General features: G+C 34.9%; 3 protein-coding genes and 1 long non-coding RNA gene across 4 annotated transcripts; 3 read left to right on the forward strand and 1 right to left on the reverse strand.

Moving 5' to 3' along the window:
- The first annotated feature begins 7,717 nt into the window (after positions 1-7,717).
- Positions 7,718-11,859, forward strand: LOC133326863 (peroxidase). Its single transcript, XM_061535471.1, has 8 exons — positions 7,718-7,910; positions 7,972-8,399; positions 8,466-9,213; positions 10,209-10,365; positions 10,493-10,663; positions 10,755-10,953; positions 11,545-11,650; positions 11,775-11,859. Exons 1-8 carry the CDS (start codon positions 7,729-7,731, stop codon positions 11,854-11,856), a joined length of 2,073 nt encoding a protein of 690 aa, XP_061391455.1. The 5' UTR covers positions 7,718-7,728; the 3' UTR covers positions 11,857-11,859.
- Positions 11,860-14,003: 2,144 nt separating this feature from the next.
- Positions 14,004-109,228, forward strand: LOC133326866 (transcription factor IIIB 90 kDa subunit). Its single transcript, XM_061535475.1, has 8 exons — positions 14,004-14,118; positions 14,187-14,555; positions 14,651-14,755; positions 100,878-101,027; positions 104,843-105,069; positions 105,135-105,910; positions 105,970-106,085; positions 109,086-109,228. Exons 1-8 carry the CDS (start codon positions 14,046-14,048, stop codon positions 109,223-109,225), a joined length of 1,956 nt encoding a protein of 651 aa, XP_061391459.1. The 5' UTR covers positions 14,004-14,045; the 3' UTR covers positions 109,226-109,228.
- On the forward strand, positions 21,439-21,643 carry LOC133326867 (uncharacterized). The gene is made up of 2 exons (XR_009754208.1): positions 21,439-21,511; positions 21,545-21,643. It is a non-coding gene; the product is annotated as an uncharacterized LOC133326867 (long non-coding RNA).
- Positions 21,660-24,625, reverse strand: LOC133326864 (BTB/POZ domain-containing protein 6-B; the record flags this gene model as incomplete). Its single annotated transcript, XM_061535472.1, has 5 exons — positions 21,660-21,668; positions 21,719-22,169; positions 23,188-23,862; positions 23,933-24,080; positions 24,154-24,625. Coding segments are annotated over 5 exons (1,755 nt in total), but the record flags the coding sequence as incomplete, so codon positions are not given.
- Positions 109,229-144,179: the final 34,951 nt, after the last annotated feature.

Raw genomic sequence — 144,179 nt, forward strand, 5'->3', positions numbered from 1 at the left:
AAAAAATCAGTGCTCAATTTCAATCCTATAAAAAGCCACAGGTACTCGAAATTGGAATAACAAAATTAACATTTTTCATACATCTTCAAAGAAGGATATCTTTACAGGATTCTTTACACAATTGTGTTCTTTTTCTGGCATTTTTATTATGTTTAAAAAATTGCATTATTCTGATTTTTGACAGTGTCAAATGTCACTATGTTTCGAGTACAACATATTTTTTAAAGTTCAGCCAGCAAATTATTGATTCTGCTTTACATTGTCATCAAACATGTGGTCTTATTTTGTTTTCGAACTTCATTTGACAACAATGCAATTAAAATTCAAAAACATATTCAACGCTTCTAAGATAATCTCTTCGCTTAACAGAGCCATTACATATTAGCCGGACAGCCAATGAATGGTGGTATGTCATCATGAATTCTAAATCAATTAAATTTAGCGTAAATTGAAAATAAGCGGCTGGCTTAACTTGATGCGGTCACGCTAACATAAATACAAAAACACACACTTACATTCATTTGTATTTACTTGTGTATGTGTAAATGTTCTTTTCGATATTATTTATGTTCATACTAGTTTACCAATGTGGCTATCTGAATTCATTATATTTTATGTGTGTTATTTTTTTCGATTTCTCAAAAGTGTATCAAGTTCTTGGTATAAAATTTTCTTTTTCTGATTTAAAAATCACCAAAGAACTGAATTGAAAACTATTTCTATATAAAAAAAAACTTCAAAATAATGACCACTGAAATTCTTTTTTTTTTTCTTTGAGTCAACAACATTGAATTTTGCTATTTCTTATACATAATCATGTGTTGGACGTTTTCATGTTGTTGCTTTTATTTTTTCAAAATTTATTTGGTGCAAAAATGGCAATTGACCGGCTAGTTGGTCAACAGCTAACATAGCTTTTAGATATAGAGATTTTTTAAGAAGTCATTCAATAAGCACGCCACCACTTGCAACCAGAGCCGCCGACATCACAGCCATTGTGATCTACATTGGTGTCCATAAATTTTGTGTCATTGTGTCAGACATAAAAATGTGTGTCGACGAGGATCGTTTTCCGAAGGAAATGGAAAAAATATATTCATTATGAATGGATATTTGTATACACTAAGCCTTATATATAATGATAAACACTTAATACGGAAAAATTGGTTCATCGAAATATTAGTGTCAGACCCCCCGTTTCTATGTACCAAATCAGTTTCCGAAAATTTGAAGTCGATTTACAAATGTCCGTCCGTCTGTATGGCTGGTGCTTCGATTTCATCCAAACGTTACACATCCAAACCTTAATCAAGTTCGAAGATAGGGAATATCGGTCCAGTCCTCCTGCTTCATCTTCACAATATCGTAAACATTTTGCTGAAAAAAGCAAGCAAGTCTGTACAATGGGCCAATTTTTGATAAATGTCCGATTTGATCCGAACAATGCACATCGTAATATTTTAGTCAAAACTAAATCACAAAGGGTCGATATTATGAAAATTTGTTGATTTAATATGAAACGACTGGAATGTCCAATTTGATCTGAATTGTGCACATCGTAATTTTTTTTATCAAACCTAGGTCAAGTTCGTAGATGGGACCCACATAGAAATGTAGCAGAGAAATGTTGTTCTTTAGAAAAAAGTATCCTCAATAAATGAGGAAATGTGCTGAGTGACTGATGATGAAGTTTTCTATAGAAACAATTATCCTCAGTGGCAGATTTTTTTCTATAGAAAAAATGTATCCTCTGTGACTGAAAATTATCTTTTATAAAAAAAATATCCTCAATGACTGAGGATTTTTTTTCTTTAGAAAAAGTACGCTTAAATGACTGAGAATTGTGATATAGAAGATTTTTTCTATAGAAAACATCATATTATGTACCTGAGAAAACTTTTATATAGAAAAATTCTCATTTACTAAGGAACTTTTTTCTATAGAAATAAATTTTCAGTCACTGAAAAGACTTTTTCTGAGTTTTGAGTTGTTTCAATAGAAAAAAGTCTTCTGAGTAACAGAGGTTAGATTTTTTCTATAGAAAAATTTTTCCTCAGTAACTGAGGTTGGATTTTTTTGTATAGAAAAAAATCATCGGTAACTGAGGTTTAAATTTTTTCGATTAAAAAAGTCTCGTCTGTATATGAGGTTAAATTTTTCCTTTAGAAAAAAGTCTCGTCTACAATGGAGACTTAATTTTTCTATAAAAAAATATCTAGTCAGACACTGAGGTTAGATTTTTCCTATAGAAAAAAGTCTCCTCAGTAAATGAGGATGGATTTTTTCCTATAGAAAAAAGTCTCCTCAGTAACGGAGGTCGGATTTTTACAATAGAAAAAAGTCTCCTCAGTAACTGAGGTTGGATTTTTTTCTATAGGAAAAAGTCTCTTCAGTAACTGGGGTTCAATTTTTTTGCTATAGAAAAAATGTCTCCTCCGTAACTGAGGTTGAATTTAGATTTTTCTATAGAAAAAAGGTCTCCTCTTTAAATGAGTTTGAATTTTTTCTATAGAAAAAAGGTCTCCTCAGTAACTGAGGGAAGGGAATCGGGCCAAACATGGAAAAGAGGATCGGGTCAAAGAATAAGCATGACTTTTGTGTGAAAAATTACAAAATTAGTCTTCTATGGCGAAGGACATAGACCCGAGAAGTTGGTAGTATATCCAAGAGGAGTGGTTGACCTTTAAATTGATACCAATTATATGGTTGTATGTACTCGGATGTGGGAGTTATACGAAAATAGACTTTTGTGTAATAAAAACCCACTAAAAATGTCGCGCTGATTGCTTTGAAATTTTACATGAAGTTCCAGATATGGTCAAGGACGATGCTTATAATTTTCGGTGATGTTGAGATGGTGCTTATGGATTGCAATGAACCGAATACTTTATTTTTATCAGATTTTTTAGCCGTTCTAGAGGCCATTATTATATGCAGAATATTACATATTTTACACGGCGAAGGGGATCTGAACAATTACTTAGTACGGCTATTTTCTTTGATAATCGGTCAATATTCCGAGGGTCAGATAAAACACAACCTAAAGTGACCACATTCTTTATGGGATAAAATTCACCTCGGGAAAACAAGATTTGGAAAATATGCCAGGGTTAAAAAGTGGAGCTGTTGACCTATAATCGTTCAAGAAATTAGAGTTTGATGTAAGTTGTGTACGGTTTCATGTGGTCGGCTTCGTCCGACTATACTGCTCCACTCACTGGTTTTCTATTGTCTACTTTTTTCTATAAAAAAGATCTCATGAGTAACTGAGGTTTGAATTTTCTCTATAGAAAAAGTATCCTCAGTAACTGAGGTTTGATTTAGTTCTGTAGAAAAAAGTCCCCTCAGATGCATTTTTATCCAACTTTTTCAACTGAAGTGGCTGGAATTGGACATTCCAGGTTCTTGGAGAAAATTTTCGAAGGACTAGCATTTTTTTGTCACATTTTGTCCCACGGAAGTGGCTGGAATATTTGACTTTCTGGGGAATAATAAAGCTTCTTCCCAGAAAATTTTATTACATGGCGCTAATACAAATGTCCCGTTTAATTTACGGTACGTTGAAACTTCTGGTCCAGTTTTCTAATCTGAGTGTCTGTAATATTTTATTTAACCTATTAAAAGACAATTTACAACGAAATAATCTCCTTTTAAAGGACCTCCCGACCATTTTACGAAATTTAGAATGAACACCACATGGTGGAGGGCATATGAAGTTCGGCCCGGGCTAACATAACTACTGGTATTGGCTCTCATTGAGTGGCAAAGCTTTCTTATTAAAAATTGCCACAATCAGTCTACGACTAGGTGTAGTTCCCATCTAATTTTGAGGATTTCAGACATATGTTTAAACGGATTTGGTTATAATTTGATATTGTTAGTTCTCATTGGGTGGGAAAATAGTATATCCCCATATAAATATGGATATTTATGGATCTTGGTGGGTACACAATTTCTTCACAAAATATTTTCAGCATAAGTCCAGACTTCTACATAGCCGCCATATAAAGGTCACGTGTCATTTTTTGTATTTTCTAGGCCCTAGTCAAATTGTGTAACATTTCCTGGCAGCAATTTAGACAATTCTAGGTGCATTTTCCATCCAAAGTGACTATATTTTCACATTTCGAAGTGTAACTCCAGGATCTTGGTGGGCACCCAACTTCTTTACAAAATAATTTCAATGTAAGTTCAGGCGTCTACATAGCCCACATACAAAGGTTACGTGTCATTTTCGGTATTTTCCAGGTGCTAATCAAAGTGTCTAATATGACCTATCAGCAATTTATCATAAAATTTCCGCCATTTAAAAAAAAACCGATGACATTTTTCTTGTTTTTTTTTATAGGAGTGAGGCTTGGTAGAACCAAAGCAATTTTTTTGTAACTTCAGTCATCATTAATTGTTGCTACCAAAATAATTCTTCACGACCCTCGTCCAACCTCCATTCAAAATAAAACCATAACATGTAGTTTTTTTCTACTTTGCGATCGGCCGTTTTCAATTCATTCAGCCTTATTACGAGAATGGCCATTATCGTCATTCATTGAAGAGAATATATCGAAGGATGCATGTAAACAGTCACTTTATTGTACTTCACGATGTCAATTGTTGTTGTCTTAGTTGTTGTTATTGTTATTAAGAGGTGACTAGAGAGGTTCTCATGCATGATATAATACCGCATGTTAAAGATCGATTGTAATGGATATGACCAATTCCACATACATAACTAAACTCGTACATATATTGGACGCCAAGAGAATTGTACGGCTTGTAAAACATTTCTAAAACACTTTTTTATGCGACGTGATTTAGGTTTTTTTTCTCCTCTTGTTTTCTATTACGAATCAGAGCATTTGGTCTGTATGTCTATCTATTCATTGTGGTGGCAGTTGTCTGGAAAATCTAAATGTAAATCAAATTGTGATGCTGTGGTACATACTTACCGAGGACGAATCATCTGGAGCAATTGTTTTATGCCATACCATGTCAATACCCAACAGGTGTCCATACCCTCATTGAAACCCCGCTTAAATAATGCATGAATATATTTTCATGCTGAACTCATGTTGTGATCTTAGCTTAGCTTTTTTTGCTTTTTCATTCATGTCAAACAACAATGAAACTTACAACAATAACAAAAAAACTTCAATGATTGGAACTCTGAATCTTTTGTTGAAGTGCTTGCTTTTACTACCTTGTCTGCTTTTAGTTCCTTTCCAATATGCCGTTGTTATTCTAAGCATGGTAATGGTCGCCACCATTTGTGTGCCGGTTGAGTGTCTCTCTATCGTATTAAATTCCAATTGATCTCCATTGAAATGTTCGGAATTCTTAGCATAACAAATCGGTTTCACCATATAGAGACTCTATCGCAGAGACCATAAATTAGTTGTTATGGATGGCGGACATCGTAATATCGTGGTTAGTTTAAATATTCAGCATTAATGCAAGGTTGTCTTTTTTTGGGTATTTACTATTCCTGATTGAGCCATTCAGGCCTTAATGAAGGTGAGTAACCGGACTCTATACTAAAACAAAGAAATATATTTTTTATAGGAAATTTAATCATTGTTCCTACATCCGCTAAGGAGAGAATCTTTCATAACTGAAACAAGTCGTTAAGTTCGACCGGTAAGAAATTTGTATAGCATCCAACATCAGGTGGATACTCAAAAAATCTAAAATCGGTATTGAGACTTTTATATGAGGGCTATGCCATTGAAAATTGCCGTCAGGAGAAACATTTTTAAAAATATTTGTTGAAGGTCTTTTACGAGGATTTTTTAAATATTTGTTGAATGTCTTATACGGATTTTTTAAAAATATATACAAGGCGTGGAATATTTTTATATTTTTTGAAAGTCTTACACGTGGCGAGGATTTTTTTATATTTTTTCAGGTCTTATATATCTGGTGGTTGAAGATCTTATACCAGGCGAGGATTTGTTAAAAATTTTTTTTGGAAATCTTATACGAGATGTTGCTTTTTTTACAAATACTTTTTGAAAATCCTACGCGAGAAGTTGCTTTTTATACCCTTCACCATATATGTTTGTAATAGGCAAAGGAAACGAGATAGACACATGGTTCCTTTTGAGAATATGCATAGAATCACTTTCTAAGTCTATGCATGTCCGTCCGTCCATCTGTCTGTCTGTCCATGGTAAATTGTAAACAAAGTACAGGTCGCATTTATGATCCGAATTGGATGAAAGTTGGCACAGATCATCTATTTGGCCCAAGACGAACCTATTGAAATTGGGAAAATCGGTTCAGATTTAGATTTAGCTCCCGTATATATTTTCGCCCGATTTAAGGTAAATGGTTTACCATTTACCAAATTTGGCATAGCGTACTGAATTGAGCATAGAATGATGTGTGTAAAATTTCTTGAAAATCGGTTCAGATTTAGATATATATATATATATATATATCCGTCCGATTTAAGGTAAATGGTGCACTAAAGTCCCTAAATATCTTTCGATATGCACGAAATTTGTCACAGCGTAGTGGATTGAGCGTAGAATGATGTGTGCTAAGTTTCCTGAAAATCGGTTCAGATTTAGATATAGCTCTTATATATATTTTCGTCCGATTTAAGGTAAATGGTGCACCAAAGTCCCTAAATATCTTTCGATATGCACGAAATTTGTCACAGCGCACTGGATTGAGCCTAGAATGATGTGCGCTAACTTTCGTGAATATCGGTTGAGATTTAGATATAGCTCCCCTATATATTTTCGTCCGATTTAAGGTAAATGGTGCACCAAAGTTCCTAAATATCTTTCGATATGCACGAAATTTGGCATAAGGTACTGAATTAAGTGTAGAATGATGTGTGTTAAATTTGGTGAAAATCGGTTCAGATTTATATATAGCTCCCATATATATTTTCGTCCGATTTTATGTAAATGGTGCACCAAAGTCCCTATATATCCTTCGATTTGCTCGAAATTTGGCATATCGTACTGAATTGAGCCTAGAATGATGTGTGCTATGTTTAATGAAGATCCGTTCAGATTTAGATATAGCTCCCATATATTTTTTCGTCAGATTTTACATAAATTGTGCACCAAACTCCTAATGTTTTTCCGATTAACACGAAATTTTGCACAACGTATCAAATTGAGACTTGAATGACGTCACTGGGTTTTGTTGAAATTGGTGCAAATGCAGCCATTAATCGTTTTCCATAAATTTGTCCAATGGTAGGCAGACGACTCTAAATCTGTCTAAATCTGAAATTAAATTTATGATAGGTTGCAGAAGGACATGAGTATGTTCTTCGAGGGAACATTGGCATATAATTGTAAGGATACATATGTACAATATACCCAAAGTGGTGAAGGGTATCATATGGTCGGCCCAGTCCGACTTTATTACTTTCCTTACTGGTTTTTGAGTGTCTTATACTATATAAATTGATGAAAACATTGAACATTGAAAATTTTTATAAATTGATGAAAAAAAATATCTTCAATTCGTTCAATCAACTATAAAGACTGCCTGCAAAAAAACTCGTCTATAAAGACTCCATTTAGTTCGCCCATAAAATCTGCCTTCAGTTCTTCTATAAAGACAAAATTCATCTCGTATATAAAACTTCCTTCAGATTGTCTATAACGACTTCGTTCAGCTTCTCAATAGAGATTCTCTATATAATCTCCTCTATGCAGATTTCATTTTCTTTTTTACTGAAATCTGTTTTCTTTATTTTCATTTCAGATGATCTGGAGAATAGAATTAGGTGTCCTTTTGACACTGATTTGTCAAGCGTTGAGCATAAAAGTTTCCACCACTGGTTATCACATATTACACAATGAACATGGCGTTGATGCATTTGCCCAACATAGATATCCTTCGGCACCAGGATTTCCGGCATCAGCTTTTGCACTGCCATTAGTGAGGTAAGTTCTCATAGTTTTTTCCAGAAATTTAGTTCTCACAACTCTTTAATATTCCTTCCAGTAATGCCGTACCAACTGGTTTTGCTCCAACCTCTCCGGCACCCGTAAATCCTTTTGTCACGCTGTCCACACATGGTCCATATGGTCCACAATTTCCCCAACCCGGAAGAGCACAATGTGCCGCACCGCCGCCAGTTTGTGAAAAGTCAACATATCGTACTTTGGATGGGTCCTGTAATCATTTGGAACGTCCTCAATTGGGTATGGCCAATACACGTTATGGACGTCTACTGTCGCCACGTTATGGCGATGGTATCAGTTCTCCCACAGCCTCTGTTACGGGGCAAGAGTTGCCCAGTGCTCGTTTGGTGTCTTTGGTAATCTTTGGAGAAATGGATGTGCCCGATCCAGAATTTACATTGATCAACATGCAATGGGGTCAGATTATGACACACGATATGTCTATGCAGGCTGGTGGTACTCAGTCCAGTAAGTATTCATATAATTAATATTTTATAGACTTAAATTAAGATATTAATTTGATTTGTTTTACAGAAAAACATCCCACACGTTGTTGTACGGATGATGGTCGCTTGGTGGGTCTGGACACTGCACACAAAACTTGTTTCGCCATTATTGTACCCGAACACGATCCCGTGTACTCTCAAGTTGGTACGGAATGCTTAAATTTTGTACGTACCCTGACCGATTTGGATGCACGTTGTCCCGACTATCGTGGTGGTCCCGCCGAACAGTTGACCACCGTCACCTCTTACATGGATTTATCGTTGGTCTATGGCAATTCCATACAACAAAATAGTCAAATTCGTGCCTTCCAAGGTGGTCGTATGATTGTTGAACGTCGTAATGGAGCAGATTGGCTGCCATCTTCACGTAATGTAACCGGAGATTGTGATGCCATTGACCCAACTGAAGTATGCTACACAGCTGGTGATATTCGTGTTAATCAAAATCCTGGATTGACTATTTTACATACAATCTTGTTGAGAGAACATAATCGTATTGCTGGTGAATTGGCTAAACTTAATCCACACTTTGATGATCGTACGCTGTTCCAGGAGGCTCGTAAAATTAATATTGCTCAATATCAACATATCAGTTATTATGAATGGTTACCTATCTTTTTGGGTGCTGAAAATATGCTTAAGAATCGTTTAATCTATAAAGTTCCTGAAAAGGCGCCAGTGAATGATTTTGATCCAAGCATTGATCCATCGGTGATTAATTCACATGCCACAGCTGCTTTCCGGTATTTCCATTCACAAATCGAAGGAAGATTAGAGTAAGTATGGGGTGGTATTTTAAGAATTTGACTGTCAATAGGGACTCCCTTCAACTCGTTTATAAAAACTGCCTTCAACACGTCTATAGAGCCTCCCCTAAGTTCGTCTATAGAGATTCCCTTCAGCTCGTCTATAGAGACTCCCTTCAATTCGTCTATAAAGACTACCTTTAGCTTATTTATAGAGACTACCTTCAACTCGTCTGTATAGATTCTCTTCAGCTCGTCTATAAAGACTCCCCTCAGCTCATTCATAAAGACTCCCTTCAGCTCGTCCATAAAGACTCCCTTAATCTCATATATAAAAAGTCTCCCTTCAGGCCTTCTAGAGAAACTCCCTTCAACTCGTATATAAAGACTCCCCTCAGTCCTTCTAGAGAAACTCGCGTGTCTAAAATAAGTCGAAACTCCACCAGCTCGTCTATAAATGCTTCCTTCAGCTCGTCTATAAAGACTCCCTGCAGCTCGTCTATAAAGATTCGCTTCAGCTAGTCTATAAAAACTCAGATGGCCTTCTCCTTCCTTCAGCCCGTCTGAAATAAGTCTAAATTTAATCCAGGATGTCTGCAGACACTCCCTTCAGCTCGTCTAAAAATACTCCATACATCTCATCTATAAAGACTCCCTCTAACTCCTCTACAAAGAATCTCTCCATCTCGTCTATAAAGACACGTAAGTCTATACAAACTCCTCCATAGAACTTTCATTTGTCGACCTCTTGAGGTCTTCGTTTGGTCTTGAAAATACAATAAAAAACTATCCGTAGAACACCTGTATCATTCGCGAATGTCCGCTTCAATAAAGTGGTGGGAAAATCCGCCAACTGTACTGTAATTGTTTAACCAGTCATTAGATTTCCCTATTATGACATCCCGTTTTTTAATTTATTTCCCAAAAACACTAACGATTTTCTAATTAAATGAATGTTCGCCGCTATGTTTGACCCTGCTAATCTTGTTATTCTGTCTCTTTGTGTCTTTACATATTTCGTGCAGTTTATTATCGGAATTGAGATCAGTTTTGGGCTCATTGCGACTAAGTGACTGGTTCAATCGTCCCGGCATCATAGAAGTTGGCGACAACTTTGATTCACTAACACGTGGACACTCAACACAGCCAGAAGAATTAACCGACATTAACTTCGACAGAGAGGTAAGTCAACTGAATGTTTTCATAGCCGTGATTTATTTCTGTTGGAATTGTCATTACTCCGACACCACCACCCTTTACTAAAATGTTATTTATGGTTGTTTATGTTTGTTATTTTTTCCCGTTGCAGATTAAACACTTCTTATTCAGACGTAATATGCCATTTGGCAGCGATTTGAGAGCTATTGATATTCAACGTAATCGTGACCATGGTTTGGCCTCCTACAATGACTTTAGACAATTCTGTGGCCTGCGAAGAGCTGAGAGTTGGGAGGATTATGCTGACCTAATTGATCGTGCGGTATGATTAAAAACAGAACACATATTTTGAAAAACAAAAGCATGAACAAATTTGAATGCAATACCATTTCCTTTCATTTTCTATTTTATAGATCATTGAAAAACTGAAAACATTGTATCCCAGCCACGAAGATGTTGAAATAACCGTAGGTGGTTCATTGGAATCTCATGTAGCTGGCGCATTGGCTGGTCCCACATTCTTGTGTATACTCACTGAACAATTCTATCGTACACGTGTTGGTGATCGTTTCTTCTTTGAGAATGGTGAAAAATATGTTGGTTTTACTCCAGGTAAGTTGGAAACGAAGGATGGGTAAAATATGAAAAACTCAAGCAGACTTTATGGCCTCCATTTAGCTATACTTTACCCTTCCTTTTCGTCTATGAAACCTCCCTTCTGCTTGTCTATAAAGAGTCTATTCTGTTCGTCTATAAAGACTCCCTTTCAGCTCGTCTATAAAGACTCCTTTTCAGCTCGTCTATCAAGACTTCCTTTCAACTCGACTATAAAGACTCCCTTTCAGGTCGTCTATAAAGACTCCATTTCAGCTTGTTTATAAAGACTCCCTTTCAGCTCGTCTATAAAGACTCCCTTTTAGCTCGTCTATAAAGACTCCCTTTCAGCTCGTCTATAAAGACTCCCTTTCAGCTCGTCTATAAAGACTCCCTTTCAGCTCGTCTATAAAGACTCCCTTTCAGCTCGTCTATAAAGACTCCCTTTCAGCTCGTCTATAAAGACTCCCTTTCAGCTCGTCTATAAAGACTGCCTTCACAACTTCTATAGAGGCTCCCCTCAGGTTCTATACAGACCCAAAAACTAAGAAAAAACAACACCCTCAGTTTATCTATAAATTCCTAATGATGTTCTTCTCGTTTTTCCAGATCAATTGGCTGAAATTCGCAAAGCTAGTATGGCTCGTCTACTGTGTGACAATGCCAATAATATTCAGTCTATGCAACAGAAGGCTTTCCTATTGGTTTCACCAAGGTAAGTTCAATGTAGATTGCTTCTTAATATAAATATAAAATAAATAAAAATATATATTTTTTATATTTACTACCATGTTAATAATATATAATAAATAATATTTTATATTGTTTTTTCTCAACAGCAATCCCGTTGTGCCATGTTCGAATATACCGCAAGTCGATTTGACCAAATGGATTGACAAGAAACCCCACTATGGCAAATAAAAACTGCAACACCAACACCACTAACAAATTGTATTTATTTTTTAATATTCCTTAATTAAAAGGGTGATTTTGCCTTCTATCTAAAATGAAATTGTTATTAAAATATATTTTTATACTTATCCCACTTATCTAAATGATGTTTCGAAAGTATTATGAAAACAAAATCATACCGTTACTGTATTGTTTTTTTATATTTCATTCTACATAGCTGCAATTGTAAATATTAATTTAAATACACTTTATATTAATTGTACAAATATATTATCAATAGTTTTTCTTCTTATAAACGAATTAAATAAATAAATATATTTTTATACTCATAATATTGGCTTTGTGTTTGTTTATTAAAATAGTTTCAAAAAGAGATTATTATAGTCTTTGGAATGTCCATTAATATCCCACGAATGATTTCCTTCAAAATTTACTATTTTTTAGTAAAAATATAGCTTAAAAATGTACGGTTATTTCTTTAAAATATTCTTTAAAAACTCATGAATATCTACTTAAAATATTCAAAGTCGAATATGAACCTTCAAATAGTCATAAAAATGCAGAAGTATTTTCCTTGAAGTATATTAAAAATCCAAAATCCTTACAATATTCTTTAAGAATCCAAAACAATTTTCTTTAAAATATCCTTTAAAAATCCACGAATATTTTCCACAATTCACGTATTTTTTTAATGTTTTTAAAAAATATTTTTTCTAAACATATTCGTAAAGATATGCTTCCCTTAAAATAAACTCTAAAAATCCACGTTCAGTGGCCTTGAATTCCATGTTTATAGGCCTTGGAATGTTCCCCAAAGATATAGAAGTCACCCCTAGTTTTACCGGCATAAGTGGTGTTCTGAGTTTCTGGAACTGGTTGACGCCCTCGAAGATTTCCATTGGGTACAAATCCCTGTCTTCATTTTATTTTCAGTCGTATTTGGGCTATCATCAGGGTGGGTTGTCTTTTTGATCTTCGTTCGTTATTTCCTAAATGACGATGGCTCAAATCAAATCGGGAAGTCTTTCACTACACCATCTGGATCGTTCATTGTGAACTTCTGGGTGAATTTAAAATTTGTCTTGATTATAAAAATTGTCCCTTATTCTGCTTCTGTCCCGTTGGGCAAACAAATTGCAGACATTTATCGATAGTTCTCCTTGATTTGAGGAGTAGCTTCGATCTGTCATGAGAGAATCATTCCAGAAGTAAGCCGAAATAATTACTTGACTATACCGGAATGACCTACATTCCTCAATTTGTTTTGATGAGAATATCAGTCTCCCACTACAGGCATATCATTGAACCACTTCTCCAAAAACTGCTGAAAATCCTTTAATTCGCAGCTACCCAAATGAATTTCATAACCTTCAGCTGGTATATAGAGATACCATTCAGCTCGTTTATAGATATACCCTTCAGCTCGTCTATAGAGACTTCCTTCAGTTCGTTTATAGATACTCCATTCAGATCGTCTGTAGAGACTCCCTTCAGCTCGTCTATAGAGAATGCCTGTTTCAGCACTTCTAAAAAGAGAATACCAGTTTCAGCTCGTTTATAGAGATCCACTGGTTAAGCTCGTTTATAGAGACTCCTACTCCAGCTCTTATATAGAGACAGCTCTTATATAGAGACTCTCTTCTATAGAGATTCCCTTCACCTCGCCGCCAGTAACAGCTTTTCAAATATTATTTTGTGTTAGCAATTGTTGACCTCAATAAAAGGTTATGTTTTCTTGGCCGTATTTACACCTAAAAAATAACGCATAGCCACTTGATTATAAAAACATAAAATATTGGTCTTGAGTATTTCATATATATAATTTTTTCTTAACAATATGTAGATATCATCCTTGGAAAGGGAATTTAAAACTCGATTTTTAAAAAATCCATTCGACTAATAATGCATACGAACAAAAATTATATATCTCGTTTTCATAGTTCATAACCGTGAATCATTCATTACTTTGAACTCGTTCATTATCGGAATGACACAACTCTATTGTGTGTGAGGAAAACATCTGATTGGACATGTTGATGTCAGTTTGTTTGCTTGTTTGTGTGTGTGAATGTGTTGCGTTTGTTTTGCCAAAAAGCGGTGCATACGGCGGATGAATCTTTGCAAAATATTTTTGAAACGCGTTAAAATCGAGCAATAATTGAATTTCTGAATCGAAAGATAAACGTTAACGGAACATAATGTCGTCGGGTGTAAAATGTCGTAATTGTGGTTCCACCGATATCGAAGAAGATAATGCACGTGGTGATCGAGGTAATGTTTATTAATGAATATCTCTGTTGGGAATGGGTTGTTTCATTTGTTTATATTTTCAATTACAGTTTGTACAAATTGCGGTTCGGTTCTTGAGGATTCTTTGATTGTATCGGAAATACAATTTGAAGAGGTAGGCCATGGTTCGTCGGCTATTGGTCAATTTGTATCGGCTGAATCTTCAGGTGGTGCCACCAACTATGGCTATGGTAAATTCCAAGTTGGCAGCGGCACCGAATCGCGTGAAGTGACACTGAAGAAAGCCAAACGGGAAATAACGCATTTGTGTCAACAGTTACAGTTGACACAGCATTACATCGATACGGCTTTGAATTTCTTTAAGATGGCTTTAATGCGTCATTTAACCCGCGGTCGTAAGAGTACTCACATATATGCTGCGTGTGTCTATATAACTTGTCGCACTGAAGGAACATCACGTAAGTAATGATCGTATAAGTGGAGGCAAGAGTTTGTGTTAATAAATTATCCCTAGAAAGGTTAGTTATTTCAATTTATTTTCTTTGTGTTTCAGATTTATTGATTGATATAAGTGATGTACAGCAAATATGTTCCTATGAACTCGGTAGAACCTACTTAAAATTATCAAATGCTTTGTGCATTAATATTCCATCAGTTGGTAAGTGAAAAAAGTCCATATAATTTAACTTATTGAGTTAAAGGCTAGAAAGTATTATGGATTTGAATATGAAGACGGGATTCTGAACCTTTCTTTTTGCTAATCAGTTGTATTGGTCCAAATTGTTATCGGTCTGAATATTTAATTATCCTTACGCCTTGATTTGTCCGATTTGATTCAATCTTGAGACCAATCCGACCTCCTCTTCTAATACCTCCCACAAAGCGTCAAAATTAAAAAAATGTAAATTTATTTTGAAAATGTCGTTAATTGACTTTCCTGACCAGAAATGACCAGCAATTTCCTGAATTTATATTATAAAATTCGGTATTAAAATACCGAATATTTTTAACAAGTCTATTTTTTTTTTAATTTTCAATTTTGTTTTTTTTTCTAAAACTAATTTCATGGTTGTTATATTCAAGACAATGTAATAATTTTGTAAGGCAACTCCTCCTCTTCTAATACATTCCACAAAGCGTCCAAATTAAAAAAATGTAAATTTATTTTGAACGCATGAAGTATCCGATTTTATCCATTGATTGTATACCGTAACTTTTTAATCGAATCCATATTATATTCGAAGAAATGGTTGTAAGGCAACTCATCCTATTGCCTGGAGAGTAAAAATATAAAATATAAGTCCACGTTTTGATATAGCCACCTTTATAATCGATATTATTAAGGTAAAAAAATGTATTCGCAATATATTTTCAATATAAGTTCACGTTTTGATATAGCCGATATTATTAAGGCTGAAAATTCTCAATATAGGTCAGTTGTTTGACATGGCCGCCATATAAATGTCCAATCGCATTACAGGTATATAAATCGTTCTAGGCACATTTTTTTTTAATTTCAGAGGGGTTGCAATATAGCATTTCATGTTTCGCTTATTAGGTATTTTTGAAAATTTTAGTCGCATTATCCTTTCAAATTTGTATATTTGTATACCCTTCACCACACTGTGATACAGGGTATTATGTCTTTGTGCATATGATTGTAAGACACAAAAAGACTCGAGATAGACCCATGGTTCCTTTTGAGAATATGCATAGAATCACTTCCTAAGTCGATTTATGCATGTCGGTCTGTCCGTCCGTCCATGTATTTCTGTGAACAAAGTACAGGCCGCATTTATGATCCGATTTGGATGAAATTTGCCACATGTCACTTATTGAAATTGGATAAAATCGGTTCAGATTTCTGTTTTACACGGTAGATTGGTTCCAGAAGAAGCCGTGTAAAAAAAGACATTGATCTTATACATAAAGGGAATTCCCCTAAATTAGTGTTATTCACATTTGCTTTGACCATTAAAAATTGTTTGTAAGCTCTAAAGGGGAATTCACTTAAATCTTTAAGCTAGTGTTCGCAAACTATCGATACTATCGATGGTTTCAGACTTTTTTCTTTCATAAATACTTTTTTGTGATATGAACATACTTCGCAATTTGACATACAATTTCAAATCGTCCTAAATGGAATAAAATCGTCTAAAAAAATTAAAATATTCAATTTTCAAACCGTGTTATATCAAAACCGTGTACAAAAAGACAGTGTAAAAACATACTTAGGTGTAGTTCCCATATATAGTTTCGTCCGATTTTATGTAAATGAAGCATCATATTGCCAATATTCGTCCGATTGAGACAATATTATGCACAAAGTACTGAATTAGGTTTAGTTTGATATATGCCAAGTTTTGTTGAGATCGGTTCAGATTTAGATATAACTCTCATATACAGTTTCGTACGATTTTATGTAAATGAAAATTTGGACAGAGTACTGAAATAGGTCCAGATTGATGTATGCGAAGTTTTGTTAAAATCGGTTGAGATTTAGATTTATCTCCTATATATAGTTTCGTCCGATTTTATGTAAATGGAGCACCTTATTACCAATATTGGTCCGATTGGGACAACATTTTGCACAGAGTACTGAATTAGGTTTAGATTGATATATGGCAAGTTTTGTTGAAATCGGTTGAGATTTAGATATAGCTCCCATATATAGTTTCGTCCGATTTTATGTAAATGAAGCACCATACTGCCAATATTGGTCCGATTAAGACAAAATTTCGCATAGAGTACTGAATTAGGTCCGATTTTATGTAAATGAAGCACCATACTGCCAATATTAGTCCGATTGAGACAACATTTTTCACGAAGTACTGAATTAGGTCCAGATTGATGTATGCGAAGTTTTGTTGAAATCGGTTGAGATTTAAAAAATAGCTCCCATATATATTTTCGTCCGATTTTATGTAAATATTGGTCCGATTGAGACAAAATTTTGCATATCGTATTGAAGTTACTACAGGTTGGTTACCGAATCATTGACAATAGCAAAATGCCCTCCGCCTTACTTCATTGTGTTTGGTACGTTTGGCTGCAGAAGCCTTTGCACGTCTGCCTCAGCAATTTCCACCTTGGAATATCTCACATCATCAACGACGTCCCTTCTTGACTAGAGGGTAAGGTGTTGATGACAGTGACATTAGCAATCTCCTCCCCGTTCGTCATTGAGGTTTATGCCGGCTGGACTGCTCGTTGGCTTAGTCGGAAACTGCCGTACTCCTTAATGAGGCAGAATTGGAATTTACTTGTTATACCCTTCACCATAAGGTGGTGTGTATTTAAAATTTGTCTTTCCATTTGCAACATCTCGAAATATTCACCGATGACCCCATCGATTTACGTATGTCCGTCTGTGGAAATATTAATATTGACCCAAATTTCAGGGTAGCTCTCATATAAATCTACCCCCAAAATTCGGCATTTGGTATAAGATTTTGCTGAAGCGTGTATGCTTTAAAAATTACATTGAGTCATTCGTTTAGGAATTCATACTTACATTTTCCCATAAACGAAAAAAAATTCTACATTTTTATTTAAAAATTTCTAAAAATTATGTATGTATTTATTTAATGATTTTGTTTAGGAGATTATAATAATTAAATTCATTGTATGTATGGGGGTGAAACATACTTATTTAAAAAAATATATTGGAAATATTTTTTGTATACATAGTTCAGTACAATAAGAAAGACATGGAGGCACTAAAAACTAAACTGGAAATAAGAAACATAACAAATAAACTTAGGATAAATAAGAATATAAGAAAACAACGTATATGTAAATATATTATATTAGGATAACGTGACGAACAATATATGTATATTTGCGAGGAAATGTCTAGGATAGAAAAAAAACAAAGCAAAAAACCACTACTATAAATGCAATAATATTTGGAATCAAAATCTACTAATAACCCAAAAAAATCTTTATAAAATGCAGTGTATATTATGGGTTTTACCTACTAAAATGGTTATAATAATCCTGGGAATTACAAGGTTAATTATATTGTTTATTTTTGTTTTTAATGAAGTACCTTTCGTTCGCTTGTGTATCATACGTTTTTTTTCTTCCTTTTCATTCCATGTATGGGTTTTGGCATAAATATTTGCTTTCTTTTTCGTTTTTGTAATTTTTTGTTTCGAGTTTCAATAAAATGTTTTAATGGTTTTTTGTTTTCAACTTGTTTTTTTAGGTTTTGTTAACTGGTCAAATATTCTATATTCAAGGATAATTCTACATTATTCTTTTTTTATTAACGTAATATCATAACTTTTTTCTTTGCTTTTTTTTAATGAAAAATGACTTTGTTGTTTTCTTTTCTTTTATAATAATAATAAATTTAAATATGTATATTTATATTATATATTTTGTATATATGTATGTACCAATTTCTTTTTGTATATATATAGTATATATGTATATATTTTTTTCATAGAAGTTATATTTTTTTGTTTTTCTAATTTTTCATCTAATTATTTTTAAAGATCCCAGTTTTTAGAGTTTTCCAATATTTTTTTTTAATTTTTGTTTTGTATATTTTTTTCTCTTGGTAATTTCTTTGTAATTGATTGCCTTTTTGTGTATGTATGTGTGTCTAATATATACCCTACACCACATATTTTGTTGTTTGGATTTATCTGCAGCCGGCAAGCCCGCCTTTAGACGGTGTGCATTAAATACGTAACAATGCAGAATTATTTATAAAAAAGTATGTTCTAACGGCAAATATCAGTTAAGATATGATGTATACTCTTGCCAGAATAAACAGGAAGTGAAAATTTGCCAAATGATTGATTAACATCTATTAGCGCCAGAATCATTTTAAGAAGAAGTTAGTATATAAATTGGCCGGTTACAGAGTTAATATTTAAATTGCTTTGTGTTTTCACACTGGTGGAATTATTGATCAGATGTTTTATTTGTAATTGATCGAGACTTGCAATGATTTTCTAAAATATCAATTAGTAGACGTACAGACTTCCTTCTGCTTAACAATTTGCTTAACATTTGAACGCTGCCTCCAGGGGTCTCTCATCTCGCTTATCAAAACTGGCTTCGGAAAGTATATTAAGAAGCCATTACTGTAGTATTACATAGAGTTTCAAATTATTTTAGGTTTTGTAGAAAGAGGAATCCCCACTTGTTCAATATGAATTTGAATTCCGCCTATTATGACTTTACTAGGGTTCTTTATAATGATTGTGATTACGGAACGTATATTAAGACTACTTTCAACGTGGTCGTATTACAAAGTCTTTCTACTGCCCCTAAAGCATAGATTTTTGACGTCATTTTTTAGTCGTACTTAAATGCCACCTTCTGCTCATCGAGAATAACTTCCTCCTGCTCTCCCAAAAATAATATTTTTTTAGTGGACAGTTGTTCTTATTCATATCAATAAGAACCTATTTTTATTCGTACTTAAAAGTCATCTTCTGCTCATCGGGAAGGACTTCATCTTGCTCCTCATATAGGTCATTGTTGTAAAATATTCGATGTCACTATAGATCCCTTCTGAGACATATTCGTGGTGTAATCGTTTTTAAAAAGTTTCCTCTGGTTGTCTTTATAAGTCTCGTTTAGATGGACTTTGTGAAATCTTTCTATAGGCAGTATCTAATGAATTTCTCCTGGTTTTTGATACATAGGTCTGCTGGACCCCAATGAAGTCATAAAGACTCCATTTCGCTCGTCTATAAAGACTCCCTTTCGCTCGTCTATAAAGACTCCCTTTCGCTCGTCTATAAAGACTCCCTTTCGCTCGTCTATAAAGACTCCCTTTCGCTTGTCTATAAAGACTCCCTTTCGCTCGTCTATAAAGACTCCCTTTCGCTCGTCTATAAAGACTCCCTTTCGCTCGCCTATAAAGGCTCACTTATCTCGTCTATAAAGACTCACCTCAGGTCGTATATAAAGTCAGCCCGTCAACTTGCCTACAAGGAATTTTTTCAGCTTCCTTCAGCTGGTGAATAAAAACTTAAAAGGATTCTTTAAGCTCTTCTGTAAAGAGTATATAACTCGACTTCCTTTATATTTCCTATAGACTCCCTTTAAATTAGTTTTTAGAACCTTCTAAAGACTTCCTCCAGCTCATATTTTAAAACATCCCATAGATTACTTATGGACTCCCCCCTTGGGTCGTTTATAAAGCTCATGTTTCAGGTCGTCTGTAATGGTTGACTTGTGGTCTTTAATATTTTAATATTCCCTGCAGGTAGCCAATAAGACGTAAATTATTTCATCAACTTTAAAGGTTGTCATTTTGACCTTATACTCGTTATTAGATGGCCTTATGCTCGTCTAAGAAGATGGATCTTGTAAGCTCGTCTTTATTCTGTATCCTGTTCTATATTCTGATCTTTTATAATTCCTTAAGATTCTCCAATTTTTTTCCATCTATTCACTGGCTGCTCTTCTCAAAATATTCCCTAACTGATCCTCTGTAAATGCTACCACCAATTCGTTTACAAATATTGATCTTTAAATAATGTTGAAAATTGTAACAAAAAATGTGTAGATATGGTGTGGTGGTGTAGGTTCTAATAATAATCGACATTGGCCGACTTTTTGTATTCTTTCTTCAATATTCTTTAAAATAGTTTTTTATTGCAACTGTATTGTTGTTGTGGTTGTATATAAATTTTATATATTTATAAATGTCTTTTTTGTTGTTGTTCATTTTTTTTTTATGAGTAAAAGGGTGTGAGAAATAATGCAATATGAAATTATGATTTATTATCTTTTTTCGATAAAAATTGTTTTTAGTGGTGTCTTGTTTTTCTTCTTTTTTCATTTTTTGGAATATTGCTTAAGTATTTCATAATAGTATTTATATCAGTTTTCGATTTTTTATTATATTAATAGGTTTTGGATGTTTAACAGACTTTAATGTTCCCTTCATGTTTCCATTTCTGTTGCTGAAATCTTGTTTTCTATGTTTGTTCTCTATGAATGTGTGTTTGTCTGTGTGGGGGGTGGTGTTTGTGTGTATGAGAAAGTTCTTGTGTGTTTTTATTAATTTGTCCTGCATTATTTGAATTACTTTGTTGTTTTATTTTTTTGTTTGTTTTTATTTTAGAATATAGTTTTGTTTTTATTTCAAATATTATTATTATTATCCAAAAGTAAGAGTTATATGTATGTATATATAAACTAAATCTGTATATATATATATATATATATGACTATCATGATTTTTGTTATATAATTTATAACTATATAATTGTATGTATGTTTCTAATGAGAGAAATAGAGTGAAGTAGTGAGTGATTAAGGGTTATAATGAAAGAGATAGAAAAAACCATTGTTACAATGTTTGTTATGTTGTTGTTGTTTTTGTTTGTTTTCATATATAAGTGTATAAATTTAATAGTTGATTTTGTGTCTTTTCTTCTTCGTCTTCTGCCACTGTTTGAACAATTTGTTGTAGTTCATCATCATCTATAATAATATATTCCTAATTTGATGAAGTACCACCTCCATCTGTACTAGAACATGCTCCTAATAAGTCATCACAATTTGCTGATAGTTCACTAGAATTACGATTACTGCGACTTTGATGTGTTGGGCCACCATTAGAGGTGGCGGCATTATTTGTGGTTGCCAATAGACCACCGCTACCGCCCATACCACAACCAGCTTCCAATTCACCAATAGGACTGGCACACATCGATTGCATTGGTGAGGGTACTGCTGTCGGTCCATAAAATATTAATTCGGGTATTTGACCACCTTGTACACCGGTACCATTTGTACTTTCCGATGATGACTGGAACTGGAACGTAACATTACCCATACACACTTCGGACATACCTTCTTGACCGAAAAACGACAACTCAATACCGTCTAAAATAACCGATGCTGTGTAATAACATTCCGGTTCAATTTGTATGGGATTTTCAAAGAATACATGGAAGGTATTTGAGGAACCATCGGAAAAGAATTTTGTATCATTTTCGGCTAAGGTACGACCCAAACGTTTCAATTCGATTTTAACATTATATGTTGCAGCACCAGTCGACGAGCCATACAAACCGAAACCGACAATGAAGATTCTGAAAAGAATTAGAATGGGAAGATATTAGAGTTTTTGTTGAGGCAATTATTTTAAAAATAATTATTTTGAATGCCTATATTGACACCTTCTTGGTGGTCCCTCTGTTCCATAATGACCACTCTCGGCTCGTCTATAAATACTCCGTTAGCAATTCTATAAAGACTCCCACCGCTCGTCTATAAAGACCCACTTCAGTTCGTCTATAAAGACTCTTCAGTTAGTCTATAAAGACATGCTTCAGCTCGTCTACAAAAACTCCCTTCAGCTCGTCTATAAAGGCTCCCTTTCGCTCATCTATAAAGACTCCCTATCTCTCGTCTATGAAGACTGTCTTTACCTCGCCTGTAAACAGTTCTATAAAGACTCCTTTCAGCTCTTCTGTAAACACTCCCTTCAGATCGTCTATAAAGACTCCCTTTCGTTTGTCTATAAAAACTTCCTTCAGCTCGTCTACAAAGACTCCCTTTCGCTCGTATATAAAGACTCGCTTCCGCTCTTCGAAAAATAATAAATTTATCTCCTCTTAAAGACCCCCTTCTGCTCCTCTATAAAGACTCCTTAGTTCGTCTATAAAGACTCTCTTTCGTTTGTCTATAAAAACTCCCTTCAGCTCGTCTATAAAGACTCCCTTTCGCTCGTATAAAAGGGCTCCCTTTTGCTCGTCTATAAAGACTTCCTTCATCTCTTCTAAAAATACTCTCTTCTGCTTGTCTATAAAGACTCCCTTCTGCTCGTCTGTAAAAATTCCCTTCAAATCGTCTACTAGGATTACTTGCCGCTCGTAAGAAGACTATCTTTCGCTCGTCTATGAAGACTCCTATGAGATCATTTATAGGGACTTCCTTCTCTATTTTTCGTTCGTCTATAAAGAATTCCCATTTCTCCCTTCCACTATAAAGATTTCCTTTCGGTCATTCATAAAACACTACCCTTAGCTCGCTCTAAAATGTGCCTTTCCGATTTATTTCTAGTTCTAGTATTTTCCTATTTGAATATCTTTTGTCTTCACTACTCACCTTCGATCCACCGAAAATTGTATACTATCACAACGGCCACGATAACGCCACTGATTCGAACGATATGCACACGATTGAAAACGATGACAAACCTGTGTCTTGAGACCAGCCCGTGGCTTGGTGGGGAAATTTAACGACGGTTTGACCTTCGCGGTAAAATGTAAAAACATATCGATCGTCTCCTGTGATGTTAAAATGCCCGTCTGTGCAACACCATTGGCAAACTCGTCCAATGACATGGTGGGAATGCGTATTAAATGCAATGCTTGACCCAAAACTTTACGCATATTTTGTGGCGTCGCATCAATTGACATTTTCTGGCAACAATTTTGAGCCCAATTCAGGCCGGCCTCAAAGAGATGGATCTCTTTGCAGTTGAGCGTTTCGCGCCATAAAATCGATTCGAAAGTCTTGAGATCAATATCAACAAAATCCTCAGATTTTATGGCCATCTCGGCCTGAGCATCGATTACTTCCCAGCAACGTTGCATCAGTTCGGGCTCTTCGAAAAGACGTGATTGACTGAGAAGTAGACAGGCGTTTTTTGCCGTTAACTTAACTTCTAAATAGTTGACACAGGCTCGGGCCAAATGGGGTACAATGTACTTTTTGGCTGCATACAGTGTGGCTAAAATATTATCAGGTTCCAATTGTATTTCATCGCAATATAAATATCTGTAACAGAATTATTATTTGAGAATTATTTTTTGTTTTTCATTTTAAATAAAGAAGATTTCAAACCTACCTTAACAGGGTAAGAAAGGCCGATGGTTCTACATCAGGCACTTTAATTTCGTTTTTATTTTCGGCCAAGCCACCATAAAACATTGCATAGAATACTGAACTGCCAGTGGCCAATATGTATTTGTGAGCTGGTATCGTTTGGACAGTATCTGAAAATACAAAAAAAAATTGCAAAAGTGTTACACTTGTGACTTTCACAACTTTTAATTAACAACAACTTACCAAAATCTCCGCCCACCACAAATCTAACATCCGACATTAACTCATTATTAAACATGGCCGCATTTCGCTCCAGTACTGTGGCCTTGGTTGCCTGCCAATTGGGATCGGCCGTATCATTCGAATTTGAGGCTCCCAAATTGGCATAGGACAAACTGCTGGAGCTAACACCGTTGGGACACACATATGAACCACTGCCGTTTGTGGCGGCGCCCATTGCTGATCCCGTGGAACTTGATGGCAGACAAAATGACGAGGGACTAATGGCACCCGGCGAGGCCAAGGGTGATGAGGGTGCACTTATCGGTTGTGTTATTTGTATATTATTTTCCCCAGACGATGATGCTGATGAGGCAGAAGCAGCCGCTGAGCCACTACTGCTGCTAACATTTCGTTCATTTCCGCCAGCTGTGGCCACACCACCGCCACCAATGGCTGCTGTTGAGGCCGATCCGCTGCCACTACCACCACGTGTTGATTGTTGTGGTTGTTGGTGTTGTTGTTGCTGATGCTGCTGCTGATGGCCTGAATTATTATGTGGTGGGGAGAGCAGCATACCATTGCCATTATTTAAAGTTTCCACTATTGGTGGACATCCATCCATTCATTCAATCCAACGTGAGTGATGTGATGATATATTGAAGATGACGATGAGACGAGAAGGAGGGGAGCAAAAAATAAAAGAGAAAAGAAGAAAATTTGTTTAATGGTTTGTCAGGCCAGAAACTTGTGGTCCATAATTTATGCTTTGTTTATATTTAAAGTTTGTGCGTGCGTGTGTACACAATGTGTTCGAACGTTTGTGTGTATTTAGTGGAAATATTAAAATAATGCATTTAGTGTTGTTGTTTTTAGTTCGCTGTCGCTGCCGGCCACAAGTCAGTCTGCCTGTCTAGTTTTCCCCGCTTCAAATGTATCTGTGTTTCAACATGACCTTCAATTACAATCATTATCATATTTATTTTTATATGTAGTATAATACATAATTGTACATATTTACATAGTATATGTATGTAGAGTGTTTGTTTGTCCGGTTATCTATAAAACGCCACACACATTCACCGACATATACATACAAACTTTGCCATCAGAAGTGTGTCAAGCTGCGCTATATTTATTTCATTATTGCAAAATTTCTACATTGAATAAAAATAAAGGTCTTAGGTGAACTGTTGATGCATTAAATTAATGAATGGGTGCCACCTATCAGAGAATTATCGTAGCAGACCCTCTATAACACAGGAAAATGAATTAAACAACTGGACAACTTGAAGAGATGTTTATAAGAGCAATGGAAGGAGTCATTACAAAGACCACCATAAAGCGAGCTGAAAAAGGGAATCCGCCTGAAGGAAGTATTTTTAGGGAATATTAATGTAGGGTTTATAGATGAGCTGAAGAAAGTTTTCACAGACAAATTGGTCTATTGATGAAATGAAAGAGGGGGGGTTTTAATACATGCTCAATGGAGTCTTTATAAACGAAAATAATTATTTGTATACGACATAGAAATGTAGATAAATTGAAGAATGGATTTATAGACTACAAGAAGGGAGTCTTAACTAATTTATTGGTGAGTAAACGTGTAGAAGCCTATATAGGGGTGATTTTTATAGATATTGGAGAGAGTATTTATAGAAAAGCTTAAGTGGTTTCGATAGACGACAATAAGGGAGTCTTTGCTGAATAGAGAAACGACTTGGTGGCAAGCAGAATATTCTATTTATAGATTAATTAAAATTAGTATGCAGTATAATATAACAGATCACCGATTGCTTATCAGCCTTCAGTTATTTCATTCCCTTTGGAATTGCTCTGCCTTAGAACCCAGAATAATTGCTTTCGAATACCTGTTATCGAAATATATTGTCATGGTTCCCAAGTTTATATTTCAAAGATCTGTAGTCTGTTTTATGTTGGACTGTATGTTTCTATTGGATGCTCTAAGATAATCTGCATGATTCCACGTTTAGGCATTAGCACCTTATAACGAAAATTTGTCTCCTCATTATACGCTATACAACAATGTTGTCAGGGTATTATAGCTTTGTGCAGCCCCAAGAGTTTGTAACGCCTTTCGGTATATCAATCATATCTCGACTAGCTGTGTGTCCGTCCGTCCGTCTGTCTATTATAATCTGTAAACACGATGTTTTTTGCATGAAGGATGGGTTCTGGCCAATGAAGACTCCTATTGTTTTTGGTAAAGATCGGTTTTTATTATTTTTGTCTGCTTTTCTGCTGGCTCCAGAGTCCGCAATAATGGCCCAAACATCGGGAATTTTTACATGAAGAAGGGGATAACCGAATACAATGTAATTTCATATTTCAATTGGCAAATTTTAGTGTTATCGTTTCATCTTTAGGCCTTATGAATTTTTTTTTTTTTTTGAATTTTTTGTATTTACGATATATATTTGTTTTATTCGGTTCCGTTTATCATTACCAACACGATTTTACATTTTTAGCCACACATTCTAATATTCTTCACTGAAGTATGTTGTATTTCCAATTGGCGTTGTTAACGTCGTTCAATATAAATGTTATTATTTCTATGGTGGAGGATATTTAAAGCTCAACGCCTTGTTATGTTCCAACTGAGGTCTCTTAAGAACAGGTCGAACATCCTCTCAAATGTTGTCCATTTTTGTGGAAAGTTAATAATCTTGGTTCATAGCTCTGTCGAACATCTTTGGAATTCAGGGTTACAGATGTTCCAGTTAACCGATTTTAGTCACAAAACAACAACTGAAAAAAATTGTTTTCCTCTCTCCAATGTCTATGTAAAAATATAATTGGTACTGAATAATGGCTTCAATTTTAATCCACAGTCTAGAGGAACCACATTATTTACTTATATTTTTGAAATTGATTTTTCTTCTCTGAAATATTTTTTTTTTAATTTGTCTAGCAAAATCATCAGCATAGTGGGATGCTAATATGATTTTATTTAAATTTAAAAAAGTGGATTGCAAATTTTGACTTCAAACTAAATTCGAATTTGGGCTATATAAAAACAAAAATAAAATTAGGTTTTTATATCGCAAATTATATCAAACACAATTTTATATCAGGCTTAAGAGTCCTTTCTCCAATCTCTATGTAAGAAAATGGCTTTAATTTTAATCAACAACTCAGATAGTAGTCTAGAAGAACCAGATTATTAAAATATATTTTTGAAATTAATTACAATTGGTTCTTTGAAATATTTTGTTGAATTTGTCTAGCAAAACCATCAGCATAGTGAGATGCAAATATAAACTAAATTCGAATCTGGGCTATATAAAAACAAAAATAAAATTAGGTTTTTATATCGCAAATCATATCAAACGCAGTTTTGGGAGTCGGGCTACTTGTATCCAGATTACGGAGTTTTATCCGAAAATATATTATATTCTCTAAGTGACTTATAAGATGGGGATAGTACTTTTCAAAGTTGAATTAAATTGGGAATTGTACACCAGCAAAATTGTCCGATTCATAGGCTCCGTCAAAGACTTCACAGACCTGTTTTACTATACCGAATTTAATGCATTATTCCATTTTATATCTTCCTCTATGTGAGGAGTAGAAGAAACTTCAATTTCATTTTTTAATTTTTTCACATTTCACATCTTTTCTTTGAAAAATTACAAAAAACAATAACAATAGCGGCCCGAGCTGTTGTTCTTCACAAAAATATAAAATTTCACTAAACTTTAAGTTTTGTTTGTTCGCTTGCTATGCTAACAAAATGTGTTTTCTTCAAAAAATACAGGCAGTGCACTAGAATTCCCGAAAAAACATTTATTTGTTGTTTTTGTATTTTTAAATTCAATATGAACATGTGTTTCACATCATCATCATCTTCGAAAAAATTGGGACAGGTGGTAAAGACACTACAACGTTCAATTAAAGGAGTAACCAAAAAACACAACACACGAAATATTTTACTGATAATAATCGATTTTTTAGGGACCCGCGTCCCAGCACGCGTCGCATACCTCTAGGCATTTCTTTGAAATAAATTTAAATTGTTTTCCCCTCTTATTGGAAACACTCGTTTTTATTTTATTAAAGACTAAATTAAAGAAATGAAAAAGAACCAAGACAACGAGAAGATGGAGAAGAAGAAGAACGTCGTAATCCTTTTGTCATGTTCTTTTTCTAAACTGCTACTACTTCTCAAATGACTGATGATGAGTTTTTTGTAATGTCAAAATTTTGTTTGTTGGCACAGGCTGGAACGCAGGCAAACCTTCAAACTTTGTAAACTGACTGACTGTTATGGCAAAATTTGAGACACACACATACAATGTCACTCATATCACATGCTTGCCTGGCTGGGCTGCACATGCACCCATGAAGAGGGGGCATTAGACTGTCTTGTCTGTCTTACGAATGTCGTAATAGGCATACAATTTACAATTCTATTTTTTTTCAAAGACATATTAGTTTTCAGCGCAATTTGTGCACACAACAAACACATACTTTTTTAACTAATCGTTTATTTTTTTAGCTTTTCTTCTTCTTCCATTTGTAATTGTTTTGTTTTATTATCGTCAAACAATTGTGTGCTTGGCCTTTTTGGGGTGTTTGGCTAGTCGTGCACTCCACACCACAACAAAGCTTTTGTTTAAAGTTTATTATAATTATTTTTATTCATTTATTATTATTTAAATATTATTATTATTTATATATTATTATATTTATTTATTATTATTTTTTTTTATTTTTATTTACCTATTGCATCCAATATATCTATGAAACGATATAAAACCATGACATTTTCTTAAATGTGTGTAGTTATAACAACAACAATATTTATAATATAATTTTTTTATAAACAATAAATAGCAACTGCAACAAGAACAATATTTTTTATAACAGATTTTTGTTTTGTCGTTTTTTGTTGTTAAGACACGAAATGAGAACACGCACAGTTTTGTTGTTGTTTTTATTTTGTAATTTTGTTTTGGTTGCTTTGTTTTTTTTTATTTTGCTATAATTCTTTTTGCCGTTTTCAAAACTTTTTATAGTAGAATTTTTGTCGACTGTTTGGTGGCGGCACCAAGTTCCCAATGAATAATCGTCGGGGTGATGATGAAGGCACAATACGGCGGCACAGACACAGAATACGACGACGTCGAACAACAATACTGACGATGATAATGATTATTATGACGACGATGATGATGTTGTTGCCAATGATACCGCGAGACTGCTGCTGCAACTGTTTTTAGCGCGTGCCATCACTTCAACCGACGACCAACAACACCTCAATAATATTGAGTCTCAAAACGAAAAAATATAAAAACACCAACAAAAGCGAGAACAAAATGAGAAGACGAAGAAAGAAAAAACTGCACACACAATTCAGAATTTTGTTCACTGCTGCAAGACGACTGATGGGGAACAGGGCCCGCCATCGACTTGTCCAAAGTGTGTCTGCTGGCCTCCCCTCATGCATAAACCATCACGAACAGCACTACACATGTTATTCTTGGGCCACACTAAATTTGGATTTGGTTGGAGATAAAGCGCCAGAAATGGGGAGGAAGGAAGGAAGAGGTCGTTGGTTGATTGGAGATTGGCATATACGACGAACAACAAACGAAAAAATACGCGCTGCGGCTGTTTTTTTACAACTACGAAGTGTGAAGTATTATTGGTGGTACAAAAATAACCGCATTAAACAAAATTATATGTAGTAAGAAGAAAAGCCAGAAATCGCCGAAAATAAAGCACGACAAAGACATCCAAACGACAGACAGACGACGACGACTAGGACACAATTGTGTTGTGTACGTCTTTTATGAAATCAAAATTTTAACTAAGAATAGGGAAGAAAGAACTTTTCTTCTGGCTGATGGCGACGTTGCCGCACACTTCTTTTTTATTTTTGGTCTATAAAGGAAGCAAAACACAAATACGAAGCAGCAGTAGCAGAACAAAATAACAGAAAGATGGAGGGAGGTAGGGTGGTTTTTTTTCTTCCGGACACCAGTAGTTCACATAACACACACCCGGACAGAAAAGGCGCAAACAATAAAAATAAAGAAAACTGAAAGAAAAAAACAAATAGCTTCGTCGTCATCGTTTCTGGTGCTGCAAACTTTAAAAGGTGCCGTCGTCGTCTCCGTCTCCTTGCCTACACATCCCGTTCCGTTTTACCTTACCAAACAAACAAACTGCCTTCCTTTCCATTACACACGACTTCCACTTCTGTCTTCCACTTCTTGTGTAGCCTACCCTACCTCTACTTTTGCCACACACACCATGTAACAGAACAAATAATATGTCTAGATTTGTGGCAGGCAATGCATTTATCTTTTCCACTGATTTTTGTTTGTTCGAGTTTCTACCGTTTAACATTCAACACCACCGAGCGCACCGACCGACCCGTCCCCTCTTTTTTGGTTCTTGAGCGAAAAAGATTAAAAATTAAAATCTCCATATCTATATATGTTATGTTGTATGAATGCCTGTATGTGTGTCTTTGTGTAGCATGTGACCAAAATAAACTTTTTTTAATGTGGCATCTCATAACTTATGTAGCACCACCAGACATTAGCAACGACAGCTGTGCCATTATTTTGTTGGCGTTGTTGTTCTTGTTTTTCGTGTGCAGTGTCCGATTTTTATTTTTCATTTGAAAATGTCAAAAATAATATTTTTGAAAAGTCTTAAGATGGGAATAAGGTGGACACGAAGTTTTTAGACACTGCAGCGCCAAGAAAAATTATTTGTTGGAAAGGGAACAAATTCTGACAAGGGCCGACTATATGATTGCCTACATTGTATAAAGAATAGATGAATGTGAAATTGAATAGGTTGAGGATTTGTTAGGTTCAGATCAGGTGAAACATTTATGTTGGGGGTTTCTAGTTAAATTTGAACCGAGGTGAACTAATTTGAACGGAGATATTTTTAGGATATATCGTTTAAGATTTATCAACCTTTACTAATTCTCATGTTCCAAATTATTTTCAAAATATACATAAAATAATGGCCGACAGATAGTCCTGGAGAAAATATTCTCAAAAATACACAAAGTGCCAGAAAAAAAAAATGTTCTCCAAAGATCGACACCAATCCCAGAAAAAAAATTATAAAAATATTCATACCATTCCCAGAAAAAATATTCTAAAATATACATCTTTGGCTCTGATATACCTAAACAAAGTAATCTAAAAATTCACCCCTATGGCTCTGATGGACCTATAGAAAATATTTTTTTAATCCAACCGTTTATATAGTTTCAAAGAAAATATTTCTTAAAAATCTTGGCCCTACAACAATAAATCTTAAAATATCATCAATATTTCGGTCCGAGTTCCGATAATGCTGTAAAAATATACTTAAATAATGACTACGGCTATGACCTGATAGTCCCCTGATATACCTAAAGTAAATATTCTCTGATAGACCTCTAAAAATATATATTGTTTTAAATCTAAACCTATGGCTCGTATAGTTTCATAGAAAATATTCATAAAAAATCTCTAATTGTCCGATAGAAAATTTTGTTTAGCAAGTAAGGAAAGTTCAAAAGTCGCACGGGACCGACTATATTATACCCTTCACCATTTTTGGTACATACAAGAGAGATTGGACCTAATTCAGCGCGCTTTTTCAAAATGTTTGTGCCAATCGGGCGGAATCTGTACCGAACTCAGTACTCTGTGTTTGTCTCTGTTTTGTCTCAATCGGACCAATATTGACAGTATGGTGCTCCATTTTCATAAAATCGGACTAAACTTTAAATGGGAACTATATCTAAATCTGAACCGATTTCAACAAAACTTCAGTACTCTGTGCAAAATCTTGTCGCAATCGCACCAAAATTGGCTCAATTTACATAAAATCGGACAAAACTATATATGGGAGCTATATCTGAATCTGAACCGATTTCAACAAAACTTGGCATATATCAATCTAGGCCTAATCAAATATATATATATCAAATAGTCCAAACGAAAAAATCCACACCTAGGCTCTGATGACATTATTTTTTCGAACCAAAAATAAATATTTTTCCTCTATCTTGTGTGTTTTGATATCATTTGATTCATCATGGTGTTTAGATTATGTAGATATTTTTTAAATTAATTTTTAGGTGTGTGTATGTCATTAATATAATGTGTAATCTCCTATATTTTCATTATTTTTCTCATACTACTTTTTCGCGAGAAATGTCCTCCTATGTTTTCGAGACATAAGAAACACTTTTAAAGTTCACGGGTATGGTGCTGATCGCCCAACAGAAAGAATACTTAAGTGCTATGTCTTTGAATCTGATGAAGGGAAATCAAATATCCGCGATTTTTTCCTGGTAGTCTTAAAGAAGATATTGTAAAAATCCAAACTCTGGTCGGCGTCAAGGAAATATTGTAAAAAATTCTTATATAGAAAAAATGTTCTAAAAATCCACTGCTTTGGCTCTGGTAGGCTTAAAGAAAATATTGTAAAAATTGTAAAAAAAAACCTTTGACTCTGAAAGACCTAAAGAGGTTGCTCTTAAAAATTTTAATCATATGGCTGTTCTAAAGTTCTAATAGAACTTTTTATATTATTCTAATAAAATCTACGTCTATGGTTATGACAGACCTAAAGAAGCTCTGATAGCCGCACATAAACTATTCCTCAGTAACCACTCTTCTGGATGGAGATGGCAAAATCTGGAGAAAATATCCTTTAAAATTCTACGTCCATATTTCCTATAGTTTTCGAGAAAAAATATATTCTATCTACCTAGAAAAAATATGTTTGTAAATCTAGTCCACGCTTTTGGCTCAGATAGAAACTAATCTTAAAAAATCCATTGTCAGACCTAAAAACAATGTCGTTAAAACATGAAGAACCAAATTCAATGGAGATATTTCCCTCTACAGCGTACATTCCAGAAATGTTGACTTACGATAAAAAAGACAATATATAGTACATTTGTAACATACTCTTCTACCAAAACCAAAAACCTCCATAACATAACCAACAAATGGACATATCAGACACATCATGATGATGATGGCATTGATCCCGGCCAAAAATTACCAATTGGCTTTATATTTCCTGCCCTACACAAAACTTCAACATATAACTTAAAAACCCAAAAATTTGTTGTGTGTAATATGAGACACAAAACAAACATGATGACGCATGCTTAATGTAAACTATATAACATAGCTTTTTAATATCCTTAATATAACCAATTTTTGTTGTTATTTGGTGGGTGATTAAAATACAACAAAAATATATGTGTTTTGATATTTCATAATTTTTTTGCCGCAATATCAGCATTATACCCAAATTCATATATCAATATCGATTTCATAATATGTACAAACATATACATATACATATAGATATGTACATAAAATTAAATATTTCGTTTAATGTGGAACTCATCCTAACCCCTACCCCCACTCCATCTGCCTCTCATTTTGGGGTCATAACAAAAATTGTTTGCCTTATTTTATGAGAAAAGCAAACATTAGCATTATTTTTGACCTTATATAGATGAACATATCAATCATTTGAAACCTTTTTTTTTCAATATTGATGATCCTTAAAATGTTATTTTATTTTTGTAGAAACAACCCCGCCGCCCGTTGCCGTTCCATATAGAATATTAAATTTAAGGGATTACTAAATTCATCACAATTTAATTGCCAGGGATCATAAAATCTCATGATTGTGTACTTTAAGACTTATTTTATGAAATCTTTAAGGGGGAAGAAATGAGTATGTAATCATTGGGAACGTATAGGGATGCAAAATTCAAGATTTTAGGTTTACTTCAAGCTAATTTACATATTTAATGCGCGATTGAATAATATTATTTCATAAGACATGTGATGTTTTGAAGTTTCTCAAAGGTTACATCAAACTGAATCTTAGGTAGAAAATAGTTTGTTAGATGATTTAACATAATCATCGAAATTTTTAATATGTAGCAATTTGAAAATTAGTTATTGGAGACTGACCTTCCAGGACTAATTTTTTATCAGAATAAATCAGAGAAATTTAGAAATTGTTCAAAATAAAAAGAAAAAAAAAAGTAAAAGTGTCATTAATTTCGCCGGAACTGTGTGTTCCCTCCACTATGAGATAAGGCGCATAAAGTATCTGAAACAGGTCAGAACCCTATAAACCGAGTAAAACCTCCAAATAACGAAAATAGTGCGAAACTTTTATATGGGGGTTATGGTAAATCATCGTACTATACTGAAAATTATCTGCAAAAACACCGAACAACTAATTAATCCACTTCAAATTAAAAATGCGGTTAAAACTCTCAAAAATTCGTCAAATGCAGAATATATTTATATGGAGGCTACGGTAAATGTGAATTACCCGTTTAAAATGTCCGGTCGGACAGAGATTTTTTACCCTGCGCCATGAGGAGGCCATTTCAAATACCTATCGGTAGCGTTCTGTACCTTTATCGTGGGCTGTGTCATTGTAATTTTTTATAGGTACATTTTTGACACCCAATGATAATTTTTAGTAGAAAGATTGTTACACAAAGAGGACCCAAAATACCAAATTATAGCCAATTGGAGGAAATCACGTTTCCATGCTCCCCAAAGTACCGAAATTTGGGAGACTTTGTAAACAGTGTACTAATATTGGACATTTTTAGTAGGAACATTTTACTCAAAAACTAAAAATACCAAGTTATAGTCAATTCGGTGGAAAACGTGTCCATACTCTGCAAAATACCGAAAATTTGGGGGAATATTTATATGGGGGCTATACTATAGCGTGGACCATTTTCAATAACAAACATCCAAGGAATTATTGCAATGGATGTGAAAAATATTGAAATCTCTATCGTGATTTCAGGTGCTGCGAAGGAAATTCGGAATTACACTCTCTTATGGTGGAGGAGATTCAAATTGCCTAATGTAGATCAGGACTATTAAAGCTTTTTTGTCCCTATTCAAGTTTTTAAAAATAAAATCCTATATCTTCTTTTAATGTCAAATTTCATTCAAAATTCATAAGGTTCTTAAAGTCCATCCTTCACTAAAACTTAGGGTAACTAAATAGTCGTTACATACACAATGCTAATCATAAGATTCCGTATATAACTACTACCGCATTACTATGTAAGAGAAGAAGAACATCACATGGCTAGGCATACAAATGTATATAGATTTCCAACTGTGTTTGTTTTGTCATTTTCCTCATTCACATCAATGTACAGATGATGATTTGGACTAAGAGATAAGAGGTGTATGCATGCAGCATATATGTGTGTCTTAATGGTTGGGTTGTTGGTTGAGTAGTAGCAGCATTATATTTGCTGTTGTTGTAAGTATATATGCTGGGCATATGTTCATCATTTAGTGCTGTTCCTGATGACGATGATGATATTCTTGTCTACTTGAGCCGCCATATATAGAGGAGTCAGCAAAACAAGAGCACACACTTTCCAGCAAATGACATACCGGGTAACCTAACGTACGGCGACTAAGGGAAAACATGCATAACATAACACAACATAGCACAGAACAGAAAAATAACAAACCCTCTCTCTAGCCTCTCAAAAGCTTTATTTGACTTGAAACCATATAAAATATTAAAAATTGCATATCCCAAAGTAAAGTGGTAAAAAAAAACAAGGTGGGGATGACTGCCACTGTCTTGCCCGGCTAGGCAGCTGTTCTTGTTTGTTCCGTTTTTTTACTTCTTTATTTTTTCTGAATGAAATGACGTTACGTTCAAATCATGAAGAGAAGGAGGGGTGGATGACACTGGCATGGCATGGATGATGATAATAATGAAAGAAAAGAAAAAAAAATCAATAACAAAAGAGAAGTAAACCAAGAAGGAATACAACATTCTTTGTTTGGGTATAATTCCATGAGTTGGAAAAAAACACACACGAGACAAAATAGCAAAATGATGACGTAGTTGATTGGGGTTGCAGCGGAGGGGGGTCAACCCCTTGCCACACAGACCAACCAGAAAAAAATGCTACAACACTCTGACGTCGTTGTTTGTCGGTTGGTGTGTTTGTATGTATGTGTAATGGTGTGGCATAAATGTTAACGTTGGCGCCTACTACAACGACGACGCCGTTTCACATTGTGGCACTTGTCTGTACTTCTTTTTTTGCTAATGGGAAATACTGGAGTCTCATCGCTGTGTGTTTTCCCCAACATAGACAACGGCAAGCTTATTTTTCTTGCTTTTTTTCCTACACCATAGGACTACTGTAGAAGCTTGTTGTGAATGGTGTCTCAAATTCTCAAGTGATAATTGTATTGTTACTGGAATTTTTTTCATGCTTCCTCATCACATGAGTGCATGTACATACACACGTTTGTATGTAGACATTTCTCAAAATCCTATTTATTTTGTATTTTCGTTTTTTGTTTTCGAAGCACTCACAAAACACCATTTTAACTCACCATTTATCCAGGCATTCATTTGTGACATGGCCTCTTGATTTCGTTTACCCATAATCATAGGCCATTGAGACATGTTTTTTCGTGATTCGTTTTTGTTGTACTTCTGGCGTAGCCGTCTGACGTTCGTTATGGCCGCAGCCCTGTTGCAAATGTATATCGATTTTTGTTTTCTTGTTGTTTTTTCTATTTTAATTTGTTTTTAATACATTTTGTTTTGCAAAGTTCATTTTTAGGTTGATTTTGTACACAAAAGTAAATAATTTTCGGATTTCTTTTTGGAATATTTCAATATATTGTGAATTTATTTATATGATTTTTTTCTTTTTTGTTCTATCGACACTAATTTCGCTGCTGCTGCTTCTTCTGCTCTCTGGTTGGCTGGCTTGGTTTGTTGTGTTGTTATTTGATGGCTTGTTTACCTAAACTGCTCTCCAATTTGACATATGATATCAATGCAAAGTGAATGAGAGATACACACAAAAAAGAGAAGAAGAAGCATTTACAGCACATGAATTGGTGTTGCCAGAAGAGGTAGTTTACTTGCATTAACTTGTTCATAGAGTTGCCTCGAAGAGGGAATTTTTGAAAATAAATTCAAAATGCAAAAAGTGACTTATACCATAGACAGACGACAGCCTTAATTTGCATTAAAAAGTTCTTAATTTGAATTAAAATTTACCCCTGACAGACGAGAGTTTCTGCATTTATGAACCAGTTTTTTTCTTTCAAAACTATTGTTTGTCTGTGTGTAGGAAGAAAATATTGACATTTGTTTACAATATTTTTTAGGATTACATCTTTTTGAAATTGATATATAACAGGAAGGAAAACTAACAGCTATAATGAAGATAAAACAGCTCTAAATTTGAAGAAATGTTGAATTTTGCCTTTATTTCTAATTTTTATTTTCGTAAACGTAAACAAATTTGACAACAATTTATTTTCTACAGCATTGCCATATTGAAATTGCTTAATTCAGTATAAATTCAGTTTGATTTTGTGTATTAACAACACATAAAAATGAGGATAATGTACAAGTTAATTTGAATTAAGGCTGTTAATGCAAATTAAGGCTGTCGTCTGTCTAGGCTATTAATACGAAATTAAAAAAATATTGAAATATTTAACAAAGTACAAGTATTTGATTACAAAAATTAAAATTTTGATTAAAATCAATATAATTGATATATTCCTTTCCTGCAATAACAAGATGTATATTATTAACTTAATAAAAAAATGTTGGGGGAGGTTTATGAGCTGAGAAAGATACCTGAAGGTTTAAGCCGCTAGTAAAAATCTTTTAACCTTGGATTTGGACGCGTCCAATAAAATTCATTGGGTATGTGTGAATGAAATAATCAGTCAGCTGATTTATGGGAAGAGTCTCGGAGATCAATGAGGCGAAAAACATATTGGGGAAAGTTTAGGATCAGAGGAAAATTCCAGAAGAATTACACCGTTAGTAAAAATCGTTTAAATTAGTACAATATTTATATCAAAGATTGCACTTGGTTTGGATTTGAACGCGTCCGGAGGTTAGGATAGTGGAAAACCCAATAAAATTCATCGGATAGCAAATGAAATAAGCAGATCAATGGGGGGAAAGTGGCGCCCCTAAATAACCCATCTCTAGGACGTAGGTCACGTCTTCCCCAACACTAGGGTGTTAGGCGACCTCGTGCCCACTAGTGTTTCTCGGTTTGTAGTTCCGATTGTATTCGAACGAAGCTTTGTTACTACCAGGGTACCTCAATAGGATTTTCAGTCTTATCTACAAGACTGAAAATCCTATTGCACTTGAGATACCCAAAACGCGAGCCTGGAGATACACTCCGCCTTTTCCTTTTCTTCTCAACCAAACAACTATCCCGAACTTCCTTTGCGACGATTCTCCTTTGACGACATGATACAACTTTGGTCAACACACTCCAAACCAAGAAGAATCATCAAAGCGAACATCAATCTTGGTAGAGATGTTGACGCCAATTTAATGGCGGTAAGCCGATTCTACTAAAGCAAAATAATTTTGAGTAGAATGTTAGTGCCGATGATCTGCTCATTAAAGTGCTATATAAGTAATCAGCGCAATACAACACCAAATGTGACCATGATAAGGAAGAACCCGACGAAAAGATTTACAGGAGAGCGAATAACTTCTGCATCGGGTGGTGCAGGAGCAAAATAACTGATAAGGAATTTCTCCTTCACAAGCTACCCTGTAAAAATACTTCCAGAAAGGCGAAGAGAGAAACCCCCTTCTCCTTTCAATAATGTGTCCTTCTGTTTGCAACACATCGAAATATTCGCCGCAGACCTATTCTTGGTCAAAATAAAATTCTACGACGATTTAGATATGTATTCCAATCTGATGAAATCACGATAGAGCACGCAATATATTGATGTAACTTTGAAGTTTAGCTTTTACCCTAGGATTTTTGGTATTGAAAATGTTATATATCGGACCTTTTTAGCCCCCATATAACATCACCTTTTAAATGTCAGAATTTTGAACGCGAATTTCAACAGAATTGGCTGTTATCCGATATGTTCGGTTCTACGTGGCAATACATTCAAATAAATATTGGTAAATTTTTAAGGCTGCTCACCATATAACTTTGCCTCCAAAATTTTGATATTTTGTGGAATTTTGATCTGATTTTCAAATTATATAATGCAATCCCAATTATTCGGTATTTTTGACATGTTTTTAACTGAATGTCCTCCTTGTAGTGAAGGTTATAAAAAGTTCTGCTTGACCGAAGATTGTTTACTAGTTTTATGCTACAAATATTGCGAGTACAATGGTTGGGAGGGAATTGGTCATGCCATAATTACAAAAGGTAGTATCATTTGAGAATTATATGGTGGCAACCCTTTTTAATTTGAAACTCATCTAGCAATTATAAATAATATGAAAAAAAATCCATAAAATTGTATGTATATCGATTGGCATATTTTCAATAAATTAAACACTATATATTTTGTAAAGCTGGACATTGCTCTCAAGATTTAACCATGGTTGTTACATCTTATATTTATAAGTTCTAGAGGCTGGAGCTTCAAAATATTTATAAGTATAAATGATTTAGCAATTTTTGCCACTGAACACATTATATGCGTACATTTCGAAGGAAAATATTTAATTTTAATTTTGAAATCTGAATACTGGCAAAGGCAAATTTATGGAAATGTCAAAGGCAATTTATCGATGACTGTATTGTGCAATTATGCCATATGAATTGGTTAAGGAAAGTGTTCAGACATGTTTCAAAAGGTTTTTTCCTTTACACGAAATATAATATCTCTTTCCCTTAGGTTAATCGAATATATCTGTAACGAATTTGTAATACAATTTCCTAAAGATATTTTCCCTGAAGAATTTTGAATAAATCACATGTGGGGATTCTCATATTGGTTTCTTATTTTAATGCTCATTTCTGTGAATTTGGTAAGCCTGTTGTCTCCAAAAAAATTTATTCGCATTGCCAACCGCGATAAAGGCGATTCAAAATACGTTTGAGTTCAACAATTAAACACCAGAGGTCATTGCCGTCAATAATGACAAAAGATGCTGCCACAATAGTTCCTGGTTTTGTCGTTGTTGTTGCATTTCATGTTTTAAAATTCCAGTTCGTGTAGATTTTTCATGCACGCATTCAAATGCTATCACAAACAAAAAAGCTTCACATCGCATTATGCTTATGGATAAACGGATATAAAACTGAAAGCAAATTTTTAAATTATAATGCACTTGTTTATGTATTCAATTTCCTCATTACCTATTTCAACAAAAAGCAAATCCATTCACTTCAATTGTTCAATTGAATTCAAAACCTACTTAACAGAGACCTACATACATACCTTACTAAGTAGGTAGTTGAATTTGTTACAAATAAGCAAAACAAAAACCCACCCTCTCCGCAACGATCTATTTGGCAACATCATCAACAAAAAAAAAATTAATTTTTGTTCCAAATTAAGTTTGTCAATTACGCAAAAAAAATCAAAACAAAACACTGACAGTTTGTCGTCCATACGTTGTGTAGACAGTTGGTGCGCGCAACGCATTCATCAAATTAATAACGTATGCAAGACGTAACGTAACAAATAATCTTAATTTATATGCGTGGGAGATGACAAACTGTTAGCTTTTTGTAACATCTTTTTAAATTTTTGCGTTCACCTTTACGCTCTCGAACACTCTCCGACATTCTCTCTCCCATCTGAACAAGTGAGTGCCATGAATTGTTAATAAATTCGTTAAAGATGACTACCTGTTAGTGCAATCATTTGCATAATAATAAAAATGTTATTGCTTGAGATTTTATTCACTGTGATGACAGATACGGTTGCTTGTCAGCACTTCTCTTATGGTGAGAGAGAGATGCGTTACTCATCCATATGAAGGTGGTGTTCACAACCGATTATTACTCTTACGGAATATTTGAACAGTTTCGAACAAAATGGCATGCAGAGGTTGTATCTTCTAAATCATTATTAAATAATATGATGTGTCTTTTTTCGTTTTATTTACATGATAAAAAAATAAATATTATGCCATGCACGCATTTTTGAGAACACCGCTTTATCAGCTGTTTGGCGTTCATTTGACGTTTATGTAATTTACATGTATTAGTGCATGCAAATCGCTAATTGAATGTTGAATATCAGACAATTAGATTTAATATTGACTTTCTAAAATTAAATGCAAAATAATTGAATAGGAAATGTTTCTAAAATGGTAGTGGGTGGTAAGAAAAATCAGATTATTCACGAGACATTGTGGCATGTAAATACAAATTCATAGGTATAATGAAAAATCAATGAAAGTCATGACTTTACGTTTTTCTAAGTTACGCCATAAATTCGAGGAAAGTAATATTATTTAATTCCAGTGTTACCGTTCGAAAAAAATCAATACAAAAAATCCATAAAAAGGACCATATACGAATTTTTCTGCCCAACGTTTAAAATCCATACGGAATTCTTCTAATTGTTTGCATTAAAAGGAGGTGAATTGACCAATTATCGGACTTAATTGAAAATTTACTTTTTTGTAGAAAAGGACAGAAACATAAAAAGCAACGAAAAAAGTCAAACCCCCCTAATGTTGACGACCCCTCAAACGTAAAAAGAACCACGATCTGCGAGTCTGCACTTGGAATGTGAATACGTTGTATAAGAAGTACAAAGTCGATATTATCGCCTTACAGGAAATGCAATGGAAAGGGACATGCGTAAGTAAATCAGACGATTACGTACTGTATTATAGCAGCCATGAAACGAGACATGAATTTGGCTGTGGATTTATGGTTAACAGGAGAATAAAAGACCTCGACTCCGAATTAAAGCGAAATTCTTCTACATCAGTCTTTTTTGCGCCCATGCTCAGACCGAAGATAAAGATGAGCAGACCAAAAACATATTTTACGAGCGCCTAGAAACAGCATATTTCCTCTATCTTGCTAGGAGATTTTAATGAAAAAATTAGAAGGGAAAATATTTCGTCGGAAAATTCAGCCTCCATGAACGGCACAGGGTTGATTGACTTCGCGGCAGCAAAAATTTTAGTTAGCAGCACCAAATTCAAGTATCTCGATATACACAAGGCCACCTGAATTTCTCCCGATTAACAACGAGAAATCAAATCGATAATGTTGTGAAAGGCGGAAGGCATTCTTTCAGAGTTTTAGACGTTCGATCTGTCCGAGGAGCGAATATCGATTCGGACCACTAACTTGTAGCAGCCAAGGTTCGCTCCAGTCTTGATGTAGCAGCAAAGGTGCGATTTACCCACCTTCTTGTTTTTTGCCTGCAGCAATAGCAACACTTGTGTGCCAAAAATCATCATCAAGAAACCCATGGTACGATCAGAAGTGTCGTAATGTTACTGATGTGAAAAATGCAGCGTATGGGGCTACCCTGCAGACAGTTGCAATACGTAATGAGAGTGAAAATTGTCGGGAGAAAAGGTGAGAGGAGAAACATATATTCAGAAAAAAGAAGAAAGAACAAGAAAAATGTGAGCATATTGAAGTTCGGAAATTTCACCAACGAGTAAAATATCAAACCGAAGGCTTTGGCACAGGCACATTCTCCTGTAGAGATGAAGATGGAAACCTGGTGACAGATACAGCGTGGTGAGGATCTGGAAGGAGTATTATGAATAGCTTGTGGTATCAAATAGTGGCGGTTAGGAAAATACTCCAGAACTAATAGGTGGTCTAGAACCAAGATGAGTTCAGAATAGCAATCAATCGGCTGAAGAGTAATAAAGCAGCAAGAGCCGATTGGTTACCAGCCGAACTATTCAAGACTGGTGGTCAGGTGGTGATAAGGAGCAAACACCAGCTCATTAGTATAATTTGGCTAGATGAATGCTTGTCCAATGATTGGAAACTCAACATCCTGTGTCCCGTGAGCAAAAAAGACAATATCAATGATATTATACCATATCAATGATATTATACCATATCAATGATATTATACCATATCAATGATATTATACCATACCAATATGACTTCAGACCTGGCAAATCCACCATAAATCAGATTTTCATCCTGCGACATATTCCACCTAATCGTCGACTATAAAGCCGCATTCGACAGCTTTATCCGTTCAGGGGCGTTAATGCCATGTCTGCGTTCAACATTCCTGCAAAATTAATACGGCTATGCAGGATAACTTTAACTGGCACAAGATCAGCAGTTAAAGTCGGAAAGGACCTCTCGGAGCCCTTCAATACCGAACGACTGGAAAAGTTCATACGAGAGGCAAAGGTGAACAGAAGTGGCACTCTGTACACCAAACAACACATGATACTCGCATACGCCGATGCCATCGATGAACAAATTGAGAAGGATTCTGCCAAAGTGGGTCTGGCAGTAAATGGCGGGAAGTCTGTGTAACTTGAAAACTACAACTTCGAGGTAGTCAAAAATTGAACATAACGACTACGTTGGCTTGGTTAGTTGTGAGAATGGATGAAGATTCCCCAGCCCAAAAAGCATATAAAAGCGCAGAAGGGGAAGGTCACGAAATCGATGGAATGATCAAGTGAAAGACAATATTGTCGAATAAGATCCTACAAACTGGAAAAACTGCGCAAAAGACCGACGCGCCTGGAAACATTTTTAAGCTCGGCTTATGGAACAAAAGTGTTGTCAAAAGCCAGCTATGGAAGTAAGGATTTAAAAAGAAGTTCGATGTTTGCGTGCCATACCAATTCACAGCAAAAATAAGATGGATCGAATTTCCATCTGCGAAGTCTTGGCCAAACGGAATGGGATAGACCCATTTTCTAAACGGATGGTGACTGGAGATATGAAATGGATCACATACGATAACCCTGTGCGAAAACGCTCGTGTTCAAAGAGCGGTGAAGCACCTCAAACGGTGACCAAACTGGACTTACGGCCAAGCATTTGCTATGCATTATTTATTATGAGTTGCTTCCATATGGCCAAACGCTAAATTTAGATCTCTAATGTCAACAACTGGGCCGTTTGAAGATATCAATTGACCAGAAACGGCCAGAATTGGCCAATAGAAGACGTGTCGTGTTCCACCAGGACGACGCTAGGCCCTACACATCTACAGTCACTCTCCAGAAATTTCGGCAGCTTGGTTTTTAAGTTTTAATGCATCCGCCATACAGTCTAGAATTGGCACTAAGCGATTATCATTTTTTTTGCATTGCAAAATTTCTTTAATGCTAAAAACTAGTATCTAGGGGGGATTGTGAAAATCCACTTGTAGAATTTTTTGCAAATCGTGAGCAGGACTTCTATGAGAGATGTATTATGAAGTTACCTTTTAAATGTCAACCAATCAAACAACAAAACAGACATTCCGAAGCATGTTTACTAAAGTCCTATAGTTCATATAAAAATAACGGATTTCTTTTTCACCCAACCTAATATTAATGCAATCTCCGTGCCCTGTAGAGAGTATAAAAATATACCAGCTCTTCACCAATATGATTTAATTTGATGGGGAAAATACGCAATGCATTGGATCGAGAAATAGAATTTAAAGTTTTAAAGTCTTGTTTAGATTCTGTTTCTTTGTTTTCAATCATTTACCTGTCCATGCATTTACGCATTTGCAATAATCGGCAGCTGGCCCATATTTATGACACAATTCGATGCATATGTTTGTCTGTGCCCATTATGGAATTCTTACGCTGAGGTTTGTTTTTTTTATTATTTTTCGCATTATTTATAAAAACAAAACAATTTTAATTTCATTTAATTAGTCCAAACCTAGAAAAAAATTGGACTCTTGGCCAAACAACCCAGAACAGCACAAGAAGCAAATAATTATAAAAAGCATTGCAAAGTTTTCGAAATTCAAATTAAAGTTCATTATAAAACGTTCGTTGTATGTGACATTGATTTAAATTGATTACAAAGACAGCTGCTGTTTTTTATTAGCCATTGCAAAAACAAAAAGGAAAAAAAAACAGCTTAATGTTGCAAAATTAGTCCAAGAAGAGAAACAGAAAATTCCCAAGTTCAGCTTAAGATTGCCAATGTTGTAATTATTGTTCGGACCTTAACCCAAAAATGAAGATCTGATGGGGGAAAAAATTCCGCCAATGTAAATGCTTTGTTTGCTTAGTTAACATAAAAATGAGAACCAAATTTGAAAAAAAAAATACCAACAACAATAGCAATAACAAATATTGTCTATGCTAATTAATTCCCAACACTTCTTTGTGTCGAGGTGTGATGAGAGCCCCCTCTCAAACAAACTACACAAAGCATAACTTTATCGCGATCGAGGTTCCTCCGCCTCTACTTCGCATTCTTCTTCTTCTACTCAAATATTAGATTCACACATAGTTTAAGGCGAAGCAGAAGACGAAGAAGAAAATAACCAAAACCAGCGATATTATTTATGGTCAAGTTCGAATTAATTTATATTCAATTATAATGCCCGCCGAATTATATAACCTTCATGAAATACTAATTATTATTTAGTAAAATTAAAAATAAAACTTGATTCTATTCTGCACTCTTGGATGGCAATTTTTGTGAATTAAATTTTATTTTCTATCAAAGGGCAGAAAATACCTGTTGAATTTATGAACTAATTTGGGATTTTTTGTTGTTATTAAAAAACAGCATGTATGCGTAATAAAATTATAATGGCTAACAAATCTCCGGACAATAAAATAATTACTTCCCAAAAAACTTTGTAATTTATTTTTAGGTAGAAACAACGGACTCATCGTAGATAAAATTACTGGTTTTAGAAAAAATAATAAAAAATATAAATGATGATTTTAAATACAAGTTGGAATTAAGACCGACGAAAAGTAGGAACAGGTACCATATACCTGTATCTACCACACCTAAATATGCAAAAGACAGTTTTTTGTGAGATATATAATACGGCGAATATACTCGTATTATAGGTAATTGCAGATATATAATAAAATAAATTATAAACCGGTAAGTAAAATACGAAAGTCGAACGGAATCGATTATATGAACCACATACGATTTTGAGTACATGCATAAGATGCTCCTAAGATGCATTTTAAGTTTTTTTTTTTATCAAAAAATAAAAATCCACGCCTAAGGATATACTTGACTTCGCGGCAGCAAAAAACATGGTAGTTAGCAGCACCAGATTCAAGCATCTCGATATACACAAGGCCACTTGGATTTCTTCCGATCAAACAACGAGAAATCAAATCGATCATGTTGTGATCATGACGGAAGGCATTCATCCAGTGTTTTAGACGTCCGATCAATTCGGGGAGCGAATATCGATTCGAACCATTACCATGTGACAGCCAAGGTACGCACCCGTCTTAATGTAGCAGCAATGGTGCGATCTAAGACAACACGGAAACTCGACGTCGAAAACCTGCAAACACAACAGGTAGAAGAGGCCTACTTCGCTCAACTTACCCACTTGCTTGACGAAAGCACTTCTTGTCTCGATAATAGTATAGAAGCATAATGGCAAAGGTTAGCCCACTCCCTACAAACTGCAGCAAAAGCAACACTTGGGTACAAAAAACCACCACCAATAAACCCATAGTACGATCAGGAGTGTTGTAATGCTATTGATCTGAAAAACGCAGCGTATGGGACAACACTGCAGACAGTAGCAACACGTAATGTGATGGAGAATTATCGGGAGAAAAGGAGAGAGGAGAAACGTGTTTCAGAAAAAAAGAAAGAACAAGAAAAATGTGAACGTGAGCAAATCGAGATGTACCGGAGTCAGAATGAAGTCCGGAAATTCTACCAACGGGTAAAAAACCAAACTAAAGGTTTTGGTGCAGGCACATCCTCCTGTAGAGATGAAGAAGGAAATCTGGTGGTAGAGAGTGTATACCACCTAGCCAAGATGAGGTCATAAAAGCAATTAATCGGCTCAAGAGCAATAAAGAGCAATAAAGCAGCAAAGGAGACGACGGTTACAAGGCGAACTATTCAAGACTGGTGGTCAGATGCTGGTAAGGAGCATGCACCAACTGATTAGTACAATTTGGCTATGGCAATGTATGCTGAATGATTGGAACCTCAGAATCCTGTATCCCGTGCACAAAAAAGGAGACAAGACGATATGTGCCAACTATAGAGGAATAAATCCCATCGCACATAAAGTGCTATCCAGCGTACTGTGTGAACGATTGAAGCCAATGACATTATTGGTCCATACCAATGAGGCTTCAGTCCTGGCAAATCCACCATTGACCAGATTTTAACTCTGCGTCAAATCCTGGAAAAGACCCACACATCGACAAATTCCACCTATTCGTCGACTATAAAGCCGCATTCGACAGGCCTATCCGTTTAGAGAGGAAAGGATCTCTCGGAGGATTCAGACAAGGTGACAGTTTGTGGTGTGACCTTTTTAACATCCTGCTGGAAAAGGTCATACCAGAGGCAAAAGTGAACAGAAATGACACTCTGTACACCAAACAACACATCTTATGTGCCTACGCCGATGACGTCGACATTATGGGTCGAACATTGAGAGCGGGTCTGGCAGTAAGCGGCGAGAAGACCAAGCTGATGTTATCAACGCGCAAGACTTCCAGTAGACTCGGACCAACTGTGGAACTTGAGAACTACATTTTCGAGGTAGTCACAGATTTTATATACCTGAGCAAGCAACTCAAAAGCAAAGCCACCTCCCGCCAGACCAAACTCACACTCTACAATACGCTGATACTACCAGTGCTGATACTACCCGTACTTAACTCGATACTTTGTGCAAAATTTCGTGTCACTCGAATCGAAAGATATATAGGGACTTTGAAGCGCCATTTACCTAAAATCGGACGAAAATATATATGGGAGCTATATCTAAATCTGAACCGATTTTCACGAAACTTAACACACATCATTCTAGACTTAATTCAGTACGTTATGCCAAATTTCGTACAAATCGAAAGATATATAGGGACTTTGGTGCACCATTCATGAAATCGGACGAAAATATATATGAGAGCTATATCTAAATCTGAACCGATTTCCCCCAATTTCAATAGGGTTTGTCCTTGGACCAAACAAATGATCTGTACCAAATTTCATCCTCAAAAGGAACCATGGGTCTATCTCGTTTCCTTTTGCATGTTACAAACATATGCACAAAGACATAATACCCTGTATCACAGTGTGGTGAAGCGTATACAAATCCAAGCCTGAGAATATATCCTAAAAATAATTTAAACCAGTGAGCGAAGCAGTATAGTCTGACGGGGCCGACCATACGATACCATACACAACTACCACGGGACTCGTAATATTTGCACCCACTTGCCCGATTAGAGATCAACAGCTCTTCCTGACATATTTTCCGAATATTTCTAATATTCGGTACATGTCCATATTCCATTTCGACTAGAAAAAATTAAGTTTTCGGTCCACTTTATCCCAAAATTATTATCTGATCATCACCGAAAATCATCACCTAGGGTATAGGGTAGTCCTTATACGTCAAAAAATAATTTTTAAGAAATTCACGCCTTGTGTAAAAAATTCACGCCTTGTGGATAGGCCTTAAAGTGTATACAAAATTTATTCATATATAAATAAACTCCTCCTTTACAGCTGATTGAATAGCATATTTTTTGTTAGAACCCTAATTGCAATACCTAACCTACCTTCAACCCATTCTTTGTTGGGCAAGGTTCACATACCAGGCACATTTTGCAAATTAAATAAAACTATGTTTACATACTAAACCCTGTGCTAAGTCCACAACACCAAATATTTGTATAGTTAGTTTGTGTGTTGCTGTTGTTGTTTGTTGTCTAAAAACTATAAGGTTTCAGGTCTGATATTTGTTGTCCATATTTAAGTTTCATATTCGGCATTGTTTGTACAAAAAATTTTATTTTTATTGTCTTCCGATTGAGTTATTGTTTGTATTGTTTGATTTTTGTGGTTATCAACAGTTTTTTGTTATTGATTTTCTTCTTCTTCGTCGTTTTCTTTAAAGCAGTTTTTATTTGTTTGGTTTTTTGTTATTTTTTGGGACTCTATTTGGTACTTCCTCATTTTTGCCTTTATTTGTATTTTTAGTTATCCACCAACTTGAACTTGAAAAAAATTATTGTATTTTTGTTGTTGTCGTTTTTTTGTTGTCTATCTTTGTTGTTTTCTTTCTTTTGGCTGAAGCTAGCTGAAGGTTTGGCGCATTTTGGCGTTTTGGTTTTTTAGGCTACCTGTTGTCTGTCTTGACTTGTTACCGGATAGTTTAAAACCAGTTCCTATAACTACTACTATGCTACGATAAGTTTGTGGTCGCATTGCTGTTGTTGTAGTTTTCGTCTGTAATTATCATAAAGACTTGAAGTCATCGTTATGTTATTTTGAGATGCCACATCGTATGCGGATATATTTATAGTTGTGCGAATGAATTGAGGGGTGTGTTTTTGTGTTTACCGGAATTGTATGAAAAATGAGAGTGAACAACAGGAGCGTGGAAACGATAAGTGATTAAACATGCAGATTTATATATTAGGTTGGGGAAAAATAGATCCATTATTTCTCATAAAAGTCCTGCACTCTATTTGCAAAAAACTCTCCTTAGATACAAATTTTTTATCATTAAGGAAATTTTGCACTGCAAAAACAGGATGATAATCGCTTGGTACCAAGTCCGGACTGTATGGCGGAAGCATTAAAACTTCCCAACCAAGCTTAAAACTTCACAACGACTGCTAACATGCCGGCCAACTTCGATCATTTCTCAGATTTTATCGACATTTTCGACGACCGGCCGGACCTAATATCTGATTGCAAAATTCGCTTCACACAAATTTGGAGTCTATTTTGAAATGTGATTCAGTCCGTACCTTTGGCTATCTTTCTCGTCCTTTTGTTTAATCCTAGATGGAGATTATCGGACCACTACTTCCGGTACATACAAAACTAAGAATAATTAATAGGAATATAAGGGAACAGAGGATTATGTTTGGCGCCTTCTCAACAAAAACTCAACATTTCGGAAAATTAATATTTGTTTACTTGATAAAAGTATAGTATTTTTATAAAATCTAGGTCAGATTTCTAAATAGGACCTATAGCTCTCTCATACTAGTCCCTCCTTCCACAAAAAATTACCTAAAATTTTGAATGCTTTGCTTATTTATATAGATACTGGATATAGATACTAGCTACTTCGTTAGCGGATCTGATTTTTTTAAATGTCTCAATATTTTACATTTCAAATTGGACCAATTATAGTACGATGTAGTACTTTTCGTACAAATAAGTATACATTTTCCAAAACTACGAACATATCCCAATTCTAAACTCCGACGGGAATGTCGGATCAAACGGTAGCAAATATAGTATTTTTCGTATACATGAGCACACACTCAAAGACCCACCCCCTATCGACCCTGCTTCTCAACCTTTATTCGCAGTCAAATTTCATGTTTTTAGCTCTATCCGCATATAAAGTGCTATCCAGCGTGCTGTGTGAAAGACTGAAGCCAATGGCTTCAGACCTGGCAAATTCACCATTGACCAGATTTTCACTCTGCACCAAAACCTGGAAAAAAACCCACGAAAAACACATCGACACATTCCACTTATTCGTCGACTATAATGCCGTATTCGACAGCCCTATCCGTTCAGAGGTGTATAAAGCCATGTCTGTGTTTGGCATTCCTGCAAAATTAAATCGGCTATGCAGGATAACTTTAACAGGCACAAGACCAGCAGTTATAGTCGGAAAGGACCTCTCGGAGCCCATTAATACCGAACGAGGATTAAGACAAGGTGATAGTTTGTCGTTTGATCCTGCTGGAAAATGTCATACGAGAGCAAAGGTGAACAGAAATTGCACTCTGTACACCAAAAAACATATGTTACTCGCCTACGCCGATGACATCGACATAATGGGTCGAACATTGCGAGCGGTAATAGCCACCTTTGAACAAATTGAGAAGGAGTCTGCCAAAGTGGGTATGGTAGTAAACGGCGAGAAGACCAAGCTGATGGTATTAACGCGCAATACGTTCAGTAGACTCGGACCAACTGTGGATCTTGTGAACCACAGCTTCGAGGTAGTCAAATATGTTATATATCTTGGTATAAAAAAACAATGACATGAGTTTTGAAATTGTTGGCCAACAGATGCTACTATGGTCTAGGTAAGCAGTTAAGAAACAAGGCCACCACCCGCCAGACCAAACTCACACTCTACAAGACACTGATACTACCCGTGCTGTTATATGGATCTGAAGCATGGGTACTTACGCAAGCAGATGAGGCAGCTCTTGGAGTGTTTAAGAGAAAAATTCTCCGAAAAATCTATGGGCCGATTTGCGTTGACGGTGAATATCGCCGTCGAATAAACCATGAACGAATTAGATGGAAAGATGAAGTGGAAGAACAAATATTGGCACATAGTTTTTCAAATTGGATAAGCTGCGCGCAAGACCGACACGCCTGCTAATTTTTTTAGGTCGGCTTATAGAACAAATGTTCCGCCACAAGCCATCTAGGATTGAGGATTGGGTTCAAACATTGTATACAACACTACTTTTATCAGTCCCTCATTCTGGCTTTTCCCAAAAAATTGGTCAATATTTTAAAACCTTTGCAAATGGTCCCATTTTGGTTATTCTAAAGTAATTGCTAATAAAAGAGACTTAATTTGGTCTTCGAGTTTTTGGAAGGTGAAAAAATTGTTTCAATATAGATCCAAGTAATGATACCATTCAATATGGTTATTTGATGGCCTTAGACCAAAGGGTCGTAATTTGACATCCTGTGTTCTTGGAGGTAAAAACGTCTATACTGAAACTTTAAATAAAGATTCATGTTTAATACAAAAGTCCCAACGTATTTTCGCGTATTGTACACCATGACGACTGAAAACCTTATACGCATAAAATGGTCGATGGAGGTCTATGATTGGGTATTTTGAACTGCCATCTCCTAGTGAAGGATATAAAAAAGTTTCAAGAGACCAACTTATCGATTTTTTATTTGTTTTTATTTTTCAAGGTAAATGCATCAAAAACTTCAACCCATCCGAACTTAACGGTCTTTCTATATATTTATGCGAATTTCATAATTTTCCTATATATAATATGTGCAGGAGATCAATTTCCTGTTTCAAATATTTTTTTTTTAAATTTGAATACTGACATTTATTTGCAATTAAGTGTTCAACTCCATTTTGAACTGTTCCCTATCGCCTCGACTGATTTGGGTTGTCTGTTCAACCGATAATAGTTACAAGTATATTTTTTTGGCCATTGGATAATAAAAATACTAAATCATAGATACTTTAAATGGACAAGTTTCATAGAATTTGAAAAATCTACAAAATATCATAATTAGATTAATCAATTCAGTAGGAAATGTGGCTTTGTATTTGTACCTATATAGACCATCTACTGGAATTCTGACCAGCAGCCTGGCAAAATACTCGTGTATGCAAAATTTCAGTAACCCCTCAAAATTCTTTGTATACAATAACGTGTTAAAATTTGGAAACGATTGGATTATTAGTTTTTGAGTAATCGTGCCCGCCCATCGTAAAAACACTGTTTCGGAAAAAATGCTTTGAATATTGCTGACATAATAAATCGGCTATATCTTCAAGAATTGTTGAGATTTTCTCTTGAAATTTTAGATTTTTGTTGAAAATTTCAAATATTATTTTATTATATTATTTTTTAAATAATATTAGCTATACTTTTACAAAGAAACCATAGGGTTGGAAGTTGTGGTGAATTCAGTATTTTTGTTTAAATTTAGGATTCCGCTTACAGACTTTGATTATTTATAACCTATCCGGACAGTTTTTGTGATTTGTGTTAAGCTCAGCTCATAAGCAATTTTTAAATGTCATCTATTTTATTCCAAAGATTTTTTAGATAATAAATAATGTTTTTTTTTTTCATTTGTCAAATGTTTGGACCCTGAGGTTTTATAATTCAAAATTTATTTTTAACAATTTTAAAACCGGTTATATCACCTTTATCCCATTTCATCGCCGCATCCCCTGCTTAACCACATAAACATTTAACACAATAACCTACGTCACTGTTATTCGAGTTTCTTGACCTTTATTGTTGTTGTTATTTATGGTGTGCTGCGTTGTATTGTGTTTTTCGTTTCACAAAACCGGCAAATTTTTTTTAGTGTTAACATGTTAATGTTATCTTCCACTACAACACACACAAAAAGCAGATAAAAAAACAACAAATATATTTAACTTACTATTTCGTCGTATTAAATACGGTCGCTGACGAAAATCGTTATAATTTAAAACTTCTTGATTTTCAACATCTTGTCGTTGGTTTCGGGCTGCCGCCAAATCCAATTCATAATTGTGATTATAGGCACTGCCCCATTGTTCGCCAAAATCCTCTTCCTCCAGTGTTAACAAATGATCCAATATCTGGACGCCACGTTCCAATGGTGCGTGGAATTTATTGATTAAATTTGAGATCTTCAGATTGAGGCCGTTATCGTCTGATTCCGTAGAATCAGTATCTACCGCAAAAGTACTAGCCCAATAAAAAATGTGTCTACCCAAATGACTGCTGAAATGATTGGCAAACGCTTCGATCATCTTTCTTTGCTACACAATCGCAACACGGTTTTCCACTTCATCATAGATCCGGTGGGGGTGTGATTTGTTGCAGGTGGGTTTATTTTGGAGTATTTTTTGTGAGTAATTTTTTGTAGTTTCTGAAATGAAAAAGAAAAAAATGTGTTGGTTTTACTATGGTTGTTTATTAGGCTGAAATAAAAGTATATTGTGGATCACCACACTGTGGTACAGGTATTATGTCCTTGTGCATATGTTTGTAACAGGCAAAATGAAACGAGATAGAATAGAGAATATGCATAGAATCAATTTCTAAGTCGATTTATGTATGTCCTTCCGTGGTGTAGGTCATTTATTTGGCCCATTAACGAATCCTATTGAAATTGGGAAAAATCGGTTCAGATTTAGATGTAGCTCTCATATATATTTTCATTCGATTAAATTCAATTTGCACAAAATTTGCCGTAGCGAACTGAATTAAGTCTAGAATGATGTGTGCTAAGTTTCCTGAAAATCGGCTCAAATTTAGATATAGCTTCCATATATATTTTCGTCTGAATTAATGTAAAATGGAGCAACAAACTAATTTTTGTCCGACTGACACGATATCTTCAAATCTTCGGAATCCGTTCTTGTTGTCATAGCCTTCATATAAAATTACAGGTATTTTGAAGGTTTTTGCCGAATTTCCACCTGAAGTTCCTACATTTACCAATCCGTTTTTAAGAAGCGAATAAAACTTTTAGAAAATGTTCGATATCAGTTGATGTTTTGACCTAGCACCCGTAGAAAATTCGATAATATTAAGATTTTAGCCGAATTTTCTCATCAAAGTGATTATTTTTTGGCATATCGGATTCGTGGTGAATACATTTATTTCCCGAAATGATTTAATATAGTGTAAAAGGGTAGCGCCCCATTACAAATATTTTTAAGGTGTTAGACCCATTAAATATTGAAAATTGTGACCCCTTGTGGGGGAGTTACCTGAAGGAGCGTATCAATGGGTCACATCCTTAAACTTGATCTAGGCTTGGTAAGGATAAGAGGTTTTGCAATGTTTGGTTCAAATCGAACATTGCATTCCATTAGCCTGAAATTGGATTTATAAATATTAAAAAATTTTACTATTTGTGTGGGAGGTACCAGAAGGAGTGGACCAGTGATTCCCATCTTCAAACTTCATCTAGGCTTGGAAAGGATAATAGGTTGTGCAAAGTTAGCTTAAAATCGAACATTCCATTCGCTTGATATTGGATTTATAAATATTGAAAATGTTGACCATTTGTGGGTATGTATCAGAAGGAGTAGACCAATGGGTCCCATCTTCGGACTTGATTTAGGATTGGTAAGGATAATATGTTATGCAAAGTTTGGTTCAAATCGGATAATCCATTCGAACGATATTATAAAATCAATTTTGACCATTTTGTGGCGGAAGTACTAGAAGGAGTGGACCGACATTCTCCATTTTCGAACTTGAACTAAGTTTGGTAAAAATATTACGATGTGCAAAGCTTGGATGAAATCGGATATTTCCTTCGAGAGCTTACTTGCGCACCTGCAGAGTGGCTAAAGAGGAATTGGTCCAAAGAAACATGGGGTCTAAAACCAATTTATCGATGAGGCAAATTTTTCCCGTATCAAAGTGTATATAACCTCATTATCCATAAGGGTAGCGCTTCATTTGCAGTATTTTGATGATTTATATATTGTGGTGGCTGCAATTCCGAAACCATAATTTCTGAAAAAAGGTTTTTTCAAAACACCTGGGCCTTTATATGGATGCTATGTCAACACAGGACAGGTGTTTTGAATTTTGTTTCTTCAGAAATTATGGTTTCTGTATGTTGAAGATCCTACCCCAGTATTCGAACATTATTGTTTTACAGCGACCGATTTAAGGAATTTTGAGTGAAGTTCGGTCCGGACGAACTTTTTTACTTGTTTCTATTTCTACGATTACCTACAATATAGTTCATTCACTGTGTGTATAGACATGGCGGCATCTATAGGGGACCTGTTTTTGATAATTATCTTTCATGAGTTATGTTTTTATACCCTACACAACTATGTTGTCAGGGTATTATAGCTTTGTGCAGTCCCAAGAGTTTGTAACGCCGCAAAATATTGGCATGTGTGTCCGTCCGTCTGTCCATTATAATTTGTAAATACGATACAGACCACAGTTATGGGCCAATCTTCACGAAATTTTGCATGTAGGAAGGGTTTTGGCCAATGAAGACCCCTATTTTGGTAAAGATCGGTTAATATTTAGAGGATGGTATGGATCAAATATTTAATTTTTGTCGGTTTTTCTGGTCGCTCTAGAGGCCGCAAATATGACCCGAACATCGCGAAATTTTACATGGAGAAGAGGATTGGGCAAGAGAATATGCATGCCTGCTTTGATAAAGATCGGTCATTATTTAGCGGGTCAAATGGACCCTGACTTTTGTGTGAAATATGACAAAATTTGTATTCTATGGCGTATATATTTACTCGTGAATCATATAGACCCGCGAAGTTGACAGTGTATCCAAGAGGAATGGTTGACCTTCAAAATGACTCCAATTACATTGTCGTATGTACTCGGATGTGGGAGTTACACACAAATATTTACAGGTGCTTACGTATTCAGATATTATTTATTAACCCATTACCTCATTAGAGGCCGGAAATATAGCGATGATCCCTTTAAAATTTCCCATGAAGTTCCAATTATGGTCAAAGACAACGCCTATAATTTTCGATGATGATCTGATTAACATTTTTGGATGAAGTGGACCAAAAACTTAATTTTTTATGTGTTTTCTAGTCGAATATAGGCGAACATTACAACACAACCCACTGTGAAGGGAATCGGAATAAACATCCGAGTTCCGTGGTAGTTGTGTAGGGTATCGTATGGTCGGCCCCGCCCAACTATACTGCTCCGCTCACTGGTTTTCTTATAAAACCAGTAACATAATTATGGGATGAATACAATTATATGGGAATTATTTTATTAGCAGTAGATTTGTTAGCTATTATATTTTTATTAAACCTACCATAAATGTACAAGAAAAAATCAAATTTAGTACCTAAATTCAATAAATTGTTTTGGTAAACATTTAAATTTCAGTCACATTTAAATTTCATACAACAATGGCATACAGATTTAAATAACTTTACTTTCTCGATATCTCAATACCAATGGTTCGCAATTTCGTATTTTTCGTTCTCTAACCCAAATAACATATTTACAAATTTATAGCAGTCAATATTGAGACCAAATTTTGAAATTCGGCATCGACCAATTTTCGATATTTACCATAAGCTTCTATTAAGGGAACCCCCCCCCATTCTCGATTTTTTATTTTTAAGATTTTAAATGGGCTGGTAAATGAATACCAATGCTTGTTAAGGTTTGTAACTTGGCACATATATATTTGAAGATTTAAAAAGGAAGAAAAATAATTTACCAAAATTTTTTGTTGTTGTTTTGTTGTTGTTTTTTGGGTTCAAAGAAAAGTCCTTATTTTCGATGGCGGGCATGATAACATCGGAATCCGAAAATTCCAACTGTGTTAGAAAGAGGACATGTCTGGCTCTCGTATGAACTAGGATTATTGACTTCACACAACAATTAACAAAATGGCGGAACTTTGAAATTTTTTTTATGGAAAATCGCCTATTTTTTACCACAAACTAAGTTAAAAAATAAGGAAGATCTTCACCGATTGGCTTTATCCTAGTTCATACGAGAGCTACACACTCCCAGAGAATCGTGTCAAAATTTGAAACCGATTGGATTACTAGTTTTTGAGTTATCGTGCCCGCCATTCGTTTTGAGAAAAACGCGTTTAAAGTTTGAGAAGCCCTTTAGCCGTCACTTGATGCTGACACAATAAATCGGCTATATCTTCAAGAGTTCTTGAGATTTTTACTTGAAATTTTGTAGGAACATTTTAGAATTAGAGTAGATTCGAATTAAATCAAAAAAAATTTTGACACCGAGAATGGGGGGGGTCCCCTTAATGTACAATGTCGTTCGATTTCCGTAATATTTTATTTTCCATTACATTTCATTACTTTACACCGTTATATGTACCTTGACCTAGCCAAATAAAATTTCATTTTCATGTTTTTCTTATCAAAAAAAAATCCCCACATTTAATTGTTTTCTTTTATTCCCACAATTGTATCTCGTTTTTTTTTAAGTTCGTTCCACTAATAGATGGTTTCCACAAACTTGATGACGTTTTTATCGTATTGTTATGATTTTCGTGTTGGAAAATATTATTTAAAAATAAAAAAAACATACAAATAAACATTGTTGACATACGAATACAATTTGTTGATATTATGCAACAATTAGTTTTTTGCTATTGTTGTTGTTGATATTTTTACATTATTACGTGACACGGTCACCGCCACGAATGGGTGTCGTTATTAGAGATGTGATGCATTAAAAATCACTTGGCATTTGTCATTATTTGAGGAAACCATGTTGCGTACAAATTTCACACGAAGTGAAACTAATTAGATTTTAATTAAAATATGTATGTATGTGTGGGTGTTTTTGTTAGAATATAAATTCTAATATGTTCCTTTTAATTTCAATAATGTGACATGTCATGAACCTAAAAAATTTTAAATTTTTCTTTATATTAAATATGTTATTTCGTCAGTATATAAAGGTGCAACCTCTGCACGCAATATTTCATTGCCTTACATCATCACAATATCAATTACATCACAAACAGAAAAAGTAAAAAAAAAGAAAAACACCCAACATTGTTGCCTCACTGAAAAGTTTAAAGAAATTATTTCAAATGACTTCCGCTCTTATTATATTTTCCCTAACTGCAACTTCTTCTTCTTTTTTTTTTTGGAAAATAAATTTCACTTTTAGTACGTTGCGTTTGACCACAACATATTTTGAAAGATGTGACATGATTGTATCTTTGAAGTTTTCTAGATCATAAAACATACACAAATGTTATTTCAACACAATATCATGTTTGTGTCAAAATGTAGGTATGTATGTAAGTATTTTTGTAATATATGTTTCTACATTTCATATTATATTTTGTAAAGCTGCTGAGTTAATACAGGTGTTGCCTTAAAATGGTTTATCTGTGTTTTTGTGTGATATCTGATCATTATAATGTTTACTAACCCAATAATCGAATTATAATCTGGGTTTGTAGTTTTTCATCCAAACATCATCACAATTGTGTTAGATTGAAAATACGAGAGTTGTTGAAAAATGAGTTCCATTATATATATTTACGAATACAAAATTGTTTCTATATTAATGGTAATTAGGCCAAACTAAAGAATCCAGATGGACAAATTTCGCCATAGTCAAGTTTTTGAGTTACGGCGTGATTCACTCTGGCGTCTAAGTGACTCGAAAGTTCATTAAGGGAACCCCCCCATTCTCGATTTTAATTTTTCAAGATTTTCAATGGGCTGGCAAATGAATACAAATGCTTGTTAAGGTTTGTAACTTTGCACATATATAATTGAAGATTTAAAAGAGAAGAAAAATAATTTACAAAAAATGTTTGTTATTGTTTTTTGTAATTAAAGAAAAGTCCTTATTTCTGATGGCGGGCATGATAACTCCTCACTGGAACATCGGAATCCGAAAATTCCAACGGTGTTAGAAAGAGTACATGTCTGGCTCTCGTATGAACTAGGATTATTTACTTCGCTCTAAAATTAACAAAATGGTGGACCTTTGAAAAAATATTTTTGGAAAATCGCCGATTTTTTACCAAAAACCAAGTTAAAAAATATGGAAGATCTTCACCGATTGGCTTTATTCTAGTTCATACGAGAGCTATGCACTACCAGAGAAACGTAAAATTTGGAACCGATTGGATTATTAGTTTTTGAGTTATCGTGCCCGCCATTCGCAAAAAATGTTTAGAGAAAACCGCGTTTAAAGTTTGAGAAGCCCTTTAGCCGTCACTTGATGCTGACACAATAAATCGACTATATCTTCAAGAGTTCTTGAGATTTTCACTTGAAATTTTGTAGAGACATTCTTTAATCAGTGTAGATTCGAATTATATCAACAAAAATTTTGACCCCGAGAATGGGGGGGGTCCCCTTAAGGGAAATCATACATTATGTTAAAGTCTTGTAACTTGTATACATTTATTTGAAGACTTACAGAAGAAGAAAAGAAATTGAAAATATGTTTTGTCGTTGTCTTGTTTTGTAAATAAAGAAAAGTCCTTTGCGATCTCGAGCGTGATTGCCGATCACTGAAATATCCGAATCTCAAAATTTCAACACAAATAAAAATACTACATATTTGGCTCTGGTATGAACTAGGATGATTGGCTTTGCTCGAAAATTTGCAAAATTGCGGACCTAGGAAAATTATTTTTTTTTTTTGGAAAATCGCCTATTTTTGGTCAAAAACCAATCTGGAAAATAGGGAATATATCTTCACCGATTGAATTTCTTCTTGTTCATATGATATCTATATATGTCTAGAAAAACGTTTTAAAATTTGGAACCGATTGGATTAATAGTTTTTGAGTAATATTGTTTCGAGAAAAATGCGTTTAAAGTTTGAGAAGCACTCTTGTCGTCCTGAGATTTTCACTTGAAATTTTCAAGAGAAGTTGTGGGTTCATATTAAATATCAATTTTTTGAAACTGAGAATATGGGTCCTCATAAAAGAAAACTTTATATCTTTGTTTGTGTCTATTGCTGGTTATTTTGTAGAGGTATGACAATCTCGAGTCTTACTCCAAAAGCCTTATGCCTTACCTATTAAGGGAACTCCCCATTCTCGATTTTAATTTTTCAAGATTTTCAATGGGCTGGTAAATCAATACCAATGCTTTTTAAGGTTTGTAACTTTGCACATATATAGTTGGAGATTTAAAAGGCAAGAAAAATAATTTACAAAAAAATTTTGTTATTGTTTTGTTGTTGTTTTTTGTAATTAAAGCCCTTATTTTTGATGGCGGGCATGATAACTCCTCACTGGAACATCGGAATCCGAAAATTCCAACGGTGTTAGAAAGAGTACATGTCTGGCTCTCGTATGAACTAGGATTATTGACTTCGCTCTACAATTAACAAAATGGTGGACCTTTGAAAAAATATTTTTGGAAAATCGCCGATTTTTTACCAAAAACCAAGTTAAAAAATATGGAAGATCTTCTCCGATTGGCTTTATCCTAGTTCATACGATAGCTATACACTCACAGAGAAACGTGTAAAAATTTGAAATCGATTGGCTTATTAGCTTTTGAGTTATCGTGCCCGCCATTCACAAAAAAATGTTTAGAGAAAAACGCGTTTTAAGTTTGAGAAGCCCTTCAGCCGTCACTTGATGCTGACACAATAAATCGGCTATATCTTCAAGAGTTCTTGAGATTTTCACTTGAAATTTTGTAGGGACATTAATTAATTATTGTAGATTCGAATTATATCAACAAAATGTTTGACCCCGAGAATAAAGCTCATAGGGGATGAATCCGACAGCTCTTCATAATATACATTCTATACTAATAAAAGAATAAAGTGATTGACTGGCCCCTTAAGCGGCCATATATTTCATGTGATAATTATTTTTCTTTACTTTCAAATGATATGCACATAAGATTATTCTGTTAATAAAATTTGGACTATGAATTAAGGTTGAGAAATAGGGTCTACAAAAAGGGGTGGTCTTTGAAGCGTGTACTCAAGTTTAGAAATTTGTACTTATATGTACGAAAAAGTATTAAGTGGTACAATTTGGATTTTGGGTGAACCGATACAGCTGGAATCCTGAAATTTGGAGTTATGGTCACTGTTGGAGTGTAGGAAATTTTGAAAATTTGTGTAGTGTGTATTAAATGGTAGCAAATGTGAATTTGGGTGAACCAATAAAGCTGGAATCTTGACATTTGGAGTTAGGATCACTGTTGGGGTGTAGAATTGAGTTATGTAGGAAGTTTCGGAAATTCGAACTAATAAATTTGGTACAATTTAAAATTTGTTTGAACCAATAGAGCTGGAATTCAGAAACTTGGAGTTAGGGTCGATGTTGTGATATAAGATGGGGGTATGTAGGAAGTTTTGGAAATTTATACTAATGTGTACTAAGTGGTATCAAATTTGGATTTGGGTGAACCGATAGAGGTATAATGTTGAAATTTGGAAATTTTGTAAATTCTTTATGTGTACTAAATTTGGTACAATTTGAACTTTGGGTAAAGCGATAGAGCTGGAGTCCTGAAATTTGGTGTTAGGATCATTATTGAGATGTACTAATTGGTATCAAATTTGGATTTGAGTGAACAGATTTGGAATTAAGATTACTGTTGGGATGTCGGATTGAGGTATGTAGAATGTTTTGGAAATTCATACTAATGGTAGGTACTAAATTTGGTACAATAACATTTGTGTGAGCGTCATAGGGCTGGAATCCTGAAATTGGGAAAAATGATTTATATTATATTGGGAAAAATTTGTATTTATATTAATGTGTACTAAATGATACTAAATTTGGTAAAATTTGGATTTGGGTGAACCTATAGAGATCGAATTATGAAATTTGGAACTAATTTAGGAAATAAGTACTAATAATTAGTTTAAAGCTAGATTTGTGTTGCGATCTGAGATAGTTTTGGAAATGCGTATTTCAATTATGGTCAATATTGGTGTGTTGTTAATTTGCTCTTCTGATATATGCAGTTCTCTGTAAAAATAAAATAAAATATTTATCCGCTAACGAAGTAGCGGGAATATGTTAGTTATTCATAAAAACCCCCTTCAAAATACGTTGATGGCTTTTATAATGATGTATTGTTAGTAACGTGTCATACATTTATTTCATCGTCTATCCCAACCTCGTATGTGATCCATATATTCCCAACAATTTGCCGATTGTTGAAATCTTTATTAAAAATTACAGATTATGGACCATAAATAACCAACACAAGATTTAAATCGTATTACTACTTTATAATCGAAAAGGTGCAACAACGACAAGCGGGCATTTGAATTAATCAACAAAGGCACGAACTCTAAAACCAAAAGCACCATCATTTGGGCCAACATCGAGTACAACGATTAAGACATTGTTGCAAAATTTGATTTAACAAAAAATGAAATAAATGATCAAACACCAATCACATGGTGCTACATACAAGTGCCCTTAAGATTTTAACAAAATCTACAGCCAAAGTACTAACAAAAAATAAACCAAAGTTTTCAACACCGTCATTCAAATAACATTAACTAAGCAGTGAATTGAATGAATTAGTAGGACAACAACAACAACAACACTGGACACGTGTGTTGCTGTGGAAGAGTGCAGCAGTCACTTTAGTTGCTACCTTTTCCTAAACTGAAATAAAAAAAATACTGAAATCATTTTTCATTTAGTTGAAAAAGCGAAAAAAAAACTGCAGAATCACAGTATTCACTTTGTAGGTTTTTTCCTTCGTTTCGTTTTTTTCCTTGTTCATTTATTATTGTTGTAGAAATAATAATTTGTTAAAAGTGTTTTTTTTGCTGTGCTGATTTACTTGTCTTTTTTTCTGCAAATCATTTTTACGAATTATATTCATTTGATTGAAGATAATCAAAGAAATACATTTGTATTCACACATCTATCCATCCATCCAGCCAGCCATCCATTTGCACAATGTAAATCTAATGACTTGTGAAAATTGTTGAAAATCATCTATAACTCAGCCGTTGTTGTTGTTAACAATTCACTCTGACACACACATATATATATGTTTGATTGTGTGTATAAATGTGTGTGTGTGCTTCTGTGAATGCAGGAAGAATTTTAGTGTGCATAATTGTGCAATTGATGATTTTCACTTTTTAGTTGCATTTCAATTGCAGTTCTTATAACGAAAGGGTAGGAAGGTGTTGCAAATTAAGGACAAAACATAACAATGAAATAAAAGTGAAAGGTTGCAAAAAAGTTGTATTTTTTAACAAAAATCTTATTGATTTTTGTAAAAAAAACCAGTGAGCGGAGCAGTATAGTCGGACGGGGCCGACCATACGATACCCTACACAACTACCACGAACTCTATCTTTCTGAGGATGTTTATTCCGAGTCTGAGTAATATTTCCTGATATTTGCCCCCTCTTGTACAGCCCCCTCTTGTACAGTCCTTCTAATTACTTGTCCAGATTAACTTCACGGTGGGTGTGTTGTGATTTTCGGATTATACTCTACTCGAAAACACACAAAAAATTATGTTTTCGGTCCATTTCATCCCAAAATTTAAATCTGATCATCACCGAAAATTGTAGGCGTTGTTTTTGACCATAACTGGAACTTCATGAAAAATTTCAAAGCCATCAGCGCGATATTTCTCCCTTTAATGTGGTAATGGATTACTAAATAATATCTGAATACGTAAGCACATGTAAATATTTGACTGTAACTCCCACATCTGAGTAGATACATCACTATATTTGGTATCAATTTAAAGGTCAACCACTCCTCTTGGATATGTTATCAACTCCTAGGGTCTACATCCTCCAGGAGTAAATATATATGCCATAGAATACAAATTTTGTCATTTTTCACACAAAAGTCAGGGTCCATTTGACCCGCTAAATATTGACCGATCTTTATCAAAACATGCACGCTTATTCTCTGACCCGATCCCCTTCTCCATGCAAAAATTCGCGGTGTTTGGGCCATAATTGCGGCCTCTGGAGCGACCAGAAAAACCGACAAAAATTTAGTATTTGGTCCATTTCATCCCCTAAATATTAACCGATCTTTTCCAAAAACAATAGCCAGAACCCATCCTACATGCAAAATTTCGTGAAGATTGGTCCATAACTGTGGCCTGTATCGTGTTTACAAATTATAATGGACAGACGGACGGACGGACACACATGTCTAGATCGACTCAGCTTTTTCGGTATACTTAAAGGTTTAGGACCAATATTTCGCGGCGTTACAAACATTTGGGGCTGCACAAAGCTATAATACCCTGACAACATAGTTGTGTAGGGTATAAAAATGTTGGGAAATGTTTGATAAAATTCACATTAGGCTAGCTATGCATTATGCTATTAATCGTTATCACAATTCTAGTAACCTTATCTGTCTTTCAGACCATGGACTTATAAATTGACCCAACTCTAGCAAAGTTGCGGAATTGCTAGTTTCAGGACCCTTAACATGTTTGGGTAAAGCATCTTTTATCAAATGTAGTATGCCAACATTTTATTCATATTCCTATTTAGAATATGCATAGAATCACTTTCTGAGTCGATTTACGCATGCCCATCTATCCGTCCGTCCATGTATTTTTGTTAGCAAAGTATAGGTCGCATTTATGATCCGATTTGGATGAAATTTGGCACAGTTCACTTATTTTGTCCAAGGACGAACCCTATTGAAATTGGAAAAAATCGGTTCAGATTTAGATATAGCTCCCATATACATTTATTTTCGTCTGATTTTAGGTAAATGGTGCACCAAACTCCCAATATTGGTCCGATTGAGACAAAATTTTGCACAGAGTTCTGAATTAGGTCCGGACTGATGTTTGCGAAGTTTTGTTAAAATCGGTTCAGATTTATATATAGTTCCCATATATAGTTTCGTCCGATTTTTGGGTAATGATACACCAATCTCCCAATATTTGTCCGATTGGGACAACATTCTGCATAGCGCACTGAATTAAGTCCATGCTTTTGTGTGCAAAGCTTTTTTTTTTTTGGAATCGGTTCAGATTTGGATATAGCTACCATATATAGTTTCGTCCGATTTTATGAGAATGAAGCACCAAAATCTCAATATTTGTCCGATTGGCTCAAAATTTTGCACAGAGATCTGAATTAGGTCCGGACTGATGTCTGCGAAGTTTTGTTAAAATCGGTTCAGATTTATATATGGTTCCCATATATAGTTTCGTCCGATTTTTGGTTAATGATACACCAATCTCCCAATATTTGTCCGATTGGGACAAAATTTTGCACAGAGTACTGATTTAGGTCCAGACTGATGTCTGCGAAATTTTGTTAAAATCGGTTCAGGTTTAGATATAACTCCCATATACATTTTCGTCCGATTTTTTGTGAATGATGCACCAAACTCCCAATATTTGTTCGATTGGGACAAAATTCTTTACAGAGTACTGAATTAGGTGCAGACTGATGTCTGCGAAGTTTTGTTAAAATCGGTTCAGATTTAGATATAGCTTCCATATATAGTTTCGTCCGATTTTTGGTTAATGATCTCCCAATATTTGTCCGATTGGGACAACATTTTGCACAGAGTACTGATTTAGGTCCAGACTGATGTCTGCGACCTAAGACTGATGTCCATATACAGTTTCGTCCGATTTTTTGTGAACGATGCACCAAACTCCCAATATTTGTCCAATTGAGACAAAATCTGGCACAGAGTGCTAAATCAGATTCAGATTGATGTCAGCGATGTTTTGTTGAAATCGGTTCAGATTTAGATATAGCTCATATATATATTTTCGTCCGATTTTATGTGAAGGATGCAATATTTGTCCAATTGAGAAAAAATTCTGTACAGAGTACATAATTAGGTGCAGGCTGATGTCTGCGAAGTTTTGTTAAAATCGGTTTTGTTGGAATCGGTTCAGATTTCGATATAGCTCCCATATATATTTTCGCCCGATTTTAGGTAAAAAGCGCATCGAGGAGTCTACATTTGTTCTATATTCACGAAATTTTGGAGGGTGTATTGAATTTAGCATAGAATGATTTGGTTAAATTTGAAATCGGTTCAGATTTAAATATAGTTTACATATTACACTTTAGTCCGATTTTATTCAAATGGGGCAGCCTGTGTCTGTTCGCTTTACATGAAATATTGCATAGCGTATTGAATGAAACAAAATGATGTATATTGGATTTTGTGTCGTACCTAGAATAACGTATAATGTTCAATAGCGCACTGTGTTGCAGCATACCAAATGGTGGATGCCACGGTTGCGCAAAGACGTCCATTTATATACAGATCTTATACATATTTTGCTCGATGATTGAAATTAAATTTTTCATAAATTTTAGATTGTATCTGTATGGGTTGTTTTATTTTAGTTCAAATATCTACAACTTCAAGCAGTTAATTTCGTTAGATTCTACTTCAATGGCCATCCAATGATGATATGTCTCTTCTATCTAAAGGATAGTGAACATATGAGCATTTCTTGTATGTACCCAAAGTGGTAAAGGGTATCATATAGTCGGTCCCGTCCGACTTTTGAACTTTCCTTACTGTTTTTTTATTGTTTTGTTAAATTTTACCACATTTATACTTATTTCAAATTATCGAGAATTTGTTAAGCTGTTTCTGATTTTTTTTAATACAATTGACGTCACGTTCTTAATTTATTGGGAATCATAATCATATTGGATAAATTATAACACAAAGAAATCCGGAAAGAGGTTAATAAATCGAATTTTAATATATTATCCACAGAATAAAAAACGTAATTTATAAATTTCAAATATATTTTGTTTAAAGTTTTGAGACCTTCAATACTGAAGTCAATGGCCAAGTATTTTTTTTAACAAATGTATGAAGGGTAAATTATAATAATTATTGAAATTTAATTATCAATATTAATTAAACAAACGTGATATATTGATTATAATAAAATGTGGTTTTTATATTAAATGAGAAAGTAGAATTAGGAACTTCTCGAAACAAAAACTATAACAAAGCTTACAAATAATTATTTAAAGAAAAACTATTTTTTTTAATTTTTGAAGAAAAGTTTTGAAATGTAATATGGAATTATGATTAATAAATTAAATCTTTATTCTATTGGCTTTTTATAACCAAAAATTTTAGTATTTTGCGAGAAGTGCACTTACCAATGCACGAAGTTAGAACTATAATTTCGTGACATTTTGATAATGTATTTTTATTTCTTCCAAGAACGTTTTTTCGAGGTCCATAAATTAAGTCCGGCCGGACCGACCTCGTTTGGTATACTGACACTTATTTGCCACTTATCAAATATTGGAGTCGAAAATTGGATGTACCAGAAGTAGTGGACCAATGGATCCCATTTTCAGAATTGATATAGTCTTGGTTTGGGAAAAGGAAATCCATTATTTTTTCGGCAGATGGCTGTACTGATAGATTTCTCGTAAAGTATCGATTAAACAATTTCAGATGCATACTCTTTGGATGGGTGACATTTCGCAAAAAAAAAATATTTTGCTTTTTTTTAATGGAAGTGAACAAAGAGAATTCGGTACATTTCACAGTTTTTCTTTCACAATGGCGAAAATGCAAGCCAAGCGGCTAAAATTGTGAATGGTGTTTATAGATCCGATACTGTAACAGCCAATTATGTACAATTTTGTAGATTCGTTTCGTAGATTCCGTTCGGGATTTTTTTATGTTAAAGATGCACCTCGCACAAGTAGGCCGGTCGTCGAAAATGACAATAAAATCGGAGAAATGATCGAAGTTGACCGGCATGTTAGCAATCGTTAAAAATTTACCAGAAACGGCCAGAATTGGCCAACAGGAGAGATGTGGTGTTCCACCAGGATATCGCTAGGCCACACACTGTGACTCTCCAGAAATTTAGGGAGCTTGGTTGCGAAGTTTTAATGCATCCGTCATACAGTCCGGACTTGGCACCAAGCGAGTCTCATCTTCGGACTTGGTCTAGGCTTGGTAAAGATAATAGGTTGTGCAATGTTTGTTCAAATCGGACATAAATATTGAAAATGTTGACCATTTGTGGGGGAGGTACCAGAAGGAGAGGAACAATGGGTGCCATATTCGAAATTGATGTAGTCTTGGTAAAGATAATAGGTTGGGCAAAGGTTTGGTTCAAATAAGATAGTCCGTATATAAAATTAAATTTCAGCAAAGTTTTGAGGTACCAGAAGGAGTGGACCGTTATTCCCAATCTGGGAACATCAACTAAGTTTGGAAGAAATATTAAGATACGCAATGTTTAGATGAAATCGGTTACTCCCTTTGAGAGGTATCGTGCGCACCAGCCAGACAGACTGACGGATGGACATGCATACATTTACTCCAAATTGTATGAAATGGATTTGGTCCAAAGAAACATAGAAACATAAATTCAGGGATGATTTTATGTATTTTTACACCCTTCACCAAATTGTGGTGGAAGGTATCATTCATTTGGGCATATGTTTGTAACAGACAAAAGGAAAGGAGATGGACCCATGGTGACTTTTGAGAATATGCATAGAATCTCATTTGAGTCGATTTATGAATGTCTGTCCATCTACCATGTAAAATTGTAAACAAAGTACAGGTCGTATTTATTATGCGAATGAGATGAAATTTGACACAGCTCACTTATTTGGCCCAAGGACGAATCCTATTAAAATTGGAGAAAATTGGTTCAAATTTAGATATAGTTTAATGTAAAGTCCCTGTATAACTTTCGATTTGCACGAAATTTGGCACAGCGCACTGAATTAAGTCTAGAATGATGAGTGTTAAGTTTCGTGAAAATCGGTTCAAATTTAGATATAGCTCCCATATATATTTTTGTCTGATTAAATGTCAACGGTCTACCAAAGACCCTATATATCTATTTGCACAAAATTTGGCATAGCACGATGTCGGCTAAATTTCTTGAAAATCGGTTCAGATTTAGATATAGCTCCCATATATATTCTCATCCGATTTTAAGTAAATGGCCCACTAAAGATTTAAAGTAAGATGAATTGGCACAAAATTTCAGATTCAGATTTAGATATAGCTCCTATGCATATATATATTCGTCCGATGTTAAGTAAATGGTGCAGTAAAGACACAAAATTAGGTTAGATTTGCACAACGTTTTGTAAAACGTATTGAAGTTAGTATAAATTAAGCTCCTGCAAGTTTCGTTCAAATTGGTTCAGATTTAGATATAGATCATATATATATATATTATTTTTTCTTCCGATTTTAACTAATTATTGTATCGAAGAGTCTAAGTTTATCCGATTGGCACACAATTTTGTACAATGTACTGAAGTTAGTATAGCTTAACGTGTGTCAGGTTTTGTGGAAATCGATTAAGATTTAGATATATATATATATATATGTCCAAAATTTGACCGATTGTAAAATGATCAAGTTTGTCAGATTGACTCGAAGTTTTGAACAACGTAAACAATTGAGACTAGAATGACGTTATTGCATTATACATATATATTCTTGTCCAACTTTATGTTAATTGTGCACCAAATAATGAACGGGTGTCCGATTGAAATATGTTTTAAATCGATTTATATAATTTTGTACCATTGTAAACAAATGGTTGCAGAATGGGAAAGATCATCCAATTTCATGTCAATGTTACTTCGAAAAGCGTCAGCTATTAGGATACATCTGTTGAATATACCCAAAGTGGTGAAGGGTATCATATTTTTGGCCCCGTCCGACTTTACTACATTCCTTACTGGTTAACTCTAATCCCATGGTGAAGGGATATGAAACAGTACTCGTTCTTTGCTTAAAAATATGCCTTAGTTTTGACGACTAAAATGTCTTTACAATAAGTATTATTTTCAGATTTGAGAAGATGAAATATTCACTAAGGTGTTAAATCTGGTAAATGCGATCCAAATTCATGATGAAGCAGTAATTTTTTTAATCCTGATGTTGTTTTAATTAAAAAAAAAAAATAGCAAAAATTGCTTCTTTTAAAATACAATAATTTATAAGCTAATACTGCGACCTCTTTAAAGAATTGATTTATTCAAAAATTGCCTATATATATACCAGGTGACTGGTATTAAAATTCCTAAGGAAATGTAAATGATTGATTATAACACCGTTCATAACATCAGCGTAAAATCGATTGTGACGCAAATTATTAATTCACAATTTTTATATAAAATACAATCACAGAAAAATCGGACTCATTTATTTTGAGAATCTTGTTTCTTTCGAATTTAACATTTACATTTCTGTGACATTTATGGAACAGTGGGTAGATTTAAAAGGTATCGACAAACAAATATAATTATCTATGTTGTGGAATTCTCGAACATTTTCTTTTTCAGTTAATAACAAAAGTCGGTTAAATTTAAACATATTGAAGTAAAATCGTAATTTCCTTTGGTAAGATTTTGCGCCACATTATTTCGGTACGTTATTTAATGACAATTTTAGTTAAATACCAAAATTTTCAAACAAAAGACAATTTTCAGTTATCGATAATTATCGTCATTTCACTACTGATGTGTGTCGAAATTACATGGCAGCATTTATTAAATATTAATATTCAATCGATAGTCTTATTACAGATTTTGTTTTTAAATAATATATGTAAAGTAATATTTAAAATAAATTAAAAAATCTAATATTTTATTTTTTATATACATTTTTTATTCCTTGTGTTGATTGTGACGCAGGTTTTTTGGGTTTTTTTTTATCGTTTACAGTGACAAGTAACGAATTGCATATTTAATTTCATTTAATTTCTATACGTTTTTTATTTTAATGAAATGGAATTTTACAGCATGTTCAAAATGGGGACAATAAATTAGAGCATTAAGACGACGAGTGCATTTTATTGTAATTTTATGTTTCGAATATGAAGTGGAATTTTTTTTTCTGAAAATTTCTAAAGGTAGATAAGTTGATGGATTACAAATAAAATTCCGCAATTACTATTATAATATCAATATATAATATTTTACTAACTAATTATAAAAACGATATTCCCATTTTATATATAAAAAATAAAAAATAATTTTTATCTTTATATTAAAAGAGAAGAAGTCATAGTCGATTTTCACAATCCTCCCTAGATAAATGTTTTTTTTTTATCATTAAAGACATTTTGCAATGCAAGAAAAAGATGATAATCGAACCGTATGGCGTATGCATTAAAACTTCCCAACCAAGCTCCCGAAGTTTCTGGCGAGTCACTGAATATTTGTGTGGCCTAGCGTTGGAACACGACACCTCTCCTGTTGGCCTTTTCTGGTCAATTATAAATGGTTTAAAACAGACATGACCGATTTTTAGCTCCTGGGTAGAGATGGGCAGTGGGTAAATACCCAAAGGGTAAATACCCAAAGGGTAAATACCCGGTAAATTGGGTAAATACCCGGTAAATTGGGTAATAAATTTCTATATTTGCTTTGTCATTAGAAACATGTGTGCAAAATTTTGACCGCTTATGTCAAGTGGTTCGGCAGTTAGTGAGTTTATACCCAATTTTTAGGTAAATACTCAAAATAGGGGTACCTTTGTATGGGGGCTACCAGTAAACGTGGACCTACATACATAAAATTTTGCATGGACATTTGGTACCCAAAAATAACACTCGGTGCCAAATTACAGCCAATTTGGTTGTAAAATGTGTCTAATAGGCAAAAAATACCTTTAATCGGGAGATACGGTTATATGGGGGCTATATCAAAACTTGGACCCAGGGACCCCATGTTGGATTTCTATATTTGCTTTGTCATTAGAAACATGTGTGCAAAATTTTGGCCGCCTATGTCAAGTGGTTCGGCAGTTAATGAGTTTATACCCAATTTTTGGGTAAAAACTCGGGTATTTACCCAAGTTTTTACCCACGTCTTTAAAGTATCGTAAAACTATTCATTCTAAATCGATTTGATAACAGAAACCCGGAAATAGGGTGCAAGATGTTGTATTACCGATTCAATATAGTAAATACCCAAATAAATACCCGCAAATGGGTATTTACCCACCCCTTGGGTATTTACCCGGTAAATACCATCTCTACTCCTGGGCGATGTTACGACTGTTACATGCCGGTCAACTACGATCATTTCTCAGATTTTATCGAGATTTTTGACGACCGGCCTACCTGTGCGAGGTGCATCTTTAACATCAAAAATTCCATCTTTAACATGAAAATTTCGCAATCTACAAAACCAAAATTGCACATATTTGGCTGTTACAGTATCGGAACCATAAACACCATTCACAATTTTAGCCGTTTGTTTTGCATTTTCGCACCGATGTTTCTCTTTCTTCTCTTCCATTTTTAACGCCCCGTAACTCAAAACTGAATGCACCAAACAAAAAACAGCAAAATATTTTTTTTTTACTGCGATATGTCACCCTTACAACGAGCATAAATCTGAATCCTTCATGACATCGTGCGGACAGACAGAGGAGAGTGGTCATATCGAAATAAACTTCTTAATCAGACAAAGCGCTATAACGTCATTCAAGTCGCAATTTGATACGTTGTGAAAAATTACGTGTCAGTCGGACAAACATTAGGAGCTTGGTGCACCATTTACCTAAAATCGGACGAAAATATTATATCTTTATCTGAACCGATTTCAATGAAACTTGCGGGAGGTTAATTTATATTAACTTCAGTAAATTTTACAAAATGGTATGCCAATCGGAAAAACTTTGGATCTTTAGTGCACAATTTACATAAAATCGAACGAAAATATATATATATATATATCTAAATCTGAACCGATTTTCACGAAACTTAGTACACATCGTTCTAGACTCAAAATCTGAACCGATTTTTTTTTCCAATTTCAATAGGATTTTTCCTTGGGCCAAATAAATGAGCTGTGCCAAATTTCATTTAATTCGGATCTTAAATAGGACCTGTACTTTGTTTACAATATGACATGGACAGACAGACATGCATACATTGACTCAAAAAAATGAGGGATATTTTTGAATTAGTGTAAGTTCGATTTAAATAGGAAACCACAGCTCAATTTTTTTCAAACCGACGTAGATAACATCGAATTTTGAATTTTTGCACATCCATATCTACTACTTTTTAAATGGGATATATGAACTCATGTTTCCGTAGAGGTCCCATTCGTAACGTAGCTCTAAAATTTCGGTATTTTGGACAAGTTTTTCAACAAAATTAACTATTAATATTGAGTAAATATTCGGAGTAACCCCCATTCTCATTGGATAGGAAATCTCCCTGCTAAAAACTATTAATTTATGGGTATTTTGGGTACGTTTTTCAACCGAATTGGCTCTTATTTGATTAGAATTTTCATTCGGCCTTGTCTTGTCTCCATATGAAAGTCCCTTTCGCTTTTAGGTATTTTGAATGTGGGCATAAAAAGTTCGGCCGCTTTATGAAATTTGTATTCTCAACAGATATGTGATATATATGTTCACCTTTTGGTATAGTTCCTATATAACAGTACCAACTATTTTCGGTATTTTGAGAGTTTTGCCGTATTTTCCAACAGAAGAGGTTGTAATTTGGAATTCCGGGATATCGAGATATCGTAAAAAATAAAAAAAAATATATTCGTAACACAATTTTTACGTTCGATGTTATGAAAAATTTCCAATTCAGTCCCCACTCTAATAAACTTGGCAGAGTTTGAGGAATTGGTTCTATCAATTATGTTTTTGTACATATTTCTCGTAAACATTGGCAGACTTTTTAATCAGTAAAGATTGTAGTTTTTTAACCACTAAATGAGGTGCATGAATTTCAATTTTTTTAACACTAAGATTTAATTTATCGTCTAAAACTGAAACGACTTATTATTCTTTTTAAACACTTTTGATTAGTATTTATTTTTATATAGATAGGACAACAACTTAATTGATGCAGATGATGAACGTTGTTTCGAAAATGACTTTTAGCACACTTCAAAATTTCAAAATATCATATTTTGTTCATTACAATATTTCGTGTATATTTATAACTCTCAAAAACGAAGTAAAAGCCTTCTTACCTTCGAGATTTATTAAAATATCATTAGCGTGGGAAGTTGCAAGGTAAAAATTAAATATTTGTACGAATAAGAAAACAATTATTTCTGAAATATTTAATTTGTTTTCAACACAAACACAATTATAGTTTAATTATTTATATATATATGTATTTTTAATATGTTTTATATTATTTTCATTATTTAATTTATATTTAAAATTCCTCAAAAGAACAAAAAATCACTCCAATTTTAAATCAGCTTTTAATTACAGAATATTTATAATTCTTAATTAAACACATGTTATATTATTTGTATTTGCTATAATTGCTATTAAAACAATCTATTATTTACATTATTTTCACGGTTATAGCCAAGTAGTAATAATCATCAGCTGTGGTCACTTTGAACGATTTGTTTTTTCACATTTTTTTGTTTGGGGTTTTTTTGAGACAATTTGAAATAATTTTTTTTCTCAATTTTAGATCACCACCGCCATCTGTCTAAAGGTTCGACTGACTGACTGTTTCGCTTTGATTTTTAATCTACGACTACGATGAGACATTTACGCGACGCTCAGTGAGTCGTATTGACGAGCTTCTCGAGTGCTTGGAGTTGTGTTGGGTTGTTTACAACGCGACGTTCGTTTTCGTTATGATCGCCAACATTAAAATGTTGTTGATATTAACTTCAAGTTTTTTGTCTGTTTTGTTTTGTTTTGCTTTTTTCGGAGGTAACAAAAACAACAACAACAAATTCACTATTATTTAACTCACCTGAGACCGGCTTAAGTCGTAACTCTCCGGCTAAGCAATCATGGCTTTAATTTTGTTTTTAATCTGGCAATGCCGCATAGAGAAGATCGGTTCTCTCTCCGTCTTCATCAAAACACTGTGTGTGGCGTTTTTTATTTGTCTTTTTGTTTGTTTTTATTTTAGCCAGTTAATATTCAATTCATGCGTGTCTCTAGTCCGAATTAGTTCTCACTTTAATGTGAGAATGTAAATTTATTATATTATTTTTTTTTATTTATTTATCTATTGATTATTTATTTTTTATGAGATGATGTCTGTCGGCTGGGTGCTGTGGTCTTTTAAGAATCGATGTTATGTAAATTCTCGTAAGTTCTTTTCTTCGGGATGCGGTAGCATCACTATAGAGTATATTCTATCAATCACGTAGGCTATATATTAGATAATAATCTTATGAATTAATTATACCCATTGGTGGTAAAACAAACAAAAATTTAAATTATATCCGCTTCAAATGTTTTCATATAAATGATATAGCAGTTTTTTATAATGCAATAAATTATTGCTGAGAAGATCTCCTTTAAATATGGAAATAATATTTGGACTTGAATAAAAAGACTTACTTATCTTCTTTCAATCAAGTTCTTATAAAAAAGAACCGGAACCAGATTTTTTATAAGTACAGATACTTTGGTTTTTATTGCCTCCGCTATGAGGAGGATGAGTGTAAATTAAATGTGTCATTCCGTTTGCAACACCTCGAAATATTCATCGGATACATCAATTATATGCATTCTTCAAAGGAATAAAATTCTATACCGATTTAGATTTGTCCTACTGTTTAAATCAGCATAGATAGATATAACAATATTTTCGCTCCATTTTCAGTACAGAAAGGACGGTATTTTACAATTCCCGGTTATTGGTTCAGTATAGTCCGAATAAGATTCAAACTCTATTTTCGGCATTTGAAATATGAACTATATTCAGGCATTCTGGAATTTTTTGGGATTGCAGAAATTTATCGATATGGTTACATGTTTCGGCATATTCCCCCGTTATCGTTATTATACCCTACACAACTATGTTGTCAGGGTATTATAGCTTTGTGCAGCCCCAAAAGTTTGTAACGCCGCGAAATATTGGTCCTAGACCCACCTTTAAGTATACCGATATCATATCTCGACTAGCTGAGTCGATCTAGACATGTGTGTCCGTCCGTCAGTCCGTCTGTCCATTATATTTTGTAAACACGATACAGGCCACAGTTATGAACTAATCTTCACGAAATTTTGCATGTAGGATGGGTTTTGGCTAATGAAGACCCCTATTGTTTTTGGAAAAGATCGGTTAATATTTAGGGAATGAAATGGACCAAAACTTTATTTTTGTCGGTTTTTCTGGTCGCTCCAGAAGCCGCAATTATGAAAGGGATCGGGCCAAAGAATAAACATGCCTATTTTGATAAATATTGTGCAAAATGACAAAATGTGTATTCTATGGCGTATATATTTACTCCTGAAGGACATAGACACGAGAAGTTGATAGTGTATCCAAGAGGAGTGGTTTACCTTTACATTGATACCAATTGCATTGTCGTGTGTAGTCGGATGTGGGAGTTACACTTTAATATTTACAGGTCCTTACGTATTCATATATTATTTAGTAACGCATTACCACACTAGAGGGCGGAAATATATCGCGGATCGCTTTGAAATTTTCCAGGTATGGTCATGGACAACGTCTATAATTTTCGGTGATGATCAGGTTATAATATTTGGATGAAGTGGCCCGAAAACTTAATTTTTTGTGTTTTTTTTATGAGTAGATTTATAGGCCACTATTGAAAGCCGGACATCACAACACAATCCACGGTGAAGGGGATTTGGACAAGTAATTAGAAGAGCTGAACTGAATATTAGTAATATTAGTAGACGTCTAGAGGATACAAATATCGCTAAATATTGCCCAAGCTCAGAATATTGAACCATAGAAAATTAGATTTTCGTGGAAGTTGTGTAGGGTATCATATGGTCGGCCCCGTCCAACTATACTGCTCTGCTCACTGGTTTTCAGTGTTTATGTCGCACTTTTCAACCGGATGGACTCGTGGTTGGTATGTTGTGTTCTTGGAGGGTAATAAACAAATGCAGGAAATGTCCAATATGAGTCAATGTTTTTATAGTGCCTCCATATAAAGGTCTCGCCACATTTTCGGTATTTGCCTTCTACATAAAGGGATATTGACATTGGTATAGAATTAACTACCAGTTATTAAGAGAGTCGTCGCGTCTTCTACGAGCAAGACACTTCTCTATATAGAAGTCATAATTCCTTCCGATCTTCTTATAGAACATTGTTTGGAATTATTTTAGTCTTTTATAAGAGCTTCCGAATTTAGGTAAGTTTTTTAAATCAAATTTGTTTTAATTCAGGAAAAAATATACACGCCTATAATGGGGATTAACAAATATTCTTTCAAATATCCACTCCTATAATAGTCCCTAAATATATTCTTTAATAAATCCAAGTCCCTATAAAATTATTCTTTGAAATATCCACATCTATAATGGTCCTTAACAATATTCTTTAAAAAATCTACGTCTATAGTTTCCCTTAACAACTATTATATGAAATATTCCGGTCTATAATGGTCCCTAAAAATATTCAATGAAATACCCGCGCCAATAATGGCACTTAAAAACTATTCTATGAAATATTCACGCCTATAATGGACCTTAAAATATATTCTTTAAAATATCCACGCCTATAATGGGGATTAAAAAATGGGGATTAACAAATATTCTTTGAAATATCCAGGCCTATACGCCTCAGTTGGCCCTTTAAAAATATTCTTTAATAAATCCACGCCTCAGTTGGCCCTTAAAAAATATTCTTTGAAATATACGCGCCTATAATGATCCTAAAAAAATTCTTTAATAAATCCACGCCTATAATGACCCTTAAAAAAATATTCTTTGAAATAAATACGCCAATAATGACCATTGTAAAATATTTTATGAAATATCCACGCCTATAAACACCCTTATAAAACGATTCTATGAAATATCCACACCTATAATGGTCTTTAAAAAATATTATTATTAAATTCGGTACATTTTACAGTTTTTCGTTGACAAAGGCGAAAATGCAAGCCAAGCGACTAAAATTGTGAATGGTGTGTAGGGTTCCGATACCGTAACAGCCAATTATGTGCAATTTTGGTTTCGTAGATTCCGTTCAGGAATTTTTGATGTTAAAGGTGCATCTCGCACAGGTAGGCTGATCGTCCAAAATGTCGATAAAATTGGAGAAAATATCGAAGTTGACCGGCATGTTAGCAGTTGTAACATCGTCAAGAAACTAAAAATCGTCCAATTGACCAGAAACGGCCTGAATTGACCACCAGAAGAGATGTCCTGTTCCACCAGGACAAAGTTAGGCCACATACATCTGCAGTGACTCGCGAGAAACTTCGGCAGTTTGGTTGGGAAGTTTTAATGCATCCGCCATACAGTCCTGACTTGGCACTAAGCGATTACATATTTTTCTTGCATTGCAAAACTTCTTTAATGATAAAAAATTGGTATCTAGGGAGGATTGTGAAAATAGAGTTATTTTTGCAAACAGAGAGCAGGACTTCTATAAGAGAGACATTAAGAAGTTACTTTTAAAATGTCAACAAGTCATACAACAAAACGGAACATATTTGGCCTAAATCGGACATTCCGAAGCATGTTGTTAAGTAAAGTCCTATAGTTCATATAAAAATAATGGATTTCGTTTTCCCCAACTTAATATATGTGAATAACGTTTGACATTTGGATTTTGAATTTAATTGGCCCATGTAGTCTAATGAAAATAGGCGAACGAAGAAAATACTCAATTGAATTATGTAGAATATTGAAATGAAGCTTGAACTTTAACTTCAGTAATGATATGTTTTTGGATTGAAACACTTCCCATGGATCGTATTGAAAACATTTAATTTTGTGCAACTTAATAATAAGCATTTAGAACGACTGAATGTCACACAAAGGCAATAATCAATTATTCAGCAGGGGGTTGAAAAATTTATGTATGATCGAAAGATAAAAATAATATTAGATATTTGTGTATTTATATATAAACATATATTTTAATATGTTATTTAAATTAATAATAGTCGTATATAAGGTACTTATGTCGTTTTTCATACTCAATACATACTAATGGGGGACAAAAATATCTAAATTGAATAGAATTCGAAGAAGAACCAAATCAATTTACTAGATATGACAATTTCCAAAAATGTTCGTTATAAATAAATTTTACTTCTAATATTCTGTTTCAAATTTTCCTTTCAAAATTGTTTACATAAATATTCCTTATTTTAAAAATAAATATATTTTAAAGCAATATCCTTAGAATATATAAAGAAAAATATAAAAATTCCGAAATTAAATTTTCCTCTGAAATATTTTAGCCCAATTAAGTGGCTGTATGTACGAGTATTTGTATAAGTATACAACAAAATTAGCCATAACGAAAAACTAAGCCATCTTGATGATGAAATGTTTTGCCAAAGTTTTTAAGTATTTTTAAAAATAATAATAATAATACTTTCTCATCATGAACTTAATAATTCATAATAAATGATGTTGCTTTCATTTTCAAAAACATAAGAACATCTATGGGGTGGTAGCAGTAGAATGGGCGAATGGTATTTTTGTATGGATGATGAAGTTGTAGAATTCTTCGAAAAACATTCATAAACTTAATACTCTGCTACACAAAATTACTGTTGTATGATGGATTTTGATGTTTTTTTTTTTTTTTTTTTAGTAAAAGAGATGGATTATTTAATTTTAGTATGTATATTTTCTTTACCTTTAGTGTTTGCTTATTTTACAGCATTAAATACGATTAGTACGCAATAATTAACATTTATAGTAGATAAAGGTAATATTTTCCTGGTGACCTAGAAATATTTGAAAATGTGGATATATATATATTTTTGAATTTTAGATATGAGCGTGGATTTTTAAGGTATATTTTTACAAGGACCATATAAGGCGTGGATTTATTAAAGAATTTTTTTTTAAGGGCCATATAAGGCGTGGATTTATTAAAGAATATTTTCCATGGACCATATAAGGCGTGGATTTATTAAAGAATATTTTTTCAACGACCATATAAGGCGTGGATTTATTAAAGAATTTTTTTTCAACGACCATATAAGGCGTGGATTTATTAAAGAATAATTTTTCAAGGACCATATAAGGCGTGGATTTATTAAAGAATAATTTTTCAAGGGCCAACTGAGGCGTGGATTTATTAAAGATTATTTTTCAAGGGCCAACTGAGGCGTGGATTTATTAACGAATATTTTTGCAACGACCATATAAGGCGTGGATTTATTAAAGAATCATTTTTCAAGGACCATATAAGGCGTGGATTTATTAAAGAATAATTTTTCAAGGACCATATAAGGCGTGGATTGTTTAAAGGATATTTTTTCAAAGACCATATAAGGCGTGGATTGTTTAAAGGATATTTTTTCAAAGACCATATAAGGCGTGGATTGTTTAAAGAATATTTTTTCAAAGACCATATAAGGCGTGGATTGTTTAAAGAATATTTTTTCAAAGACCATATAAGGCGTGGATTTATTAAAGAATACTTTTTTTCTGTACAATATCCCACCCATTACACTCTATGGTTGTCCTATAATGACACAACAAAATATTCATAGTTCCAAACAATATTCAACAAATGTTTTACATTTGAAACAAAAAAATTGAATTTCATCGTAATTGTAATAACAGTAAATTGTCGAAATACGAGTGTATGTATGTAACTACGTTTCCATATAAACAGACCAGTTATATTCTTTTATGGGTTAATCTTATTTTCATACTATGATGCACTCAACACAAAATATGAAAATAACAACATTTAGAGAGAATACTATATATCTCTTTCTATCGCCCTCCATCAGTTCTGCAATAATAAATATGTTGTATTTGAATTTCAAAGGAAAACACTTAAACATTTCAAAAACAAGCACATGAAATAAAATAAACGAATGCAAAAACACTTTCATCTCAACAAGCAATTACTTACATGTGGTGCATTCAAGTAGAGATACCATTCTTAGATTCAGTAGAATTGCAAATTTGACCCATTTTATGAATATGGAAGAAGTAACATCTTTTGAGAACACTACTACATATTTTTGTATTTTTGTAGTTGTAGTTTTTTTTTGTCTTTTTATACCCTCCACCATAGTATGGAGGGTATATTAATTTTGTTTTTCCCTTTGTAACTCATCGAAATAATTATTTCCGACCCTATAAAGTATATATATTCTTGATCAGCGTAAAATTCTATGACGATATAGCCATGTCCGTCTGTTGTAATCACTCTAGCGTCTAAACGAATTGAGATAGATCGCCAAAATTTTGCATAGAGTCGTCTTTTGTCTGCAGGCAGGTCAAGTTCGATGATGGGCTTTATCGGTCCACGTTTAGGCATAGCTCCCATATAAGGGTACCCCCAAATTTTCGGTATTTTGGGGTTCTTGAGCGCGTTTTTCAACCGAATTCGCTGAAATTAGCAACATTGGGTTCTTATTGGGTACTTAATGTCTCCACAAAAAAATTGTAAATATAGGTCCACTTTTCTGGTAGCCCCTATATAACGGTACCTCCTAATTGGCAGTATTTTGGGGGTCTTGAACGTATTTATCCGCCGAATTAGCTGTAATTTAGTATTTTGAGTTCTTAATAGGTACCAAATCTCTCCACAAAAAATTATGAATATAGGTCCATTTTTTCGGATAGCCCCATTTTTTCGGATAGCGCGTTTTTCAACCGAATTTGCTGTAATTTGGTATTTTGTAGTCGTATATGGTAACAAATCTCCTTACCAAAAATTATTAATATTCGCCCCCTTTTTGGGGTAGTCCCCATATAACCCCCTTTTTATACCCTTCACCACACTGTGGTACAGGGTATTATGTCTTTGTGCATATGTTTGTAACAGGCAAAAATAATCGAGAGACCCATGGTTCCTTTTGAGAATATGCATAGAATCACTTTCTGAGTCGATTTATGCATGTCCGTCCGTCTGTCCATGTTAAATTGTAAACAAAGTACAGATCGCATTTATGATCCGAATTGGATGAAATTTGGCACAGCTCACTTGTTTGGCCCAAGGACGAACCCTATTGAAATTGGGAAAAATCGGTTCACGTTTAGATATAGCTCCCATATATATTTTCGTCCGATTTAAGGTAAATGGTGTACCAAAGTACCTATATATCTTTCGATGTGCACGAAATTTGGCACAGCGTAATGAATAAGGTCTAGAATGATGTCTGCCAAGTTTCGTGAAAATCGGTTCAGATTTAGATATAGCTCCCATATATAGTTTCGTCTGATTTAAGGTAAATGGTGTACCAAAGTACCTATATATCTTTCGATTTGCACGAAATTTGGCACAGGGTAAAGAATAAGGTCTAGAATGATGTCTGCCAAGGTTCGTGAAAATCGGTTCAGATTTAGATATAGCTCCCATATATATTTTCATCGGATTTAAGGTAATAGGTGCATCAAATACCCTATATATCTTTCGATTTGCACGAAATTTGGCATATCGTACTGAATTGCGTCTATAATAATGTGTGCTAAGTTTCATGATCATCGGTTCAGATTTAGATATAGCTCCCATATATAGTTTCGCCCGATTTTAGTTAATTGGTGCACCAAAGTCTCTGAAAATAATTCGATTTGCATGAAATTTGTCATAGCGTACTGAATTAAGGGGACCCCCCCATTCTCGGGGTCAAAATTTTTGTTGATATAATTCGAATCTACACTAATTAATAAATGTCCCTACAAAATTTCAAGAAAATCTCAAGAACTCTTGAAGATATAGCCGATTTATTGTGTCAACATCAAGTGACGGCTAAAGGGCTTCTCAAACTTTAAACGCCTTTTTCTCTTTTGTGAATGGCGGGCACGACAACTCAAAAACTAATGAGCCAATTGATTCCAAATTTTTACACGTTTCTCTGTGAGTGTATAGCTATCGTATGGACTATAAAGCCATTTGGTGAAGATCTTCCTTATTTTTTAACTTGGTTTTTCGTAAAAAATCGGCGATTTTCCAAAAATATTTTTTCAAAGGTCCGCCATTTTCTTAATTTTAGAGCGAAGTCAATAATCCGTTCGGATTCCGATGTTCCAGTAGGGAGTTATCAGTTTCTTTAATTACAAAAAACAACAACAAAACAATAGCAAAAATGTTTTGTAAATTATTTTTCTTCTCTTTTAAATCTTCAAATATATATGTGCAAAGTTACAAACATTAACAAGCATTGGTATTGATTTACCAGCCCATTGAAAATCTTGAAAAATTAAAATCGAGAATGGGAAGGGAGACCCCCCTTAAAGGACATTTTCATAAATGATATATGTGGATTTTTTATTTATTGTTTAAAGCATTATAGGTGTGACTTTAAAAAAAAATTTAAATTATTATAGGCGTGGATTTTTAACAAATATTTTAAGGATTATAGACGTGGAATTTTAAGAAATATTTTAAAGGATTATAGGCGTGGAAATTTAAGGACTATTTAAAGGAAAAGGCAAATAAGAAAGATTTTAAGGAATATAAGGCAAATAAGAATTGTTTTATGGAATATCAGGCAAATAAAAAAGATGTTTTAAAATAATATTCTCAATAATATTTTCAAGGGCTAAAATGATATTTTCAAGGACTTAAAGCAAATATTCGTGGATGTTTTTATGGATTTTTTAAAGGATTATGGGCGTGGATTTCGAAGAATAGAGGGATTTTTAAAAATAATATTTTCGAGGACTAAAGGACTAAAAGAAAATTTTCAAGGGTTTAAAGAATAATTTCAAAAACTATAAACTTAGATTTTTTTCGAAAAAAGGATTATTTAAAAAATCAGGGATGATAAGTGCAGATTTTTAATGAATATTTTCAAGGACTTGAAGCGCAGATTTTTAATGAATGTTTTCAAGGACTTTAAGCGTAGATTTTTAACCCTACGGTCAATATCCGGGTACTTTTGTACCTTTTTTTGAATAAAAATGCTGTAAAATTTTTAATAATGGAGATATTTGGATCAAATTTTGAGGAATCATTCTTGAGGTATTTTCACACATAATCGAAAGAAAAAATTATAAAAATTTTCCATATATATAATTTTTACAATTTTTTAAAGTTATTACCTACGTAGATCAATAACCGTTATACATTTGTACCCATCCAAAGATAGCTCTGTAACTCATTAAAAAATTGGATTATCGTGAAGTTTTTTAACTAAAAAAGCTTAACCCATTCGAAAGCTATAACGGATTTACTATGATTGTTTTAGATAGATTATCATTTAAGCATGGATTTAAGTATATATTATTTTAATGTATATATAATTTGGAGTTCCTACATCTAGATCAGATCCGTAAAAACTAATTTCAAACAAAAAACCTCACGATAGTCCAATTTTTTAATAAGTTACAGAGCTATATTTAGGTGGGTACAAATGTACCACGGTTATTGATCTACGTATACTGTTTTGGTTATTGACCGTAGGGTTAATGGATTAGGGTTAATTAGGATTATAAGGCAAATAGGCGTGGATTTTTTAATAGGGTTTTCATGGACTGCGAACCAAATGGGTTTCCATTTAAATAGCAAATATACATGACTTTTTAAAATAGTATGTTCAAGGACTAAATCCTGTTTCTATGAAATGTATATGGGAAGTACATGGAAGTAGTCAATGCTCATATAATAATTTCAAGGACTTTGAATCAAATAGTCATGGATGTTAAAGGGTTATAGTCGTGGATGTTTTAAAGGCTATTTTAAAGGATTACAGTCATGGCTTTTGAAGAATATATTAAAGGTCTATAAGGCAAATAAAGGGATTTTTTTTTAAATTAAGGACTACGAGCGTAGATTTAAAAAAAATATATTTTCAAGGATTATAAGGCAAATAGGCTTGGATTTTTTAATAGGGTTTTCATGGACTGCAAACCAAATGGGTGTGTATTTAAATAGGCAAATATGCATGACTTTTTAAAATAGTATGTTCAAGGACTAAAGGCAAATGAGTATACCTTTTTGGCTCTAAATCCAGTTTCTATGAAATGTATATGGGCACTTCCGCAGTCACTTACACGACTTTCAAAGGCAAAATCAAATGTTTAATCTTAAATAAATCGAAAACAGTGGTAAAAAAATTGAGAGTCTCTAGTTTTTAACTTTTGAGATAAAAGCCACAAAAGAGCGGTACTCACCCGACTTCAAATATACATGACATTAGACATCACTACTGATAATGGGAAATCTCTACGAATTGTGTGAATATTTTAAATTTTTCATATTATTTACATGAACAAGAGATAACAAGAATTATTATTGTACATTCAAAATTTCAAAAAATGGCATATCCTTTATTTGCGAAGGATTTTTCTCGGTCACACACGCGACGTAACTCACGCGACATTGTTGCGTTTGCAGTTTTTATTTCTGCAGTGTCTGATTTTTTGCCATTAAATTAGTATTTGTGCTAAAAATAAGAAGAAGAAAATGACAAATTTGGTCTTTCTTTGTATTTTTTGCCTTTACGTATTTAATCACAATTAAAGAAACAAATTCCTCAACTTTGGTTTCATTGCATTCCCAGGTCCATATGTCATTTTTAGAAATTCAGTCAAACCATTGCAGTGTAAATAATCACTTTGCTCTGGTTTTGTCCTTGTTTTTTTATTTTTATGCTAATGTTTATAAAATTGCGTCTGTCTCATTACATTTGAATTATTGATTCCATAACATATATTCACATGTAATACGTTCAGTTCATTAACATTTGTATTTGTAAGCAAGAAATTCCTCATGCGGAAAATATTAAGTGGATGGCACGTGATTTTCGTAACTCGAAAACATAGCAGTTCAAAAACACAATATTTTTGCAATGCATTGAACTCTGTGTTTGAATGAGTTCAATATTTGTAATTAGGGTTCACACAAAATACCATTGGATTATGTTTTTTGGCAGTAAGGAAACCTTTGTTTATGCCGTCAAATATTCAATGAAAATGTTGCCCATAAAATTGAAGATAGGGTCAAGAAATGGTTATATTTTTCACGGTTCTTTTACGTCTTTAAATACTAACAAGTGTCGAATAAATTGTAGATTATCAAAAATTGTCGGAGTCGGTTACAACATTATTTACCATAAAACGATCTCATTATGCTCATTTAATTCTATTATTTATTTTTTTATGGTTCCATGCAGATTTTTTCCATCAGAAGTGGCTGTCATTTGACATTCTGCGTTATTCGTGTACGAAAAACTTGTTCGTAGAAAATGAACCCCCCAAACCTACTTAGGTGCCTGTTGGTGTGTACAGAGACCGATTGAAAGTGTATAGATATCACAGGTCTGAATAAAGAATAATTTGTTCGTACAGAGAACACAGGGCCAATTGGTCTTTATAAAAATCTTTATGACATACTAATCGGTCCTTAAAAACCACTTTGATCTCTATACAGATATATAATTGGTATTTTTACTGCGGTCTCTCAGTAGACCTATGGCCTCTATACACTCTCATTTGGTTTCTGTACAGAACAAACGAAATTTACACAAACCTGTGGTTTCTATACAGACCTGTGGTTTCTCTTCAGACCTGTCCATATACATTTTCAATCGGTTTAGAATTTAGGCATATCTAATGTCCACGAACGGCGCGTTTATTTTGTATATCCAGTTTTTTAAACCTCAATGTACAGCCTTTTTCGAATCGAAAGCTGGCAACCCTACATATGGCCCATATAAAGTTTCCGCCCCCATTTTGAAGTATTTTACAGGACCCACGCGAATTTTTTATGACCGATGTCGCTATAGTGTTGCATATTGGCTTTGGAACAACTTATTCGTCGAAAATTCTCAAAATGTTCCCGCCATATTTTACGTACTTCGATGAATCTTTTTAAACCTCAATGTACAGCCTTTTTTCGAATCGAAAGCTGGAAACCCTACATATGGCCCATATAAAGTTTCCGCCCCCTTTTTGAAGTATTGTATGCGATTTTTTTATGACCGATGTCGCTATAATGTTGCATATTGGCTTTGGAACAACTTATTCGTTGAAAATTCTCAAAATATTCCCGCCACATTTTACGTACTTCGCTGAATCTATAGACATTTTTTCAACTGAAGTCGCTTTAATTTGTCATTCACAGTTATTGATAGGAAATTGTTAATGTAGTAGGTCGATATGAAAGTTCTAGATGAATTTTCCAACCTGAACCTGTAGTTTTGTATTTCATTACCTTAGAGGATAAAAACACCTGGTCTACTACAATTGTTTTTCCTGATATCTTTCGAAAAATACGGAAACAAACAAAAAATTAAACATTTTGCACCACGATACTTTGTGAAAGTCGTGCAAGAAGGAGTGGACCGATGGGTCCCATCTTCGAATTTGGTCAAGTTTTTTTGAAGTTGGAAATTCCTGGCTTGTGACAAAATTTTTTTGCCATAAGCCGAGCTTAAAAAGTTTTCCAGGCGTGTCCACATTATCTTTCCATCTAATTCGTGACCTTCCCCTTCTGAGTGAACCATCAGCTGGTTCGCTTTCTTCATCCATTCTCAGAACATGACCTAGCCAATGTAGTCGCTGCAGCTCGTATGTCGATGTCCGAGAATAGATGGTATAGCTCATGGTTCATTCGACGGCGATATTCACCGTCAACTCAGATCGGCCCATAGATCTTTCGGAGATTTTTTTCTCTCAAACACTCCAAGAGCTGTCTCATCTTGTGCAAGTACCCATGCTTCAGATCCATACAACAGCATGTGTAGTATCAGCGTATTGTAGATTTTATATACCAAGGTATATAAAATCTTTCACTACCTCGAAGCTGTAGTTCTCAAGTTCCACAGTTGGTCCGAGCCTACTGGAGGTCTTGCACGTTGACACCATCAGTTTGCTCTTTCCGCCTTTTACTGTCAGATCCACTCCATTGGATCTCCTTCTCCATTTGTTCAAATGTGGATGTTAGCACTCTCAATGTTCGACCCATTATACCGATGACATCGGCGTAGGAGAGTAACATGTGTTTTTTGGTGTTCAGAGTGTCATTTCTGTTCACCTTTTCCAGCAAGATGTTTAAAACATCACACGACTGTCACCTAGTCAGAATCCTATTAAAGGGTCCGATAGATCCTTTCCGACTTTAGGTTAGGGATGTGCGTTTGTTAATAACAACCGTTCACTTAGAGACATTGTCCATTGTGATCATCCTTGATACCTAAAAAGAAAAGGGAAAATAAGAGAGAATGGAAGAGAGGAAAAAAATAATTGGAGTTGGAGAGCCTATTATAGCCATGCCAGATTTTTTGACAAAGCCTAGGATCTGATTGGGGTCTATTTTGGAGAAGAAAGCTAGATTATCAATTTCATATCTTTCAAACTGTTTGTGTCTTCTGCCACTCAGCGATGGACATATACAGAGGATATGTTCAATTGTTTCTAGCTCCTCTTTATCCTCACGTAGGCGACAGTAATCCTCTCCGTTGGAGTCCCAATTTTTGAATTTAACAGCTGTCCTTGTGCCAGTTAATGTTATACTACATAGCCGTATTCATTTTGCAGGAATGCCGAACGCAGAAATGACTTTAAACACCTCTGAACCGATAGGGCTGTCGAATGCGGCTTTATAATCGGCAAATAGGTGGAATGAGTCGATGTGTTTTCGTGGGCCCAGGATTTGGCGCAGAGTGAAAATCTGATGTATTTGCCAGGTCTGAAGCCGCATTGGTATGGTCCGCACATGGCATGGTCCGATGTGGCACATATTTATCGTAGCAAAGTGTGTGTGAACCGGACCCTAACCCCAACCCTTCTGTCTATTGTAACCTTGGTAGGCATATTGAGAATTTCGCACATATTTCCCAATCATCTTGGCATTATGGCTCCTCGCCAAAATAATAAATATTGGTCCGATTTTTTCCCACCTTGTTTCAGACAGTTTTCCAACCCAATAATACCCCACACCATTTTGTAATCTTTGACAAAAGCAACATAGTTGCCTTATTTCAATATGAATTATTTACCAATTGAAATATTACCACATTTGTTATCCCAGGCGTGATCTAAAAAAATTAAGACACACTTTGTTGATATTAAATCGTGAAAAGCATTTCACACTACCTCGCTACCTCCTCCAATGATTAAAATGATTTTTTTTTCAAAAATACTTGTTGAAAATCATCATCAAATAATTTTGTCTCCTCTTCTGCTTCTTCTTTTTAGACTATTTCGGAATCGAAAAATCATTGATTTATTATTTGAAGCACTTCCTGCAGTTGATGTCGTTGTCGTCGTCATCGCTGCAGCTTTTACGCTGATGTTGCATTTTATGGTGTCGTCGTTGTTGTTTTTGTTGCCGTTGCACTTTAGCAATTGCAACAATCTTGATTTGCTGGCAATTGTTGTCATCTCGTTGGAGATGGGTGTGAGTCTGTGTGTGTGCAAATGTTTGCTTAACTCTGTTGCAGTTAAAGAAATCACACATAGAGAGTGAAATGATAACAACCAGATGCCAGTTAAAAAATGATTTCAAAGCAATTTCTCTTAAAGATGCTGCTGCTGCTTCAGCTGTTTATACTATCTGCAGATTCGTAAATCAAGATTTTTTCGGCAAATGCTGTGTTCGTCCGTTTTAAGACATTTTGACAAAACAGTTCTCGTCTTCTTTTCATTCAGGCAGTCATTCAGCCAGCGAGTCAGTTAAATGTGTTGAATGATGAAGAATGGCAGCGAGAAGAATAAACAAACGCTTCTGCTGTTACAGCTGATAACTGCTGCTGCTGATGATGTCAGAGACTTGACTTTGTCAAGTTCTCTCAACGAAATTGCCTTTTGATTGAGTCGCAGATGAAATGAATGAACGAACGAAACTGAAAATTTTGAAAAGGTTTTTTTCTTTCTTTTTGAATTTTCATTTTCAAGGATAACGGATATTAATCGAAGGCAATTTTTGTAATCGATTTGCTGGAGACCTTCCTCCAGCAACAAAAATAAATATGAATGTAAGATGTTTATAAGAAAAATGGGCTACCGGTCTTTTTTAAAAAGGATATATGTACTTTATGACTTGGACTCGGTTTCTATAGAGAAAACCTATTTAAAATGAATGCCTATTTAAAATGAATGCCTATTTAAAATGAATGCCTCTAGATCCTCCATGGAAAAGACCATATGGTCTTTTGTAGAGATGATCTCCAATAGGACTTTTTAAGAAGTCATATCAGTCATTTATGGAAAATTCCGCATGCTCTTATATGATCTCGATGAAGAAGTCTTGGTCTTCTATGAAGGAACTCTTGGTTCTCTATAGAGAATATCTATTGGGTTTCTGTGGAGAAAACTTCTTGCACGTATATTAGGAGGACCTGTTAGATCTCCATGGAGAAGTCCTCATGTTCGTTTATAAGAAAGGGAAAAGAAAGGTATTCTATGGATGACCCTTCTGGTATATGAGGTCTTCTTCTGGTATATGAGGTCTTCCGTTATAAAGTGAAGTCCCTTGGTTTTATATGCATAAAACATTCTGGTTTTCTGTAAACAAGACCTCCTGGTCTTCTATGGAGAATACCTTCTGATATTGTATGGAGACCTCTTGGTCTTCTATAGGGAAAAAGACCAAGTCTTCTAGGAAGAATTCTTCTTGGTCATTTATGAAAAATCCTCCTGGTCTTCTACGAAGATGAACTCCTAGTCTTTTATGGGGAATACCTCTTGCTTTTCTATAAAGAATACCTCCTGCTCTTCTATAAAGAATACCTATTGGCCTTCTATGAAGAATACCTGTTGGCCTTCTATGAAGAATACCTCTTGGCCTTTTATGAAGAAGGGGCTTGGTCTTCTATGAAGAAGACCTTTTGGCCTTCTATGAAGAACAATTTTTCCGATTTCTATGAAGAAGAATTCTTGGCCTTCTTTATAGAAGACCTCTTGGTCTTCTATGAACAAGACCTCTTGGTCTTCTATGAACAAGACCTCTTGGTCTTCTGTGAACAAGACCTCTAGGTCTTCTATGAAGAAGACAGCTTGGTCTTCTATGGATGACCCTTCTGGTATATGAGGTCTTCTTCTGGTATATGAGGTCTTCCGTTATAAAGTGAAGTCCCTTGGTTTTATATGCATAAAACATTTTGGTTTTCTGTAGACAAGACCTCCTGGTCTTCCATGGAGAATACCTTCTGATATTCTATGGAGACCTCTTGGTCTTCTATAGGGAAAAAGACCAAGTCTTCTAGGAAGAATTCTTCTTGGTCATTTATGAAAAATCCTCTTGGTCTTCTACGAAGAAGAACTCCTAGTCTTTTATGGGGAATACCTCTTGCTTTTCTATAAAGAATACCTACTGCTCTGCTATAAAGAATACCTCCTGCTCTTCTATAAAGAATACCTATTGGCCTTCTATGAAGAATACCTGTTGGCCTTCTATGAAGAATACCTCTTGGCCTTTTATGAAGAAGGGGCTTGGTCTTCTATGAAGAAGACCTTTTGGCCTTCTATGAAGAACAATTTTTCCGATTTCTATGAAGAATTCTTGGCCTTCTTTATAGAAGACCTCTTGGTCTTCTATGAACAAGACCTCTTGGTCTTCTATGAAGAAGACCTCTTGGTCTTCTATGAAGAAGACGTCTTGGTCTTCTATGAAGAAGACGTCTTGGTCTTCTATGAAGAAGACCTCTTGGTCTTCTATGAAGAAGACCTCTTGGTCTTCTATGAAGAAGACCTCTTGGTCTTCTATGAAGAACAATTTTTCCGATTTCTATGAAGAAGAATTCTTGGCCTTCTTTATAGAAGACCTCTTGGTATTCTATGAAGAAGACCTCTTGGTCTTCTATGAAGAAGACCTCTTGGTCTTCTATGAAGAAGACCTCTTGGTCTTCTATGAAGAAGGCCTCTTGGTCTTCTATGAAGAAGACCTCTTGGTCTTCTATGAAGAAGACCCCTTGATCTTCTATGTAGAAGACCCATTGGTCTTCTATGAACAAGACCTTTAGGTATTTTATGAAGAAACAAGAGGTCTTCTATGAAGAAGACCTCTTGGTCTTTTATGAAGAATACCTCTTGGTCTTTTATGAAGAAGACCTCTTGGTCTTCTATGAAGAAAACCTCTTGGTCTTCTATGAAGAAGACCTCTTGGTCTTCTATGAAGAAGACCTCTTGGTCTTCTATGAAGAAGAATTATTGGTCTTCTATGAAGAAGAATTATTGGTCTTCTATAAAAAGACCTCTTGGTCTTTTATGAGGAAGACCTCTTCGTCTTTTATGAGGAAGACCTCTTGGTCTTTTATGAAGAAGAGCTCTTCTATGAAGAAGATCTTTTGGTCTTTTATGAAGAACAAATCTTGGACTTCGATGTAGAATACCTCTTGGCTTCTATGAAGAAGACCTCTTGGTCTTCTATGAAGAAGATCTTTTGGTCTTTTATGAAGAAAAAATCTTGGACTTCTATGAAGATCAAATCTTACACTTCGATGTAGAATACCTCTTGGTCTTCTATGAAGAAGGTCATCTATGTAAAAAATTTTTGGACTTCTATGAAGAAAAATTCTTGGAGTTCAATGAAGAAGACCTCTTGTTCTTCTATAAAGAATAACTCTTGAACTTCGATTAGGAACACCTCTTGGACTTCTTTGAAGAAAAATGCTTGGACTTCGATGTAGAAGACCTCTTGGACTACTATGAAGAAGACCTCCTGCTCTTTTATGTAGAAAGCGTCTAGGTCTTCGATGGAAGGATCTCCTGGTCTTCTATTATTTCCAAATTTTAACACTTAGTGGGTGAAGTATCAGAAGAACTGGTCCAATTGATCCCATCTTCGAAGTTGGTATAGGTCTGTAAAAAAATATCATGCGTCAATCTTGAATGAAGTTAATTTGAAATTTACAATTTTTGACCCTTTGTGTGTGTGATAGTAGGTAGACTTGGTAGTAGCGAAAAATCGCAAGATATTGCCAATAGTTGAACAAAGTTTCTATGAAAACGGTTATACTCTTCGAAAGTTATCGTGCGCACCAATGGAGGGCCGGATGTACATCGCTTCCGAAAACGGATTTGGCGTAAGAAAACATGTCATCTAAAACCAAATGAGACACATTTTATTACTGTAGTATTACTCATCAGGTTGTGGGTATAATCAAGGTCTTCATGAAGAAGATATCCCAGTGTTTCATGAAAAATCCTCTTGGTCTTCTATGTGTAGAACTTTTATATTACGAATAAAACCTACTTTAACGAAGGTCTATTCGGGAAACCCCAGTTTTGTCTTCGTTAGAAAGAAGATCAATGTTATGTTTTTATAATCACTAATATGACTCCGCATTTGGTCTCCGTAGGCAGTTCATTTTTTTTCTTTCAAAATTTATATCTCCAGATCACGTAAACGCACCGAAATAACTTGAATGACCTGGTTCTCCTCTAAATTTAATTTAAAAGAAATACGAAGTTCACAAATGTTACTAAAACAAGAACATGTGTATCAATAAGGTCCAACACACAGCGGAGTTATAATACCATCAACTATATGTTACACTTAGAGCATCACTAAATAATATTCATGGTCAGTTCAATGTTGCTACTGCCGCTGATGCTGCTGCTGATGATGATTATTCATGCTAATGTCCAGTTTAGGTATCCGCTGTGTTCTCTAAATTAATTTGTAAAAAATAATAAAATTGTAAAAACAAATCGAACAGGTGGAGTGAAGTGGTGGTCGCACATGTTCAAGTATGCGCTGGTTCATCAGAAAACCACAAGACAACAGTGACAATCAATGGCCACGACAGAGAAAACAACGATGACGATGACTACTACACGGCGACGGTGCTGACAAGATCTTGAACTGAAAATCAAGTTTTAGTTTTCATTTAAACTTCTAACAAAAATATCTCATGTTAAGCTCAGAGAGCTCCGCCAAGAGATGTAGCGACGGTGGTATAGCGACAGACAACAACCTTGGTGCGGCGTAGTCATTTATTGACCTATACCAACATTTAAATCTATTCATATGTTGTCTGTGCATATATGTATGTATGTCGTATTTTGGCATATTTGTTGTTGTTACAACAAACACTCAAACATGATTTTTGTTAAAAATCCATAAACAATTAATATGTATTGCTCAAACAATAACAATATTAATAATAACATTTGTTTTCGATATTTTTGTTTTCTTATAAAAATTGGAATCTTAAGTGAATAGGATATCGGAAAATAAAAGAAAAATCTATAAAAAATTTAATTAACCAACCTACATATTTAGAAAATCTGTCGATACAAAGGAAGATTGATATGGGTCGTTTAGACTTGAGGTGCAATCTATATGCGGCGGATTTCAATGTTGAAAATCACGAATAATATTGTTTCTTCCGAACATTTTAAATAATTTGTATCAGTTCTCAAATGTTATCATCAACATAATTGAAATTTTCCTACTTCTCTATTTCCAAACTTTTTAAATAATACTATTTGTATCAGTTCTGAAATATAAATAGCAAACCTGGTCATGATTGTTATGAACATTAATTACAATTTTTTGCTCTCTTCTACATAAGTGAGATTCTTCTACACTTCTATGTCAAAGTCATTGAAACAAAAGATTGAATAGTAAGGTATGATTACTCGAACCGCCGAACTATGATCACGACGACAAGGTGTTTGGTGATCTGACGAGTTACAATAAACCTGTTGCCATCATAACAACAAGCACCACGTACAACAATTTCAAATAAATATTAATTGGAATATTCACCATTCATAGGCGGGTTAACTAACAACATAATTGGAAAAAATTATAATTTTTGGTGGTTTGAGAATTCCACTCAATACCAGAGATGGATGTTATGAATTATATACCGGTCTTCATGAAGCACTAATATAAGAGGGCAGTTCGGAAAGTTCTTAGCCTATCACAAAAAGCGCGGTTCTATTTACAACGCGCTTCAAATAAATTTCCCAATTTGTACGAGGGCAGTTCGGAAAGTTCTTAGCCTAGCACAAATAGCGCGGTATAAATAGAAAAAAGTTAAGCAGGCATTTCTAATTTTTCCATTGTAAAAAATTGGTTTGGGAATTCCACTCAATACCAGAGATGGATGTTATGAATTATATGCTGGTCTTCATGAAGCAATAATATAAGAGGGCAGTTCGGAAAGTTCTTAGCCTAGCATAAAAAGCGCGGTTCTATTTACACCGCGCTTCAAATAAATTTCCCAATTTGTACGAGGGCAGTTCGGAAAGTTCATAGCCTAGCACAAAAAGCGCGGTATAAATAGAACAATTTAAGTGTTTTGGAAACTCCGATCTCTGTTATGAACACATGTTATATTTTGTTTTCATCTGGCAACTCCTTCATATGGAAACAGGTGTTCAAAACAGACGGATCCGCAATTTTTTTACAATGTAAGCAGGCAATGTTTCCATTGTAAAAAAAATTGTGGATGCGTCACCTGTTTCTATATGATGGAGTTGCCAGATCGAAACAAAGTTTAACACGAGTTCATAACAGAGATCGGAGTTTCCAAAACACTCAACTTTTTTCTATTTATACCGCGCTTTTTGTGCTAGGATAAGAACATTCCGAACTGCCCTCGTATATTATTGTTTCATGAAGACCGGCATATAATACATAACATCTGTTTATACCGCACGTTTTGTGCTAGGCTAAGAACTTTCCGAACTGCCCTCGTACTAATTGGGAAATATTTGAAGTTTTGTGGGCATTTTCCCACTGAATGACCGTAATTTGGTATTTTTGGTTCTCATTGGATAGCAAATCTTTTTTTATCAAAGAGGACAAATATCAGTCCACTTTTTTGGGAAGTCCCAATAAAACTCACTCTCTCCCATATTCTCTGAATCGTATTCTGCAATAGCAGGCAAAAAATCGGTTACCATATGAACATAACGTTCCGAATTGCCAGTCTGTGGGTTTGTCTGTATGTAATGGCCTCTCTTCGATTAAGTGAAGATTCTCAGAATTTAATCTCCTTTTATAGCAAATTTCTGCCAGATTGGATACGGTTTATTTTGGTTTCAATAGACTAAATCGTTTCCAACCCCCGATTTTAAAGTTTGTTTTTGTTTTATAGGGCTGTTTTTTTTTTCTTGACTGCTTCTACTAGATCTATTCTACCTAGGTATCTACGAATTACTATTCTTGATCAGCGTAAATTTCTATAACGATTCAAGCATGTGCGTCTGTCCATCCATCTGTTGTAATCGCTCTAGCGTCTAAACGAATTGAGATAGATCGCCAAAATGTTGCTATATCGGTCCACGTTTAGGCATAGCTCCCATATAAGGGTACACCCCATTTTTTCGGTATTCTAGGGTTCTTGAGCCTGCTTTTCAACCGAATTCGCTGAAATTTGGTACATGGCGTTCTTATTGGGTACCAATTTTTTCCACTAAAAATTATAAATATCGGTCCACTTTTTCTGGTAGCCCCCCATATAAAGGTAGCTCCAGATTTTCGATTTTTGGGATTCCTGAGTTGTTTTTTCCACCAAATTCGATTAAAATTCGTTTAATGAGTGCTCGTTTTTCAACCGAATTCGCTAAAATTTGGTACATTGAGTTTGTATTGGGTATTACAGATGTCCACCTAAAATTATAAATATAGGTCAATTTTTCCGGATAGCCCCCATATAACGGTACTCTCCAATTTTCAGCATTTTGGGGTTTTTGAGCGCGTTATTTGGTATTTTATAATCCGAATTGGATTAAATTTGACACAGCTCATTTATTTGGCCCAAGGACCAACCCTATTGAAATTGGGAGAAATCTGTTTAGATTTAGATATACCTCCCATATATATTTTCGTCCGATTCAATGTAATTGGTGCACAAAAGTCCCTATATATCTTTCTCTTTGCACAAACACTAAAATGATCTGTGTTAAGTTTGTGGGAAATCGGTTCAGATTTTCATCCGATTTAACGTTATCGCACCGAAGACCCAACGGTCGTTCGATTGCGATGAAATTTTGCACAATGTACCAAATTAAGAAATACGTATATTTTATACCCTAGGTTGTGTCCTTTACTTGTAAGGGTATTACAGCTTTGTGTGGCCCCCAGAGTTTGCAACGCCGTTTTGTCCCAGACCCACCGTTTAGTATACCGATCGTCATATAGCTGAGACGATCTAGACATGTGTGTCCGTCGGAACACACATCGCTACATTCTTGTATTCCGGGGATACAGTACATTCTTCCTGAAAAATAAAAACCCATAATCAGGTCTTGGTATATGAAATCCAAGTAATGCATATCTACTAGCTGTATAATAAATGTAAGCTCTAAAACATTTTGTTGCCTGGGACATAAAAGGTTAATGAAGATTGGTCAACATTTAGCGGGTCAAATGAAGCCAGCCTTTTCGGTGAAAAATCATAAAATGTGTATTCTGTACAAACCCGAGAAGTTGATATTATATCGAAGAGGTGTGGTTGACCTTTAAACTGATACCAATTTTATTGTTCTATGTGGGAGTTATACGTAAATGTTTATAGGGGTTTACTTATTCCGATATTGTTTAGTATTACCATTGCCAAACTAATGGACGAAAATGTAGCCCTAATGGCGAGGAAATTTTGCCTGAGGTTCGGGTTATGGTCAAGAATTTTATTTGATGAACAGATGATATTTCGGGTATGAAATGGACCGAAAACGCCAACAATTATAAGCCGAACATCACAAAATTTTCATGGGAAAGATCTGGCCAACTAATTCGAATGACTCTCATGATAATTAGGTTTTCAAATAAAGCGAAACATTTGTGTGAAAAATGAAAAAAATAAATATTATTATTATTATCATTTTTAGTCTGGGAAAACGTGATTCGCAAAAGATTTCGCAGAGGAGCTGTTGCCATCTAATCGGTTAAGGGATGGCAATTTTATCACGAAAAATTGCCCAGAATTACCCAGGATCGGTTCAGATTCAGACAACTGCTCTTTAATATAACACACCGATAGCACTGTGCATCAATATTTTGGCTTGTTGTACCAAATATAGTACCATTTAGTAGTACACATATGTACTATACTTCCATATCTCAATTCTACACTCCAACAGCAACCATTATTCCAAATATTAGGTTTCCAGCTCTCTGCGTTCACTAAAATCCAAATTGTACAAAATCTAGTGTCTTTTTGTACTTTTCGTACACATCAATACGAATTTCCAAATATGTCTTTATAGCTCAATCTTCAATAGTAATCTTAATTCCAAATTTCAGTTTTTCTGCTCTAACCGTTCACCAAAATCCAAATTCTGTTAAATTTAGTACCATTTAGTACTTTTCGTACCGATAAGTACGAATTTCCTATACTACCTAAATTCTACACTCCAACTGTCATTTAATTTCCAATTGCAAGGCTCCAGATCTATACGTTCACCTAAACCCAACTTGTACAAAATTTAGTCCTATTTAGTACTTTTCATACACATTAGTACGAATTTTATTAACTACCTCAATTCTGCACTCCAGTAGTAATCCTAATTTGTATTTTCAGGATTCTATCTCTATACGCTCTACTAAATGCAAATAGTACCAAATTTAGTACAATTTAGTACTTTTTATGCACATAAGTACGAATTTGTAAAATCATTTACATACATCAACACAACTTCCCAACCTTTATTCCGTATATATTCTAGCTATGTATGTTCAGTATATACAATTAGAACTAAATTTAGTAACGTTTAGTACTTTTCGTACACTTTTAGGTCGATTTTCCAAAAACCTTTTTCTACATCTTTCTAACTTTCCATCAGTGACCCACATGCCAAATTTCAGAATTCTAGCTCTTCCCGTTCGCCTAATACAAAGGGTACCATATTTGGTACATTTTAGTACTTTTCGTACCCTACTAGTTCGAATTTCCAAAAACCCAGCCTTATCTCACGCCTACACAGCAACAACAATCCACACTCAAAATGTGAAGCTTTAGCCGTTTCATCTGGGCGATGATCTTTCAGTCGCGCTTAACGCTAAGCTCTTTTATATATTAAGATAATCTGTTGCTTAAGATATGCACAAAATCGATTTTATTATCTGAAAACCGGTTCAAAAATGTAAATATCCGGATCTGTCTCCCATAAATATTAAAAATGGTCGATTCTCTCGATAAAACAAACGAACCTCGATTTCTGGTCATTGAGGTCCCTACTTGAAATCTTATTACAAGCCTTTTTTGGAGAAAACATTAGAAATTTTTTCTGTCAGAAAAACCGGCATGTAGTTTATAACCAGTGAGCGGAGCAGTATAGTCGGACGGGGCCGACCATATGATACCCTACACAACTACCACAGAACTCTAACTTTTGCGTATGTTTATTTCGAGCCTGATCAATATTTCGTGATATTTTCACCCTCTTGGTCGAATAGAGATCAACAACAGGAAGAGGTGCTTCCTTACATTGACATATTTTCCGAATATCCCAATATTCTGTACAGCCCTTTTAATTACTTGTCCAGATGTGATTTTCGGTTTTGTAGCCTATAGATCGACTCGAAAAAATACAAAAAAATTAGTTTTGGGTCCACTACATCCCAAAATTTTAATCTGATCATCACAGAAGTTATAGGCGTTGTCCTTGACCATACCTGGATCATCATGGAAAATTTCAAAGCAATGAGCGCTATATTTCCCCCCTCTATTGTGGTTATATGTTACTAAATAATATATGAATACGTAAGCTCCTGAAAATATTTACGTGTAACTCCCACATTCGAGTACATAAGATCATATAATTGGTATCAATTAAAAGGTGAACCACTCTTCTTGGATATACTATCAACTTCTTGGGTCTATGTCCTTCAGGAGTAAATATAAACGCTATAGAATAAAAATTTTGTAATTTTTCACACAAAAGTCAGGGTCCATTTGACCCGCTAAATATTGACCGATATTAATCAAAACAGGCGTGCTTATTCTTTGGCCCGATCCTCTTCTCCATGCAAAAATTCGCGATGTTTGGACCATAATTGCGGTCTCTGGAGCGACCAGAAAAACCGACAATAATTAAGTATTTGGTCCATTTCATCCCCTAAATATTAACCGATCTTTACCAAAAACAATAGGGGTCTTCATTGGGCAGAACCCATCCTACATGCAAAATTTCGTGAAGATTGGTCCATAACTGTGGCCTGTATCGTGTTTACAAAATATAATGGACAGACGGACGGACGGACACACATGTCTAGATCGACTCAGCTAGTCGAGATATGACGATCGGTATACTTACAGGTGGGTCTAGGACCAATATTTCGCGGTGTTACAAACTATTGGGGCTGCACAAAGCTATAATACCCTGACAACATAGTTGTGTAGGGTATAAATAGTTTACATAAAAAATAACAGCTTTAAAAATTTTGTACCGTCCAGTTTGAGAATTTTGAACATTTTGCCCTTATTGTAAAACATATATATAGAGTTCTATAATCCGTGTAAATACCTTTTTCAACATGGGTAGTCTTTTTATTCTCCTTTTGGCATATCAAATTGTTGAGCTTTCGTGTTAATCTCAGATTCCACATACATTTTTTCTCATGACGGATAGCATATAAAAGTTAATATATGTCAAAAAGTTTTGAATAACCCCCATTTGATGCTAGGTATATGAAGTATAATTTAATATCAAAATAAAACATATATGTACGTATATGAAGGTGTGTGTGCCTTTTTCGATTTTATTTCATGTTTTTTATATTTCTCTCTCTATTCTTTGTTTCAGATCCTTGTCTGTACATAATGCGTTTTGCCAATAAATTGCAATTCGGTGCTAAGGCTCATGAAGTATCAATGACGGCATTGCGTATCGTTCAACGTATGAAAAAAGATTCCATCCATTCGGGTCGAAGGCCAACCGGTCTCTGTGGTGCAGGTAAATATGTTTTTCGATGCTGTTGTTATTTTCCTTTTCTTTGTCGATTGATGCAATTTAATTGTGAGTGCTGTTTTTTTATTTTTCACAAAAAACTGGGGGTATGTTCCGGATTTTATTGCAAAGTTAGCTGTTCTTTTGTGTTTGCCCACAAAATACGAGTATGTGCGTATTTATGGGCCTCCACATGCATACATGTAGTGTTGTTGAATTGTTGTTTTGTTTTTGTAGAAAAACAATGTTTTTTAGTATTGTTCCCGGTAAGGCTCTCTAGCGCTGTATTTAGGTTTGTTTATATTTTTTTATTAAGAGTAAAAATAATAATAAATAAAATAAAACTATGATGAAGTACTTGTTAAACTGGATGTTAAGGGGTCATTCACTTCAGGTGAGTAGTTCAAACAAAAGTGATGTTGAGTAAAGACCTGTTTACAATATATATGAAATTACATATGTATATTAAAAAATATATTATTTAATAAAATAATGATGTGTTGACACATAACGGTTATGTTTGTTTATTATAAATTTTCTAGAATTTTAATAAAAGTAATAAAATGTGAGTGAAATGCTGTAGTGCTGGCTTTATTGCAAATTGTGCAGATCCTATGAATGCGTGTTACAACATTTATACCCTACACAACTGTATCTATATATTTATTTACTTTCGTTTTCCTGCTAGCTCTTGAGGACAAAAATTGAAAAAAAAATTAAAAACTATCCGCTCTAGTCGTAAGATTCAACCCTCCACCATATGATGTACATTTACCATTTACAAAGTCGGGGTCTCCACACGGAGATATGGATAGGTTCTTTGTACAGACACTAATGTTGGAAAACTAGGCAAGAACTTAAACATAGCAAAAATTAAGCGATATCTCTGTATGTACTTTCAAAAATCGACCTCTATTGAAAATTTCCTGGGAAGAAGTATTTTTTTACCAGGAGCCTAGAAAGGCAATTGCAGCATTTTTTGTTGGAAAACCCGGCTACAAGCCTCAAAATGCCGATAATTTTACGTGGAATTTATATCGGGTTATATCAACGTAGGGGATGCTAGATACCGAGCAACGGCTCTGATTGGCTTTAACGTGGCAAAGCCCAGGCTTATCTTTTTGGTCCCTCTTTCATCTCAATTGTGGTCACTGACCTTCCAGCGGTGTCACCTGGGGTAGCTACTTTCATCACTCATTGAAATAGTTCTTTGCCTCCTACAATGAAAAGGCAACGAAAAAGAAAACCAAATCCTCCTAATGCTGACGACCCTCGCAAACCAGGACCACGATCTGCGAATGTGCCTTTGGAATGTGCGCAGGTTGTATAGAACAGGCGCAGTTTTCGCTTTGGCGAAAAACCGATATTATAGTCTTACAGGAAATGCGATGGAAAGGGACAGGTGTAAGTAAATCAGACGATTGGGCACCGTATTATAACTGTCATGAAACGAGACATGGATTTGGCTACGGATTTATGGTTAAAAGAAGAATAAAAGGCCTCGTCTCCAGATTTACTCCAGTAAATGGTCGAATTGCTATAATCCGTATTAAAGCGAAGATTTTCTACATCAATCTTATTTGTGCCCATGCTGCGACGGAAGGCAAGGATGAGAAGACCAATGATATGTTTTACGAGATCCTAGAAACAGCATATGACCGATGCCGTGGCCATGACATTACAATTCTGCTAGGAGATTTTAATGCAAAAATCGGAAGGGAAAATATTTTTTGCCTCACTGTCGGTAAACTCACTGTCGGTAAATTTCTCCTGCTCAAACAACAGCAAAGGTGCGAAAATCTGCAAACACAACAGAAGCCTACTCCGCACAACTAATCCACCTGCTTGATGAAAGCACTCCTTGTTCCGATAATAATATAGAAGCACAATTGCAAAGAATTACTCACTCCCTACACAATGCAGAAAAAGCAAAACTTGGGTTCCAAAGACCACCATAAGAAACTCGTGGTACGATCAGGAGTGTCGTAATGCTACTGATGTGAAAAACGCAGCGTATAGGGCAACCCTGCAGACAGTAGCAACACGTAATGTGATGGAGAACAATCGGGAGAAAAGGTGAGAGGAGAAACGTATTTTCAGAAAAAAAGAAAGAACAAGAAAAACGTGAGCGTGAGCAAATCGATATGTACAGGAGTCAAAACGAAGTCCGGAAATGTTACCAACGAGTAAAACACAAAATCGAAGACTTTGGTGCAGGCACAGCCTCCTGTAGAGACGAAGAAGAAAACCTGGTGACAGATACAGATAGCGTGTTGAGGATCTGGAAGGAGCGTTTGAAAAGCTTCTGGTATTAAATAGTGGCGATGCAGAAGCTGTGGTATCTTCTTGAGTGATGACGGTATAGAGTGTATACCACCTAGCCAAAATGAGGTCAGAATAACAATTAGTCCGTTCAGAGGCATTTAAAGCCATGTCTGCGTTCGGCATTCCTGCAAAATTAATACGGTCAACAGTTAAAGTCGGAAAGGATCACTCGGAGCCTCGGAGCCAGACAAGGTGACAGTTTGTCGTGTGATCTATTTAACATCTTTGGGTGGAACATTGCGAGCAGTAACAGCCACTTTGAACAAATTGAGAAGGAGTATGCCAAAGTGGGTCTGGTAGTAAATGGCGAGAAGACTAAGCGCAAAACGTCCAGTAGACTCGGATCAACTGTGGAACTTGAGAACTAAAGCTTCGGGTTAGTCAAAGATTGGTACCGCCATAAATAAAACTAATGATAATCAGTTTTGAATTTCGGAGAAGGATAGTGTTGACCAACAAATGCTACTATGGTCTAAGTAAGCAGTTTAAAACAAGGCCACCAAGATCCTGAAGCGATGCAACATTGTGCCAGTTTACTCAATCTCGACAGGACGGCTGATATATTTAGAGCATCATATCCCAGAGTGACAAGGCGAAAAAGAGTGTGCTAAGACCGATAATATCACTCCCAGCCGAGGAGGTAACACCACAATTTAGATGTCATCAAAAACAGTAGTGTTGGCGGTTTATTTGGGATACCATTGGTATTTTGTTTTTGCAAAAATAGTCAGGCTGAATCCCAGTTTGTTGTTTTTGTAAAAAACAACTATTTATTAGTGTCATCAAAAACGCTAAGTAAGCAGGGTTGCTGACAAGGAGACCTTGTTGAACTCTTATAAAGCAATAGGCCGGTCAGAGATTAGCTTTGCGCCGCCAGTGTTGTTGGCGCATGTAAGTGGTACGCAGTGGAAGAATATACAGACCTGTCAGGTTGCAGCCCTGAGAACTGCAACAGGGTGTCTCTTCGTGACTCCAATGGATCATTTTCATGAGAAGCCGAAGATCAAACCCGTTCATCGTGCAATCAAATGTTGTCGATGCAGTACCTACATGAGTGTTATAGTTGGAAACACTCTTGCCTTATGGCACACCCACCCAGCCGGAGAGATCTTCATGATCTAGAGAGAGTTGTCCAAATATACAAGCGTGAAAAGCTTATCAAACAGGCTTGAATATCATTCACACAGAGGACATCACCATCCATAGCAACAGAGTGAATCAGCTGTCTAGACAGACACGAGTAGTATTAGCACAGCTAAGATCAGAATGATGCAACCGCCTCACTTGTTATCGGTCACGATTTATTAGAATTTCAGGATTCAGCCTCCTTCTTATCCCATACCTACACATCAACACCTATATCAAATTTTTTAACAATACAATTTTTTATACTTTTCGTACGCATTTAGTATTTTATTTCAAATTTTGAAATTCCTACCCTTACATTTAATACACAGTAATGTTATTAATATATTTTTCTTGCTTTGTTTTTTCAGCTCTCCTCATTGCGGCTCGTATGCACGAATTTAATCGTACAATTGTGGATATTGTGCGGATAGTGAAGATCCATGAATCCACATTGCGTAAAAGACTGACTGAATTTGCCGATACACCGTCAAGTGCCTTGACATTAGACGAGTTTATGTCGGTGGATTTGGAGGCGGAACAGGATCCGCCGGCATTTAAGGCAGCTAGGAAAAAGGATCGGGAGCGTATTAAAGAGGTTAGTCTATTAAAAATGATTTGATACTCAAATACTAAAAATTGAACTGATTCCTTTGCTTTCAGATTGGTGAAAGTGAATTAACGGAGCTGCAAAAGGAAATTGACTTACAGCTGGAGCAAGATCTCAAACGAGCACAAAAAAGCGCCCTCAAGCGATTAGCTTTCGGCAAAGACGACTTCGAGGAGGAAGAAACTGCCGAATTTATAGAAAAATCTAATCTCGAAGCGATACAAGAATGTCTGGCTGAAAATCCCGACCTCTCCGATGCAGCACCGAAAACACAAAAACTCGTTATACAAGGTCTTAAACCTGACATTGAATCCATGTGTCAGCCAACAGCAAGTGAGCTGCAAGAATTAGAAAAATCCCAACAAAAAGATGAAGGTGGCGAATTAAGTTTAGAAGGACTGGACGATGAAGAAATCAATAATTACATACTTACACATGAGGAAGCGGAACGTAAGAATATCATGTGGAAAGCTTTAAATGCTGAATACCTCAAAGAAATGAAAGAGAAAGAAGAGCGGCTAGCCAAAGAACGGGAAGAAGGTAAACCGGAGAAAAAGAAACGTAAATCGCGTAAGAAAGTAATAGGACCATCGACCACCGCTGGGGAAGCTATTGAGAAAATGTTGCAAGAGAAGAAAATCTCTACTAAAATTAATTATGATATTCTTAAGACTTTGACGGAGGGTGGAGCTGCAAGCACCAGTACTGCTTCGAATAGTAATAATGCAACGGATGGTGGTGGCTCTATAAAACAAGAAGTCAAACGTGAGGATATTAAACCTAAAGTTGATGTGATAATTGAATCAGGGCCAATTCATACTAAACATGGGTTCGTAAACAGATGTATGGAGATGTATGGTTTTATTAATGTTTTTCATTTCTTTTCAGTCGCGGAAAACCTTCATATTCGATAGGTGGCCCCAGTGCAAAAATACCCAAATTGGAAATGGGTCTACCGGTTGCTGAACCGGAACAAAAGGATGATGCTGTTGTTGTAGAGAATGGTAATTGTAACGGTGTTGTTTTTTTTAGAATATTTCGGTGTGACTTGTTAACTACACATTACTAATACATGTATGAATGTATAATTAGACTCAAGGACGAACACTATTAAAAACTTTAGAAATTGGTTTAGATTTAAATATAGCTTATATATTTTTTATCAGCTTTTATTAAAATAGTTCACCAAGAACAATACGCTCTGAAATTGGCAAAGCGTGCCGAATTAAGGCTGGAATGGCATATGGTTCAAACTCACCTAGCTCTTGTATAGGGGAGACTGGGGCACATTCGGCAATCGCGTTTTCGATATGTATACTTTCATACGATTTCATGTAAGTGGTGCATCTAATGCTGCCCATTTAACACAAAACATTCTATAGTTTACCGAAATGCCTATAAATGATTAAAAATTAGAAACATCTCCCAAATCCTCCTATTAATAATTAATTATGGACTTAATAAAAATACTTAATACTTTAATCATAAACTGAGTTAAAAATTAAGGATGATATTCAGCGATTGGATTTATCCTAGTTCATACAATAGCTATATACTCACAGAAAAACGTGTTAAAATTTGAAAGCGATTGATAATCGTGCCCGCTAATTTTAAAAACACTGTTTAGAGAAAAACTCGTTTACAGTTTGAGAAACACACTTACCGTCACCCTTCAAGAGTTGTTGGGACTTTCACTTGAGGTTCGAATTAAATAAAGGTATATCGTCGGTTTAACTTTTACAGGCAACAGGTCCGTATTTTAAAATTTTCCAGGAGAGACAAAAAAAAAATAATCAAATTTTCTTTTGAATAACGATTTTTTAAATCTGTAAATGCAATTTATTTTTTATTGTATATGTGCTTCATTTTCGTAAAGGCAAAATGAAACTAGTAAGGAAAGCAGTAAAGTTGGGCGGGGCCGACTATATGATACCCTTCACTACATTGGATATATTCAACAGATGCATCCTAACAGACGTCGCATTTTTGAAGAACCATTAACATGAAATTGACATCTTTAACTAATAAAATCGGACGAAACTATATAGGGGATCTATTTCTAAATATAAAATCGGACGAAAATATAAATGGGATATCTAAATCTGAATCGATTTTCACGAAATTTAGCACACATCTTTCTAGACTTAATTCAGTACACTACGACAAATTTCGTCTAAATCGAAAGATATATAGGGACTTTGGTGTTCCATTAACATAAAGTCGGACGAAAATATATATGGGATATCTAAATCTGAACCGATGTTCACGAAACCTAGAAAACATCATTCTGGACTGAAATTCTTGCAAATCGAAGGATATAAAGGGACTTTGGTGCACTATTTACGTTACATAGGACGAAATTATATATGGGAGCTATATCTAAATCTGAACCGATTTTCATGAAACTTAGCACACATCTTTCTAGACCTAATTCAGTACACTATGCCAAAATTCGTGCAACTTTAAAGTTATATAGGGACATTGGTACTCCATTTACATTAAATCAGACGAAAATATATATGGAAGCTATATCTAAATCTGAAACGATTTTTTCCAATTTCAATAGGGTTCGTCCTTGGGCCAAATAAATAAGCTGTACCAAATTTCATCCAATTCGGATCATAAATGTGACCTGTAGTTTGTTTACAATTTAATATGGACAGACGGACGGACATGCATAAATCGACTCCGAAAGTGATTCTATGCAATTTTCAAAACTATCTCGTTTGCTTTTGCCTGTTACAAACATATGCTCAAAGACATAATACCCAATAAGGAAGGAATAATAAGTTGTACAAAGTTTGGTTGAAATCAGATAGTCCGTTCGCATGAGTTTATAAAATTAATTTTTGCACAGTTGTGACCATTTTGTGAGTGAGCTGCCAGAAGGAGTGGACCGATATTTCCCATCTTCGAATTTGAACGAAGTTTGGTAGCAATACTACACTGTGCAAAGTTTGAGTGAAATCGGGTACTTCCTTCGACTTCAAATTGTCTGAAACGGATTTGGTCCAAAGAAACGTGGGGTCTAAAACCATAATTTCGATAAGGCACATTCTTATTTTATTTATCAAGGTGTATATAATACAATATTTAAGTTTTAAAATTAAATTTAAGATTTTAAAGAAAAAAATCTCTGGCGTTATATGGGTTCATTGAAATGCCATCACAGAAGACACCTGTGCCATATTCCACCTTTGAACAAGATGGGCAACATATATACATATGTTGCCCATCTCTTTATGATGAGATCCGTAATTCAAGAAAACAATGTGAAATTTCAAATCACGACTTCGTCCTCTCAAATGCTCTAGTAGTTCCTACAGAAGTTCGGAATGTTGTGATGATCATCATGGCGTCGATGGTATCATTTCTGACCAATTTGATAGTGGGACCTTGTAGTGAAGAATATGCCCAATTTTATGTCGTTCGAATAGAATTGAAAATCGCCATTTTAGATGGTCTCAATTCGGAAATATACACATTATTTTGTGGCGATCCGACAAACGTGAGGTATTTGATGAACCATTTACATGAAAAAATTAGAAATGAGAGGTTTGATTGTAAGGATCGGTTAAGATTTACAAACGATATTAGGTCAATGTAGGAGAGGTGACAAATTTCACCTTATTCGGATAAATAATGCGACCGGAGATTTCTTTACAAAAATACGTATATGTACATATCGACTCCGAAAATTATTTAAGTACATCCTCAAAGCAACCCTTAATACCCCGGTGTAGAGTATAACAAATTATAACAACTACTTATAGTTGTGGACGAACTCACTGACAATTTTTTTTCATATTTTAAAACATTTTTCTATCGTATGATTATGTTGATTCTTATTAGTGTTCGGATTTGTATACCACATAGTATTTTCATATTTGTTTTAATATAAAAAATAAATATACTAATTCTTAAATCTACATAAAATTTATTGCATATGTGTTTTAGTACACAAAAAACACTCACCCATATTTCTTTCCATTTATCAATTTCAGATGACATCGAAGATGATGATGCCGTTGCTGAGGATGATGTTGAGCCAGAACCTGAAAAAGAATATTCATCGCTTAAGGATATGCTCAATGATGGCAATGATGATGATGACTATTATGGTTATGATGAAGATAACTATTAGAAAACATACAGATGTGAACATACATATGTGTTATATGTATGCATATATATACACACAATTAATATACAGATAGATATCGATATTCATATATATATATATATATATTTGTTTATAGAAATAATATAAACAACCAAACAAAATAACAAAGTCATTGATTGCTTTGCTTAGTTGTATGCTAAGACATGTTTTTCCTTTTTCTTTTCATTTCTCTACATTTATTTTTTGATAATACTAAATAATAAGTTTTTATAATTTAGTTACTATTCATATAAAAATATGAAATTGTATTTCAGTTTATTTTTTTTTCTTGTATTTTTTTTACAATACATTCGACTTCATTGTGATTATAATTGTGTATCAATTCTTTTAGATATTCATAGCTGTCATTGTGTTTTATTTATCGATTTCATCTTAGAATATATACAGAGTTAGGTTTTGTTTTAGTTTAGTTTAATTTTCATTTCATCTTTTTTATGTGTATTAGATAATAATAACAATGATATTGTAATCAAGTTTATTTTTTGTATTTTCTCAAACTATAATACTATTAAATAAAATGGCATTTTTTTGGCATAAAAATTTCACTTTGGAGGATTTATTTTATGTAGCTTCTGAATGTGATTGTTTAATCGCAAAACTGAAATCGTGAATAATATAAATTTATAGTCATGTTTGAACATTTCCATATTCCGTTGCTGGTCCAGTTGAAAAAATATTAAAGAAAAAAACAGTAAGTAAAGTCGGACTGGGCGGACTATATGATGCCCTTCACCACTTTGGGTATATTGTATATCGTTAGCTAAAATGCAAAAAGGCGTAACTAACAAAAGCATAATTGTGTAGGAGAAGCAAAAAACTGTTTTGAATGAAAACTATAAACATGTCATGTGAAATGAAAAAGTATGCCCGGCAGGGTGATATTGCATATGACGAATAATAGACTATAATTTTTTAACAAATTTAGTTATTTAGTTTAATGGCAGTCATAACAATTAAATAAAAATTTGAATTTTTTGTTAGTTACGCCTTTTTGCATTTATCAAATAAACCCACATGTAGTTACGACTTTTTGTTTTTTGTTAATAGAAGCTTCTTTTTCGACCGCAGACGTGTAAAACTTTGTCAACACATCGACGCCTCCGAACCATAGTATGCTAAGTCTGAAAAGTGAGTTTTTCAGTAGAAGCTTTCAAAGTATGGAAGTTTCTTTTATCGTACGTGCCATGCTAAGTACATTTTTGCTTATAACTTTGGTTTGGATTGCCCGATGATTACCAAAATTTCAGTGAATTTAAATTAAGGACCGTAGTATCTATAAACGTAAAGAACTTTAAAACATGCTAAGTCGACTTAGCATACTATGGTTCGGAGGCGTCGACATGTAGTTTATTGACATTCACAATATTCATTCAAAAAGTCAATTTTCAATTTTTTGTTAGTTACGCCTCTTTGCATTTTAGCTGACGATATATTTATCCTTACAATTGTATGTCAATGTTCCCTCGAAGGAACATACTCATGTCTTTCTGCAACCTTTGATAAATTTAATTTCATTCGGACAGATTTAGAGTCGTCTGCGTACCATGGGACAAATTTATGGAATAGGATTTATAGCAAAATTGATACACGCTATCGAAAGATATGTAGGGGCTTTGGTGCCCCATTTACCTCAAATCGGACGAAAATATATGATTTTCTCGAAACTTGACACACATCATTCTAGCCTCAATTCAGTATGCTATGCAAAATTTCGCGCGAATCGAAAAATACGTAGGGACTTTGGAGCCCCATTTACCTCAAATCGGACAAAACTATATATGGGAGCTATATCTAAATCTGAACCGATATTCCCGAAACTTAGCACATATCATTCTGGGCCTAATTCAGTAACATATGTCAAATTTCATGCAAAGCGAAAGATATGTGGGGACTTTGGTGCCCCATTTACCTGAAATCGGAGGAAAATATATATGAGAGCTATATCTAAATCTAACCCGATTAACTTGACACACATCATTCTAGTCCCAATTCACTACATTGCATTGACAGACATCATTCTAGCCTAAATTCAGTACACTATACAAAATTTCGCGCGAGTCCAAAGATATATAGGGACTTTGGTGCACCATTTACATAAAATCGGACAAAACTATATATGGGAGCTATATCTAAATCTGAACCGATATTCACGAAACATTGCACACATCATTCTGAACCTAATTCAGAACTCTATACCAAATTGCATACACATCGAAAGATATATAGGGACTTTGGTGCCCCATTTACCTTAAATCGGACGAAAATATATATGGGAGCTATATCTAAATCTGACCCCGTTTCCTCGAAACTTGACACACATTATTCTAGCCTCAATTCAGTATACTATGCTAAAACGAAAGATTTCTGACACACATCATTCTAGCCTAAATTCAGTACACTATGCAAAATTTCGCGCGAGTCGAAAGATATATAGGGACTTTGGTGTACCATTTACATAAAATTGGACGAATATATATGTATATATATGTATGGGAGCTATGTCTAAATCTGATCCAATTTTCACGAAACTTTGCACACATCATTCTGGACCTAATTCAGAACTCTATGCCAAATTTTATAAAAATCGAAAGATATGTAGGGACTTTGGTGTCCCATTTACCTTAAATCGGACGAAAATATATATGAGAGCTACATCTAAGTCCGATTCGATTTTCTTCAATTTCAATAGGGTTCGTCCTTGGGCTAAATAAGTGAGCTGTGCCAAATTTCATCCAAATTGGATCATAAATGCGATCTGTACTTTGTTTACAATTTAACATCTACAGACGGACAGATGGATGGACGGATATGCATAAATTGACTCAGAAAGTGATTCTATGCATATTCTCAAAAGGAACCATGTGTCTATCTCGTTTACTTTTGCCTGTTACAAACATATGCACAAAGACATAATAACCTGTGCAACAGTGTGGTGAAGGGTAAAAAAATATTCTTTAAAAAGTCCACGTTAATTTTTAGAAGTCCCCGTCTCTTACAGATCCTTAAAAAATATTTTAAAAAATCTACGTCTTTTACAGATGACTGACTAAATATTTTCAACGCCTCTTGAAAAATATTTCAAAACATTCATGAAAAAATATTAAAAAAAAAAAAAAATTCACGCCTCTTTTAAAATCTTAAAAAAAAATTTTAACAAATTCACGCCTATTTTAGAATCCTGAAAAATATTTTAAAAAATCCAAGTACATTTGGAATCCCGAAAGAATATATAGAAAATTCCACGCCTCTTTTAGAATCTGTAAGTTTTTTTTTCAAAAATCTTTGTCGTTTTTTTTGGACTCTTGAAAGAATTTTTTTGAAAAAGTCGACGCATCTTATATCCTTTATATATTTTTTTCCTGTAAAAACTACGAATTTTTTAGTCTCTTTATGGTCTATTATTTAATTTTTTTTAAAATAAGGGTTCAATGAATAATAATTTTTCAAAATAAATTGCGTTATATAAGATGTGGACATCACTGGCCTTATCTAAAACTGTGGATTGTATTATTAATCTTACTGAATATATGTAGCATACTTTTAGGCAGATAATTTATTAAATTATCTTGTTGTACTTTCAATTTATTTTATTTATTTTCAGATGAATGTATGTTACTATTGAAGCGATTAATATTAAAGCGTTTTAAAATAATACATTCGTTTTTCTCTTTTGATCGATATTCAATAATTCCCATTATCCACTTCACCAATAATCTCTCGCATTCATTCAGAGTGTAAAGATAATTTTATAAAAAAAAAAACAAAAGTGAAAACGTTCATTTCCTCTGTTCAATTAAATTCACATTCATTGTGTCCCCTTAAATCTTTTTGAATTTCTCAAATATTAATATGCACTTGAAAATAATTTACTTAACCATTGTCATAATTATTTTACATTTGTGTACGATGATGACTCCATTCACACCCACCCGCCCACTCTCATGCATTCATTTTGAAGTTCAAATAATATTTATTACCACGAACCGCTACAAAAAAAGGCGAGCAAATATCCAACAATATTTGTAAAGGCAGATAGTGAAATGATGTGAACTGCCGCCGCAGCCGCCGTCGTCACCGCCAACACCACCAAATGATATGATATTATCACATGAATAAACATTGATTAAATGTTTATTAAAATACAGTTAAATTGCAATCCATTCATTCATTCGTTCTGCCATTATTATTAACATAATAAATAATTTTGCAATAATTAAAACACGACAATGGTTTATAAATATTGGTTAAGATATATGTACGTATACATTTATAATCGGAAAAAGAACAAAAATGCATTGACCAATGTGATGACATAATATGTACCAATATTTATATAATAAAATTAAAATTATAATTTAAAATATATTCTGCTACTTATGTATTATATAGCATTTAAAATTAAGCTACTGTTAACCTCAACAGAGGTCATAATCTTTTTTATACCTTCCTAGCACTATATCTTGGAGTTGGGTGTTTGGGAGCTATATATAAATCTGAACCGATTACGATAAAAGTTTATACACTTCATTCTATGCCCAAACTAGGACGATATGCAAAATTTCTGAGAAATATTGGAACTGTAGTGTACTTTTGTAAATTAAGACGAAACTATATGGGAGCATATCCAAATCTGAATCAAATATCAATAGGGTTCTTTCTAGGACCTTACTTCTTCGAAAACGACATAAAAAGACTGCCACCTTTAATTGTGAGTATTATGGTCATATGATAACCGTCCTTTCACCTGTTATTGATTAATACGACTGACAGAATATGTGATTTAAACAAGACAGTGCCATATACCACACAGCCGGGTCGAATTTGGCTTTATTGCAATATACATTTCCTGGTCGCGTAATTTCTCGTCGTGGCAATAATTGTACCCTTCACCACACTGTGGTGACAAAGACATAATACCCTGTTTATGTCTTTGTGCTTATGTTTGTAACAGACATAAAGATATGAGATAGATCCTTTTGAGAATATGCATAGAATCACTTTTTGAGTCGATTTATGCATGTTCGTTCGTCTGTCTGTAGATGTTAAATTGTAAGCAAAGTACAGGTCTCATTTATGATCTGATTGGATGATATTTGGCACAAGTCACTTATTTCGCCCACGGACGAATCCTATTGAAATTGGAGAAAATCGGTTCGGATTTAGATATAGCTCACATATATAGTTTCGTCCGATTTAATGTAAATGGTGCACCAAAGTCCCTATATTCCTTTCGATTTGCCCGAATTTCCGCATAGCGTACTGAATTTTTTCACGAAATGATGTGTGTTGAGTTTCGCGAAAATCGGTTCAGATTTAGATATTACTTACTTAAGCCGAGCTTAAAAAAGATTTCCAAGCGCGTCGGTCTTGTGTGCATCTCCTCCAATTTGAAATACCACGTTCCAAGATGTTATTTTCTACTTGGTCTTTCCATCTAATTCGTAGCCTTCCCCTTCTACGGGAACCATCAGTAGGCTGGACAATTCTCATTCATTCGCACAATATGGCCTAGCCACCGTAGTCACTGCAGCTCAATACGACGGACTATGTCAATGTCCGGGTACAAATTGTAAAGCTCGTGATTCATTCGACGCCGATATTCACCGTCGACGCAGATCGGCCCGTAGATCTTTCGGAGAATTTTTCTTTCAAACACCCCAAGAGCTGCACGGGTAGTATCAGCGTCTTGTAAAGTGTGAGTTTGGAGTGGCGGGAGGTGGCCTTGTTTCTAAACTGCTTACTTAGACCATAGTAGCATCTGTTGGCCAGCATAATCCTTCTCCGAATCTCAAAACTGATTTCATTCGTTTTATTTATGGTGGTACCAAGGTATATAAAATATTTTAGTCTTGCGCGTTGACACCATCAGCTTGGTCTTCTCGCCGTTTACTGCCAGACCCACTTTGGCAGACTCCTTCTAAATTTGTTCAAAGGAGGATGTTACCGCTCGACAAATTGTCACATTGTCTGAATCCTCGTTCGGCATTGAAGGGCTCCGATAGGTCCTTTCCGACTATAACTGCTGACCTTGTGCCACTTAAAGTTATCCTGCATAGCCATATTAATTTTGCAGAATGCCGAACGTAGACATGACTTTAAATACCTCTGAACAGATAGGGCTGTCGAATGCGGCTTCATAGTCGACGAATATGTGGAATGTGTCGATGTGTTTTTCGTGGGTCTTTTCTAGGATGTGACGCAGAGTGAAAATCTGATCAATGGTGGATTTGCCAGGTCTGAAGCCGCATTGGTATGGTCTAATAATGTTATTGATGGTCTAATAATGTTATACGCTGCGTTTTTTCACATCAGTAGCATTACGACACTCCTGTTGTGTTTGCAGCTTTTCGACGTCGAGTTCCCGTGTTGTGTTAGATCGCACCTTTGCTGCAACATTAAGACGAGTGCGAACCTTGGCTGCTACAAGGTAGTGGTCCGAATTGATATTCGCTCCTCGGATCGATCGGACGTCTAATGCCTTCCGTCCTTCCCTATATATCATTCGATTTCCACGAAATTTGGTATAGCAAACTATATTGAGTGGAGAATGACGTGTGTTAAGTTTCGTGAAAATCGGTCTAGATTTAGATATAGTTACCATATATATCTTCGTCCGATTTAAGATAAATGGTACACTAAAGACCCTATATATATTTCGATTTGCACGAAACTGAATTGATTCTGGAATGATGTGTGCTAAGTTTCGTGAAAATCGGTTCAGATGTAGATACGGCTCCCATGTATTAATATTTGCGGGTATATAAAAGTCTTAGAGGTTTTCTATTCTGCCATAGAATACTTCGTTTTTCTTTAAAAATCCAAGATGCTCTTCTATATTTGTTTGCTACTTTATTGTCTATGGATGATTTGTTTACATATTGATTTAGTTATTTTGCTGCAAATAGAAAATTGTATTATTTTCCATTTGCCCTTGTTGTTTTCAAGCTATTCCTTGTTTTCCAAATTTTCAAATCCTTTGACATACACTCCTAGTTTATTTTCGCATTTTTTGTGTGTTTCCTTCTTTCTGGCTAAATCAAATTTTGTTAAATGTCCATTTGAAGTTGACACCTCGACATGATTATACCCACCACCCTGGTGCAATTGTTGAAATGTCACGTGCTTAATGTGGCACAGGATGTACTCGATGCTGTCCGTGAGTTTATTCCAATCGAGAGAGTAGTGACCAACATAGAAATCAACAATACACACAATACAATTGCAAATCTTTGAAAAGTGTGTGTGTGCTTGTGCGTGACTGTGTGTGTAAATGAATGTGACCATGTTCAATTGATGTTCTCGTTCACGTCGACTTTTCATTTTGTCCAGAAAACAAGCTGTTGTTTATTGTTGTTACACACAGAGTGAGGAAATTTGCATACAATTGACTTACTTGTTTCCAAATACTGACTGAACTCTGTTCAATAATCCTTAAGCAGAAGTGCCCATAAATATGTTTTTTGGGATCTTGGTATTTATTCTGTGTTGTTTTGGGTGGTGGACACTGGCTGACACTTTAAGGGAACCCCCCCCCCCCCCCATTCTCGATTTTATTTTTTCAAGATTTTCAATGGGCTGGTAAATCAATACCAATGCTTGTTAAGGTTTGTAACTTTGCACATATATAATTGAAGATTTAAAAGAGAAGAAAAATAATTTACAAAAAAATTTTGTTATTGTTTTGTTGTTGTTTTTTGTAATTAAAGAAAAGTCCTTATTTTTGATGGCGGGCATGATAACTCCTCACTGGAACATCGGAATCCGAAAATTCCAACGGTGTTAGAAAGAGTACATGTCTGACTCTCGTATGAACTAGGATTATTGACTTCGCTCTAAAATTAAGAAAATGGTGGCCCTTTGAAAAAATATTTTTGAAAAATCGCGGATTTTTTACCAAAAACCAAGTTAAAAAATAAGGAAGATCTTCACCGATTGGCTTTATCCTAGTTCATACGAGAGCTATACACTCCCAGAGAAACGTTGCAAAATTTGGAACCGGATGGATTATTAGTTTTTGAGTTATCGTGCCCGCCATTCGCAAAAAAATGTTTAGAGAAAAAAGCGTTTAAAGTTTGAGAAGCCCTTCAGCCGTCACTTGATGCTGACACAATAAATCGGATATATCTTCAACAGTTCTTGAGATTTTCACTTGAAATTTTGTAGAGACATTCTTTAATCAGTGTAGATTCGAATTATATCAACAAAAATGTTGACCCCGAGAATGGGGGGGTCCCCTTAATACAATTGTAAAAATGGAGATTCAAAAATTGTATTGGTTTATGGTTGTTAGGATTAACATTGTGTATGGGATTATTATTGAAGGTTGCATTGTTGCATTTTCTTTTGTAAGGATTATTGGGGGTATTTTTTTGAAAAGCTAGATGAGATTATTTGTGGTGTTTAGATAGAACTTGAATAGTTAAAAAAATATTTCCAAAAATATTCCTTTAAAAAAAACCACGCCTAAGGCAGCTTGAAAAAATATTCCTTTAAAAAAATACGCCTAAGGCACCCTTCACCACTTTGGGTATATTCAACAGATTCTAACAGACGTTGCATTTCTTAAGGACCAGTAAAACAAAATTAGATCCTGGGGCACCTTCGGCACTTTTTTTAGAGCTCTATATCTCAGTACTTATTCAACATATATAACAACTTTATGGCTGATTATTGTCCTCTGACACTTAATTATATAAAATAGTACCAAAAAGATATAAAAAATAGTATTAGTTAAAAAAAATTTACATTTTTGTAAAAAAAGTCAAATTCGCCGAATGTACCCCAACCCGGGGTAGCTTCGGCATTTGATGGGGCACATTCGGCACCATAGTCATAGCCGGGTAATTATCATCGCTATCAGTCTGGCTGATCCTCTAAAGGCTCCATTTGGTTTTAATACGCCACACAATGTTTGAATTATAGGACTTTATTTTCTAGCGACGGACGTTTACATCTCAAGGTCGCACACACCATCAGAAATAGGGGTTTTCTATCGCATTTTCATCAATACAATCACTTTTGACTTTATATATGCAATTTCGAACCATATTAAAGGCTTAGTTTTAAAGACAAACTCAAAAACATTTTAAGGAAATAATATTGCTCAATATGTATATGGCCGAATGTGCCTCACTTTAAAATGCCGAATGTACCCCGAATGTACTTTTTATGGTTTTTTTTTCATTTTTTTTTTCGATCAGTTTTGTAAAAACATTATATTTTTAAATATTTCTATAATAATACACATCGTAGTTAATCACTTTTTAATAATATTGTCTGTAGTAATTTTTGTTGACGAAAAACCAATTACCTTTAATCAAACCAAAATGTTCGCTGGGAAGCTTTTTTTTTATTATCCCAGTATTTTCTCTCATTTAATTTGTTATCTTCTTCTTCTTACTTTTAAACTCAATTCTGAGTGATTTTGAAAGTGCGTAACCAGCCTTCCGCCGGAACTCGTATCAGCGATTTGCCAACCCACCCACAAGTCTTGAGTTAGGTCAGAGGGATCACACCCGCTTACCAATCCCGAGGTTGTGAGTTCGAGTCCCAGTAGGGTCGGAAGAAAAATTGCATTTTTTATTTTTTCTTTGCAAATTTTTGGCGCGGAATGCAGGTACCGTTAGTTTTTGGAGACTTTTGATCGGATAAAATAAAATAACAATGTATTTGTGAGAAGTAACGTTCAATTTGGCTATAGGTATTTTATAGTAGTTTTCTCATTTCTTGAAAAAACTAGTGGTAAAAAAAATGATGCACTATCATACGAGCTCAAATGTTACTGATCAAAGAGATCGACATTCTTTTGTTTTGTCGATTTGAAACCATCAACACCTAAAGGAAACAGTCTTTTTGTGCGTGTGTTTCTTATACCAAAAAAAGTGTTTGATTTTTTTTCTTACATATAACAAACAAATAATCCGAAATTATCAAAGTAATCGTTTGTTTTAAATTAATTTGTTATAAAACAAAAACTAAAAACATTTACGTGAATTAAAGAAGAAGGTAATTTTTGCAAAAGCAATCAATCGAATTTTGGTGTTTAATTCCAAAAATCCTTTTTGCCGTAGGATTTTGAAATCAATTTTTTTCCCAAACCGAATCAACAAAAATCATTTTATACAAGAATCAGTTTCTTTAAGGTAAGAATTGGAATTTATTAGTAAAGAAAAATCTGTGGCTAGAAAAATTCAATTATTTCTTCTACAGAATACCTCAGGATTCCTTTTTACGGCATCTGATTCTGCCACCGGAATTAAGGAATCCCAAATATTTTTTTAACCGAGGAAAACCGAAAAAGACATTTCCGTAAATTCTGGAAAAATAGAAAAGAAATCTACAACACATCACTTTATTTGGTTGCCAAACATAAATTAAATTGGAAGATCGCAAATAGTGCCCAATAAAAAAACCCAAATTATTACCCGAAACACAAATTTATTAAGTGCTCCAACCAACCAAATTTATCAGTTCACCGGCATAATTTATAAATCCGCAATTTACACACATCAGAACACTGTGCGGAAGCTCTAATAGATGCGAGCTCTTACACCAACAGCCTTAAATAGTGCGTGAGCTAAAAATAGAAAAGCTTTCATCTCGGCTTACCTAGCCAGCGGAGTCTGTGTGGAACAACACAAATTACAATACAGCCGTACAAAGGGAAAATAACCAAGGCACCTCATAAGCAAGCAGTAGCCCAGAGTGTAAAAGGGTTACGTTAACAATCGTATTGTCGCCGAGAGGCCGGGTTCGAACCCCCGCCATGTCAAAAATTTAAATAGTCTTACACAATATCGATAAGTAGAAAATAGTATCAGAAAAATGAAATTTGAAATTCATATGCAAACCAAAATTCTCATACATTACTAAACCATAAAAATTTACCCAACATTACAGCGATTATAGCAAATCAATCCCTACACGCACATGTAACACATATGTTCAACGAGGCCTCGAGGAATATCATCGTCACTGTGTGAAAAGGATAAATATCATCACAAATGCAAATTACAATTAACATCAAAATCGTGAGTTAAACAAAACCATAAACAAGAATGTATAAGCGAATTTAAATTTGCATATGAAAAATCTATAGTAGTAGTAGAATAATTACAAATTTAAGGACATTATAATACAATCATACGAAAAAGGATAGTTATTGAAAGGATAACTCGATTTTTTAATTTCGGTAAAGCCCGTTGTTGGTATTAGTTTCTTGGTAAGTTATCCTTGCAATAAGTATCCTTGAAATATCATATATATTGTCTAAGGACCTTATTTATTTTTGCTTATTTTAAAATTTACGTTGAAAATGTCAAGAGTTGTTAAGAATGTTTCAGAAAACTTTATATTTTTTCGTATATCGAATTAATTCATATATTTCATATCCTTATTATTTTTGCTTTTCATATAGAATGTTAATTAAATTATTTACCACTTTATAAGCTTCTGAAATGAGTCTACATAATAAAAATAAATTTGAATTCTGAATATGTTAATATAACATAAAACATGGAACTATAAATCAAATGTTTTCCTAAAAGTGGTGAGGTAATGATGTGAGGTAATTCAATAAAGTAATATTTCGCTTTTGGGGTCTCTTAAAAATTTTGCCAACGAGACCAAGGATGGGTAGGGTAAAGAGGCTGAACTCCAAACAACATCAGGAGTTCCTTCTGTGTTTGTTAGGATTGATTCATATTTTTGTTTTAGATTTTATTTTTTTGTATCATATTCTGAATCAACAAGGGTGCTTGTGTTGTTCAGAATCCAAGGCCCTCCAAATTTAGTATTTAAAAAAAACTGGGAGTCTATAATAATTTTTAGTTTATGTTAGGAAGTGATAGAAATTGAGCTCAAAGAAGATCCGAACTCCCCCACCCGGCTGCTTGCTAGTCTAATCAATGGCTCCCATTTGTCTTTGTTTGTGCTCAAAACTAACCACACCTCTTTTCCATCATTGTATCCTTCCCTGTTCAATCAGAAATGGCGTAAGCTTTTCGAAGAATTCCTTAGAACACTAAGCAACACAAAATCAACGTAATTGAATTGAACATTACATGTCTTAAAAATTTAAAAAGTTTTAAACACGAAATACTTACGAAATGGAATTGAAATATTACAGAAACATCTATAAAAATACAAAAACCCATGTATCTAAATAAGCTTATTAGCTAGAAATTTCTAACTTTGTGTCAGTTATTTATTTCGATATTCGATACCTATGTATCGAAACTAGTGATATACGGTGAGAGCTTCATATCGAAAACGCGTTTGCCGAAGGTGCCCCGATGCCGAAGGTGCCCCAGTCTCCCCTACTACATTTTTCATTTGGTCAGATAAAGAGTTCCTTCGTACAATGGGACAAAATTATGTAAATCATTTTAAAACAAATATCAATCGGACAGCCGTGGATTATTTGGATAAATATCTGATAAACATGAGGAGTTTGGTGCACCATTTACTTAAAATCGGGCGAAAATATATATGGTCGCTCTATCCAAATTTCAACCGATTTCAACAAAACATTCCATATGCTTGGTTATATTAACTTCAGTATGTTGTGCAAAACGTTGTGTCAATCGGCCTAACGTTGGGTCTTTGGTACACCATTTAACTAAAATCGGACGAAACTATATATGGGAGCTATATCTAAATCAGAACCGATTCCTACAAAATTTGGCAAACTTGTGGCAATATAAATTTCAGTACGTTGTGCAAAATTTCGTAGCCAACGGCATATCTGTGGGTATTTTGAGCGCGTTTTACTTAAAATCGGATGAAAATATATCTAGGAGCTATACCAAAATCTAAACCGATTTCAACAAAACTTGCCACACGTTATGTTATAGTATCTTCAGTTCGTTGTGCGAAATGTTGTGCCAATCGGGCTCACCTGGGGAGTTTGGTGTAGAATTTGTGTCAATTTTGTGTAAAATCGGACGAAAATATACATATAGAAGCTATATCTAAATCTGAACCGATTTCAACGAGACTTGCCAGAGATTAATTTAAATTAACTACAGTTCACTGTACAAAATTGTGTGGCAATCAGACAAACTTTGGGTCTTTAGTGCACAATGTACATGAAATTGGAAGAAAATATATATAGGAGCTACATTAAATCCGTAGAGAATATATATGGGAGCTATATCTTTATCTGAACCGATTTTAAGAAATCTTAAAACACATCATTCTAGACATAATTCAATACACTATGCCAAATTTCGTGCAAATCGAAAGATATATAAGGACTTTGGTATACCATTTACATTAAATCGGACGAAAATATATATGTATATGGGAGCTATATCTAAATCTGAACCGCTTTTCACGAAACTTTACACACATCATTCTAGACTTTATTCAGTACGTTATGCCAAATTTCGTGCAAATCGAAACATATATAGGTAGTTTTGTACAAAAATTTCCTTAAATCGGACGAAAATATATATGGGAGCTATATCTAAATCTGGACCGATTTTCAGGAAACACACATCATTCTAGACCTAAATCATTAGGCTGTACCAAATTTCGAAATATATATAGGGGCCGTTTACATTAAATCGGATAAATATATGGGAGCTATATCTAAATCTGAACCAAATTTTTCCCAATTTCAATAGGGTTCGTCCTTGAGCCGAATAAGTGACCTATGCCAAATTTCATCCAATTCGGATCACAAATGCGACCTGTACTTTGTTCACAATTTAACATGGACATACAGACAGACGGACGGACTTAGAAAGTGATTCTATGCATATTCTCAAAAGGAACCATGTGTCTATCTCGTTTCATTTTGCCTGTTACAAACATATGCACAAAGACATAATACCCTGTACCATATACCATATATAAAAATATTCCTTTAAAAAAACCACGCCTAAGATAGCTAGACTTGAATATTTCTTATTAAACTCGGATGATGGTTTAATATTTTAGGCTTAAATGGGACAAAACTATATATCGAATTGCCCCTTGTTCCATGGGCTCTTCACCTCACAAGCTTCTGTAATTTCACACAACAGATGTCAAAACACTCACACATACATACACATATGAAATTAATGCAACCAACATCGGATTCCATGTTAAATTCGCACAAATCCATCTCCGATGTGTTACACTACCTTTCCGAAATCTAAAATTTGTGTTCTGTTCCGTTCCCATATAATTTTTCAACCATCAACCGAAGAAGAATAGGCGTGGATTTTTTAAAGAATAATTTTTCAACCATCAACCGAAGAAGAATAGGCGTGGATTTAAAGAATAATTTTTCAACCATCAACCGAAGAAGAATAGGCGTGGATTTTTTAAAGAATAATTTTTCAACCATCAACCGAAGAAGAATAGGCGTGGATTTTTTAAAGAATAATTTTTCAACCATCAACCGAAGAAGAATAGGCGTGGATTTTTTAAAGAATAATTGGATTTTTTAAAGAATAATTTCATCAACCGAAGAAGAATAGGCGTGGATTTTTTAAAGAATAATTTTTCAACCATCAACCGAAGAAGAATAGGCGTGGATTTTTTAAAGAATAATTTTTCAACCATCAACCGAAGAAGAATAGGCGTGGATTTTTTAAAGAATAATTTTTCAACCATCAACCGAAGAAGAATAGGCGTGGATTTTTTAAAGAATAATTTTTCAACCATCAACCGAAGAAGAATAGGCGTGGATTTTTTAAAGAATAATTTTTCAACCATCAACCGAAGAAGAATAGGCGTGGATTTTTTAAAGAATAATTTTTCAACCATCAACCGAAGAAGAATAGGCGTGGATTTTTTAAAGAATAATTTTTCAACCATCAACCGAAGAAGAATAGGCGTGGATTTTTTAAAGAATAATTTTTCAACCATCAACCGAAGAAGAATAGGCGTGGATTTTTTAAAGAATAATTTTTCAACCATCAACCGAAGAAGAATAGGCGTGGATTTTTTAAATAATTTTTCAACCATCAACGAAGAAGAATAGAATAATTTTTCAACCATCAACCGAAGAAGAATAGGCGTGGATTTTTTAAAGAATAATTTTTCAACCATCAACCGAAGAAGAATAGGCGTGGATTTTTTAAAGAATAATTTTTCAACCATCAACCGAAGAAGAATAGGCGTGGATTTTTTAAAGAATAATTTTTCAACCATCAACCGAAGAAGAATAGGCGTGGATTTTTTAAAGAATAATTTTTCAACCATCAACCGAAGAAGAATAGGCGTGGATTTTTTAAAGAATAATTTTTCAACCATCAACCGAAGAAGAATAGGCGTGGATTTTTTAAAGAATAATTTTTCAACCATCAACCGAAGAAGAATAGGCGTGGATTTTTTAAAGAATAATTTTTCAACCATCAACCGAAGAAGAATAGGCGTGGATTTTTTAAAGAATAATTTTTCAACCATCAACCGAAGAAGAATAGGCGTGGATTTTTTAAAGAATAATTTTTCAACCATCAACCGAAGAAGAATAGGCGTGTTTTTTAAAGAATAATTTTTCAACCATCAACCGAAGAAGAATAGGCGTGGATTTTTTAAAGAATAATTTTTCAACCATCAACCGAAGAAGAATAGGCGTGGATTTTTTAAAGAATAATTTTTCAACCATCAACCGAAGAAGAATAGGCGTGAATAATTTTTCAACCATCAACCGAAGAAGAATAGGCGTGGATTTTTTGGATTTTTTAAAGAATAATTTTTCAACCATCAACCGAAGAAGAATAGGCGTGGATTTTTTAGAAGAAGAATAGGCGTGATTTTTTAAAGATTTTTTAAAGAGGCGTGGATTTTTTAATTTTTCAACCATCAACCGAAGAAGAATAGGCGTGGATTTTTTAAAGAATAATTTTTCAACCATCAACCGAAGAAGAATAGGCGTGAGTACTTATTAAGGTCTCTTGCAGTAGAATCCTTTCGTATCCTTGCTTGAGTACTTATTAAGGTCTCTTGCAGTAGAATCCTAGCGTATCCTTGCTTGAGTACTTATTAAAGTCTCTTGCAGTAGAATCCTAGCGCATCCTTGCTTGAGTACTTATTAAGGTCTCTCGCAGTAGAATCCTTTCGTATACTTGCTTGAGTACTTATTAAGGTCTCTTGCAGTAGAATCCTTACGTATCCTTGCCTGAGTACTTATTAAGGTCTCTCGCAGTCGAATCCTTTGGTATCCTTGCTTGAGTACTTATTAAGGTCTCTTGCAGAAGAATATTTACGTATCCTTGCATGAGTACTTATTAAGGTCTCTCGCAGTAGAATCCGTTCGTACCCTGGCTTGAGTACTTATTAAGGTCTCTCGCAATAGAACCTCCCGTATCCTAGCTTGAGTACTTACTAATGTATCTTGCACTAGAATCCTTTCGTATTCTTACCTAAGTAGAATCCTTCCGTATCCTTGCTTTAGTACTTACTAAGGTCTCTTGCCGTAGAATCCTTTCGTATCCTTGCTTGAGTACTTCTTAATGTCTCTTGCAGTAGAATTATTTCGTATCCTTGCTTGAGTACATAGTAAAATCTCTTGCAGTAGAATCCGTGCGTATCCTCTAGCCTATTTCCCCACTAGAACTACGTAACTGGAAAATCCAAATTCTAGCGAGAGTATCCTGTTGTGAGAGTACTTACCCAAGTCTCCGACTCCCAGTATACCAGTCCATCCCCCACCAGGAGCACTCATCCAGGTCTCCATTTCGATGGACGGCTAAAGTTACCCATCCAACCTCGGACAGACGTCAACTCAGTAGTTTTTAAGTTTCCTTTGTATATACCTTCGTTGTGTACGAAATAAACATTATAGAACTTAATCACTCGTCTGTCTCTTTCTCTCTCGCACACAAACAAATTTTCTGTTACGAACCGTGGCCCCGGCGAGCTTACTCCAGCCCTAGGGGAAACCTGTCGTTACACCATCAATACTATTCTTCCCACCATGTTCGAACTTATCTATGCTTCCTTCACAAATTTCTTGCCTGCTCCATTAATCCATCACCAAACATTACATGTCCTCTATTCCACTTATCAGCCAAAAGAACAACGTGTCCCCATTCGAAGTAATTAAGAGTCTATAACTTTTCGTTTACCCGATACTTAGGTCATTCGAAACATAAATATTTTTGAATACATAACTAATCCGTAACTAATGATCTCCCGGACAGTCGAAGTAGTAGTTGTTGTAGTACTTTTGGCATGAATGACAATCCCTTCTCCTACTTAACGACACACATACACAAACATACAGCCATCCATCCATGGCTATCTGTATCTTCGGGGGGCTTTTGTTGCACTCAATTTACTACGAAACGTTTTACCTTTTGGCCTCATTTATTGGCGTCGGAGTGTAAAGTTTATGTGGCATTAGATGAAGACATCTGCGATAACAGTTTAAAAGAGACAGGCGCCAGAAATCATTAACATTATTGCAAACAGTGAAATGCCTTAAATTGTTCAAATTAGTCGAAGTAGGTGGAGGTGATGGTGGGGTGGAGATGTCAGTGATGTGATAAGGCACATAGGTGGTAGTGGTCATTTCTCTAACGAACAGCATCAATAGCCCAAAAATCTCTGTTGCAATTTGAAAGCAATAAATGCCTCAAATGTATCCTTGTATGGGTCCGCCCGCTCCGGTTGTTAAAGTTTTTCAACATGGTAGCTGAGGCATGTGCCGTTCTTCGTTCGTTCATTCATTTTGGCAGACTTCTTTCGTTTGGTCAACAATGTCATGCATTTTTACAATCCTAACCCACCTTCCTCGTTCCCACCCTTCCACCGCATTAGCAAAAAATCCCTCTTGCCCATACTATTGTGCATACCTAATTATTGGACATGCATACATGTCCAATATGTGGCCAAGATTCTACAGCAATAACAATTGTTGGCCAAGTAACCCAGTGAAGTTTTTCTCTGACAGATGAATGACCTATAATACAAGCCCAAAAGAAATGCATGAGGTGAGAATTTTGAAATTGTGCCGTACCATAAAAGTACTTGAAATGGTATTTTTATGCGATTTTCAGAATTTAGCTCTATTCTTCAATCTAACATCAATTGTACAATTGTAAACATAATTCAACACCCTTTGCCAAATTCCGTGTAAATCGAAAAAAAACATAGGCTCTTCGGTTAGTTGCACACACTCGGAAAACCCCTCCTACTATGAAAAAGCAATGAAAAAGAAAATCAAACCCCCCTAATGTTGACGACCCCCGCAAACGTATAAAGGACCACGATCTGCACTTGGAATGTGCGCACGTTGTACTGAACACGCGCAGTGTTCGCTTTGGCGGATGTACTCAAGAAGTACAAAGCCGATATTATTGCCTTACAGAAAAAGCGATGGAAAGGGACGTAAGTAAATCAGATGATAACGCCCTGTATTATAACTGCCATGAAACGAGACATAAATTTGGCTGCGGATTTATGGTTAACAGGAGAATAAAAGACCTATTTTCAAGATTCACTCCAGTATATGAGCGAATTGGTATAATCCGTATAAAAGTTCTTCTACATCAGTCTCATTTGCGCACATGCTCCGACCGAAGATAAAGATGAACAGACCAAAGACATATTTTACGCGCGCCTAGAAACAGCATATGACCGTTGCCCTGGTCATGAAATTAAAATTCTGCTAGGAGATTTTAATGCAAAAATCGGAACGGAAAATATCTTTGGCCCCACCGTCGGAAAATTCAGCCTCCATGAAGAAACATCAGACAACGGCATGAGGTTGATTGACTTCGCGGCAGCAAAAAGCATGGTAGTTAGCAGCACCAGATTCAAGCATCTCGATATATACAAGTCCACTTGGATTTCTCCCGATCGAACAACGAGAACTCAAATCGATCATGTTGTGATAGACGGAAGGCATTCGTCCAGTGTTTTAGACGTTCGATCGATACGAGGAGCGAATATCGATTCGAACCATTACCTTGTGGCAGCGAAGGTGCGATTTAATGTAACACGGAAACTCGACGTCGAAAGGCCTACTCCGCTCAACTTACCCAACTGCTTGACGAAAGCACCCCTGGTCCCGATAATAATATAGAAGCACAATGGCAGAGAATTGCCAACTCCCTACAAACTGAAGCAAAAGCAACACTTGGGTACCAAAACCACCATCAAGAAATCCGTGGTATGAAAAACGCAGCGAATACCCTATACGCTGCGTTTTTCATACCACGGACAGTAGCAACAACTAATGCGATGGAGAACTATCGGGAGATAAAGGAGAGAGGAGAAACGTATTTTCAGAAAAAAGAAGAAGGATGGTGCAGGCACATCCCCCTTTAGATATGAAGAAGGAAGCCTGGTGACAGATACAGACAACGTGCTGAGGATCTGGAAGGAGCATTTTGAAAAACTTCTGGTATCAAATAGTAGCGGTGAAGATAGAGTGTATACCACCTAGCCAAGATGAAGTCAGAATAGCAATCCATCGGCTGAAGAATATTAAAGCAGCAGGTGCCGATGGGTTGCAAGCCGAACTATTCAAGACTAGTGGTCAGATGCTGGTAAGGAGCATGTACCAGCTGATTAGTACAATTTGCCTAGAAGAATGCATGCCCAATGATTGTAAACTATGTGCCAACTATAGAGGAATAAGTCTCCTTCCCATCGCATATAAAGTGCTATCCAGCGCACTGTGTGAACGACTGAAGCCAATGGTCAATGACATTATTGGACCATACCAATGCGGTTAAGACCTGGCAAATCCACCATTGACCACATTTTCACTCTGCGCAATATCCTGGAAAGATACCACGAAAAACACATCGACACATTCCACCTATTCGTCGACTATAAAGCCACATTCGACAGCCCTATCCGTTCAGAGGTGTTTAAAGCCATGTCTGCGTTTGACATTCCTGCAAAATTAATACGGCTATGCAGGATAACTTTAACTGGTACAATGTCAGCAGTTAAAGTCGGAAAGGACCTCCCGGAGCCCTTCAATGCCGAACGAGAATTCAGACAAGGTGACAGTTTGTCGTGTGACCTGTTTAACATCCTGCTGGAAAAGGTCATACGAGATGCAAATGTGAACAGAAATGACACTCTGTACACCAAACCACATATGTTACTCGCCTACTCCGACGACATCGACATAATGGGTCGAACACTGCGAGTGGTGACAACCAACTTTGAACGAATTGAGAAGGAGTCTGTCAAAGTGGGACTGGCAGTAAATGGCGAAAAGACAAGCTGATGGTATCAACGCGCAAGACGTCCAGTAGACTCGGACCAACTGTGGAACTTGAAAACTACAGCTTCGAGGTAGTGAACGATTTTATATACCTCGGTACCGCCATAAACAAAACTAATAACATCAGCTTTGAAATTCGGAGGAGAACAGTGTTGGCCAACAGATGCTACTATGGTGTGAGTAAGCAACTCAAAAGCAAGGCCACCTCTCGCCAGACCAAATTCACACTCTTCAAGACGCTGATATTACCCGTGCTGTTGTATGGATCTGAAGCATGGGTACTTGCGCAAGCAGATGAGGCAGCTCTCTGAGTGTTTAAGAGAAAAATTCTCTGGAAGATCTATGGGCCGATCTGCGTCGATGGTGAATATCGCCGTCGAATGAACCATGAAACATTCTCGGACATCGACATAGTCAAACGGATCGAGACGTTGGCTAGGTCATCTTGCGAGAATAGATGAAGATTCGCCAGCTCAAAAGGCATATAAAAGCGAGCCAAGTGATGGTTCACGCAGAAGGGGAAGGCCACGAATCCGGTGGAAAGATCAAGTAGAAGACAGCCAATCGGAAAATGGTCTTTCAAATTAGAAGAGATGCGCCTGGAAAACTTTCATAACCTCGGCTTATGGAACAAACGTTCTGTCATAAGCCAACTAAGTAAGAAGTTATGTTTTTGGCAATTAAATAATAATCTTAATTTTTGACGTGGGGTAAAATTTTCGAACTTATAGGGCAGTAGGGTCATATGGAGTATGGACATATATTTAAATTCTTCACTGGGTTTATGAATGAATTTGCATCTGTGCACCCACCCCCCTTTAAAAGAGTATGTCAATGTTGTTGCCATTGCTGACCATTTGCGATGTTCTCTCCTTTTCCATTTTTGGGGATGTTATCAAAAATGTTAGGCTAAGTGATTGCTGTTTGAAAGTTAACATTTAATGTCTGGAACTAATTTTACAAATTTGCATAAGGAGCCTTTAATAATGTAAGAGGCGTTTCGGCCACAAACTTCATGCATAATTTTCATAAAACTTTCTGTAAACGAGAAACGTGGGCGACAGTCAACAAGAAGAAGAAGAACAACAACAACAATTGTAACAACATTAGATGCACAGGAAAAGGGGGAAGTTCAATCTCTTAAGAGTCAATGGATTTTTGTTAGCTTTTGGCCTAATATGTTCTAAGCCATGTTAGCCTAATAAGGCCACCGAGCGAACATGCAAGTAATGGTCAAGCAGCAGCAATAATGAATGCATAAAATTGTTCATGCTTGTCAATAAAATATAATTTTTGTATTTAGAACTAATTCACAAGTTGGGAGGGTAGAGGTGGGATATGCATCCGTCCGAAGGAAGTTGAGTGTAGTGTAAAAGTGGTTTGGTGATTTTCCTTCTGGTTAAAATTTTGCATTTAATTTTCTTGTTAAGAAATAGTAATAATATGAGAGAACAAGAAACAGTGTTATTGGGTGTTAGACCACAAAAAATTTTAGATTTTTTTAAATTAGTTCAAATTGTCGACTTCATTTGACATGAAAGTCTATTAGATACGTTTTATTAAAATTCAAATGTTTTAAGATTCTTCTAAAACATGAAATTCATTTTTGACCAGTAAGGAAAGCAGTAGAGTCGGCCTGGGCCGACTATATGATACCCTTCACCACTTTAGGTATATTGTACATATGTATCCCCTCCAAGGAACATACGCACGTCTTTCTGCAACCTATGATAAATTTAATTTCATTCGGGCAGATTTAAAGTCGATTTCGTACCATGGGACAAATTTATGATAAACGACATATAGCAAAATTAATACACGCCATTTTGTCGCCGCATTGTTCAAATTTTAATGTCATTCAGACATCCATTCGAAATACATATGGAAGCTATGACTGCATCTACATCAATATCAACAAAACGCAATAACTTTGTTCAAGTCTCAACTTGATACGTTGTGCCAAAAATCGTGTTAATCGGACAAACATTAGAAGGTTGGTGCACCATTTATATAAAATCGGACGAATATATGTATATGTGGGAGCTATATCGAAACCAGAACCGATTTTTCCGAAACTTTGCACACATCATTCCGAACTAAATTCGGTACTATATGCCAAATTTCGAGCAAAACAAATGATATATAGGGACTTTGGTGCACCATTTACCTTAAATCGGACGAAACTATATATGGGAGCTATATCTAAATCTGAACCGATTTTCTCGAAACTTGGCACATATCATTCTGGACCTAATTCAGTACTCTATGCCAACTTTCGTGCAAATCAAATGATAAATAGAGACTTTGGTGCACCATTTACCTTAAATCGGATGAAACTATTTATGGTAGCTATATCTAAATCTGAACCGATTTTCTCGAAACTTGACACACATCGTTCTGCACCTAATTCAGTATTCTATGCCAAATTTCATGCAAATCGAAAGATATAGAGGGACTTTGGTGCCCCATTTACCATAAATCGGACGAAAATATATATATGGGAGCTATATCTAAATCTGAACCGATTTTTCCCAATTTCAATAGGGTTCATCCTTGGGCCAAATAAGTGTATTGTGCCAAATTTCATCCAAATCGGATCATAAATGCGACCTGTACTTTGTTTACAATTTAACATCTACAGACGGACGGACGGACGAACCACAGTGTGGTGAAGGGTATAAAAACCCATACTTATATAGACCCCAAACAAAACTTTTTGAAATATATACATTTATGTAGATCCACATGCAAGACTCTCAGGAAATATTGTTAAAAAATTAGAATGTTAAAGAGCCCCCCAACTATTGTTGTGATACCCTCCACCATAGGTATACTGATAGATACATGAAATGAAAATATAGGGAACATACCAAAAAGTGGACCTATACCGACATTTTTACAAACCGATTATGTAAACCATAAAGTACACCAAATACAAATGTCAGCAAGTTTTAATGGCTATTTATATCTTCAGCCTTATGGCTAATTAGGGTGTATACACTTTGATACGGTGAAAATGTGTCTCATCGAAATATTGGTTCTAGACCCCATGTTTCTTTCGACCACAACCGCTTCAGAAAGATTGGATTTCATCGAAACATTGCACATCTTATTATTTCTTCCAAGCTTAGTTCAAGTTCGAAGATGGGGAATATCGGTCCACTCCTTCGGGTACCTCCCACACAGGGGTTAGGGCTAGACCAAATTCGGGCTATACTTCATATAAAGTTTATTATGGAACCATACGTGCCAGTTTTTTATCTCCATATCCTCCGCAGGTGAAATGATTACCACAGAGTCTTAGAACCAAACTCAAAACGCGGAACAAATTAGATAAATATTTTAATATAAAAAAATGGGTTACATGGGGACTACCCCAAAAAGGGGGCGAATATTAATAATAATACCAAATTGCAGCGAATTCGGTTGAGAAACGCGCTCAGAAAACCCCAAAACATCGAAAATTGGGGGTACCCTTATATGAGGGCTATCCGAAAAAATGGACCTATATTCATAATTTTTTGTGGAGAGATATGGTACATATTAACAACTGCAATTCCTAAATTACAGCCAATTCGGTGAAAAAAACCGTCAAAACCCCCCAAAAACTGAAAACTGGGGTTGTCTTTATATGGGGGCTACCAGAAAAAGTTGACCTATATTTATAACTCAATGCACCAAATTTCAGCGAAAAACGGACTCAAGAACCCCAAAATACCGAAAATTGATAACCTTATATGGGAGCTATGTCTAAACGTGGACCGATATAGCCCATCTTCGAACATGACCTACCTGCAGATAATAGACGACTCTATAGCTCATTTGTTGTTTTGTAGTGATAAGTAAATACGCTATGTATGTTCGATTAAATTATTTTTTATCGACATGTTATTATACATATGAGGACCTCTTCTATGTACCCAAAGTGGTGAAGGTTATCATATAGTCGGCCCCGTCCGATTTTTGGTGTCTATAAATGCATGGATTTTTTTAAAAATATCTTTTCAAGGCTTATCGTAAGGCGTAGAACTCTTGCAAATATTTCAGAAAATATAAAGGGTAAGTGATATATGAAAGTTAAATAAAACCAGTAAGGAAAGTAGTAATGTCGGACGGAGCCGACTATATGGTACCCTTCATGGTATGGTACTTTGGGTATATACAACAGATGTATTCTAACAGACGTCGCATTTTCGAAGGACCATTGACTTGAAATTGGATGATCTAAAATATGTGATATATATTTAAATGTTAGGTGAACCATTTCCATTTAATCCGATGAAACTTTATATGGGAGCTATATCTAAATCTAGACTGATTTCCACGAAACTTAACACACATCATTTTAGACCTAAACCAGTATGTTATGCCAAATTTGGTGCAAATCGAAATATATATGGGGACTTCCATTTACATTAAATCGGAGGAAAATATATATGGGAGCAATATGTGAATCTGAACCGATTTTCAGGAAACTTAAAACACATCATACTAGATTTTATTCAGTACGCTGTTCCAAATTTAGTGCCAATCGAAAGACATATGGGGACTTTGGTGCACCATATATATTAAATCAGACGAATATATATATATATATATATATATGGAAGCTATTTCTAAATCTGAACCAATTTTCAAGAAACTTAACACACATCATACCTGACTTTATTCAGTGCGCTACGCCAAATTCGTGCAAATCGAAAGATATATAGGGACTTCGGTACGCCATTTACATTAAATCGAACGAAAATATATATGGGAGCTATATATAAATCTGAACCGATTTTCACAAAACATAACACACATCATTCTAGACTTAATTCAGTACGCTATGCCAAATTTCGTGCAAATCAAAAGATATATTGGGTCTTCGGTACGCCATTTACATTAAATTGGAGGAAAATATATATGAGAGATATATCTAAATCTTTACCGATTTTCAGGAAATTTAACGTACATCATTCTAGATTCAATTTAGCACCCTATGCCAAATTTCGTGCAAATCAAAAGATTTATTGGGTCTTCGGTACGCCATTTACATAAAATCGGACGAAAATTTATATGGGAGCTATATATAAATCTGAGCCGGTTTTTGCCAATTTCAATAGGGTTCGTCCTTGGGCCGAACAAGTGACGTATGCCAAATTTCATCCAAATCGGATCATAAATGCGGCCTGTACATTGTTTACAATTTAACACCAACAGACGGACGGACATGCATAAATCGACTTAGAAAGTGATTCTATGCATATGATTCTAGGCTGCGTCTCAGAAGGATCTGCATAGTTCAATTTTGTCATACTATATCAAACATTTCGGCCCATATCTTATGATTTAATGTTGAATTGAATTGAATAACATAACACAAATTATGGATCTAGTGGCGCTAGATTCAAAAGTATAAAATTTCGAAATTGTTTCCGTTACATCGATTGTGGATACTTTCCTGATGTAGAATTTGATTTCAATGTTCATCCAATAGTTGCTACGAAGTATGAATTCAAAATACTAAATTATAGGCAAATAAATTAGAAAACTTGACCATAATCCGTAAAATATTGAATTGCAGCACCGATATATAACTGATATTGACCACTGTGCAACATTTCGCGCCAAACAAATTGTATGCATCATTTGCAATTAATCGGACGAAAATATACATAGGAGGTACTTCTAAGTCTGGGCCGAATTCTCCCAAACTCAGCATACATCATTCTCAACGGTTCGCATTATTTGTGAGACCATTGTGCCTATGAGGAAGTCATAGTGGAAATCCATTATTGAAAACTAATTTAACAGTAATACAAAATAATACGAAGTTTATAAAATGTCATGACCGGCTACACATAGGCCTTCTATCAACAGGATTCTATTTTTATACCCTACACATCGTCATATCTCGACTAGCTGAGTCGATCTAGACATGTGTGTCCGTCCGTCCATTATAATTTGTAAACACGATACAGGCCACAGTTATGGACCAATATTCACGAAATTTTGCATGTAGGATGGGTTTTGGCCAATGAAGACCCCTATTGGTATTTTTGGTAAAGATCGGTTAATATTTAGGGGATGAAATGGAACAAATACTAAATGTTTGTCGGTTTTTCTGGTCGCTCTAGAGGCCGCAGTTATAGTCCGAACATTGTGAAATTTTACATGGAGAAGGGGATCGGGCCTAAGAATAAGCATGCCTGTTTTGGTCAATATTTAGCGGGTCATATGGACCCCGACTTTTGTGTGAAAAATTACAAAATTTATATTCTGGGGCGTATACCCGTGAAGTTGATAGCATATCCAAGAGGAGTTGTTGACCTTCATATTGATACCAATTATATGACTATGTGCATAGTATTACTATTACTCTTTTAGGGGAACGAAATGTCGCGCTGATCGCTTTGATATTGTACATGAATTTCCGATTATGGTCAAGGACCACGCCTATAGTTTTCGGTGAAGTTGAGATTTCATTCAGGGGGTGCAATGATTAGAAAACTTTAATTTTGTCAGATTTTCTAGTCGTTCTAGAGGCAATTATTATATGCAGAACATCACATATTTTACAAGGTGAAGGGGATCTGACCAAATACTTAGAGCGGCTGTTTAGATGATGATCGGTCAATTTTCCGAGGGTCAAATCAACCAAAACCTAAAGTGACCAATTTTTTATTTTATGGCGTAAAAATTCACTTCAAGAAAAAATATTGGAAAATATGCAAGACTTAGATAGTGGAGTTGTTGATCTAAAATCGGTAAAAAGGGTTCAATTATCACGAAGTATTGCCCAGGCTCAGAATATAGAACCGCCGAAAGTTTGCTTTTCGTGGTAGTTGTGTAGGGTATCGTATGGTCGGCCCCGTCCGACTATACTGCTCCGCTCACTGGTGTCAATTTATCATTGCTTCAGCTTAACAATTTATTGCAATACTTGGATAGTTTTTTTCCAAGGATGGCAAGTTCAATGTGTTTCTATAGTTAATTCAGTCTAATGTCCATAATTAATTTTAGTTTTTTCTATACTTTCAGTTAATAGTTGTTTTTGTACTTTTTTAGTTGTTGTTCTTATGTGTAGTTGTTGGAAAAAGTTTTGAAGTTGTTGTTTTTATGTTCCAAAAACTAAAAGCTAAAATTGTTTTGGGCTTTATGGTAGTAATTGAAGTTTATTTTTATTTATGACGGTTATTCTTGGTCACACCTATGCACATACGCATTGCTGCTATGTGTACACATGCTATGCATGTGTGTTTGTATGTGTAAATGGTGCTTCGAAAAACAAGAATAATATCAACAAATAAGTATTTGTTCAAATTTTATGAGTCTCTGGCCCGATTTCTCAACAATATTCTACCTCCCCAAACATTTACGTATGTGGACGACCTCAGTTGGAGTAGACACCAACAACACATACGCGCAGATGTGTGTGTGTGTACAAGTGTGCCTTCTTCAACTCCTTAACAATAGCTAAGGTAGAACTTTGGTTCCAAGTGGGCTTTACGAACGCAAAGTTTGCGAATTATTTTATTTGATTTCTCTAAAGAGATTCAGTAAACTCTGGGTAATGTTGGCCCCAGATATTTTGTTGTTATTGCTGTTGTTGGTACTGCTGTGCAAGCTGCTTATTATTGTAGGCAATGCAGCTGTAATATTTGAGGCTTAAAAGTTTTGTTTGTGTTCGTTCGTTCGCCTAGGCAATATCGTAATTGTGCCCCACTTGGTGAAAATCTCCGAGGCTATAACAACATCAACAGCAATAACAACAACAATAATAATATAGCTGTATAAATATTTTGGTCGCATACTAAAACATATGCACACAAGCATGCACATGTGAGACAGAGATTTTATTCGCATTCATATTTATTTAACTAAGCATCCCGTCAGCCATACCATATGGTGTTGATGTTATTCGAATATTAACATAATTGGATGGAATGGAACTAATTTGGGGAATAATTCTGTAAATAATTAGAAGATAGGATTAGTTTTATGGGAGAATATGAGCAATTGCTTTGAGAGAGAATGAGTCAAATAATTCTTGAAATAGGCTTTGATCAAACTTATTTGGAAGACATTTTCTCTATAATGAACCTGAATTTCGCAGTGAAAATATCGACATAGTCGTCGAAGACCCCATAGAAATAAATCTATTCTTGATTAGAATAATTTTTTTGTCAATATAGCCAAATCTGACTAAGGAGATTAATTAGGATAGAACTCTGAACTTTTACACAGACATTGCTAGTACTTCTGCGACATTCGGTATTGCAAATGGGATACATCGATCCACGTTTTGGCAAAACCCTTTATAATAGCATCCCCAATATTCGGTATTTTGGAATGTTGGACACGTTTTTCATTTGAATTGGCTGTAATTTGGGTTCTCAATGTATAACGAACCTCCCTACTAAAAATTATGAGTTTTGACCATAAAACGATACCCCCAATATTGGACACATTTTTTATCCGTATTGGCTGTAAGTATATATTTTGGTGTCAAATTTAACAACCAAAAATTACCATTGGAGAATACATCACTTAGATATGCGTTTTGTCATGTCCACGTTTTTGGATTGCCAGTAACTACTGCTATCGGTGACGCTGTAGCTGCTGCTATCTGAGAATTGTTTTCAACCTGTATTTTCAAATTGCTTTCTCAACTGCATCAGTGTGAATACGATTCAATAATCTTTTTGTGTTTTTTGTTTTTGTTCTGACTAGATTGAATGCCTTTTCATTGTGTGCCCTTACGTCGATGAACTATTCTGAAGCCGTATCATTTACCACATACCGGTTTATCGCTGTTGTTTACAAGGATTCTTTATCAGCTTCCTATGTGATATCAGCTAGTGACCTTGTGCCTACTTTTGACCTTATCGCAAATGGTTGCGCCAACCACTTATATATGATTGATCTGTTGATCGAGAGAGTCTTTTTTATACCTCTGAACCTCTATTTCCAAATCATGAAGATCCACCCCGCCATGTCAAGACAGTGGATGCCTATCGATAGGGCAGTGGCTAAAATGGCTGATATTCTTATACCTACGCGGATACTGCATCGACAATGTCTTATTGTAGTGACGCACAGGAAGGATCTTCGTCTCCTCACGTAAGTGGTCAGTTGGAGTCATGATGAGACACTCTGTTGCAGTCCTCAGGTCGGAATTCTGGCAGAATTGAATATTTTCCCATTGCGTTGCACTGATTTTGGGTGAGCCTCATCATGCTTAGGTGGATGATGTATATCTATAACAGCTATGCGGATATTGCTTCACGAATAACAGTGGCATATGCGGGTGTCATTTACAGGATATCGAATGTGGCCCTTAGAACCTTGGGGTAATTAGTGATCGCAATTGTATACTCATCGAACATTCAGAGATTTTTGACCCAGATACATGATCCACGACCACCAAACGGCATAAAAAGCTTTATGTACGCTCATGATTTCACATAAAAATCTATGCCGTCCGGTGGTCGTGGAATTACAGATAGGTAGGAAAGGAAGTCCTTAACTCTAGGGGCCTGTAAGATTCACTTTTGTTCCCAATCTTATACGGTTTCAGTTGCGAGACTTGCCGGCCCATTTCCAAGTCATCAGAAACTATTAGGGTGGCGAACGACAAATTGAAGACTTGATTTAGGTACTTTGGCTCCTCAACCTGCATCAACATCATCAAAGAGATTATATTAGACCAAGCGTCTTGAATGATTTTGAGCTTCTATGACACTTGCAACATTATCTTAGGTAAATTGTGGTGGTTCCTCCACGGGGCAATACTCTTATCTACGCTCTGTCACTCTTGAAGCGCTCAGTAATTGTGCTATTAAAATAAGTAGTGTACCTCTTTGAATATGTCACTGCAACATCGTTAAACGATATACCCTTCCTTACTGTGTTCGAGTGCGACTTTACCGGTGCCCACAATTTACTCATTCCGATACCGATGTTACAACACTTCATGTTCTATAAACTTTTTGCGCTTATGCTCGTCGTCTATTCTGTTGACTTCTATTATCGAATTCCTGTTTCTGGAATCAATAGGATTAGTACGAAGAGGCTCAACGTCCGTTTTTAATTCCGCTCCCTATGCTGGGAAGTTTGGTTTCAATTCTGGTATACGACCCGCAGGTGTATAACGGGCGACTGCAGCTGTGATGACGACACGGGAATTCTCTTCTGCTACACGAGCATCAGAAAGATTGTGGAGTTCTGTGAACCGACGACCTCTGAATTCTTGCCAATTGACTTTCCCGTTGGCAAGGAAAGTACGGAGTTCAGAGGTTATGAAGTTTGGTGGTCTATTGATGAATATGATAATATGGAGGTGGTCTGACCCCAATGAAATGACGGGTGACCAGATTATGTCATTAGTCAGACATGGAGATTCGATGGATACGTCTATACCTTGAATGAAGTAATTTAAAGACGGCGACGATTATAACGACGACTCGCTGGGGCCAGCATCAGCGAAATATCCAATCGGAGTGGCTGTGATTGTCGTTCCAGGTTCTAGGAGGGCAAGATATATGTTAACAGAATGTTGTTCGTGTTTTGCCGTAGCTCCAACAATATCACTATTCATTTTCGGAATTTTGAAAGTTTTAGTCACATCTCCCAAACCAAAGTTGCTGTAATTTGGCATTACGCTTTCTTGGAGGTCCAAAAACATTTTTGCAGAATATTTATACCCTACACCCTACCCTATGTTGTCAGGGTATTATAGCATTGTGCAGCCCCAATAGTTTGTAACGCCGAGAAATATTGGTCCTAGACCCACCTTTAAGTATACCGATCGCCATATCTTGACTAGATGAGTCGATCTAGACATGTGTGTCCGTCCGTCCGTCCGTCTGTCCATTATAATTTGTAAACACGATACAGGCCACAGTTATGGACCAATCTTCACGAAATTTTTCATGTAGGATGGGTTCTGGCCAATGAAGACCCCTATTGTTTTTGGAAAAGATCGGTTAATATTTAGGGGATGAAATGGACCAAAAACTTTATTTTTGTCGGTTTTTCTGGTCGCTCCAGAGACTGCAATTATGCCCCAAGCACCGCGAATTTTTGCATGGAGAAGCGGATCGGGCCAGGGAATAAGCATGCCTGTTTTGATAAAGATCGGTCAATATTTAGCGGGTCAAATGGACCCTAACTTTTGTGTGAAAAATGACAACATTTGTATTCTATAGCGTATATATTTACCACTGAAGACGTAGACCCGAAAAGTTGATAGTATATCCAAGAGGAGTGATTGATTCCAATTATATGGTCGTATGTACTCAGATGTGGGAGTTACACTTAAATATTTACAGGTGCTTACGTACTGAGATATTACATAGTAACCCATTACCACACTGGAGGGCGGAAACGGCTACAAGGACAACGGCTATAATTTTCGGTGATGATCAGATAATAATTTTGGGATGAAGTGGACCGAAAACTTATTTTTTGAGTTTTCGATTCGATCTATATATACAATTATAAACCGAACATCACAACACAACCCAACGGAATCAGGACAAGTAATTAGAAGGACTGTACTGAATATTAGCAATATTCGAAAAATATGTCAGTGTAAGGAAGAGGTGCTGCTGACCTCTAATCGTTCAAGAGGGTGCATATATCACGAAATTTTGCCAGGCTCGGAATAAAAATCCGCAAAAAGTTCGATTTCCGTGATAGTTGTGTAGGGTATCGTATGGTCGGCTACGTCCGACTATACTGCTCCGCTCACTGGTTTTAATATGGTTAATTTTTTCCATAGTCCTACTAAATTTTTCGGTATTTGTAAAGTTTTAGCCGCATTTCTCCACCGAAATAGCTATAATTTAAAATTTATTTGTGCTAAATAAAAACCTTAGCAAAGGTACCGACTAATTCCTTGTATTTTAAAGTTTCCAGACCAGTTTTCTAAACTCGGTGTCTGAAAATTTTCTCCGAACAGAAACAATGACTTTTTGCGGGCATTTCGAACCGGCCAAAATGTTCGGTGCCTTTACATATTTCAATTAACTTATATCAATATCCTAAAACATTTTAATTAAAAATTTACAACACCTTTCGAAATAATCGAAAGTTTATCATTAAATTTGTTTGTTGATACAACAAATTTATTTTCAATATTTTTCATACATTTAATTACGACTAATTACATTATACCCGTTAATAATATTTAAACAAATAAAATTAAAAAAAAATAAGTAAATGTAATAAATCTTTGCCGCTCTGTTATCGACATGAATATATCCACAGCACAACGCAATGCAACACAACCTGACATGACACGACGTGTCATGTTTGTTATGTTGTTTACAGATTATTTTACAATCTGAATATTTAATGTGATACACTAGAGGTCAATTAGGCTCAATTAAAAGTATACTTTGGATATTTTGTTGCATTCAATTAGCCCCGACAGCCGGTCGATTCATTAGCGTCCAATTTTAAATGTAGACGACGACCAGCTCGTTTACTCAGCTTTTAGTTGTGTATTAATAATTAATTTGTTAATATTTGTGCAATGTGCCTCTTAGAAAAAGCGTTCTTTTTAGGGATAGAAAAAGGTAAAGATTTTCCGTTTTTAGCACGTGTTGCTTCTTTCAATTAATTTCCAGACAAATCTGTAAAGCCTAAAACACCAACATTATGATGAAAGGTAAAACGTATTAAAATATTAATAGATTGTAAAAAAGGATTTAGTTAGTGTAGTGAATATATATTTGGCGTTGTATGTGTCTCGCCACGGGGGGAGAAATTTATAAAATTTGTTTTTAATTTTTATAGGTTTTTGATGAAGTGGGTTATTTTTATATTAGTTATTAAGATGTTCGTTAAGAATTTATGTCAATGTTTGTAAGAAGACATAGACCATAATTATACCCTTCACCACATTGTGGTACAGGGTATTATGTCTTTGGGCATATGTTTGTAACAGGTAAAAGGAAACGAGATAGACACATGGTTCCTTTTGAGAATATGCATACAATCACTTTTTAAGTCGATTTATGCATGTCCGTCCGTCTGCCTGTCCATGTTAAATTGTAAACAAAGTACAGGTTGCATTTTTGATTCGAATTGGATGAAATTTGGCAGAGCTCATTTATTTGGCTCTAAGATGGGTGTTAAATTTCGTGAAAATCGTTTCAGATTTAGATATAGCTCCCATATGCAGTTTCGCCCGATTTTAGGTAAATGGTGCACCAAAGTCCTTATATATCCTTCGATTTGTATGAAATTTGGCATAGCGTACTGAATTAAGTCTAGAACGATGTGTGTTAAATTTCCTGAAAATCGGTTCAGATTTGGATATAGCTCCCACATATATTTTAGTCCGATTTTAGGTAAATGGTATACCAAAGTCCCTATATATCTTTCGATTTGCACAACATTTTGCATGGGGAAATGAACTAAGTCTAGAAGGATGGATGTTAAATTTCGTGAAAATCGGTTCAGATTTTGATATAGCTCCCATATATATTTTCGTCCGATTTTATGTAAATGGTGCACCAAAGTCCCTATACATCCTTCGATTTGCACGAAATTTTGCATGGGGAAATGAATTAAGTCTAGAAAGATGTGTGTTAAATTTCGTGAAAATCGGTTCAGATTTGGATATAGCTCCCATATATATTTTCGTCCGATTTTATGTAAATGGTATACCAAAGTCCTTATATATATTTCGATTTGCACGAAATTTGGCACAGCGTACTGAATTAAGTCTAGAACGATGTGTGTTAAATTTCGTGAACATCGGTTCAGATTTAGACATAGCTCCCATATATATTTTCCGATTTAAGGTATATGGTGTACCAAAGTCCCGATTTGCACGAAATTTGGCATAGCGTAATAAATTAGGTCTAAAATGATGTGTGTCAAGATTCCTGAAAATCGGTTCAGATTTGGATATAGCTCCCATATATATTTTCGTTCGATTTAAGGTAAATGGTGTACCAAAGTCCCTATATATCCTTCGATTTGCACGAAATTTGGCACAGGGTACTGAATTAAGTCTAGAACGATGTGTGTTAAATTTCGTGAAAATCGGTTCAGATTTAGATATAGCTCCCATATATATATATATCCTTCGATTTGCACGAAATTTGGCACAACGTACTGAATTAAATCTAGAACGATGTGTGTTAAATTTCGTGAAAATTGGTTCAGATTTGGATATAGCTCCCATATATATTTTCGTCCGATTTTATGTAAATGGTGTACCAAAGTCCCTATATATCCTTCGATTTGCACGAAGTTTGGATTTATAAGTATCCTTGATGGTTTTTAGACCAAATTTCACTATTAAATGTAAAGAGTGAGTGAAACATCCAATACCTTTCCATTGTCCCTATCGTATTGCATCCGTTATGTTCGCCGCACTGTCACTCACCACTGCTGTTTTATACCCTTCACCACACTGTGGTACAGGGTATTATGTCTTTGTGCATATGTTTGTAACAGGCAAAAGGAAACGAGATAGACACATTGTCCCTTTTGCGAATATGCATAGAATCACTTTCTGATTGGAGTTATGCATATCCGTCCGTCCATGTATTTTTGTGAACAAAATACAGGTCGCATTTATGATCCGATTCGATTTGGAAAAAGATTGGAGAAAATCGGTTCAGATAAGGATAAAGCTTCTATGTATAGTTTCGTCCGATTTTATGTAAATGGTGCACCGAAGTCCGAATATTATTCCGGTTGAGACAACATTTTGCACAGCGT

This window comes from Musca vetustissima, unplaced genomic scaffold (assembly GCF_032173495.1).
Source record: "Musca vetustissima isolate MV318-11 ecotype Yass unplaced genomic scaffold, APGP_CSIRO_Mvet_v1 utg5675, whole genome shotgun sequence".
NCBI lineage: Eukaryota > Metazoa > Arthropoda > Insecta > Diptera > Muscidae > Musca > Musca vetustissima.

What these genes read in the sequence shown, in the direction of transcription:
- LOC133326863 (XM_061535471.1), top strand. Translation starts at nt 7,729, where the DNA reads ATGATCTGGAGAATAGAATTAGGTGTCCTTTTGACACTGATTTGTCAA. An exon ending in TTTGCACTGCCATTAGTGAG is followed by an intron (nt 7,911 to 7,971) that starts GTAAGTTCTCAT and finishes TATTCCTTCCAG; the next exon opens with TAATGCCGTACCAACTGGTT. An exon ending in ATATGTTGGTTTTACTCCAG is followed by an intron (nt 10,954 to 11,544) that starts GTAAGTTGGAAA and finishes TCGTTTTTCCAG; the next exon opens with ATCAATTGGCTGAAATTCGC.
- LOC133326866 (XM_061535475.1), top strand. Translation starts at nt 14,046, where the DNA reads ATGTCGTCGGGTGTAAAATGTCGTAATTGTGGTTCCACCGATATCGAA. An exon ending in TAATGCACGTGGTGATCGAG is followed by an intron (nt 14,119 to 14,186) that starts GTAATGTTTATT and finishes TTTCAATTACAG; the next exon opens with TTTGTACAAATTGCGGTTCG. An exon ending in TCGCACTGAAGGAACATCAC is followed by an intron (nt 14,556 to 14,650) that starts GTAAGTAATGAT and finishes TTTGTGTTTCAG; the next exon opens with ATTTATTGATTGATATAAGT.